General features: G+C 44.5%; 1 protein-coding gene across 1 annotated transcript; it reads left to right on the top strand.

Annotated features, from left to right (window-relative positions):
- Positions 1-66,794: 66,794 nt before the first annotated feature.
- Positions 66,795-129,768, top strand: LOC140693514 (uncharacterized). Its single transcript, XM_072957334.1, has 10 exons — positions 66,795-66,927; positions 88,640-88,825; positions 89,586-89,791; positions 90,155-90,276; positions 90,713-90,773; positions 90,932-91,029; positions 91,307-91,427; positions 128,202-128,379; positions 128,578-128,776; positions 129,373-129,768. The coding sequence occupies exons 6-10, from the start codon at positions 90,978-90,980 to the stop codon at positions 129,498-129,500; spliced, it is 678 nt and encodes a 225-aa protein (XP_072813435.1). The 5' UTR covers positions 66,795-66,927; positions 88,640-88,825; positions 89,586-89,791; positions 90,155-90,276; positions 90,713-90,773; positions 90,932-90,977; the 3' UTR covers positions 129,501-129,768.
- Positions 129,769-144,179: the final 14,411 nt, after the last annotated feature.

Raw genomic sequence — 144,179 nt, 5'->3', positions numbered from 1 at the left:
TATGAGTATTATTTTCGTTAAGGTTTCTGGAAATTTAGTCCTTGGATGTGACAACTACATAAATCACAGGCTCCTTTCAAGTGAATCAAGAAATTCCTTCTCCTGTGGGGCATGAAAAGATGTAGAATAACTTATGTAACCAATTCTCTATCGCTGGATATGATTTCACTTCAGCTTTTCTTCTCACCATTGTAAACAGTGCTGTGTAAATGCTCTGATAAGTACATCTTTTTGAACTGAATTTTTCTAAATGAAACGATTCCAAAATGTGGAGTTCAGCCTGTGTGTACACACGTTTTTCAGAGTTTACATATCCATTGACATGTCATCCTCCAAAAGATCGCTCACAGTTTGTTCTCTCAAAGATGGACACTAGCTAGAATATCTTTTAAAAATATGTGCCAATATGATGAGCAAAAGTACTTTTTCATTGTTTTAATTTGCACTTGATGACCAGTGAGGTATTGAGCATTTTTCACTCATTAGCCATCTGACTTTTAAAAAGTGAATGATCTCTTTTGTCCTTTGCACACATTTAAGTGAGGCAGCTTCTTGTTGCTTTGTGACAGCTCTATGTATATTATGAACATTAACCCCTTGTCTTCATCAACATGTATCAGAGAGCTTTTCCTTGTCATATTTTGCCTTTCATTTTGTTCAGTAGGTTCATTTTTGTTGTGGCCCAAAATAATCTTAAGATTGTAAATGTCTTCTTTTTGGGTTTTATTCCTGATATTATTCTTAGAAATACTTTCTTATAATGGTATAAATTTCTTCTGTAGGTTTTTTTAATCTCTAAGATGGAGATGATGATGGTACTTGTTATAGTGAAGAGAAGTTGAATTAATATGAGCAAAGAATTATATTCGCTGTTATTAGTACTTTCTAATATTCACATCACATTCTGTAATTTTTCTTGCGGTCATTATGACTGGAATAGAATTTGTTTTTTCCAGGGGATTCTCTGATTGTCCCAAGACAATTATTGAATTCCTACTTTGCTTTTTAACTTGAAATCCCACCTGTAAAGAATACTTATGTACACTAGAGTCTCTTTTTGAGCTCATGGTTTATTTTTATCAATCTTACTTTCTTACACTAGCACTATATCTTACATATTGTAAACATTTATTTAATATCTGACAGTGCGATTTTTTGATTCTCTTTTCGATCCCAAAATTTCTTGGTTAGTATTATGACTTTATTATTCCTGAAGAATTCTAATATAATTTTTCAAGTTAAAAAAAAAAAAGAAGTGCTCTCGTGGGATTTTTAGTACTTTTGAATTATCTTTAGGAGAACGTACATTTTTACAAAACTGCTTTCCTGCATACAAAATGTTGATGTCTCTACTTTCACACCTCTTACTTTACCCCACAGTACAGTCCTGTACTTCCTCCATGTACAACATGGGCATTGTTTTTGAGTTTATTCCAGATTATTGTTGATGTTTTTGTTAATTATTTAAGTCAGAATTTTTTGCTATTGTATATTTTAACTGTTAAAACTGACACCTAGGAAGGCAGATTCGGTTTGTAAATACTCACTTTGTAACTTCTCATTTAAAATTGTAAGTATTAAGTACTTGTTACAGAATCCTTTCTTTTCTGTTTTTAAAAATTTGTTTCCAAGATTCTCAAAATGGTCATAGCAAAGTAGTATAGGTGGGGACAGAGATGGAGAGAGGTAGTGTGGCTCATGTACAAACTGTGAGCACTTTCATGGCTGTGTTTACGCTGGAAAAGCCGCTGAAGAGTCCAGGATAAAACAGGGGTGGCTTTGTATGCAGTTGAAAGCCAGCTTTCTTGCCTGGTGAAGCCTGGTGGGCGTGACAGGTAGATGATCAAGGTCGAATGGAGGTTATTGGCTGCACAGAGCGCTGTGTCTGAGAACTGGAGAATATCGCCATGGGAAATGCTTGGTGCCAGGAACAAAGCAGAGGAGCTGGGGACCCTGTGTGTTAAGGAATTTCCAGCCCTCGGAGTGGGAAGATCAGACTCTGCATTCAGATCTGAGTTTGAATTCATCCTCTTTAGTTTACTTGTCCTCTGACTTTGGTCAAGCTATATACCCTATTTCACTTCCTGTTTTCTTATCTCTCAAAATAGGAGAATTACAGCCTGCTGCCAGATTGTTTGATCAGGTTAAATAATTAGTGTCTATAAGATGCCACGTACAGTCACAAGCTCAGTGAGAAATGGGCTGTCACCTGTTCTTCTGCAACTCAGTGCTTGACAAGACATGTGGGAAAGCCAGTCCCTAATTTGTGTGTGATGCAAGTAGGAACAAAATTAATGTCTTGCCTTTCCCTAGCAGTATACTTACAGCTTTGCTTCATTTACTTCTTTCCTCCTTTCCTTTCCCCTTTCCCATCCTCCACCAAAAGATCCTGAGACTCTCTCAGAATAGTAGATTCAAATTACTTTAAAGGTTGGCTCATCCTCATGAAATGATAGTAACATAAAAAAAATCTGTGCACATCCCACAATACATTGTATTTGATTTACACACACACGTGTGCACACATACACACACACAATCAGGCTACCTTCCACTTGCAGAGGGATAAGGACCACTTTTTCTGAGTTTTCACTCACTGAGCTTGAGAACAATGTCTCTTACACAGACTTTCACCAGGCTTCGTGCATGGTGTTTTTAATTGAATTTCGGCTTTGTGGCCATAGATATAGTCTCCTAATAGAAGAGAGAAAGTGGAGACATAGACATTCCGCTGAGATATTGGTGTCATCATATTTTAGTTGGAAAGGACTTAAGACAGCATAGAGTCGTAATATTATATGGGTGAGAATCCATGATGTTGTAACTTGGACAAGAACATGGACCTTCTGCCGTCTTGTCCACAAAGGTGAAGAGGCAACTGGGCAGGGGATGGTAGGGATCCTTCTTGCTTGAGTTCCATGTTCTTGCTAGTTTTCATTGCTCAGTTGCCTTTAGTTTATGTCCATGAGGCCTCTCATGGGAAGGTCACTCTGTCCTGATAGATTGAGTTTCTTATCAGCAAAAAGCTCTGGACCCACTCATATTTCCCAGAGTTTTCTGCTGACCTGCTGACACTTTATATAATTGAGACCTAAGAAACTACAGAATATAAAATCCTTATTGTTATTGTTTGCCCTCGAGTTCCATAGGAAGGGGTGCTGTCTCAGGCTGTCTAAAGCCAGATCTGAACAAAGATAGGGTGACAGGCTGTGCTGCTGGTCCTCCACAGTTGAAGGGGATTTCCAACTTAGCTTTATATTCAAGGCAGATGAGTTCAAATCTTGCCTTTACCAGTTATTATCTTTGTGAATTTGGGGAGAAACTGTACTTTTTTGTGTCCAAATTTGTTTATCTGTAAGTAAGTTCAGTATTTATTTTAAGGTTTCTGTTTTAGAATTGAATGAGCTAATACTCTCATTTATACCTAAACTAGTGATCTCATGGTTCTATGCTGGTGCCTTGGTAGTTGATTACTAAGGGACTCCGCAGTGAGATTGGGGGTGGGGGACCCTGGATAATAGAGCTTATATTCCAGGATATGCTTGTAAAAGACTGGATGTGCAGTGGATTTTTAGTAAATATCTACTCCTTTCCTAATCTGCATTGATTGTGTATATATCTTTATACTAATATATGAACAATTTTTATTGCAATTTAAATATCTTTGTAGTATTTACAATATCTAGTTATAAAAATACGTGAAATAAAAAGATTTGAATTTATTTTCTTTTCAATAAGCAAAACAAAATAAAATAGAAAAGAAAAAAGTTTTGAAGGAGTAGAAATAATTTTATTTCTGTGGAATCAATTCCTTGTAATAGGTTTTTTGTTCATGTTGTTAAAAAGCATATAAAATTGATAGGTGGTGAAATACTGGAAATGAGGAAACAGTGGAGACATACTACCTCTAAGGCAGTCAATTTGTTACCAAGTCCAAACTCGTTCTGCTTGCTGCATGACAGGCCGATTAATCGGGAGATGAGATGTTGGAGTAAGGAAAAGAGACTTTATTTGTAAAGCTGGCAGACCCAGAAAATGGCATATTGTTATCCAGTAGAACTCTCTTCCCCAGGGCAGAATTCAGTCTCCTTTTATACTAAAAAGCGGCAGGGATGTGGCTGGTTGTTGCAAACTTCTTGCTGTATGAATTGTTTGTCCTTGAAATCCTTTGTTCCTGCAGCTGTCCATGTGGGTCAAATTATGGTGCCCCTGTAAAACCTCCAAAAAAAAGAAAGGTTATTCACTATTTTACAACTTGCCATCTATACATAAGTGTAGAAGAGCAAATATCCTTAAAGATCAGAGCCCGGAGAATAGGCCCTCCTGGATATTTCAGGCTAAAGGCAACTTTCTTTTACAAAAGGTGCAGAGATAGCAAGTCTGAGCCTAGAAAACAAGGTACAGGATTAAAGCCAAATGAACACATCTAACATGGAGTGAAATTTGTTCTTTCTATTACAATTTCTTTTTCTCCCTCATAAATAATTTTAGTAAGAAACGTGAGCAATTTTTTTATTTTTGCTTCTTAATAAAGGACTACAACTACAATTTAGTGAGCAGGGATGCTGTGCGTGCCTTGGTGTCACAGCAAACTCTTGTTGGTGGTGCAACATGCCTGATGCCCCGTGAGTGTTGGTGAGGGTCCCCCTAACCAGGGGCTCTATTCAGGAACCACCATATGCGCGTTGACCTCTGGCACCTCTTTTTCAGCTGCAGGAAATTTTTTCAGATTCTATGATAGAAAAATCACTCCAGCTAGGGATAATCAGGGAATAAAGGAAGAGGAAAAGGGCTTGAAGTAGAGTAGAAGAGAAAGACAGAAGCTCAGGGAGCCTGGGGGCTTGGCAGCGCTGCCTCAGGAGAGAGAGGAGCAGAGGTGTGGATGGGACCGGCTACGGAACCAGCTCCTGCAGCTTTCCCTGCACCCAAGCCACACAGCTTTTAATAGGGCCCAGGACTCTCTCCTGGCTGGATGTCACCCTGGGCAGAACCTTGAGAATCGAAGGTAAGGGGTGGGCAGCACTCACCTAGGGGGTCACTGAGGACTTTGGTCAAGTCCACATTGACTTTTCCAGTCAAGTGCCTTCACCTGTTCTTTATCTCAGGATCTGAGAAGCAGGAGCAAGGAACTCAGGGAGAGATCCAGGAAGATATCTGACTGTGTTAAGAGATGACAGTCACAGTGACACTGGGAGCGAAGACACTTGCAGCAAAGTAAAATAACTTCACAACTATTGCATCAGAGCTGCATGTGTGAGAGAGCCTAAGCCTGTCTCAGAGTGCAGGGGACAAGCGGAATGGAATGGTAAAATTAACACTGACAATTGAAATTTTGTTAAATAGCCTGCTACTTTTAATTTTATCACTTCAATGTATGCAGGTGTATTTCTATGAGCATTTATAGGTTCACACAACCCCACCAGCCCCTCTTGCCCCCATGGGGGATGGGATTTCTCAAGCACAGTGCCCCTCCTGCTTGCTTGGGCCACGCTGCGGGTCCTCACCTGGGGCCGGACTGCTACAGTACACTGAGTCCCCGAGGCACGGCCTGGGATACATGACAGGAACAACTGTGCTCTTGGCTGAGGGCCTCCATTTCCCCCTGCAGTGTAAGAATGCCGGTGACTCAGTTAGAAGCATGCATCCAAGCCGTCCTTCCGTGTCATCACCATCTAGAAGCGGTGCCTGAATCTTCTGAATTTCTGCAGAATGTGGTTTACAATCACCTTGAACAAGTGAGTGTGTGTCCTCTTTCAAGTGGAGGAGTTACTGCCATTTTCCTGGAACTTACTCACCACTAGTCCATCTGATTTTTCTGTGCTAGGATTCAGTATGGCCTGCTAATAACTCTGCAGTCAGGTCTAGAAACCCTGATGAAGAGGATTATTTATTTTCTTTCTTTATATGATAGTATTTTACTTTCAAATTTCTGAGTTTTCAGTTCTTGGAGGAATTTTTTCGGGGGTTGGAGAAACAACTTTGCTCTTACCATCTTTGTGACCTGTTGCTATATGCGTCTCACCTGTCTTCTGTCACTTGTGAGGCGGTTCTATTTTTGACCCTGTCCGGGTTGTTCATATTTTAAAACATAAAATCTGTAAAAGTACAGTCCCTTTTACTCCGAAGACATTCCACAAATACTCCTTTAATCTGGGTATGGTTTTAAGAAGACACAATAATTGGAATATATACTTGCAGGTTGCCAGTGCAAAATCCCCAAATTAATAGTCGAGCTCAACATCTAAAATCTTTCTAATCTACCATGGATTTGTATGGATAAGTGAAGTAGTTTGCTAAGAACTCAATCCTCCCAAGCTGATGCTCTGCCAGATGGTGGAGCCGAGGGACGAGGGTGTGTCCTGCCCTTACTGAGCTGACAGTTTCATGGCAAGGACCTTCACCAGGTGAAGAAATTGAAGTTTCTTCTAAGAACAGTGGGTCTGAAATGAGTCCAAAAGCGTGGGAGAGACACAATCACATTTGTCTCAAGTAGGGGAGAGTGGCTGTGGGGCCACCTGGGAGACTCATGAGTCCAGGTGGGCAGTGTTGTTGGCTTCCAATTGAGCGGTGGGACGGTCAGTGGGTAAAAGCGAACAGATTGAAGGCATGTTTAGATGGTAAAGAGGAAAGGATCAATGCTGTCTGTGAAGGTAGGATGGAGTAAGGCCCAGGTTTCTGGGTGGATTAATGAGTTAAATAATGGTCCTGCTGTGTTCTGAGGAGGGAAAGCAGCAGAGGGAGTTCTGGGGGAAAACTGATGAGTTCAGCTGTGGGTAAAGTGAAAGGCTGTTAGATGTGTGGTCTGGGAGCTCTGGTGAGAGCCAGTAGTGAGTAGGGGGCGGGGAGAGAGACTTTCAAATCATTTTGTCTTGTGAAAATACATACAAGAATGAGTAATGACACAACCCCTGTATATTCTGGATTTAAAACCCAGTAACATTTTGCTATATTGACTGCAGGGGTTCTTAATTTTTTAATAGAAATAAAATAAATAGAAACAAAATAGTGGAGTTAATGAATATCTTAGAGTTGATGTGTGTCCTTGTATGTATTTTCATACCTCATCTGTTTATAAACATAATCTACAAAAAGTTAACTTGCTTAGCATTAGAGTTAAACAGAGGGACGTGACACACTCTGTTGGTGGTTCAAGGTGATTTCTTGGGCAAATTATGTAGCCTCTCTGTGCCTTAGTTGCATCTTCTGTGACTGCCCCCATGCCCCTCATCACAGCTGATTTCCTAGACTTGAAGTTGGGAGGGAGGCTGCTGAAGGGAGTAAGAGGTGGCAACTGCTAGGGTCACTGAAGAGAGAGACAAAAACAGATTAAAGCCGAGAAACTGAGTGCTAATACCCTCAAAGGAGAAAGAATCCCTTAGTTTTTTGAGCCACTTAGCCTAAGAGAACGAAAATCATGTGGATCCAAAGCTCTTGAGCATATGAGTATTGTGGGTGGGAGGGTTTCATCAGAAAAGGGTTGAGAAAAGGCCTTTTGGTTTCCTTTTACGTTTCCAGTAAGGATGAGGCGCAGAAGAAAAACCACCCGTTTCACAGTAGAAGGTGCTGTTTTGTGCGAAACTGTCCGAAGGTTGGAAACCATTCATCAGTGGTGCTGGCAAAAGAAGAGACTTCTGGATTGGGTGGGGCACTTGCTGTGACTTCCAGGTGACCTGCTGGCTGGGGGCTGTGAGGCGGGCAGTAGGTTTGCAGTGTGACCTGGGTATAATCCCTGGCATTGAGGCTGCTGATCTGACTAGCAGAGCTGGGCAGACACCGTCCTAACGGGGCTGCTCGGGATGAGGCCTGGGACACCTGCCATGCTGAGGGCGAGAGGAGAGCTCCCCTGAGGTTGTGTCCCTGTGAAGATTAGAAACGTCCTCCTGCAGGGGAGGAAGAGCCTCTGAGCAGCGGGCCGGATGCACACGCAAGACCAGCCTGAGCACGGAGATTTCAGGAAGCCGGAATTCATACAGGCCCGAACAGCCTTGTTCCTGAGAAACTGGAGGGAAAAGATGCTGCAAATGCAGGCTAAGTTCAGACACTATTGTGTGTCATGAGTGATAGGAAAAGACTGTTCAGGCAGCCACGAGAGAACCCTGTGGTTGTCCCAGTTGGGCGTCACACAGGAGGGAGGAGCAGAGTTATATACTTTGCCACTTATTAGCTGTGTGACTTTGAGCAATATCACCCCACTTCTCTCTATATATATCTACATCTGTAAAGAGACACAGTGACAAGCTCGTGTCATCAGAATGCTTTGTTTAGCTCTGATCCTCTTTGTCCAGTCCTGTCAGTGCTGCCCTGCAAGGTTCTGCAGCGGCTGCTCTTGCCCTGTGATGGGAGGGCATAAAAGGGCATTGTAGCACCCGAGGGCAGAAAGGGGTTGCTTTAAAAGCAGACATGTAGCGTCCTGCAGCTGCAGACCTGCAGGCAGTTTGGTTCATGGTCGTGGAGAGGACTTTGGAGGCCTTAGCGTCGTCTTAAGACTTGTTTTCCCTTGGGGACCTGATTTGCCTTTGCAGATTAATGTTGAAGATTTGGGCTTCTGGCAAAGCTGTTTTCAGAGATGGGTATATACATAAAATATCATATAAAATAAAATGATTTATTTAACGTGAGCGACTTTGCAGCTGTTGGGAAGAGCTGTGTTGGCCTGGTCTCCACGGAGGACACCAAGGGTCAGCAGAGCGTGCGGGAGGGAAGGCAGCCTGCAGTGCTTCTGCGGGGGGTTCTCCCCAGCATGGTGCTCTGCTGAGTTGACTCTTCTCTGAGTTTGGTTGCCAGAGGAGCAGACAGCAAAGTAATGAGTTCTGGAGGGATTGTATAATGACAGGAAGAAATAGGAACCTGGAGATTTTCTGGACTAAAACACGCTTTTGGTTCCTGATTCAGTGTGTTCCATTACAGAATTGATGAGTTGTGTCTATTCTGGGACTTCATTGAAATAAACGTTCAGCCTAAATGTTAAGGGCTTTGGTTTATTTGGCTGGAGGACTCGAGCCGGGATGACAGCCTCTCAGATCACTCTGAGGGACTGCTCCCAAGAGGTAGTGGAGGAGCTAGGATAAATAGAATCTTTACAACAAAGATCAGGTAATTGGAACAATAAAATATTGCTTGTTATCTAAAGAAAACCAGATATCTCAAGTTCAAGTATTTAGTGGCTTTCTATGTATGGTGGGAAGCAAACATTTGGGTCATTGAATTCATTCCTTTGGCAAGCACCTGGCTATCTAGGGCCAGTATCCTGTCCTTTCTTGCACTGAGTCTGCTCAGAGGGCACCACTGTGAGTGGCTGAGAGGCCGGGCTGTAGGCATGAACTCGCTGGGGGTTGGCAGCAGCCGCTGATGATTTGGATTCAGCATTCTTTGTTTACTGACATGGTTGCAGTATTTTCATGCACATTGTAGTATTTTCATTCACAGTGTTCCCCCTTGGTCCTAAATTCGACCAATATTTTGAGAGACATTTCATGACCAATTTTGTCCCACGGTGCTAGGATGGCTCATTCCTAGTTCAGGTGAAGAATCTTCTGAGTTGCCATTCAAGGTGTTAGTTTTTTTTATCAGGCCCTGTTGATACTAAAAGTTCTCTGGATCACCTGTCTTACTACTCTATTATGATCCAGGAAGTGTTTACCCATCTTTGCTCATTCCCATACCTAGAATCACACTATTATATTTATTTTATTCAGGGTTATAAATTTTATCTGTTTCTTCAAGATGTTTAGCCATCATCCATCTTGTGGGCCTAGTTACACATTGGGAAATGTAACAGACAACAATTTTATAAAATAGACAGGATATAAGTAATACAGCTAGTAACGTTAATAAAGTCACGAGTAAGAATTTAATAGTCGAGAAGTTGTATTTTTGGGTTAAAATTTTGCTTGTGTTTCTGAGTTTGATCCTATGAGAAAGTTCATATTTATGGTCAGGGTCAGAGCAGGTATTAATTGGCCAGTTGAAATCTCCCACCTTGTAAGATCAACAGTGGCCTAAACAGAACTATAAATTCTTTTTAGAATAACGTTTCTGAGGGCTATCTAGTTAGAGCCTTTGAGTAGGGAAACCCACCAAGGTAACACAGAAGTACTAGACATAGGTAATTTATCATAAACTTAACAATTGGAGTAGTTCATAATCAAAGGTTGGAGAAATTATCAAAGTAATTGGTATACAGTCCTGGTCCGGTGTCTTGGGTCAGCAGTCTAGCTCAGATGTCGTCTTCTTCTCATCCTGGTATGGAAGCTTTTTCTCCATTTGGGCATTGTTTTAAGGTGAGCAGCGCTCTATAGGCCAGTGCACTGCAGGGGCTGTTTCAGATAGGAAATGAATCCGAGACTCCGTTTCCTTCAGCTTTGGTGTGTATGGTCTAGTTAAGAGTATCTGAAAAAGGGTCTTTCCATTCAGGTTGGAGACAGTTCTTTAAGTCATGCCTGTTGCAGTATGTATAATCCCCTGGCTGCAGGTCATGGGGCATTGGAATTTTACCCAAGGATAGATTACTGAGCTTCAGAATCAAACCTAGAGTATTCTTTTCATAATTCAATTAAACTGTACAGCAGTGTGACATAACAGCAAGGAATGATCTGGGAAGTGTCTTAGTAAATATGGACCTCAATTAACAAAACTAGAATTTAATATCGACTAAAATATAATTTTTTTCTCTCTAAAGTTACCCTCAGTTTTCTCAAATATAGCCAAATCAAGATTAATTTCTTTACAAATTAAATCTGATTATTTGATCATATAGGCTTTTTAAATTGACTGTGTTGGAAGTTTTAATACGGAGTCTCAGGGTAGAATGTTAATAAGGTTTTCTAAGGCCAAGAAAGCCACGTCAAGGCTTTTCATGGATTTTTGCCTTACAGATTTAGGTAAATTCTTTTCTCTTTAAAATCCTTAAAATACCTTTATACTCCTATATCTCTTAGGAGATGATCTCCCTAATTTGTCTGATAGAGCCACTGGGGACCTAAGTATTTTTAGTCTTTTGAGGGATCAGATAGAGAGAAAAGATAACTGTTCCAAGTCTGTATACATAGTTATAATTTATCAAATTGCTGTGAACCATAACTAGCTTAAGGAGAAGAGATTCTTTATGTCTGGGAAACAGGTTAAAAGGCAGTAGTATTTCAAACAATATCAAAAATTATAACCATATTCAGCTGGTTAATCAGTCCCATGTAACTAATTCTTTTAATGAGAGTTTTCATTAGAACTTTAAAATGTCTTACCCAGTTTAGTTCAGTGCTGTAGTTTGAAATTTATTAGAAATCAGTAAATCTCCTTGAAGAGAAAGCATTTTGCAAAACCATCAGAAGAAAACAATTAACTGTCTATAAATGACAAAAGATTTAAAAGCATGGTTAAACACCGTTACACTATAATCAATAAAGAAACCTGTTCACTATACCCATAATTATCACTGGTAACATTTCAGATAAACCAGAATTTTAGGGAGTCCATATAATTTCTACAATACCTATATTAATAATATTTCTCATTCAATATAACCTTAGAAGTTTTATGATTCATTTGACAATTCCATGTTATTTAAAATGCCAAATGAAACTTTATAGTTAAAAATCTCTCTTTGGGATGTTTCAGGGGCCTTCTGTAGCATCCCAAACTTAACTGGAGATTAAAAGAATTTTAATTAATTAAATTAATTTTTATTTAATTAATTAGAATTTTATATTTGGGGAGCTTTGTGAAAGATTTCAGAACACTTGATCAGATAAACATATAGATCACTGTAAAGTAGTACTAATTCATTAACAAGAAAATACGTCAAAAGTAAAGGCAGAACAGATCAGCTAAGTGGTATAAGAAGTTTTACAATCTGTTACTGAAGGTGGATTAATATTTTAAGAAAATTTTTTCCTCTTAACAGAGAGAAAACCAAATCTAATCTTGTTCCAGCTAACTTCTAAGATTCATTTACGTTGCCCAATTTGATTCTAAACTTAGCCAATTCTGACCACGTACAAAACTTTCCTCAGGGTTCCTTTTCCACAAGCCTTCCACAGCTTTCTATACTTATATTAGTGTGTCCCTTATTTTGTCTTCCATTCAGAGGTAACCAGCTTCAGGAGAAAGTCACTATTTTTCATTAACAAAGTATTATTCCATTCTTACATCTTCCTTTACGCATTTATATTACTTTCCTAGGATACTGAGATCATTCCCTTACTAATAGAGACTATTTCTGTGTGACACCAACCATTTATTAATATTTCTAAACACCTTTAGTTTCACTGTAAGAGGAAGTTAAATGTTAAGTAATTCATATTTCAATCTTATTTTATCTGAAAATGGCATAGATATTTAATAAAATCTTGTCATTTAACTTAATTTAGCACAACTCTAGAATTTAAAGATATCAAACATTTAGAGATTATTTTAAGCATACATTTTAAAAATATATTTTAAATATTTACCCAAAGCTCTCATCTCATTTGCATTTAATTTACTTAAAATTTTACCACAGCACATTACTGTTATTTTTTTTTGACAAATCTGCAACAGATATAACAGGATCTTATTTGACTTTCATTAAACCTAGGTACAGTAAAGGTATTATAGTTAAGATGGATGATTTTAAAGATGTCTACATTTATTAGAACATACTTAAACTAAACAATATCAAATATTACCTTAATATTGAATATTTTCCAATTCACATGACACTGAAAGTCAATTTGTTAAGTTTTTATTTTAAAAATACTTAATTTTTAAGCTCTTATATTTTTACATCAATTAAGCAGAGCTCTTTGACTTCGAAATTTTTTTTTTTAGCAGTAGAAATATCTCACTTCTATAATCTGTATGCAGGCTTATAAACAGACAAAAGCTAGAGATCTCATAGCTTCACTTTAAAACTTACTTATATTTATAATAATAGTTGGAGTAAGCTGAATTTGCTTGCTCAAATCACTAAGGCTTACTATTTATGAAACAGATAATTAAGATTTCCTCACAAAGTCTGAAGGACCCGTCAGAGTTCTGAGTTCTAAAATGCCAAAAATTTCATGGCCTCAAGTTTTATTTCGTTGAGCTAATTAGGCTCAGTCCTAGGTCACTGTTTGTTGTATTTATATTTCTGATCTGCAAGACAAAGACACTCTCTTCCAGGTCCCCAGATAAATGCTCTGTCACCCAGACCCAATTTTATCTCCTTAATTGGCATTTTTGTATCAGTGAGAAGAGCTGTAAACAAAGAATTCCATGTTTTAAAACTAAGGTTTTCTTTATTTTGTCTTCCAAAGCTTGCATAAGACATTTATTAAGGTCTCTTTTCCTTGAGTTATAAGTTAAACCCAGGGTAAACCTATTTTTTTTTTTTAGCTACTCAAATTACTTTTTAGATTTACGTTATATTGGACGTCTCAAGTAACTATATTGGTTTCCTTTAATTTGTTCAATTAATATTTTCAGAGGGATAGACATGTGCCCAGCCTTATAATACCAAGAAGGGGAAGCGTTTTTCCACTGAAACATATCTATCCCACAACATAAGCAAAAGGTTTATATAAAGACCATCTAAATATACCAATTTCACAAACTTTTATCTCAATTTTATTAAATCTTATACCTTTAATTTTTATATTTATTAAGTTTAATCAATAATTCTTATTTCTAGAAGGAGTGACAGAAACCTTTTTTTTTGTGGGTGTACATTGTATATAATTTTATAGAAGTCTCTAGGATGCCCAAGTTTCAGCCAAAGAGCTTAGGCCCTTCTCGATTTTTAATTTCATTAATTGGTCTGTTGTCCCAATCCTTGATCAAGTATTTCAGTCTACATATAAATATATGTTAAACTGTGGTAAATAAAACGGACTTGTTTGAACTTTAATGTTGGGGGGGAGTAGGTGAACTCTTTGGCCCTTTTTTTTTAACTTTACGTAGTGTAGTATCAAAACCCTGTATGTAAATCCAAAAATGTCCATTTTATTTATCTCATTCAAAATAACCATATAAAAATATTTATCCTTTTGGGATAAGCCACTTATCTGTTTTTTTGACATTTTTACAATCCTTTTTCCAGTTATTCAACCTAATTAACATTAATTATACTAAGTTTTTATTAGCATCTCTAGAAACATTTATCAGAAAGGAAAAACAAAAATGTAGCTTTTCAAACCAGTTATATTTTTATATCTGAGTTCTTAGGTTAACCATTAGATATATTTTTCTGCATTTAAACTTTATTTTAATAGGTACCAATAAAACAGCCGTTTATAATGAGATCTCTTTAAACTTTCACCAATTAAAAAGTTTTTCCAAATTAAAAAATCCATCATATGGCCATCAATTTATATATATATAAATATATATATATATATATATATATATATATATATATATATATATATATATATATATATATATAGTGATTTTAAACCAATAAGATGAAGAGGCCCTTCCACATGAGAGTCGGGGTGTTGCCTAAATAAAATTCAAAGGTTTACTCTCCAAAAGCTTAAAGCCTTCGTGGTCCAGGCTGATGCAACAAAGTTTAAGATGGCAAAATATCTGAAAATTGGTACAATCAAAGAATTGCTTAGAATCCCAATTTATTTGCGTGGCCACCGTATGTACACAATACTTGAACTTTTGTATGGCAGAGTCCAAGGTTTCCTTTAAAAACTAAACTAAACATATATATACTTACATGCACACACTTAAAACATCCAGAGAAAGATAAAACGTTTATATTTCAAGGACACAGGAAGAGAAATCCAAGTTCCCACTAAAGGGGATTTTGTTTTTACAAGTTCAGAATGCCAAAAAATGTTTTTATCAGGCCTGGTTATTTCCAGAGTGAGTTTTTTTTTTTCTTATTCCCGATTAATGTTGTAAGTTTTGTATGTACATAAATCTGGCTGGGGTTTTACTTGGAGACTGGCAATCTGTCATTTCTTTTTCTTTTCTTTTCTGTTCTTTATTTTTTTTTTTGAAAGTTCTATTCCCCATTGTAAGGTCGGGTTCTCAGAATAAATTTGCTAGTAAGATTTCCCACAGGGACAACTCTGTGGCATGAAGTCTTTGTGTCTACCACTCCTGGAAGATTCCCTGTCACCCGAGAATGCTGTTACCAGCCAGGAGGATGGTCCAAAATTTGGAGTTGAAAGTTTCCTCATAAGAGTTTTACTTTTATCCTGAAAAATTCAATGGAGGTAACCAAATTGAGGAAAACATTAGACCAGCCTCTTACCTAACCACTCAGTCCTGAACCCAGTGTCTTTCAACTTGGACCCACTCGGGATGTCTCCACTGGGTGGGTAATTCACCTCAGTTTCTTTCAACTGGAGGGCCACGTACCTGGATACACCGCCAGATAAAACTTAGGATCATCAACCAATATGTGAGATCTGAGAACCAGGAGAGACTCAGCCAAATTCATCTGGACCCCCCAAGGAGGCGGATGAGCACAAAGGGCCACTGCTGGTACCAAGGCTCTGGTTACTTGGAGAGTTCAGGTGGAGAGAAATCTGCTGTGGTGCTTCATGGTGTCCAAAACTGTTGACTGAAATAAACGTGCAGCCTAAAAGTTAAGAGTTATGTTTCATTTGGCGGGAGGACTCGAGCCAGGATGACCGTCTCTCAGAACTCTCTGAGGGACTGCTCCCAAGAGGTTGAGGAAGAGCTAGGATATATAGGAGCTTTACAACAAAGACCAGGTTGTTGGAACAATAAAAGATTACTTGTTATCTAAAGAAAGCCAGGTATCTCAAGTTCAAGAATTTAGTGATTTTGTATGAATGGGAGGAAGCAAATATTAGGACTCACTGAATTCATTTTTTAGACAAGCACCTAGCTATCTCGGGCCAGTAGCCCGTCCTTTCTTATTCTGAGTCTGCTCAGAGGGCACCATTGTGAGTTGCTGCAGTGGCTGGGCTGCAGGCCTGTCCTCGCCGGGGAGTGGCGGAAGCCTTTAATGACTTGGTATCAGTATTCTTTGTTTACTGACATGGTTGCAGTATTCTCATTCACATTGTAGTTTTTCGTTCACAGACCGAATATGGATCATCTGCAAACTTGGAAAGCAACCGAGATGGAATTACTGCAGATACCTTCTGCTTTAATAAGCCGTGTGCAAACATAAACACGGAGGAAGCATACACTTGGATTTGGAGGTGTAGGAAAGGGATCCTGCACATTGCAGGAGAACGCAATGCAGAATTCCTTAAGTCCAACTTTCTTTACTGTAGTGGTTTCTGAGAACAGTTTATGGTAATTAAACAACATTGACAAACGGTGGCACACATTGCTTTTAAGGGATGGCCGGCTGCAAACTTTTATATTGGACAGGTGGAATTCATAGGCAAGTGGTCAGGTGGATGGGAGAGAGATGGAGCCAAGGCCTGGGCCCAGATTCCGGTTTAAATTGCCATTTCTTCACCATAGGGCCTTGGAATAGAATGCATACTCTCAACCTGTTGGTGAATCTGTGAAATGGGCATGATAATATTCATTTCTTCCTGGGATTGTTGTAAGATCTAAAGAGTATTATAGCACACATGAAGCATTTAACACCCTGGCACTTAGCAGTGTTCACTGTGTGGGGCCGCCCCGCTTAGCGTGCGTCAGAGCCGTAAAGGCAGCATTTGTCTGTTGAGGATGCACTTGTAGCCCCTTGGCTAGGTTGTGAATTTGTTGATTTCCTTTAATACTTGTAACTCTGTGTGACATGGGCAGTTATTTTCATGGACAGATGAGGAATCTCAGGGTAAAGAAGACTGTGTAATTTGCCCAAGGTCAGACCATAATTTTGGGTGCAGGGGCCTCAGTTCAGCATGGGCCCCTGGGCCTTCTGCTCTCTCCGTTCAGCACCAGAGCCAGATATGGAGTTGGCTGTTTCCCTGCCCAGAATATCCGGCAGGACCCAAGACACACCTGGCCCTGTGCTGCTTGAGCAAAAACTCCGGAGGAGAGGGAGTTACAAAAGGGATAAACATAAAAACAGACGACAGCAAACTGTGATCAGCTCTGAGAAGGAAAGGAACACGTCTCGCCGTGCAGAGCTGGGAGCTTTCCCGTCTGGGCTGCTCTGGGGGTGTTCATCTCAGCTAAACAAGTTCTGCTGTTGCAGCAAGGCAGGAAGGCAGGGCGCATGTGGGCAGGTAGACAGGGCCTCATTGATCGTACTCATTCCCCATTAAGCGGCAGCTTTCACGGGCACTTACCTAGTAAACATTGGCCATAATCTTCACGCAATTTGCTTGGTAGTTTTATTGACCCCAGCTTTGAGATGAGGTCATTGAAGCTGGGGAGTTTGTTGCATGCCCGTGATTACCTTGCAAATACCCCCACTGGTCTTTCAACCTAGACTGGTGTGGCTGTCATGCCCCATCCCTGTGAATGGCATCGTGTAGCTTCTCCCAAGTGGCCCAAGTGACTGACATTGATATGCTTAATTCGTAGGAAATGGTATGTGGCAATAAGAGAAAAAGATAGTAAGAAATTGTTTGGAAAACAAGAAAAAAACCTATTCTTCCCCAGCTGGGGGAGCGTAACCTGTATCACCCACCCTAATCACTGCCTGTCACCTCCTCCCTGAGGATTCTGTGTTCAGAAGCCACTCTGAGCCTTGGGAGAACATTTTTCCTCATGACACTTTTGACTAGGACCCGCGACATCTCTGTCCCTGGTTAACACTCTCTTCAAAGCCGTTTAAATTTTTTGCAGGTTCCTCCACTCTGATGTAAGAATACCCTGTATAACTTCTTGATGCAGCTCCTTAATGAAGATCTTGTGATGGAAACCTAGCCAAAACTGGGATGTATGCACATAGTGACTGCAACTTCAGCACATTGTGAGTTCATAATCAGAGGGGTGGGTGACTCAGGAAAGGCTTTTTTAAGGTAACAAGGGGAAAGTGAAAGGACGCTTGCTGTGTGAGAAAGAAACATCTCGGTCACAGCCAGCAAGACACCTGTGTTCATGATGGGGTGTGGCGAGTGCAGAGTTCTCACAAAGAAAGAAGTGATGTGATGGGAGGGAGGACAGTTGGGTAATTTATTGGGGAGGAAAAAAGTGGGCTGAACATTTCCTGGTTGAACAAGAGGATTGTGACATGACGTGCTTGTATTTTGGAGAGAAGGGTTTTGTGGGGACAGGCCTAGGAGTACGCTGTATGGCTGGGGAGTCAGCACAACAGAGAAACACAGAGAACCGGGCAGACCCCAAGGCCCAAGCTGGGGGAGAGGCTGCCCGCAAATTGGAACCCTGGAAGCTGGTTCTGTCCCTTAGCTGGGGCCTCAGACGTCACTTCACAGCCCAGTCCTGTTGATACAAGAATAAAAAACGTTGGGCATGAGAAGGGCTGTGTCCCAGGCTTTCGTTGAGCCCCTGGGATGTGCCCCACCAGATTTTGTTCTTTGACTTCATGCAGTAAAGAATTCAAGAGCAAGCCAGTGTTGAGTAAAGGTATATATATTCAGACAGATACATTGAAATGCAAGAGAAACGTCACGAGGTGTGGGGGTTTCATGCACAGATTAGAAGTAGGTACACACCCCACAGACAGAAGGTCTGTCTTCTCCAAAGAGGGACAGAGAGTGGTGACCGCGAGGTGGCGCTGTGTTGCTTGTTTTCTTGGGCTTGGTGGTTTCATATGCTAATAAGTAGAAGGACCAGCCTTAGGGCAAGGGGCTAGGATTCCCAGGGAGTTGGCCATTTCCCACCCTTTGACCTTTTGTGGCTATCATTGGGACTGCCATGGTGCCTGGGGCATGTTATTCACCAGGTTACTATTACAATGGATGTTTATTGAATCTCAAGATCTGCTAGAAGTTAAATCTCTTCATCCTGAGCCTCAAGGCCTATTGGGGGTTGAATCCTTCACCATTTTGATGTCAATTGCTGCGGCCTTCCTTGAATGGCTGTGCTCTTCCCCCTTCCATCCTGTATCACTGTGATGACACAAAGACAGCAAAGGCCGGGCCCTAACCGTGCTCCTGCATTTAACGGCAGGAGGTGTGGTGTGGGCTTATGATGACTCTGAGTGGTGAGAAGGATGTTTCAGATTTTCCCACGTGAGACATGGCGACTTACCAGCAGCCTCCCCAGATTTATCTCACGGGCATTATCGCTTGTGTTGTTATGGAAACAAAAGGCCAGCCAAGAAATAAGAATCACACAGAGGGTTGGAGTACTGAGATTTATTACGCTGGCGGGCTCAGAGGGGTTTCTTTTCCAAAGCTCTGAGCACCTCCAAGACGTGCACATGAGGTTTTATAGGGTTAATTACAAGTATGGGGCTAATACCCAATAAGGCTCAAACAACAAAAAGCAAGGAATCAGTACACTGAAGCTTATCAATTTGGAACAGATCACGTTACTGACAACTGTTGACCTTGGATTTTCGGGTTAGCTTATTAGCCCAGTAAACTGACACTAAACTTCAGATTTACCAGGTAGCCCAGCAAAACTTAGATCAGGAAACCGACACTTATCACACTTTGATTTGTGACTTAGCTTGTTAGGCCAGCTGTGGTTTTCCTTCAGTGTCACTTATCTTTTGAATTTTTCTTTTTTTCTTTTTTTTAATATTTAATCCAAATTTAATATCAGGGTTCTTTGGGAAAGAAATTTCTCTTTTTCTTTTCTTTGGTGATCTTTTAGGGGGGCAGTTAATTAGATGTATTTACCTGTTAGTGGAAGCCCTGGGGCTTCAACCCAGGACCCCGTGCACGCTAAGCACACGCTCTACCACCCGCCCCATCATCTTTTCTTTTTGGTTTCGCTGCCAAGAATCCTACAGCTGAATTTCTAGTCAGCCTTAACACTTGCCCTGACTTCATGGAATCCATTTTTATGAGTTTACTTCCCCCTGGTTTCATTTAAGTATTGAATCTCCATTTTCTCTTCACTCTCCGTTTTGCCTTTTGTTGTTATGGTTGTTAAGCTGTGTTTAACAGAATTGTTTAAATTCTCTTTTAGCAAGAGGCTGAATGTAAATAAATATGTAAGCAAACAGCACAATTAAATGCTTTTATACATTCTGAGCTGTTTAGTAGTAACTTAAAAACCGAATTGAATATTAAAGTGATAGCATTTTAAAAATATTTTTTAATTTTTCATAAAAATATAGCTGATTTAAAATATGATATTAGTTTCAGGTGTACAATAGATGCTCCATTTATAGTTACTGTAAAACATTGTCTGTATTCCCTGTGTTGTAAGATACATCCCTCTAGCGTGTTTACATTACATGTTGCAGTTTGTATAAGAAAGTTGGGTAACGCAGAGTCTGGAACGTGGCTGTGTATGACTCAGGTTCACGCTCACCCTGCCTGTCAGAGCTCAGGCCTTCACTCCTTTCTGCAGGGGAGCGAGTGGAGGCAGCTCTCATCAGCGCTGTCACCACCCTCTGAGTGGCAGTGACAGCAGTGACTGTGTGTGGACGTGCAAATTGTTTTTCCAAGAGCTTTATATGCGTTTCTGCATTTAATAATTAAAGCCCTCCTGTGAGGAAGCGTTTTAAGTTTTTAATGCATAATACATTTTATTTTGATATTGATAGATTTCAAACATCTGGAAAATTTACAGGAGTAGTACAATAAACGCTTAGATACAGTTCACTTTAAAGGGCACTATTTGGCTTTCTGTGTCTGGCTTATTTTAGCATAAAGTTTCAAGGTTCATCCATAATTGTAGCCTGAATCAGTACTTTATTCTTTTTGCTTGATAATATCCTTTTCCTTCGTTTTCGTTTTTGGTCTATTTAAAAATATTTTCATTGAAGTCTTGTTAGTTTATAATTTTGTGTTAGTTTCTTGTGTACTGCACAACACTTCAGCTAAATAGGAACCTACCTGTATTCATTTTCATCCTCTTTTTAAACATAAGTTACTATAAGATATTAAATATATTCTCCTGTGCTATACAGTATAAACTTGCTGTTTATTCTTTACATACTCAGTATCTGCAAATCTTGAACTCCCAGTTTATTCCTTCCCACACCCTCTCCCCACTGGTAACCATAGTTTGGTTTCTATGTCTCTGTGTCTGTTTCTGTTCTGTAGATAAGTTTATTTTTTTTGTTTCTTTCTATTTTTTTTTTTTAGAGTCCACATGTGAGCAATCTCATATGGTATTTTCCTTTCTCTTTCTGGCTTACTTCACTTAGAATGACATTCTCCAGGTCCATTGATGTTGCTGCCAATGTCATTATTTTATTATTATTTTATGGCTGAATAGTAGTCTATTGGACAAATATGCTACAACCTCTTTATCCAGTCATCTCTCAGTGGACATTTCCGTTGCTTCCATGTCTTGATATTGTAAATAGTGCTGCTGTGTACATTGGGGTGTAGGTGTCTTTTTCAATTAGGGTTCCTTCTGGATATATGCCCAGGAGTGGGATTGCTGGGTCATCTGGGAGGTCAATTTTATGTCTTTAGAGGAACATCTATACACTTTTCCACAATGGCTCCACCAAACTGTATCCCCACCACAGTGCAGGTGTGTTCCCAATTCTCCGCAGACTTTCCAGTATTTATTGTCAGTGAACTTCTGAATGATGGCTATTCTGACTGGTGAGAGGTGATACTTGATTGCAGTTTTGATTTGCATTTCTCTGATAATGATATTGAATATTTTTTTATGTGGCTACTGGCCATTTGTACGTCTTCATTGGAGAAATGTTTCTTTAGGACTTCTGCCAATTTTTGAATTGAATTGTTTGTTTTTCTTTCTTATTAAGTGTAAAAGCTGTTTACATATTCTGGGAATTAAGCCCCTAGCAGTTTCATTTATTGTAAATATTTTCTCCCATTCCATAGGTTGGTTGTCTTTTTGTTTTGCTTACTGTTTCCATAGCTGTGCAAAAGCTTGTAAGTTTAATTAGATCCCTCTTGTATATTTTTGGTTGTTTTACTATTGCTTGAGTAGACTGCTCTAGGAAAACATTGCTGAGATGTATGTCAGATGTTTTGCCTATGGTTGCTTCTAAGAGGTTTATAGTGTCTTGTCTACATGTTTAAGTCTTTAACACATTTTGTATTCATTTTTGTATATTCTGTGAGGGAGTAGTCTAACTTCAATGATTTACATGCAGCTGTTAAGTTTTCCCTACACCATTTGCTGAAGAGGCTGTCTTTACTCCATTGTATGTTCTCACCTCCTTTGTCAAAGTTTCAATGACCAAAAGTTTGTGGGCCTATTCTTGGTAAATGTGTTTATCCGTTCATTGATGGATGGATATTGTTAGTAACTTTTGGCTACCCTGAATGATACTGCTATGAATATTGATGTGAAATTTTTTATGAGAATATGTTTTCATTCTGTTGGCTGTACATTTGCCCCACCATATCTGTAGTTTCCACTACATGAATCCAGATGGTTGATTGTAAAGGGACTCGAACATCCTTGGATTATGGTATCCAGGGTGTGGGGTTCCTGAAACCAACCCCCCAAGGATATTGAGAGATGACTCTATATGTAGGAGTGGAATTGCTGAGACATATAACTCTAAGCTTTTGAGGAAATACCAGACTTCTCCAAAGAAGCTGCAACATTGTTCCTTTCCCCTGGCCGCATATGAGGTTTCTCTGCCTCCTGAACGACATTTGTTATTGTCCATGTTTTGGTTATAACCATCCTAGTGGGTGTAAAATGAGATCTCATTTTGTTTTTGACTTCCCTAGTGATGCTGAGCATCTTTTCATATGATTATTGGCCATTTGTATATCTATTTAAATTCGTGGTAAATTTAAAAATTGGGTGTATTTTTTTGTATTGTTCAGTTGTAAGCATTCGTTATATATCCTGGATACTACTCTCTTATTAGATACATGCTTTGCAAAATTTTTCTTCTTTTCTGCACATTGTCCTTTAACTATATTTTTTTAAACATTAAAACAATTTCTTTACAAGGGAGGTAGTTTGATGTAAAGATTTATTTTATTTTTTTGCAAAGCACGCACTCTCTGACTTGAGATACCCTTTTCCCCTGTCATTTCACTTTCTTGATGATGTCCTTTGTAAGAAAAAGGTTTTAGTTTTGATGAAGTCCAGTTTATCTGCTTTTTCCTTCTATCACTTGTGCTCTTGGTTTTGTATCTAGGAAACCAAAGCCTATCCTAGGCCCACAAAGATTTATACTGTGTCTTCTTTTAGAAAGTTTATAGGTTTAATTTTTACATTTCTGTCTGTGATCTATTTTCAATTAATTTTATTTGTTATATAAAATATGGGTGTTCAGATTCCAGATTGATTCTTTTGCCTGCAGATACCCAGCTGTCCCTGAACCATTAGTTGAATAGACTATTCTTTCAATGGAGTGTTTTTGGCCCCCTAGTGGAAAAGTGTCTGTAAATGTAAGTTTTTCCCCGTGGGTTTTTATTGTGTCTCTTAGACTTATTTATCCAAACTTATGCCAGTATCATACTGACTTAGTACTATAGCATTTTAGTACACTTTAAAGTGAGTCCTCCAACTTTACTCTTCTTTTTCAAGGTTGTTTTTGCTGTCCTGGGCCCCTTGCACGTCCATGTGAATTTTGGGATCAGTTTTTCAATTTTGCATAGAAGTCAGCTGGAATTTTGATAGGGATTCCACTGAATATATAGTTCACTTTGAGGATTCTTAACATTTTTAATAATATTGTCAATCATTCCATGAAAATGGGATGTCTTCCATATATGTAGATCTTTTAAAATTTATTCTGGTGATACTTCAAAAAGTTCAATGTACAAATCTTGTAAATTTTTGTTAAATGTATCTCTCACTTTATTTTTAATGCTGTTGTAAATGGAAAGGCTGAATTTCTTATGGGTGGGACTATGTATCAATCTTCTTATTTGTAGAATTCCTTCACAACAAATACCCTTGGTATATATTTGCTACATAAATCTATCCACAACTATTCCCCGCCCCGTGTTATAAGAAACCAAGACCCAAGGTAAGCTACTTGAAAACACCTATGTGGAAGTGAGAAATGAGACCCTTGGGTGGGTCTTTGTGCAGATGATACTGAGAGCTTATTCTGAATGGCTTCTTCTTAATTACTTTTAAACAACCCTTTCAGTGTATTTAGTCAGATACATTAAGATTATGCCCTTTTGATGTGCGGAGTAGCTAAGACTATAATTTTCAAATAAATTCTAGTGAGAGTGTTGTACTTGAAACCTAATTTGCATCAATCTTTGAAGATTTATGTTTCAGGAGCTTTGACTAAAGAACAACTGTCTTTATTCTATAATGAGAACTAAATGCTCAAGCAACATGTAAGAGTTTGAGCAAACTGCCCCCGCCCCGTAGTGCTGGGTGGCTGCAGCTGTAACTGGAGTCAGCACTTACCTCTCCCAGTATGCTTGTGCTGATCTGCTCAAAGTGGTTCGTCCAACAGTTTGTCAGTAGTCTGTTGGACAAAGTCATAAAACATTGATTGAAGGTTGCTAGAATGCAATATATTCTTATTAATATTAAGTAAGCACATATTGAATGCTTACTGTATGATGGAATTGTCCCTCAGCCTCACATGAATATTATTTCTCTTGAAACCTCACATATTTCCTTGTTATTCTCACTTTACAGATAAGGAGACTGAGAATTAGGTCTTCTCTCTTTGGGGGGAGCTCATTATTAATGATGGGCAGTTGTAAGGAAAAAGATATTGATTCATCATGAGAAAACATTTTTGTGAGAGTCAGCAATGAAGAAGATGAACACTGAAGAAGGTGATCATTGTTCGAGTGAGACAAGCCCTGGGTTGTGCGGAGTCAGCATCCCTGTCCTAGACACGGCACGTGTAGAGCTGCGTGGTGGGTGAGGCGGCGCGGCCGTGCAGGGAAAGCGGATGCTGGGGCCTTAGGCTGTGCTCAGGCCTGGTTGGGCTTTCTCCTAAGGGGAGTGAACCATCATTGACAGATTTTAAGTAGGAGAGTGGGGTGCTCTCATAGTTCATATTTGTCTTCTAGAATGTTTGGAAACATTTAGAAGGCTTGGCAGGAGATGATGTGATGAGTCAGAGTAGGGTGGCTGCGAGGTGTAGCAGTGTCCAATTTTCAAGTGGTTTTCAGGCCCAGGCTTGTGGCTTAGTAGCCGTGTCAGTTTGAATGACGCACGCAAGGAAGTGAAACAATTTATCTAATCAGTTGAAGCAGTGATGTACCCAATTCCCAGGACTATTGTGGAGATCCAGTGAGATACACTGTGCAGTGTGCAGCGTGGTCTCCAGCAGAGGGTCAGTGCTGAGTGAGTGCCAGTGAGTATCTGGTAGGTCAGTTGAGGGTAGTGGGACTCGGTGTCTGAGGATATCTGGTCCCTGAAGGAGGGGTCCATTCACATCTGTGAGTGATGGGCCTGAGTTGGGAGACGCAGGGAGACCTTACCCTCCGACCAGGGGCCCTGGTAAGGACGGCTATGGGAGGAACACCGTGAAGTCAGCTCTTTGCATGTGGAGTTGGAGCTGCCTTTGAGACAACTAACTGCAGTGTCACGAGCTTAAAGAGGAGATCTGGGCCCAGGTTGTGCATTTTCCTAAAATCTCAACTCCTAAGGACGCCGAAGTATTGATCACTGAACGTGAAGTCATACTTTAAAGGACAAACGAATAGTAGTATTATCTCTGTCATCAAAGCTCACGTCTATTTATTCATCACTCACTTTGCTAATTGGGTACTTACAGAGCTCACTTCACCGTCCTCCCGTGGGCTCAGGCTCCACAGAAAAGAGCTGGTGAGACTCCCTCTTTTCTAGAATAAGACACATTTAGCTTGTAGACTTCTGTACCTCGCCAGACTTAGGAAATTAGTTTGTTGGTTTAATTGTATTTTCTGTTGGCCATGTCCTGACAGGAGAGAAATTTTACCTCATGGTCATGTTTCAATTAGCTGTTACTGAGAATTGCTGATCTGATACATAGTGTATGTATTACATTAACTTTGTAGAGTAGTTATCATTTTTCTGTCTTTGCCCTTTAATTTTGTTTGCCCCTTCAGTGTTCTATTCTTTTTGGGGCCTTATTTTTTTTTAATTAAAAAATGTCTGTTAGCAGTTAAGAAAAAAAAAGCACAGAAAAAATGCACATGAGAACTAAATTTAGAAAATGTCTAGTGTGTTTTCTGTCTCGGCAATGGAGGGTACTAGAAACTCCTGAAAACCTTCATTACACAAGTTCCTTAAAATGCTGATTGAGAAATAAAACCTTCCTTCCTCATCTTTCAAGCTGCACAACTCATTGTCAAGAAAGTGAGGGAAAATTCTCAGAAGCCAAGACAAACGAGAAAGCAGGGTTTCTGAGAGATACGTGAGCGTTAGAAGCCGTGGTGTGCTGGTTGGCTCCTGAACTGATTTTCAGTTGCCTTGACAGGAGGGAGGGATGTGAGCCCCAGACCTCTCACACTAGGAGTTGGATGGGTGATCATATAATGGGCCAAGCCCATCCTGAGAATCTTGCTTTACTAAAGGGTGAAATAGGAAAAAAAAATTCCTCAAAACAAGAAAGTAAGAAAAGTCAATTTTGTTGGAAGAGGGGAAAAATAACAAATCCAAAGTAAGGATATAGTTTAAAGCTGTTCTGGCATGAGAGTGACCACAAACTCCTGGCAGAAAAGCACAGCTACTCCTTGATTGATAAGTTGTATTTTGAATGAATCAGTGAACAGCTATTCCGAAAAAGGCCTCCAGAGTCTTGTGGATCAAGATACTGGACAGCAAACACCTCTCTTCCAAGGTCTCATTCAAATAACCAGAAAGGTTTTAAAGGAAACTAACAATAATCTGAGTTGTATTTATTGACATTACTATATGCTAAGAATTCAGAGGTGACTATGGAGTTGTCTCCTATTTTATGGACCTTATTTTCTCTTTGGGGAGAAAAATGACATAGTTGGGTATCTTGGTGGAGGGAGGTGTTAGTCTGTTGCAATTAGCCAGGAGAGGAGATTAAGAAAACAGTGAAAGATCGGTGAACTTTTTAGCTGAGGACAGTCTTGTTCACTTGGCTTTTAATTGCAGGCTCAATGAGCTGTCACTGGAGGGAATAGATCTTACGGAGGATGGACTTAGCTCAGGCCTCTTTTGAATGGACAAGTGAACCTGGAAAAAGACAGTCAAATCTGTGCAGACATTAAAGTTCACTTGAACGTGCTGCATCCCTGAGCCAAAGATAGGACAAATATGCAGCAATTCTTGAGGACAGAAGAGTGGTTTTTAAGGTTCTCCAAGAATGAATCCCATGGAACCGAGATGGCCAGTTGTCAAACTGAGACTTTGTTCTTTGGACGGTGTACCCAGCAAGGGTATTGGCCTTTTATATGTTTCCATTTGTCTTTAATACATGTCTGTTGATGAGGACATGGGCACAAATGTTTGACACCTTGTCGAGGCGATTTTGGATACCTGCCTAGAAGCACGGGCACAGTTGTGGCTGCTTCATACATCTTGCAGCCCATCCCTTTCCCCGGCTCCGTGATCACGGCAGAGTGGTTCCTTGTTGACCTGTCCGTTTCCTCTGTGACATCATAACCCATGAAAAGACCGGAGCATATTAACTTGGCTTTGTTAAAGTCAAAGAAACAGATCAAATATGGAGTCAGATTTGTTCTTTCCTATTTCAGTAGTACCATGGAGATGGCAGTTTGGGCAGCTTTTTGTAGTGTCCTGGAGGCTTTCTCTCTCAGCTTCTGGGTGCCTCTATTGAAAACCCTTCATTGCTGTCTGGCCTGCTGGTAATGCACACTGCCTGTTTTGCCCTGAAGATGTGTTCTGTTTATAAACTCATCTCTACTCCTTGGAAAACAACTCAAGAAAAACTCAGTTGGTTTTCCACCAGCCATGGGCAGGGGTGAGGTAAACCGTGTTATTATTTCATAAAATAATAGTAATAATTAATAATAGTCATAGTAGTAGTACTTGTAGTAATAGTAATAATAATAATAATAATAATAATAATAATAATAATAATAATAATAATATTAATAGAAGTCTTAAAACAGGACAGAGCACATTGGAGAGAGTCAAAAAATGCTTTCTGGCTTAAATCAAAAGTGATGACTAATGATTCCATGGCTGCTGTATTTGCTAAGCTAATTACTCCTTTGCTCCATTACACATTTCTTTTATCTGAAAAAGAAATACAAGGAAATGGTTTAAAAAAAACTCAGAGAACAAAAATACACAAGTGAAAGATGTTTTCCCTCATCCTCTGTTCTTTCAGCCCTCTCTGGAGATGCCTCTGTTTACTATCCTTTGGGTGCTTTTCCAGATATGCTTTGCACATTCCCACCTATGTATGTAAATTCCTTTAAAATTTTAGTTATTTTTAACTTAAAGGGGTTTAAATCCTCAAGTGGCATCTGGCCGGGTAATATAACAGAACAAATCTGACTCCATATTAGATTTGTTCCTTTGAATTTAACCCTATGCTCTGTCACCTAGGCTTCATCTTGCTTGTAAAACAATGTTGCCTAGAGCCTGAAATAAACAGGAGACCCTATTCTGAAGGCTCTGACCTTTAAGGATATTTAACACTTTTTCATTCATTAAAAGATAGCAAATTGCAGAATAGAAAATAACGTTTCTTTTGTTGGAGGTTTACAGGGATCTGACCCACGCAGATAGCTGCAAGAAGAAAGGATTCTAACAAGAAGGAATTCCTACACTAAGAAGTTTGCACTAACCAAGCACATAGGAAAGGAGCCTGAATTGTGACTTGGGGAGATGGTTTTCCAGGACATTAGTTTGCCATCTAGGTCTACAGAAACTTGCTATTCCATGCCCCAACATCTGGTCTCCCAACTTATTGGCCTGTCCTGCACTGAGGAGAATTAATTTCGACTTGGTAACACTCCTATCTACCTAGAAAGCTGGGCACTGGAGCTGAGTGTTATGGAAACAGGCCAGCCAAGACAAAAGCACCAATCGGAGTGTTGGAGTACTCAGAATTATTATGCCGGTGGGCTCAGAGGGGCTTCGGCTCCGAAGTTTTGAGTACCTCCAAGACGTGCACATGAGGTTTTAAAGGCTTAGTTACAAGTAAGGGGGCATTAGCCAATAAGGCTCAAAGAACAAAAAGCAAGGAATAAGTACACTGGAGCTTATCAATTTGTAACAGATCACATTACTGACACTTGTTGAGCTTGGAATTACGAGTTAGGTTGTTAGGCCAATAAACTGACACTAAACTTCAGATTTACGAGATAGCCCAGCATAATTTAGATCAGTAAACTGACACTTATCACACTTAGATTTGTGACTTAGCTTGTTAGCCCAGCTGGACTTTTCCTTCACATGAGGACAGCTCTCCCACACCCAGGGAACTACTGTGAGCCCTTGATGTTTCCACTAGGGTGGGGTATGGTTTACCCAGGAGGGATGGGGACTATGCACCAACACTCAGGCAGTCTGCTCTGTCTGGGGCTCTGATCTTGTACCATCCCGCTCCCCGCCAGCCCAACACCTGGGACAGTGGAGCTAAGGCAGAGATCCTGCCTGCCTGTTTCCCAGCGTGTAAAAGGGGAATATGTGCTCTTCCCAAGGTAGTTCTGAGCGACAACACCTGCGGGTGCTTGGTTCTCAGAGCAACAGAAAACCCAGCTCCGCGTGGGGGCAACGGGTGTGATCTCCCTAGGGTTTCTGCAGAAGCATCGGACGGAGGGTTGGATCACGGTGGTAAAATTGAGCTGCGGGGCTTGAAGGGTAACAGAAGGGTACAGAGGCAGGTCTGCCGCCTAGGGGTGCCCCAGAGGTAAAGCTTTTTTTCTCCAACTCCTCTAAGACCCTCCCTTCTCCAGATCCCTTCCTTCTCTCTGCTCATCCTGTCCATCTGTATCCCTCCAATTTTCCCGTCCTCTCCACCCGCTCCCATCTTCTCCCTCCCTCGCTGTCCCACCTTCTCTCACAGAACCCAGAGAGGATCGCTGGCCCTCCTGCGCATGCGCAGTCAGTGCCAAGTGGTCCGCTGGTTGGGAGCTCCATATCCGAGCCGGGGATCGGGCCCAAAGGCTTCTCAACTACGTCGCCCGGTAGGCCTTTGGTTCCTGCCTGGGGTCGGGGCCTCTGACTGTGGAAGTGCAAGGTGGGGGGCTCCTGGGAAAGGGGTCAGGCGGCTGCGGGAGGGCGGTCCGCCTGTCACAGACCCCAAGGGCGCTAGTCAGCCCGTGTTCAGATGAATTGCTCAGGCCAGACCCCTCTGCCAGCGCCACCTGCCCCGGCGTCCCGGCCACAGTGTCCAGGGCCTGGTGTGCACCTGCCATCTCTCACCCAGCCGGGATCCCCTCAGTCCGCGGCTGGCGTCCCCTTCCCCTCTCCCTCCCGCTAGTCCTCTCCTCCCGGGCTTCCTCTTCTCGTCCGGCGGCCCGTCCCCGCCCCTGGGCGGGCTGTGTCCCGGGCGGGCGGGGTCTGCGGACCCGGACGGGGGCGGGCGCCTGGGACTGTGGCTGGGGCTGTCCTCCGAGCGAGGCTGCAGCCCGCGTCCCCCTCCCCGCTTTCCCTGCCCCGCGACCCCGGGGCTGCCCTGCTCTCCCTTTCCCGCTCCCTGAGGACCAGCTCTGTGGCGTGGGCGCTGCTACCTGGGCTGAAAGCCTCCGGCTCTAACGCCCAGCTTCTCCTGGTGGAGTCGGGAAAAGGGAGCGTCACTGCTAAGCGAGGTTCTGTCTCCCCCCTCCATGTTTCTGCCTCAGGTAAGTACCTTGAACACTTTCAGGTGTTATGATGGCGGTGCTTGTTGATGTCACGTGTTTTTATAGTGAGAGGGATTGCAGTGGTGAAAGCAGGGCTTGGTTCTGTTAAAAATGTGCTGAAGGCATGAGGCTGTGACATCCTCCTTCCTTCCCTCTCCCAGGGTGAAAGGAGTGATCCTCGATTTTCAAAAGATAGTTACAGTCCCTAACTAGCCCAGCCCAGCTATTGTGCGTTAACAGGAACAGCACCACCAGAGGCCTTGGAGACCCAGGGATATTGCAGTCCTAAAGTGCTCCTGGCAGAGTTTGGCTTGTTTAGGTTTTTTGTTTTTCTTAAATTGTGGGACAGACTAGTGTATAAACTGAAAAATAATTGTCAAGAAATAATTTTCATAGGACAGTTTTATTGTGATATAGTTCACAAACCATGAATTCCATCCATTTAAATGGTACAATTCAGCAGCTTTTTGCATATTCACAGTGGTGCATCCATTATTATTCCAGAACGTTTTCATCACTTCAGAAAGAGCAGTGGAAATGAATGACCTATCCACCCCTCCCAAGTGGTGGTTCTAAAGAAATTTCTTGGCTATTCCTGACCATAAATTAACTTGTTATATTCCAAGAAAAATCTGGTAGGAATTCTAACCAGAATTGAAATGAATCTGTCTATCAAAACAGGAAGAATTTATAACTTTATGGCATAAACTTCTTCTACCCATGAATATATCTGGGACCCTATCTTTTCATCTGACCAGAGCCTGGCCCATGTGAAGTTCTCACTACTTTTTGGGCTTGTGAATGATGAGATTCTATACATCGTTAGTTGCAACTGTAGCCTTTCACAGAAGAGAAAAGTAACCTCAGTGAAGCAAGTGACTCTCTGATGGTCAGAAAGAGTGACAGCCAGTGCTGGAGTGATCCAGTGGACTTGGTGTTTGCAGCTAGATTTCTCGACCACCTACAGTTAAGGGGATTAGAGAGTTCTTTTATTTTTTCTTAATGGCGTTGCATTTATTTTTACTTATTTTTTAAAATTATTTTTTATTTAAGTGTAGTCAATTTACAATGTTATTTTCAAGTGTGCAGCAGAGATTCAGTTATAAACATATGCATATGTATATATATATGTTTTAGATTGTTTTTAGTATAAATCACTACAAGAAATTGAATATAGTTCCCTGTGTTATATAGCAGGCCCTTGTCATTTATTTTATATTTACTAATTTGTATCTGTTAATCCCCCCTTTCCTGCCTGCTAAACACAGTTTGCATTCTATGTCCATGTGTCCATTACTAGGAGCACCGTTTTTCCTAGTAATATATGCTCTTTGGCTGCTTTCAGTTTCAGTAATTCCATCTTATCTGTGGGCGCTTTTCTTCTGGTGGCCTTAATGTGGTTTGCACACGTGGTAATAGAGATCTGTATTTGGGAGAACCCCAGGCCTCGTGTAGTCCCTGGTACAGAGTGCCCACTGAATTGATGCTTGAACTGGGAAAAAAGCACAGTAAATGTTGGAATTTCCACTATGGTTGAGAATTCTATAACCTCTTTTGACAAACTTAATATTGGCTGCACCCATTCTGGGTAATTTGGTGGAAATTCATGTTATGGTGGTGAAGAGACGGGGCCTTGTATGCTTCTTCTCTTTCTGTTTTCTAACACTCATTCTCCTGGGCCTTCCAGATCCTCCCCTAGAAGTGCCAGGTCTGGCTTGGTGCTGCACTGAGGCAATATTTGTTAATAAGGCCCTTTCCTCATCTCTTCTGAGCCTCCGGTTTTTTCTCTGCACAATGAGGGCTTAGACTAGATAACTACTTTTCAGTTTCTTTTAAAGCCATGTTTCCTTTGAGAAACAGAAAATGCAAATCTCTCCTCTCAAACCAACCCTTTAGATTTTGAAAAGTCCTCCAAGGAGTGACATAGCTCTTTGTGGAAAATGAATGTGATTGTGATTCCAGGTGACACAGAAAAGACTCTTCAGAGATTGATTGCAGGGAGAGGGCAGGAAAGGGGCAGTATGTCACACTTTCTAGTGTGAGCACTGGAGCAGGGGCTTGGATTTAAATACGGTGTCTGACGTGGCCTCTCTCTAATCTTGTAGAATGTGATAAACTTCTCTACCTCAGTTTCTTGATGTGTCAAGTTGGGGTGATAATATTTTAAGGCTTTTGTGAAACATTATGCACATAAGCCATTTGTGTATGGGTAGAAACAAGACCTGCTAGGGATTCAGGGATTTGTTTAAAAAAAAAAATCTTGTCCATAGCACTCTGTCTGTGTGTATTTAGTAGTTCCTGAAGGGTGAGGGTGAGTCTAAAGTCCATCGTGGGACAGGTGGCCCATGGTTCTCTGTGCCCCTGAATGCCCCCTCCTCCCCAGTCCTCTTCCTCAGTCCAGGATGAAGTTCCCTAGTAGATTTACTCAGAGGTCTTGTGAAAATGGCTATTCATTTTATTGTTTCACCAAGAAGGGCTGCCATCATGACCTCAGCCCTCCCCGGCCGCCACACCAACCCGGATCCCACCCCGGTCCATGTCCACTGGCCTCGCCAACGGCGCTGCCGTACGTTTACCGTCTGTGAGACGCCGCCCCAGAAAGGATGTCGGCCGCCGACTGACGCGGCCAGAACTAGTGGCCCGGCCAAGCAAGCCGCCATCCCCAGCAGCAAACACCGCCATGGCCCCGGGCAGCTGCACACTTCCGGAGCCCGCTGCCTGCCCCAGAAGCGCACGCCAGCCCGCGAGGAGCGCGGCGTCTTTATCCATGGCAACGCCGCGGGGCCCTCCCCTAGCGCTTGCGTCTGCGTCCTCCCGACGCTAGACGTGCAAGGGCAGAACTTTCGGAGCCAATGGGAGCAAGGGCGCGGCCAGGACGGGGGTGGGGGGAGGCTTATGGGGCAGCTGGGCGGGGCCGGGGCGGGCGGGGCTGCGCGGAGGTCCTCAGCTGCAGGTGGCACCGGCCGGAGGCTGGGGCAATGCTGCCAACAGTGGGCGCGGCGGCGGGGCAGCGGGGCGGGGGCACCCTCACCTGTCTGTGTGCGGGGCTCAGCCTGGGCTCCGCGGCCTCCGCTTGCACCGGAAGTGGACCCAGGCTACCTGTGGGCAAGATAGAGGACTGAGCCCAGGCAGGCACGTCTGGCCAGGTAGGGCACCTGAAGTGCAGATCCGCCAGGCCGGCTGCCGGCCTTGAATACGCGCTGCTAGGCAGTTTCCAAGAAGACGGGATCTGTCCCAAGAGGGGAGGTAGGGCAGGGTGCCAGATGCCTGGTTGGGTGCGGTCTTACAGGAGAGCCACGTTGAGAGGGTGCAGAGCAGCCCCTGTGTTGGCGGGGCTAGGAATTTGGGGTATAGGGTGGGGATGATGTGTGCCATTCCCTGTGGTCTCCCAAAGAACTCGCACCCCCAAGCAAAGGACCCTGCTCCCTCCACCCTTCACTGCATCCCCTGCCTTCCCCAGCACCACCGCCCCTGCCCCCGGAGTGTCCCATGACCTCTCCCCACACCAGGCACCGTCCCTGTTACAGGTACTTATCTCCTGGTGGTTCCAGCCCAAGGGTGGGGGCTGTATCTAACCAGTTAGGATGCCTGGAGCCTTTGTATGAAGCCTCAGACTATAATGCAGGCGTGCACAGAGGCCCCTCAAACAGGATTCCCTGCATTCCCTCCCCACCACGCACCCACAGCGCAGCTGCCACACCAGGCCAAGCCTGCAGGAGGACCGCTGTTCCCTCTCCTCCTGTCCCTGATCAAGAGTGCACCGCCCACACTGCTGGGTATTTAGTGGGCCTTAGAAGAGCAGCTGGTATTTTCATGGACAAATATTTGCTCTTTTGGGAAGAGTTGAGTGCAAAGGGATGTAGGGTATGCCTTTTCTGTTGTCCTGGAACTGGTGACTAGGATGCAAACTTAAGTCAAAGCAGTTTTTAGAGAGAGCCGCAATATATCTTACCCAAAGATCACTGTTCCCCTACAAAGGCAACACCACCTGGCGGGTGGGGTCCTGGTCCCTCTTTCTGGAGGTTGGGCTTTGCACCCTCCAGCTGGGACAGAGCCCGAAACAGCTCTGAACACGCTCCAACAGGCTTTCCCAGCACAAACTGCCTTTATTTTGAATCTGGCTGAAGGAAGCAGCTGAGAAATCTGGGTAAATCTTCCTGGGTGTAACCATGCCTTTTGTGCTGAATGAAAGAGCGGCTCTCCACATGCTAACAGCTTAGAACTGAATGTGTGTCGAAGCCTTCATGCATGTAGCATGTTGGGAACAGCGTTTCATGGTGAGGGGAACTCTATAACTTACATGTGTATGGGGAAGCCCTCACTCCAACAGGGTTTTCCTGCACAAACTGCCTTTATTTCGAAATTGGCTCTTGCTGAGAAATCTTGGTAAGTGTTCTTAAGTGTAGCCATGCCCATTATGCAGGATGAAAGAGCGGCTCTACACTTTTTCACATCTCAGAAATGAATGTGTGTTGAAGCCGTCATTCATGTAGCGTGTTGGGAACACAGAATTTAGTGGTGAGAACTATGTAAATTACATGTCTATGATGAAGCACTCTCTCGAGCCGGGTATTCCAGTGCATACTGCCTTTATTTCGAAACTGGCTTCTCAGAAGCCTGTGGTCTCCACTGCAGGTCTGTCTCCAAACCCAGGGCCAGCATGGTAACTCTGCTCCCCCTGTCTATTCTGGAAGTTCTAGGTGTCCTCCATGGCCCTACCACCATTATGTTTTTGGAAAACCCCGCAGATGGAATGGGCCTGAGAACAGGAGAGCTGGATGCCAGAAGCCACTGCCCAGTGTGAGGCTCCTGGGAGGGGCATCTCCTCTCCGTGGGCTCTGATCTAACCTCCCCTCTCCCCCACCCCCACCCCTCTCCTCCTGCATTTCCTGATTGATCCCTGGATAATGGTCCATACCAGGAATGACCTGGGAGAGGTTTTATGAGTCTTTAAGTGGAAAAAAAAAAAGAAATCTTTAGACAAGTTACTGAAAGTAACTTCCAGCTTTACCGGGAAAGACCTCATTCCAATGTTTAAGGCTAGTTGACAGGGTGTCAAATTGCTTAACCACTCACATCTGAGCAAGTGCTACCTCTCTCTCCAGCTCCCCGCAGCATCCACCTGTGGCAACTTGGCCAAAAGAAGGCAAGAAAGCTCTTTCCCCTCGCCAGCACCAGCGTGGCTTTGGAGTCAGTGGAGGCTGAGAGAAAGAGCCCCGCCCTGAGGTTTGAGGGGCCTCCAGCCACAGCCAGAGGAGCGGGGGTTTTCAGAGTGGCCCAGCAGGGAAACCAGGCAAGGCCACCTGGCCCAAGTCTTCCCTGCCCAGAGAGCCCCATGAACTGCTTTGGGCCACACTCCCCGTTTGGGCCCCCTGCAAAAAGATACCACGGGAGCCACACCTGAGAAGGCAGAAGGACAGCCCTTTAGCCTGGGGTCCCAGCAGGTGTGTCCTGTGAGACCTGTGGCCACATAAGTTCCTTGTCTCTCCAGGTCACTGAAGGGACTGTGCTGGGCATCTTGGTGGTCAGGGACATGGGAACACCTCTAAACTCTGAAGAAGGACAGAGAGACTCTTCCTGGAAGCAAGGATTCCAGGGAGACACCTTGCCCAGAACTGGGGGACTGTGTCCTGAGCAGACCCCTGGGAGGCAATGTGGGGCTGTGGGGTCCTCTTCTGAGAAGGGAGCAGGTGAGTTTTCCGGGGGTGGGGTCCTGCTTTGTCCAGATATGTCCTTGTGTAAGACTCATTTACAAACACCTCCAAGTCCACCTAGGGGTGGCCCCAGAGGTGGGGGTAGAGGAGGAGAGTGAAGGGTGCAGACTTAGGGCCCCCTGAGCCACCCAGGGAGCCAAGGGTCAGTGGGAACATCTTGGGAGTCTAGTGCAGGGGTGGAGGACGAGCACTAAGAACATGCCAAGTCATGCAATAAAGTGACCCGTGACCACGAGACACAGGTGGCCGTACACCAAAAGAGGCAGATAGAAATTTAGACCCAGGATCTGAGAACCTTGAGAGGGGCTGGAGGGTCCCAGGAACCCTCAGGAACAGCTCTTCTAGGGGCACAGACATCCCAATACACACATTTCTCATGGAAGCTTTTTGGGGTGCAGAGTGAGTTACCAGGATCCTGAACTTAGTATGGAATCACGGTTCCTGGCAATAAATTGCTGTCATTTGTCCCTGGACATGCACAGGGGAGCTGACTGCTGTGGGGGTCACTGCAGGACTAGAATCTTCTGGTGTCTGCTCTGTGACCACAGAAACCCAGGGGGATTTCTCAACAGGAGAACCTGGAGACCATGCCTGCAAGGACCACCCTCATGGGATGGCCAAGGAGCTCGTGGTACCCAGGTCACCAAGTGACGAAGTTGTGAGGTTGCCTGGGGAATCGTGGGGGCATGTAGATTTCTGAGGTCAGCACGTGGGCCCAGCACTGCTGGATGGTCTGCACAAAGAGGGGCCTGCCCTCCTGATGATGGCTCTTAACACCTGCAGGGAAACTGCTCCCAGGGCTCCTGGAGGTCCATATTGAGAGTGTCCTGCCAGCCTTGTGGGGTCACCTTCCCCTGATGCAGAAGCAGACCTCTCTCCCTTGAGGCCCAGGGGACACCTGGCTCAGGTGCCACCTCTGTGCCCTGGACACGCAGAGCCCCAGAGCTCTGGCACAGCCTGGGGTGTGGTGGTGTCCGGGCAAGAAAGGCCCTGGGAAGGGGGTCATTCAAGGGCAGAGGCCACTCTGCAGGGATGCTGGACCTGGCAGCAATGCACTGCTTCAGTACTCCCTTGGGTTGGGTCTCCAACCTGTGGGATGGAAGGGCCACTCCTTCCTGTGTTGCAGTCGGGGGAACTAGATCCATCGTCAAGGTCAGCCCTGAAAATGGAGGCTGCGCTACCTCCATTCCTGGAAAGAAAATCAGTCCCCTCCAGTCCAGGTGATTCAGAAAGTCATTCAGCAATGTTCGGGGCCCCCACTTTAGGCTTTGAATTAGAGCTGAGCGGCTTAGGAGGCCAGATCCCTGACCGTGGCTCCAGGAGCAGGTTTTCTGCTGGGGGACAGGATCCTCACAAACACCTGTGTCTTTGTGGGACACTCCCCTCTGACAAGCTGGGAGGCAGGGTGCAGTTGTGGGAAATCGTGTTTACATGAGCAGAGGGCCACCATGTGGTGGGGGCACAGGAGACTGTGAGAATGAGTCCCACAGCCTTTCTGGAATCAAAAAACTGGCAAATGTGAAAAAGTGCATAATTTGTTTTATTGAACAGGCTGCTTATGTACGTTTGGAGGACCAGGTTCAATGACTCAGCATCCCTCCAGGACAATAGCCTCAAGAGAAGAACAGACAGAGCAGGAGGAGATCTGGGGTTTCTCCCAGGAATGAGGTGGAACAGGGATTTCTGCAGATTTGCAAGGAGTCCCCGACCACTGAGCATGGGGTTACAGCCCCACGAGACCCCTGTCATGTTTGGCTTGGGCTCTGGTTCTGGCCTGCTCATGTATTCTTCCAGCAGAGTTCCAGAAACTCAGAGGGTGGACTTAGAGGGGCTGCGTTTGGAACCTAGTGAGGAGTTGGAGGGTCCTTTATATTGAGTCCCTTCATCCTAATCACCGTAGCTGAAGCCCAACACCCCCCAGGCCCCCATGGTTGCCGTGGAGGGAGAACAAGCCTGGCAGGCGACCTAGGGGTCCCACTACTGTGTCCTTCCCTTGTCTTCGTTCCCTTTCACCCCGGAAGGTGTGATTGTCTCGTGTCATGGTGGCCTCCACAATGTCCCTCCCAGTAATCTCTCTTCTCCATCAGGTGGGGTTCCCAACCCCGCTCAGCCTTCTCTGCATGGATGCTGAAGGACCAGGCCCACCTGAAGTTCTGAGCTCGAGCAGTAAGGTGGAAACAAAGAAACCAATGGAAAAAAGAAGCAAGTGATTGTGGCAAAGCTCCCCACCACAGAGAAGCTGCCCTGAGTGGAAGGGAGAGTGTGGGCATGCCCGTTTGTTTCCTATCTCCCAGTGCTCTTAGCTTTCTTATTGCCTACCTGCATGGTTACAACAAAATGATCTGCAAAACTGAAAATATTTACTCTCTCGCTTTTACAGAAAAGGCTGGCCAGCCTCTGGTCCGGTACCAGGCAAGAGATTGGAGTTCCTTTCCAGTTTGGAAACATCTTGGCAGGCCCAGGTTTGCAAAGGTCTTTAAGAGTAGTTACGGAGTTTTGCTTTTAAACTTTTTTACGGCTGTATATACTTGTGAGATGTGGTTGTGATGTATAATTCTGAGCCGGGATTTTCTCAAACTGTTTCTCACTTCTTATACCAGACATTCCTAAATTCCAAGTGGAACTGCATATTAAGGAAGCCATGGAATTTAGCAAAAGGATACAGATCTCATTTCCTTTTAAGCATCGGTGTACCTCCATCATGGCAGTATTTGTTATGTGTTATTGATAGGGGAACTAAGTAGTAAACAGATTAATAGAAAATAGGGGATTTTAGGTACACAGGTTCATCTTTTCAACATTGTTTGTAATATTTGCAGTTTAAGATGACCATTCCTGAGAAACAGGCAGCCTCTTAGAATGAAATAGCATTTCCTCTGAACCATAATTAATTTTTATTTTGTAGACAGCAGGAAGGGTAATAACACGTCACACATTTGGGGACGTCAAAGAGAAAATGTAACTTTCTGGGAGCGCACTCCCCCGCCTCCCCCTGCCCTTTTTACTGTCCCATTCTCCCTGGAAGGCTCTTTCTTATCTTCTGCTCATGGCTCCAGTAACTCTTTCTTCCTCCTTGTTCCTCAGCTGGTAAGGTTAGTTTTCTACTTTGAACAAGCAAACAAGCCAACAGAAGAGAAATTTCACAAGCAACTCCCAGCACATCCGCTCGCCTTCTGATGTCTGTGACCTCACTCTCGGTGCCCCACCGCTTATTAAAAGTGGCATCGAAAGCCAGTTCCTCCAAAAGTCCCCGAGGCCCCATCCCTCCCATCTTCTCTGGGTTGTCACTCCCAAAACCATCCTCTCTTTCACTGCCTCATCTATTTTGTTCTCCTGCTAGTTGGCACCATCAGTATATAAACGTCCATCCTCTTAAACCAACAGCACTCCTTGACCCTAATTCACCCCCACCAATTGCCACCCTGTGTCTTTGCAGCAAATCTTTAAGGAGTTGTTTAAACTCACTGTCTGCATCTTCTCTTGAGCCATCCCCTTTTACACCCATTCTGGCTTTTCGCCTGATCCCTCGCTCTATGGAAACTGCCCTGTCAAGGCCATCAGTGACCCCATGTTGCTAAATATAGTGGTCAATTTTGACTCCTCATCATGCTTGGCCCCTCGGCAGCATTTGACCCAGCTCTTCCATCCCTCCTACCCCGTGTTCCTGCTTCACTCAACCCCCAGCCCATCTCTCTGTCTGTTTCTGCTTTTGGCCTGCTGGCTGGTCCTTTGCCAATGTCTCCTGTTTTTTCCAAACATATACTGTGGGTGTTCCCCAGGGTGGGTTCCTGGGCCTCTCCTCTCTCTCTCTGCTATTCCTTTGGTGGAAGCAACCCAGCCTTGGAAATTGGCATGCCATCAATTTCTCGATTTCTCCAAAATTCCCTGATTTCCCCTTTCCATCTGAGCCTTTATCCCTGAGACTCACATCACATTCTTTTCCTTTCATTCATCTTGCTTTCACATTCATACATATGTTCTACTATGAAATTACTTTTCCAAATTTTGAATCAGTACATATATATCATGTAAAATGCTCAAATATGTATTATTTCCACTAAGATGCTAATTCTACCTTAGAACATTTCTGCACTTCTGTATTTATGTGAATAAAGCGAATAGTATTTCTACAAGCCTCATAGTTAAACACTGTTAGTTTGGGGCTATTATGTAACATGAAATAATGGTACATCAACATAGTCGTTTTTCATTTATTTTTATGTAACACCGAGATGAGGTTTTTGCCCTGAAGACTGGTTTTATTGAAATTTTACCTACGTTACGGACAGTCAGTTTATGTGAAAGCCCTCATTTCTCCCCTTTTTGATATATGCTCCATTTGGCTATATATAACATATAACTTGGCATGAAACAAAATTCCCAAATCATTCACATAATACAATTAATATGTTTAATTATATTTTTTAAATGTTAAAAAGAAAAAGAAAACAGATTCCTCTACCTATTAGGCACTTCTGTGGCAATATGTAACACACCCCTTAACCATGACATTGAAGAACTGAGCTGATACCAGCCCCTTTCCACCTGCTCAGCCCCACCTTTTCCCATCCCCTTTCCCATCCGGAGAGGACATCCCTCCCATTGTCCAGGCCCAGATGTTGGAACCATGTCCTTTCTCTCTCTTTCTTTTACACTCACAGACAGCAAATCCAGCTTGTTAGAAAATTCTGGATATTCTGTCTTAATTAAATACCTGCTCTCTGCTCCCCGCCCTCCTAAGAGCCACCTTCAGCCTTTCCTGGATACCAATAGCCTTCTGTTTCCATCTTTGCTTTCCTACAATCTCTCATCCACACAGAGTCAGAGGGAGCCTGTAAAAACATACATTGGGGGTGGTGGGTGTTGCTCAGTGGTAGGGCGCATGCTTAGCATGCTTGAGATCCTGGGTTCAATCACCAGCACATTCATTAAAATAAATAAATTACTTCCCCCCAAAAAACACAAACACAAAAGCATAAGTTGGACTACATCACCCCTCCCCTCAAAACTCACTAAACGGGTCACCATGTCATTAGGAGCCAAAGTCGTCACAAAGGCCTCAGGACCCGGCGTGCTCTGCCTCTCTGCCCACACTCTCCCCCTCACTCTGGGGGCCTCTGGCTCCGGCTCTTCCTTCTTCCTCCGGATCTATTCTGCTTCAAGTTCATTACTCCGTGAGATCTGCCAGGATTGCCTTATTCTCTCCTGCCTGCCTCCCACCCCACCGCCATCACCCGAGTTTGCTCATATCACTCTTTTTTAAAAATTTATCCAAACTCTTGCTACCCCAACATGCTGCCTGTTTCCTCTGCTAAAATTCTGAGCCCCCAGTGATGGGGAGTCATGTCTATTTTGTTGACTGATAAAGCCCGAGAGCCTTGGGAACGGTCTAGTTAGGAGATTCCCGTATGTAGTAGGAGCTTATACACATTTGCTGAATGAATGTAGATGCCCTGGTCCAATCCGATGGAGCACTTCTGTGACGTGCTCAAAGAATAACTCTCCTTTCCACCTGAGAGGGGGTGACAACTTCCCTGCTGATTAAAGGCAAGAACTTTTTGCTTTATGCTGTTAACCTTAGGCGGGGAGACTGGGGGATCTTCATATATATTTTTAAATTTGGTTCACTCTGCAGTTGGTCTTTGGTCTCTGTATAATTTTGAGAAACTCTTTATAAGTGATCATTCTTTGATCAGATTGAACAGGTTCCAGGGGGAAGGACCAAGCCTGTCCCATCAGCCATCCTATGTGTCTTGTCCTGGGACCCAGTGGATGCTCAGCATGTAAGTGAACCGACAGGAGTGAGTGAAGAGATGGGAGCATCTCATTATTGTGGCGGATCTCTGTCCAATGCCTTGAGATTTGGGGAAGGGTTTACGAGTGCAGAAGGGAGAGGTCAGGTCCTCTGTGCTTTTCCTGAGTGCCCTGGCCTTACCCATTCCCCCAGCCCCCTCTGGGCAGCCAAGCCAAGGAGCTGGGCCACCAGGGGTTGTGCTGATCAATAATCCACCTTCACCCCAATTCCGGGGGTAGGTACACATGGTTGTAGACACTGGAGTCAGGTCCTTGGAGGAATTCCTCACCGAACTATGTTTTGGACCTTTTATTTTTCTCTAGAACCTCCAGCTGAAGAAGATTGTCTTAGACACATGAAAGTTGAGGACACCTTCTGTCCCCTCGCAACCCAGGTGGGCCTGGGAGTCTGCTTTTTCTATAGCCGATGGGCTCGTGTTGATTTGGGCATCCCTGTGCCTGAATTCCTGCAGTACACTCGGTGGTAAGGATGGGGGTGCCTGGCAGGGAGGGAAGCGGGTTGGGAGACTGTACAGCTGGGCTGATGTTAACCTGGGGTGAGCGGGAGCTTGCTGATGCATGGCATCTCGGGGCAGGGAACTCTCCACACTCAAGAGGGGTTCCCACTCCCGCAGGGTCCCTTTGATCAGGGTGCTGGGCTGTCAGGGGACCACAGGGGTCCCAGTGAGGATTAGGGTGCCTTCAGGCAATGGGAAGTGTGGGGTCCAGTGGCAATTGAATTAACTGTGCACCCAAACCCAGCCCCCACCTCTTTCAGCCTGTTTCCTAATCTGCAAAACTGGAATGTTATTAAACATCTCGCGGGGTCATTGATGGGCTGGGACAGACTACACAGTCAGGAGCTGGAATTCTTCTGTCCCCTGATTGTTTGCCTTCTTTCTGACTATTTGCTCTCACAAGCTCAGTCTCTCTGTCTCTCGCTCTTTCACTTCTAAGTTTCTCTCATGCTCTGGTTTCATTTGATTTCCAACCACCGCCCCTCCCCTCCGCCAAACTCCAGATGAGTGAACTTGATTTCTATGTGTCAGTTCCAAATTCCCAGGAAAGATGCTCTGTCACCCTCTGGATCTTCTGTCCAACCCATGAGTTGTGGCCAGATGAGCGAGTCCCTCTGGGACCAGCAGAGGGTCTCTGCCCAGCCCCCAGCCACCACTGTGGGAGCACATAGCTCTCCGTGGAGGAAGTACTGGCTGTGACCTTGTGTCACTAAGTGTGAATTTATGTCTTCTCTTGAACCACCTTCATCCTCCTAAACAAAGATGAAAATTAAACACTCCCGGGATTTGTGTCATGGAACACTCAGGGTGGGGGCTAATGGGGTTGGAATTTCTGCTGTATTTAAGGGGCTACAGTGAATCCCCAACGAGAGCCTGCAAAGGGAACAGCACCGGCCCCACCCGGCACTTAGGGCACTGAGTCTGCGTGACGTTGAGCCAGGCTTCTGACCACAGCTCAGGGGTCTGGTCTGACCAGTTAGCCTTTGAAACCAACCAGCTTTGGATTCCTCAATCCCACCCTGAGGTTTTACCTGAACCATCAGCTTCTGTATCTCTGAAGACAGATGCTGAGGACCCTTCACGTAAGCCGTTCGCACAGCCCTGTTCAGGCCTTTGTGCTGCACGGTCTGCCCGGCGAGCTGACCGAGGTTGGTATTTTACTGATGTTAGAAGTAGTCTGGTTTCCCGATGTACTGTTTCACTGAACAAGCAACAGAAGCCACTTCTCGCTGATAAAAGCAGAAAAGGGACATAATGAAAAGATACTGGGAGGGTGTGTGGAGTGGCCAGGACCGGAGCCAACCCAGGAGCTGTAGGAGGTGTTAGGGAGCCCCAGGCACCAGGCTGGGAGGGGTGCTACCGGGCCCCCTGCCACCCCAGAAGGGACCCCCCTCCACCCGACCCTCCACCTCACTCACTGCAGGTTCATGTCCCGGCAGGGCCAGGTCACACTGAAGCCACCAGCACACACCTCAGTTGGGGAGCTGGCCCCGTCTGAGCTGCGGGCGTGCCTGGTGTGGGGAGAGGCCCAGTTAGAGGAAGGCAGTTCCCCTACTGTTCCGAGTTAAGGTGCAAGTCAGTGCCCATCACTCAGGAGAGCCAGGCTGGACGGACCTCATTGTGGTGACTAGGCTGTCTGAGTTCACTTATTACTTTCTACGTTTGAAGGCCCTGGAGGGAGAAAAAGTGAAGGTTCTAGTACTTATTTTGTGTTTCCCACGTACCAGGTGTGGTAAACAAGCCACTTCAGACAAGGCCCGGAGCAACCACGTAAATAGGCCACGGAGCAAGTCGTGCAGTCAGGCCTCTGTGGTCCCGAAACCCGTGTCCCCATCGGCTCCATAGTTACCAGTGGAAACTAGGGGGATTTATGGGACTGTGTGCTCCTGTGAGGGCTGGGATATGTGTGTTTAAGTCCACATCTTCAGAAACTCGGCTAGAACCACAGCCACTGATTGCACGGTGGCAGAGGAAGGGAGGATTCCAGCCTCTGGTCCAGCTCGTGTGGAGCTCAGAAGTTCTTCCTCCTGTCCTGAAAATAACACCAAATCTGAGGGAGCTGCAAACCCACTGCTCTTCTTAGATCCCAGAAGACTGAGGGGGAAAGCTGCTTCCAACCCAGAGAGGTTGCAAAGGGAACAGCGGGCAGGCTTGGAGAGTCACAGCTCCCAAGGCAGAACCTGCTTTTGTAAGAACCCTGGGGGCAGGCAGATTTAACAGGTCCCTGAGGCCAGCAGGAGGCTCAGTGTGGGGAAATCAGAGTGTGACAACTCCAGGGGGCCAGTCAGAGGGGCCCCATGCTCTTTTTCATGTATTTTACATCCAGGACCGTGTCCTGTTCTCAGAATGAAGGTCAGAGGATAACTCCTCATGCTTCCTGCCTGGAGAGGAGAAAATAACTGTATTGAAATACACCCAGAACATTCTGTTTCATTGGGGGAAGTTGTTTTTTGTTTGTTTTTTTAATGAGAAATTATTTTACCAGAGCCTAACCAACCTGGGAGAAGGGAAATCCCTTCTGTGTCACCCAAATTGGGGTGGGGGGAAAGAGACACACTTGTGGAGGTCACAGCTCAGGGCACAGGCTCAATGAGAACTAATCACAGGACTGCAGATGCCCTGCTCTGTCCCGCTCCCCCAACACCTTACCTCCATGTCAGTAGGGCCCGTGTGTAATAACAGGAATAATACTAACAGAAGTAAATGTCTCAGGAGTGTCTAGGGAAAACCCAAAGACAGCGGGGAGATGAAAACAAGGACACACAGGCTGTTTTAGCCTCTCACACCAATAGCTGTAGCAAACTACACACAGCCCAGCCCCAGTAGATAAACAGACAACCTCACAGAAGAAATTATTTATTTTGGTTCTCTTACCCAGTGCATTCCATGGTGCATCCTCGCCTAGAATTGAGTGGAAGCAAGTCCATCTCAGAAGGGACATAACTGAAGAGGGATGGCTTCCCAGACTCTGAGGGGCAGAGAGAGCACCAGCCTGGGTTAGAGAAAGGTGAGGGGTGGGGTAGGGTGTGGGCTGCCTTCTTCCCCATATAAGGAACCTTCCTGAGGCCAGCACAGTAGGAGGGAGGGCCATGGGGTGGAAGCAGCCAGACTTCATCCTGAGAACTGTTGGGATGCCTCAAAGGGACCATTCAGGTGCCCAAACTGGGCCCTGATTGAGGGAGCCAGTCGGTCTGACTCAGAGCCCAGGACTGAGGTGGGCTCACAGCAGGCCGGTATTACTTGGCCGGATCCATTTCACTTCTCCGAAGCCCTGTGTAAAACATGAAGCGTGGACGGCCTGGTGAGCACAGCTCTGCCCTCAAGACCGGTTTCAACTCCTCTCTTCCCAGAGAACAGCATCTCTGAACCCGTCCTGGGTGACCTCACAGAGATCACCCTAGTGGCCCAGGCTAGTGACCGGGAACATGTACCTTCCTGCAGGCAAACCCTGACGTCCACTGATGCATCATATACTGGCAAAGAGTGAGTCACTGTGCATTGGTCTAACAGCAGAGACTCTGCCAAAGGCCCAAGAGGTGGTGTGTGGGACATGCAGGGGTGCAGGAGTGTAAGCAGTGCAAAAGTGTAACTGGTGACAGGGGTGCAGGGGCTGTGGAGGGCGCAGGCATTTCAGGGGATGTGGGGGTGGAGGGGTGCAGAATTGCAGAGAGTAGCAGGGGTGCAGAGGTGCAGGGAGTGTAGGGATGCAGGGAGGTGCTCAGGGACCTGGCCAGGATAAGAAGGCAAGTGCACATCCTTGCAGTCAGCCTGACCCCGGTAGGCTATTGCAATGCTTTTGGGCTGCGGCGGCGGCGGTGGCGGTTGGGAGGCTGCCCGGGCAAGCCGATCGATTTCTTCTCTTCCCTGCAGCCTGGCCTGGGGTGGGGCTTGGCCGCCGGAGATTCGCCAGATGTTGCACTCCAGGTAAGCTTGCTCCTGGTAGGTGGGGCGGTTAGGTCAGAAGGCAGTGGCAGCGGCAGAGGGGCGGAGCGGGTCTACCCCTGGTGAACGGGTGGAATAGCTGCCTTGTCCCGGCTGCTGGGCCTGGGAGCGGCCTCTTCTTCCCCAGGTCGCCGGACACTCCTGTCCCACTCAGCTTGCTGAGTGCGGAGTGGGGGCGGGGCCGTTAAGGTGCGGGACCCACGGGGGGAGGGAGGCTGCCGCGGGGGAGCCGATCAATTCGCTCCGCTCTCCCCAGAGGCGGAGCCAGGGGCGGCTTCTGCTGCCCTAGAGGCGGGACGCGGGTCTCCAGATGATCTTGCTCCTGGGAGGCGGCGGCGGAGGCGGCAGGGGCAGGGGATGTGTTCCAGGGAGTTGCTCCATTTCTTCTCTCCCCCACGGCCTGGCTTGGGGGCGACGTCTGCCGCCGGAGATTTGCCTCAGGTCCGACTCCAGGTGAGCTTGCTCCTGGGAGATGGGTGCGGTGCGGTCAGGGGGCTGGTAAGGTGGTGGCTGCAGGCATAGGGAGGCTGCCCCGGAGGAGACTGTGGATTAGCTCCATGTCTGCACCGCGTGGCCTGAAGGCGGCCTCTGCTGCCCCAGGTCCCGGGACACCCCTGTCCCACTTTGCCTGCTGGGGGCGGGAGGCAGGGTAGTCAGGGTGCAGGGGTGGCGGTGGTCGGGGGCCTGCAGCGGGGGAGCGGACCATTTGCTCCCATCTTCCCCGCGTCTTGTCCTGGGGGCGGTCGCTGTTGCCCTGTGTTATGAGACGCGTGTATCCTAGTCGGCCTGACCCCGGGAGTTGGACTTGGTACTTTGGGGGTGGTGGCAGCAGCGGCAGGTTTTCCCATGGAACTTGTCCATTTGCTCCCACTTCCCCCCATGGTTTGCCCTGGGGGCGGTCCCTGTTGTCCCAAGTTCGTCGGACGTCCATCTCCAGGTCAGCCTGCTCCCTAGAGGAGGCCACTGTGAGGTCATGGGCAAGAGTGGTGGCTGCTGCGGGGGTAGGGGCTGCCTTGGGGAGCTGGTGGATTGGCTCCCGTCTCCCCGATGGCCTGGTGTGGGAGTGGCCTCTCCTGCCCCAGGTCACCAGACGCACCTGTCCCACTCAGCCTGCTGGGGGAGGGGCGCCCTGGGCGGTGCCTTTAAGGTGCGGGGGTGGCGATGGCGGGGGTAGAAGACCTGCAGCGCGGAGCCTGTCAATTTGCTCTCCTCTTCCCCGTGACCAATCCTGGGGGCGTCCTCTGCTGCCCAAGAAGCCGGATGCCCGTCTCCAGGTCAGCTTGCTCCTGGGAGACGGGCCCGATGCGGTCAAGGGGCAGAGGCAGTTGCGACGGCCGGCTGCCCCGCCTAATGGGGCCACTTCTTCTCCTCTCCCCTGACCTGGCCTGGGGACGTCCTCTCTGGCGCAAGATTCGCCTGACACCCCACACCTGGTCTGATTGCTCCTGGAAGGTGGGCGCGGTGAGATCAGGAGGTGGAGAGGACAGGGGCTGCCCCTGGAGAGCTGGAGGATAAGCTCCAATCTCTCTGCAGGCCTGACGTGGGGGCGGCCTCTGCTGCCCCTCGTTCCCAGGTCACACTTCTTCGGGTCATATTTCCCCGGGGTTGCGGTAGGGTGCGGGGGCGTCGGGGTGTTGGCGGGGGTATGGAGCCTGTCACTCGGGAGCTGGGGGTTTAGCGCCCATCTTTTCCGCAGATTGGCCTGTGGGCAGCCTCTGTTGCTCCAGATCGCAAAGCAATTTCCCTGACAGCTTAGCCACCAGAGGTGGGCAGGATGGGCTGAGAGGGCTGAGGCAGCCGCCAAGGCAGCGACGGAGGGGGCTGTCCCTGGCCAGCTGGTCAATTTGTTCCCATCTCAACCTTTGCTGCCCCAGTTTCGCAGAACGCCCTTCTCCAGTTTATTCTTCTCCAGGGAGGTGGGCGCAGTGCATGCAGCCCGAGGTCTGGGCTCTCCCTTGGGAGGGGCAGAACTCTCTTGTTCTCCTTTGTCTTTATTCTTCAGCGAAGTGGTTACTGGACGCAATTCTTAATTCTGAGAAAGTGTAGCCTGTGTTATGGAAGAGCTGCTGGACAGTGAGGTTTCTGGGTGGATTTTCACATCAGCTGATGCCCCAGGCAGGCAGGAAAGCTATTACTCAGAGCTTCTTAGTCTGGGGTTGGGGATGGCCCCGCCATCCTTGCCATGCTTTTTAAAAATGTGTTACTCCCCTCTTTTTCCTAGGTGACATTTTAGGTTATTGGGTCTCAGATTGCTGGCACACTCATCCCTGTTCTCAGACATCTTTTAAACTTGGGTGAAGTGATAAGTAGGGGAAGATGATTTACTGAAAGGTAAGAATACTTAAATTCGCATTAAAGCTACATTCTGTCAATCTTTCTAAAATGATTTTCCTCTGATTCTAAATCCACGACCTAGTGAATGTTGTACTCCTGTGTAAAATCATTGATCTTCACATCACATTTGTTGAGTGGTCAACGAGATTTGTTAATTAGATTATTCCTGAAAGGAAAAGTTCAGGCTTTTCAGAATTCCTTGTCTGATGTCACCCAGGCAGTCACAGTAGAAGACAGAGCTGATATAAAAATCCCTCAGCTGCCTGAACTGCAAAGCTTCTGGGATTACTGATCCCTGAAATGCAGGTGACTCTTGATGATAATCTGGGGGATGGTTTAAATGATCAGATTCTTCCAGTCCTATAAATGGGTTCTGTGGCCCCAGCCCCGGGAGAACTGGACATAAGGGCCATATCGTGTGTGGTGGGATGGGAAGGCAAGGTGTAAGAGCTGGAATCACTGAGATTCCACACTCGCTAAACACAGACTCCAGAGCCTAATTGTTGTCAGGTTCTGTTCTGGATTTGAGAGTGTGTTCATACATGATTCTTGCCCTTCTGGAGTCACTGCCTGGGTGGAAGTAACCTTTACATAGATCTGTGGAGGATGACATTTAAGTAGATGGGCTGTTATGGTTCTCAATGTGCCCAGGCTTGCTCTTCCAGGCACTCGTGGGACTAACGCGAGTCATGTTATTCACTCATTCACTGATTTATTACCCTTGAATTGATCACTCGTCCCACAGTAAGTGAAACAAGGTAACAGGAAGCTGAGTTTTGTCCCCTCTCCTATCACTGATTGTTTTTCAGTCGGGCGCCCTGCGTATGCATTGTGAAACGGTGGTATTTCGTGCCCAATGGGGCAGCACTGTCAGTTCTGAGAATCAGGGGAGACACATGGGTAGGACAGCACCCTGACACACATGGCACCCCCCATCCCGTGAGACAGAATTGTCGATGCTCAGGTGACCCGATGTAGACTGCGGTGCTAAACCTGAGCATGTTTAGTTATCCTGGTGGCTATGAAAATACAGACTACCAGTCGCTACCTCTGGAGACTCTGAGGGTGTGCACCCCAGGATTCTGCATTTTAAGAAGCACTTTAACGAATCCTGATGAAGAGATCTGAGTGTCCCACGGAGAAACACTGGTGTGCGAGGCACCAATATTGAGGATTCTCAGGGAACGATGTCTTTTTAGGATGGTCCATGGGCCCTCACTTTAGACTTTTGCCTTGAGTTTAATTTTATGTGTTCAGAAGTGATGTCTTTCAATTCCAGTGCATGTCAGCATGCTCTGTGCAGGGATTTACTCTCAGTAGATGGCAAAAACTATGATTCTTCAGGTCACCGAGCTACACTGTGAACGATATTTTATTTTGGTTTTCTTTGTAGCAATGCAGAGTCTCCCGAGAAGAGATTTAGACTCAACAGCTTTGTGTCAGACTTTGGAAGACCGCTGCTGCCCAAGGTGTTCTCTGGCAGTGCAATGACGAATCTAGGTCCCTCTTTCACTGCTACATCAATGAAGTGGACCACTTGGACAAGGCCAAAGCTGGTATCCCTACCATAGCCCTTTACAGTGTTATTCGGCTCCAGGAAGCCATCAGATGCAGCAGGTGGCCAGAGGAGGAGCCGAACAGACTCATGAAATGTGACATCCCCAACTTTATCAACACGGACCAGAACTCTGCCTTTGTGGAAGATGATTTCCTGATTTTGTAACTACCGATTGTTCTAGAAAATAAGCCAGTTGCCCAGAACTCACACAAAGACTTGAATTGAGAAACGTGCTTTCTCAGGTATCTTTCTGAAGATGTGAAGTCTGTCTTTGTATGGAAGGAAGTCCCCTTTCACAAAACTGAATGTGTTTGTGTCTGAGAGAGGGAAATGGAGACAGAAAGACGAAGAAGCAGAAGAGAGCCCCCTCAGAAGAGATCTAGTTAAGGTGAGTTTTTGTGCCTTTAAAAAACATTTGGGGTTTTAGGGGGAACAAAGTATTTACACTGTCTTATTCTCCTCATTGGAAACCTTGGCCCCGTCGTCAGAGTCAGCGGCCTTGAACGGGGGTTGCACGCTGCGTTTCATCTGGCACTGCCACTTCCACGCTCTGCCTTTAGCACGTTGCTTTGCCTGTCAGGGTTGCCACCCTTTTAACTGTAAGGTGAGGAGTCTGGAGTAGATGATCCACCCCAGCTCTGCTGTTTTGCAAATTTCTGATTTCGTATTCGGATGAGTCTGGGATACACCCAGAGCAGTATAAACCAGGCCCTACCTCCTGCCTATTGCTGGGGCATCCCTCAGGTCTGTGCCTTCTACTCAACCCTTTACTGAGCCCAGCTTTTGTCAGGAGCCCAAGTGCCTACCGGGATGGCAGGGGACTTGTCTTTCGTGGTCACGGTGGCCAAGAATTCTATTGGTGTGCTGAAACAACTCTTCTGAGATCCTCCACCCACCCCTGCTCAAACCTAATGACAGCACTACGGTTCCTTTCCTAGGAGGAGGATCAATCCATGGTGCATTTTATGACAATCCTGTCCCCAGGGATGCACGGAAGTTTATCAGCTGAGTGAGGGGAGGTGCCTCTGTGTCCCTGTATCTCTGTCTGCTGACAGTTCGCTGCCACCGGCTACTGAACAAGAAAAGTGCTATTCACCATGTTGTGTGTTTTCCAAATGTGTAGGTGATGGTCTTGTGGCTCGTGCGTGGGCTTTGATTTGGGATGGTGAAGGGCTTATAAATACCTCATCAACATGTATTCGAGGTGGCCTGGTGCCACACAGATTTGATTCATGAAGGCATCAAGCCTGCACACTGGTTTGGAAACAACTTGGTTTTGATCATTCACACTGCATGCATGACTCGCTGCTAATCTCTGGGTGGTTTTTTCATTTCAGATTTATTCACCCCATGTCTTGCTTAAGCTGAAAAATACATTTATTTCACCAGAATATTCCCTGATTCTTTGTTTACACACATCCAGTTTTTTTAATTCCTTTAAAAATGATTCTGTGTTTATAATGCCTCCTAATTTCTATCATCTCTATGTTGCCAGTGGCCTGAGACATGCACCAGATTTGATGCCGGAACAGTTCCACCAAAAGAAATCCCTTTGCCGTAATATCTTTTGAGGAAAATATTATTCTTTAAGGCTCTAACAGTAAATCGTAGAAGAAAGCATGGAACATTTCTTGTAGTTAATACATGTTCATGCGAAAAGAAATGATATTTTCATTAAACAATGTTGATTTTAATAACTTTTACAAATGTGAACATTATTATTCATAATTTAAGTAACCAGATAAAACCACAGTTATTTATTATGAAGATTGAAAACTATTTACATGGTCTCTTAATTAGAAGTAGCTTTATTAGAAGACTGAAGGGTATTTAAAAGATGGAAAAATACCCATGATGACACCATCATTTTTATTAACTAAATATCAAGAACTGTGCAGGGATAAGATTTAACCCTCTGCAAACTGCCAAGTTAGCATGAGGTAGTTTGTGGATGCTGCCAGAGGACAGGACACTCCCCCAGGATCAGAGACAAAGGACTCCCTGCCAGCACAGAAGGCAGCCTGTGGTTCAAGTTCATATTGGTTCCTGAGTTCCTTTCCTATTGCTGTTGTAACAAAGGACCACAGACTCAGTGGCTTAAAGCAATACACATTCATCTTCTCACTGTTCTAGGGTGCAGTAGTGCAAAGTCAATGTCAGTGGGCTAAAACCAAGGAGTGGCCAAGGCTAAGTTCCACACCTAGGCTCTTGGGAGGGATTCATCATCCTACCTTTCCCAGCTTGCAGAGGTGCTCACACTCCTTGGCCCAGGGCCCTGTGTCACTGTGACCTCTGCTGCCACTTTACATCTCTGTCTCTGACTATATAGATATAGAGGAAGAGTCTTCTACATCTGGTATGGACCCTTTTTCCTACATGGACATTGTATCCTTATTTATGTGCAGATGAAAACCCCTTCCCTCCAGGGTGCGGTGGCATCAGCTCACAAGATGACCACTCTGGGCTTTAAGTGTCCTCTTTGTATTGTCATCAGGGAACTTCTCTTTCCATAGTTAGCTCTGTGTTACTTTGTTGTTATATTTTACCCAGAATTACTGAAAGTTTTACTTAAAAGGGATCCTAATTAGCTCTGTTTACCTGTTTCCAGAGCTGAAAGCTTCAGTTCTAGAGTATCAGTTTGATTTTTCCTAAAAATACATTCCAGTATATTTCTCTGGTGAAAGTCTCTACCCTGTTATCTATTCTCCCATCATTTCCTTATTTTCTTGAATATATTAAAAGTATTTTATAGCCTTTATTGGTAACTCTGATGCCTACATCACCTGGGGTTTGCATCCTTTGTCTAATGCTCCTTATTCTCATGTTATCTGTCATATAGTCTGGACATGTTGCATGTCTAGAAATTCTTTATTACATGGCAGACATTGCAAATGAAAAATCCATGTTATCTTCCGTGAGAGCTTTTCTACCTTCCCGTTAGGCAGACAGTGTGAGGGACTGATCATGTCACTCCAATCAGGCGCTGAGGTGGATCAGGACTAAAGTGCCTTTTTTCTTAAAACAGCTTTGAGGTATACTTGGCAAAATAATTTTCACACGTTTAAAGTGTACAGCTTAATATGTTTTGACGTAAGAATATCCCCAAGGAACCATGACCACACTCAAGACAGTGAACATACCCATCACCCACAAAGCTTCTCTCCTGACTTTTTTTGTCCCTCCCTCCCTCCCTGTCTCTTCCCCTGGGAACCATTGATCTGCTTTCTATCACAACATATTGGTTTGCATTTTCAAGATCCTTATATGAATGGATTCATGCAGTATCTACTCTATGTTGTCTGACTTCTTTCATTCAGTGTAATTATTTTGAGAATCATCTGTGTTGCTGTATTAATAGCTTATTTGTCTTATAGTAGAGTATTGTTTAGTGCTGAGTTTTTACTGAAGAGTTTATTGTGAGCAGTGTTTGTATAGACCATCATTTCTTTCTGCATTTACTTCTTGATGGATGCATGGGTTATTTACAACTTGTGCTATTATAAATAAAATAGCAGTGAATATTTGGTTATAAGTCTTTGTATGGACATATGCTTTTCCTTTCTAAAGCACCAGATGAGGAATGTCTGGATTATATGGTACATAGGTGTTTACCTTTTTAAAAGAATCTGTTAAAGACTTTTCCAAAATGGTTGTACTATTGTAAATTCCTCGTGGTGTGTATCAGTTCTGGTTGCTCTACTTCCTTGCCAGCACCTTGTAAGGTCAGTCTTTCTAACTGTATTCATTCTAGTATGTATGTGAACTAGTATCTCACTGTGGTTTTTAAAAGTATTTCTCTAATCATTAATGACACCTTTAATCAGCATCTTTTCATATGCTTATTATCCATCTGGATATCTTTACTGAAGTGTGTTTTCTGGCCTCATTCATTCAGGTGTTTGAATTATTATTGAATTTTGAGACCTCTTTATTCTGGATCAGATACAAAGAGAGACCATTATCAGATATATGATCTGCAAATAGCTTCTGTCTATGGCTTGTCTTTTCATTTGCTTAGCAGTGTTTAGAAGAGCATTGAAGAGTCTTCATGTTCATAAAGTTCACTCTATCAGTTTCTTTTTAAAATAGATGATACTTTTGGTGTCATAGCAAAGAAAAATTTGCCAAACCCAAGGCCATAAAGCTTAAGCCTATGCTTGTTCTCCTAGCTGTTTTTTAGTTTTAGATTTCCTATTAAGATCTATGATCCATTTTGAGGTAAATTTTGTATATTTTGTGAGGTGTGAATCAAAGTTCATTTTTTTTTTTTGCGTATCACTATCTAATTGTTCCAGCACTACATGCTGAAAAGATCCTTTCTCCACAGCATCCTTTTTGAGAATCAATTGTCTGTATAAGTCTTGGTTTAGTTCTGAACATTCTATTGTGTTCCATTATTCTATTTTCCTGTTTTACACCAACACCCTAATTTCTGATTACTGTAGCTTTATAAAAAAAAAGTTTGAAAATCAGATAGTGCAAGTCTTCCAACATTGTTTTTCTTGTTCAAAGTTGTTTTGGATTTTTGGGATCCTTTGAATTTTTATATGAATTATAGAATAAGTTTTTAAATTCCTTACATCCTGTTCTGCCAAAATTCCACCCATGTCTTTGGCCGTCTCCAGAGCCACATTTTCTGAAGAAGTCTCTCTAGATCCCAGGTGAAAGGAATTTCTCTTTCGTCTGTGCTCAAATCACATTTGATATTATTTGATTCCATTTAATCATATTTGCCTGTATGTACTTGTCTGATCTTTCCAGCCATTTAGTAAATCTCAAAAGATTAGGAATCTTGACTTGGTTCCCTCTGTGTGCTGAGAAACTAGTTCTATGCTTTGCAGGAGTGAGCCCTGCAGTAAGAGGTATCTGCAGCACACATCTAGCTCATTGCTTGAATATTGTCAAGGAATTCTGCAGATTTAGAATTGTTTATTGATTGTTGTCTCCAAGACGGCTCAGTCTTTTTTATTTCTATTGCTACTGCTGCAGTTTCAAAGAACAATGGGCTAGTTATTTTGCAAATATCAAATCATACTCTAATTGTGTTGTCACGCAAATTATGTGCTGCTGTGTCTTAACAACCTGCTTAGTGTTCACAGGCTCCTTCACTCATGGAAAATTTGGGAGAATGTCATATCCTTAGAGATAGCAATGCTGTCTTTGGCGACCTGAGCAGCAGTATCTGAATTCACTCCTGCTATTTTTCCAGTGTCCCCTCTAGACCTCCTCCAGCCCTCCATGGGGGGCCCTGCAGTTCTGCCCTAGAAAAGCCTGTTGCTTCTCAGGAAGACTTCCCTATGAAACATAATCATGTCCTTCTTGTGGGGACATTCAGTCCAGAGACCTGAAAGCAGGGGAAAATGTTCAGCCTGCTTTTGGTAGAACCTAAATTCTTCCATACTTGTTAGAAGCAATTTCAATGAGGAAACTGTTTTGGCATCTAACAAATCAGCATAAATGACTGATGAGGAAGATCAGCTTCCCCATCCCACTCAGTCGTCATGTTGATGTGACACACACATTGGCAAACATTTTCCCCTGTGAGCAACGTAAAGTTCAAGACGTTATGAATGGCTTTTTATTTTTATTTCTTAGTCTTTCCACATTCACTGTGTCTCGTGAGATTATATGAATCCTGCTTATTTTCAGCCCAGCACTAAACTTTTTAAAAGGATCACGTGTTTAAAAGGCTAGTGGACACTTTTTTAGAAGACAGAAATCCTTAGATTTTGGTCCCAGAGTTGAATCTTGGTTAGTGGTGAATGAAAATTCCCGTTAAAATTTTAAATTCAGTGATATAAAGTCTTAAAAATAGTTAAATATTAGTCAATTTCATTAAACACTATAAGAGTTATTTACCTTTAAGCCTGTTTCTGGGGCAATTTTGCAATGATTCCCTCCCTTTATCGATTCCCTCTTTATCAGAATCCTTGAGAGGCCCCTGTCATCATTGTCAGTATCATCATTATCATCATGGAACTGATTCTTCTGGAAGATTCTAGGAAAATAAAGAGATGGACGGGATTATGTGTAGGTCAGTGTGTGCATGTACAATAAGAACAGCTGTCAGGCATTAGATGCAAGATACCCATTTCATTTAGGGGAGAATGTGGTCATGAAATCCTGATGTGGTGAATGAAGGAAGCGGTGGGAACAGGATAGTCAATGCAAAGGAGGAGGAAGTGAGTGAGTTGGAGAGCATAGATCCTTGGTTAGTTGATCAGCACATTGGTAAGAATGAGGGGAGTGTGATGGCAGAATCATGTCCCTCCCCGGCCACAGGGTAGCCACCTGTGACATGTTACTGTACATGGCAAAAGGGATGACAGATATTTTAGGATTAAAAATCTTAGAGGATTTCTGTCTCCTAAATTGTCTATTAGTTAGCCTTTAAACCCATGATACATTATTATAGATTAGTGCAGGGGCACAAATAAAAAGGATTCATATAATCTCACCAGACAAACTGAATGTAGAAAGGATAAGGAAGAAAAACAAAAAGTCACTTATAAGTGCCTGGAACCATAAATTGCTCATGAGGAAATGTTACACAAGGTGAATGTCACAGCCACATACATACTGCCTGAGTGGGATGGGACAAGGGGATCCTGAGATGAGACAATAGGGTGAGTAGTCTGGATTGTCCAGGTGGGCTGAATGTAATCACAGGGGTCCTTAAATTGGAGGATATTTCCCAGCTGAGTTTAAAATCAGAGGGAGGTGTAGCGATGGAGCAATGTTCAGAAAGGCTGCTGACCATGAAAATGGAGGAAGTTGAGGGGCACAAGCTAAGGAAGGTGGGTGACCTCTGTAAACTGGAAAAAAAAAAAAGGAAACATTCTCTTCTAGACCCTCTAGAAGGAAGGAACCCTGCTGGTATCTTGAATTTATCCCAATGAGAACTGTGTTGGATCTCTGACATCCACAGCCATAAGCTGATAAGTCTGTGCTGGTTTAAGCTATTAAGCTTAATGGAATTTGTTACAGTGGTAATAGGAAAATAACATAGTGAGCGGTAGTGTAAGGGATTAAAGGTCTAGGATGGGGTGTGGAGAGAATTCTGACATTTACACCTAAAAAACAACCAGGTGAAGTGGGAAGGTGTTTTAAGGAAGTCCTACCTGGCAGGGCTGTCAAGCAGACTGGAGTGAGCGAATCCTTGGAGTTAGAGGAATCAATTAAACCTCTACAAGGAAAATAAGAAATAAAATGTAGCAGGGCTTCAGTGTTAGTAGATGTAGGAATGGAAATGGGCAGAGAGATATAAACATTATTTTGAAATTAGCTACAGGTTTGATGACTGCATGTTTGGGAGAGTTAGCCGATGTGTGGACTGAATGCATCCCCTCAAAATCCATATGTCGAAACCTCATCTCCCAGGTTGATGATATAAGGATGCGGGGCCTTTGGGAGGTGATTAGTAGGATAAAATGAGGTCATGAGAGTATTGCCCTCATGAATGGTATTAGTGTTCTTATACAGGGCCCCAAAGTGCTTGCTTCTCTCTCCTCTCTGGGCCATGAAGATAGTGGGAAGACAGCCATCTTCGAGCTGGCAATCCTCTCCCAGATACATTGACCTTGAAAGCCTCAGCCTCCAAACCATAAGGAATATGCTGGTTGTTTAAGCCACCCGACACACGGTAATTTGTTACAGAATCCCAGACTGACGAAGACAGTGGAGAATGCCACTGCGTTTGGCACTGATTGCCTGGAGAATGCTGAAACCCAGGGAAGTGGGCAGCACAGACGTTTACTCATTTAATCCTGCCAACACTGTAGGGGATAGAGTCTACATTTTCCTCGCTATTTAAAAGGTAAGGAAAAAGAGGCACAAATAATAACAATGACAATGACAACAACAACAACAACAGCAACAATAATTTGTCCAAGATTCACACAGAACTCCCTGGAGGGAGAGTGAGAATTAATACTTATGCAGGCTGGCCCCAGAGCCCCTGCTCATAACTACTAAGTCAGATCACCTTGCTTATTTAGATCAGTTTTTTTTTCAACTGTGATATGAGTGTACTGTGTCCAGTAACTTATAATTTCAAAATACCTCACTGTAAGGGAAACATTAGTTGCAGGCATTACAACCCACAGAAAGCTAGACATACAAAAATAACTTGTTAGGGCAAGATAACCAATAATGTTTTTAAATATTATACCTGCTGACCCTTTGCAATAAAGTGTTTATTTATAATTCTGTCTGGCTACAGAATAACATCATAAACCTGCATGTGGCTGGTGGCTCCCGTGTTGGACAGCAAGGGTCTAGAGAATTTAAATGACTTGCCCAGCCTTGCCCAGGAAGCTCGTGGTGGGATCAGAGCTATAGTCTGGGACTGTTCCTTCCTATCCAACAATTCCCTCATGGAAGTTTAGAAGCTTCTCCTTTGGTGCCCAGCTGTCTATCCGTACTTATGACATCTTGTCAGGTGCCACGGCCTGCTCCTGAACATCAGCCAGAACCCACTTCTGCTCTTTTTTGGCCAGGTAATACCTTCTAGCAACTTCCATTGCCTTCTTGGCATCAGTTTTTACATGGAAGGGTAGTGGCTAGAGAAGGAAATGTGTCCACATGACAGGTTTTTCATAAATATAGTAGGAGTGGTCAAGAGAAGAAAACCTCAGGAATACGAGTGGAAGCAGGTCATTTAATATACCAAATGCGTACTTTCAATGTATGTTTGTGTTTCCGAGTCCACGCTTGTTCTACTCGTGCATTATAGGCCAACACATCAGGAGACAAGGATTTGGGGCAAGAAATAGCGGCTTTAATTTGTAAAGCCAGCGGAGAAGATGGTAGACCAATGTCCTGGAGAACCATCATCCCAAGTCAGAATTCAGGCTCTTCTTATATTAAAAAGGGGAAGCGGGAATGCTTGGTTGTTGCAAACTTGGTGTATGAATTCTTTGTTGTTAGAATCCTTTGTTCTTGCAGCTCTTCACCTGGGTCAGATCCGTGTAAACCTCCAACAAGCAAATGTTATTTTCTATTCTGTATCTTGTTATCTTTATACGAATGGAAAAGTGATAATATCCTTCAAAGTCAGAGCCTTGAGAATAGGGTCTCCTGTATATTTCAGGATCTAGGCAACATTGTTTCACAAAAGGTGCAGAAACAGCAAGACTAAGCCTAGGAAACAGGGCACAGGTTTAAAGTCAAAGGAACAGATCTAATATGGAGTCAGATTTGTTCTTTCCTATTTCAGTAGTGCCATGGAGAAGGCACTGTGGGCAGCTTTCTGTAGGGTCCTGGAGGCTTTCTCTCTCAGCCTCTGTGCGCCTCTATTGAAAACCCGTCATCGCTATCTGGCCTGCTGGAAAACCAGTCCGCCTGTTTTGCCCTGAAGTTGTGTTCTGTTTATAACTCATCTCTACTCCTTGGAAAACAACTCAATAAAAACTCAGTTGGTTTCCCACCAGCCCTGAGCAGGGGTGAGGGATAGCATGTTATTATTTTATTAAAAAAATATATAAAAGAGTTTTAAAACACCACTGGGCACATAGGAGAGAGACAATCAATGCTTCCTGGCTTAAATCGAAAATGATGACTCAGTGAGTCTATGGCTGCTGTATTTGCTGAGCTAGTTACTCCTTTGCTCCATTACACATTTATTTTAACTGAAAAAGAAATATATGCATATGGTTAAAAAAATTCAAACAGAGCAAAAAATACTCAAGTGAAAGAAGTTTTCCCTCATCCTCTGTTCTTACATGCCTCCCTGGAGATGCCAATGTTTACAATCCTTTGTGTGCTTTTCCAGATATGCTATGCAAGTTCCCACCAATGTATGTAAATTCCTTTAAAGTTTTACTTATTTTTAACTTTAAGGGATTTAAATCCTCAAGTGGCTTCTGCCACAGTAATAGAAAAGAAGAAATCTGACTCCATATTAGATCTGTTCCTTTGACTTTAACCCTGTGCTCTGTCTCCTAGGCTTCTTCTTGCTTGTAAAACAATGTTGCCTAGAGCCTAAAATATACAGGAGAGCCTATTCTGAAGGCTCTGACCTTTAAGGGTATTTAACACTTTTCCAATCATATAAAGATAACACGTTGCAGAATAGAAAATAACGTTTGTTTTGTTGGAGGTTTACAGGGATCTGACCCAGGGAGATAGCTGCAAGAACAAAGGATTCTAACAAGAAGGAATTCCTACACCAAGAAGTTTGCAAAAACCAAGCACATAGGAAAGCAGCCTGAATTCTGACTTGGGGAGATGGTTTTCCAGGACATTAGTTTGCCATCTAGGTCTACAGAAACTTGCTATTCCATGCCCCAACACTTGGTCTCCCAACTTACTGGCCTGTCCTGCACTGAGGAGAATGAATTTGGACTCAATAACACTTCTACCTACCTAGCAAGTTGGACACTGGGACTGAGGGCAGCTCTCCCACACACAGGGGCCTACGGTGAGCCCTTGATTATTCCCCGAGGTTGGGGTGTGGTTTACCCAGGAGGGATGGGGACTCTACACCAACACTCAGGCAGTCTGCTCCTTCTGGGGCTCTGACATTTTACCTCCCGCTCCCTGCCAGCCCAACATTTGGGACAGTGGAGCTAAGGCAGAGATCGTGCCTGCCTGTTTCCCAGCGTGTAAAAGGGGAATATGTACTCTTCCCAAGGTAGTTCTGAGAAACAACACCTGCGGGTGCTTGGTTCCCTGAGCAACAGTAAACCTAGCTCCTTGTGGGGGCAACGGGTATGATACCCGTAGGGTTTCTGCAGAGACCTTAGCTGGAGGGCTGGGCCAGGGACGTAAAATATGATCTGTGGGCAATGACGGGTAAGAGAAGGGTGTATAGGCAGGACTGCTGCCTCCTTCGGGGTGCCACAAGAGGTAAAACGCTTTCTCCCCATCTCTGTTACTCCCCTCCCAATTCCAGATAACTGCCTTCCCTCTGCTCCTCCTGTCCATGTGTCTCCCTCCACTTTTCCCCGCCTCCCCTCCTCCTCCCCTATTCTCCCTCCCTCGGTTCCCCTTCTCTCTCAGGACCCAGAGCGGATCGCTGGCCCTCCTGCGCATGCGCAGTTGCTGCCAGCTGGACCGCGGGTTGGAAGCTCCAGCTCCGAGCCGGGGATCGGCCCCAATGGCTTCTCAGCTCTGTCGCCCTGTAGGCCTTTGGCTACTGCCTGGGGCCGGGGCCTCTGGCTGTGGAAGTGCAAGGTGAGGGGATATCGGGAAAGGGGTGAGGCGGCTGCGGGAGGGCGGTCGGCGTGTCACAGCCCCCCAGGGCGCCAGTCAGCGTGTGTTCAGCTGGATTGCTCGGGCCAGACCCCTCTGCCCGCGCCACCTGCCCCGGCGCCCCGGCCACAGCTGTCCAGGGCCAGGTGTGCCCCTGCGCCTCTTGGCCCAGCCGGGCTCCCCTCAGTCCGCGGCTGGCGTCCGCTTCCCCTCTTCCGCCCGCGAGTCCTCCCCTCCCGGGCTTCCTCTCCTAGGCCGCCGACCCGTCCCCACCACTGGGCGGGCTGTGTCCCGGGCGGGCGGGGTCTGCACACCCGGACGGGGCGGGCGGCTTGGGCTGGGGCTGGGGCTGGCCTCCGAGCGGGGCTGCAGCCCGCACCCCCCCTTTCCCTCCCCCCTAGGGCTGCCCTCCTTTCCCTTTCACCCTCCCTCAGGACCAGCTCAGTGGCGTGTGTGCTGCTCCCCGGACTGAGAGCCTCTGGCTGTAGCGCCCAGCTTCACCTGGTGGAGTCGGGAAAAGGGAGCATCAGTGCTGAGCAAGCTTCTGTCTCCTCCCTCAGTGTTTCTGCCGCAGGTAAGTATCTTGAACACTTTCAGGTGTTATGATGGCGGTGCTTGTTGATGTCACGTGTTTTTATAGTGAGAGGGATTAACAGTGGTGAAAGCAGGGCTTGGTTCTGTTAAAAATGAGCTGAAGGCATGAAGCTGTGATATCCTCCTTCCTTCCCTCTCCAAGGGTGAAACGTGTGACAGTCAATTTTAAAAAGATAGTTACAGTCCCTAGCTAGCCCAGCCCAGCTAGTGTGTGTTAACAGGAACAGCATCACCAGAGGCCTTGGAGACCCAGGGATATTGCAGTCCTAAAGAACTCCTGGCACAGTTTGGTTTGTATTGGTTTTTTGTTTTTCTTAAATTGTGGGACAGACTAGTGGTATAAAAAGAAAAATATTTGTCAAGAAATATTTTTTCATATAACAGCGTTATTGTGATATAGTTCACACACCATGAATTCCATCCATTTAAATGGTAAAATTCAGCAGCTTTTAGCATATTCACAGTTGTGCAACCATTATTATTCCAGAACGTTTTTATCACTTCAGAAAGAGCAGTGGAAATTAATGACCTATCCACCCCTCCCCAGTGGTGGTTCTAAAGAAATTTCTTGGCTAATCTTGACCATAAATTCACTTGTTACATTCCAAGAAAAATCTGGTAGGAATTCTAATCAGAATTGCAATGAATCTGTCTATCAAAACAGGAAGAATTAACGTCTTTATGGCACAAACTTCTTCTACCCATGAATATATTTCGGACCCTATATTTTCCTCTGTCCAGAGCCTGGCCCATGGGAAGTCCTCACTACTTGTTGGGCTTGTGAATGATGAGATTCTATACATCGTTAGTTGCAGCTGTAGCCTTTCACAGAAGAGAAAAGAAACCTCAGTGAAGCAAGTGACTCTCTGATGGTCAGAAAGAGTGACAGCCATTGCTGGAGTGATCCAGTGGACTTGGTGTTTACAACCAGAATTCTCCACCACCTACAGCTAAGGGGATTAGAGTGTTCTTTTATTTTTTCTTAATGGCGTTGCTTTTATTTTTACTTATTTTTTAAATTATTTTTTATTTAAGTGTAGTCAATTTACAATGTTAGTTTCAGGTGTACAGCAGAGATTCAGTTATAAACATATGCATATGTATATACATATGTTTTAGATTGTTTTTAGTATAACTCATTACAAGAAATTGAATATAGTTCCCTGTGTTATATAGCAGGTCCTTGTCATTTATTTTATATTTACTAATTTGTATCTGTTAATCCCTCCTTTCCTGCCTGCTAAATACAGTTTGCTTTCTATGTCCATGAGTCCATTTATAGGAGCACCATTTTTCCTAGTAATATATGCTCTTTGGCTGCTTTCAGTTTCAGTAATTCCATCTTATCTGTGGGCGCTTTTCTTCTGGTTGCCTTTATGTGGTTTGCACACGTGGTAATAGAGATCTTTATTTGGGAGAACTCCAGGTCTCGTGTAGTCCCTGGTACAGAATGCCCACTGAATTGATGATTGAACTGGGAAAAAAGCACAGTAAATGCTGGAATTTCCACTATGGTTGAGAATTCCAGGTTTCAATAACCTGTTTAGACAACCTTACTATTGGCTGCACCCATACTGGGTAATTTGGTGGAAATTCATGGTATGGTGGTGTAGAGACGGGACCTTATATTCTTCTTCTCTTTCTATTTTCTAACACTCATTTTCCTGGGCCTTCCAGATCCTCCCCCAGAAGTGCCCAGGGCTGGCTTAGTGCTGCACTGAGGCAATATTTGTTAATAACGCCCTTTCCTCTTCTCCTCTGAGCCTCCGTTTCTTTCTGTGCACAATGAGCGCTTAGACTAGATAAATACTTTTCAGTTTCTTTTAAAGCCATGTTTCCTTTGAGAAACAGAAAATGCAAATATCTCCTCTCAACCCAACCCTTTAGATTTTGGTATGTCCTCCAAGGAGTGACATAGCTCTTTGTGAAAAATTGATGTGATTTTGATTGCAGGTGACACAGAAAAGACTCTTCAGAGATTTATTGCAGGGAGAGGGCAGGAAAGAGGCAGTATGTGACACTTTCTAGTGTGAGCAACGGAGCAGGGACTTGGATTTAAATACGGTGTCTGACGTGGCCTCTCTCTAATCTTGTAGAATGTGATAAACTTCTCTACCTCAGTTTCTTGATGTGTCAAGTTGGGGTGATAATATTTTAAGGCTTCTGTGAAACATTATACAAATAAGACATTTGTGTCTCGGTAGAAACAAGATCTGCTAGGGATTCAGGGATTTGTTTAAAAAAAATTCTTGTCCATAGCACTCTGTCTGTGTGTATTTAGAAGTTCCTGGAGGGTGAGGGTGAGTCTAAAGTCCATTGTGGGACAGGTGGCCCATATTTCTCCGTGTCCCAGTTTACCCCCTACTCCCCAGTCCTCTTCCTCAGTCCAGGATGAAGTTCCCTAGTAGATTTACACAGAGGTCTTGTGGAAATGGCTTTTCATTTTATTGTTTCACCAAGAAGGGCTGCCATCATGATCTCTGTGGTCAGGTTTTGAAGGGCTGCCATCATGATATCTGGTAAGAATTCTATGCAATTTGGAGTTCCAATTTAATGAAAAGAAAAAAATTACAAATAGAAAATTAGAACAAGGGTGGTGACAGGGGCTCTTTTAAGTGGACACCATTAGCTTTGTTAGCTTCAGGTGCTGTGGCCTGTTGCCACGAGGACCCATCCTCTTGCTCTGAAGTTGGAGGGACTAGTGGGCTCAGTGGGAATGTTAACTGAGTGTATCTCATGGGCTGGGCATTGTCCTATTTGTACTGTGTGTTCCTTATTTGAGACAGTGAGCTCACCTAACTTCGATAACCTCTTTAAAATATTAGACTTTTAATTTTGAGATGTAATGTAGATTCCCATGTGGTAGTAAGAGATTATATGGAGAGGGCCTATGGACCCTTTGCCCAGTTTTCTTAATGGTTCCATCATGCAGTGTTGGGGTACAATTCATTACTGACTCACTAACAATTTGAGGTTTGTGTTATTGCCCTTATTTCTATTCACGATTAAACTGGGGCTTCGTGAAGCACGCAGGCCTGTCCAGGTCACCCACATTGTTAATGCAGAGTCGGGTGAACGTGGGCTTGGGATTTCCAGGCAGTACCATTATGATGGTTTGTGGCAGGGAGCAGCATTCGCTTTGCTTGTTTATTCATTCATTCAACAAACATTTATTGAGTAAACTCTGTGGGTCAGATGCTTTCATAGAGTTATCTGATTCTTCAGCAGTACTGAGAATCAGGTAATGTTTATATTTTTTAATCTGAGAAAATTAGCTCTGAGAGGTTATAACCTCCCCAAAGGAAGTATAACTCATAAAGGAGGGATAGAACATGTGTACAGTCACCTCCTTTTATGCAGGTGGTACCCTATGCATTTTACATTTTCAAACATCCGTAATCCAGATATATTCTTGTAAGGCAAGGCTTTTCTTTTAATTGAAGTATAGTCAAGTTTACAATGTTGTGTCAATTGCAAGGTGTTTTTTGACTTTTGAATTAAAAAATACTTTTTCAGGAGGGAAATTAGGTGTATTTATTTGTTTGATTTTTTAAAATGAGGTACTGGGGTTTGAACCCAGGACCTCGTACATGCTAAGCATGTGCTCCACCAATGAACAGTACCCTCTACCCCAAGGCAAGTTTTCTTATCCATTATTATGAAGCTTAGGAGTTCAAATAAATTGAATAGGAATCCAGATCTTTTGATCCTACTGTGGTCCTTCTCTTTATATTCTGCTGAAGGGGGTTGGGGAAGCATTTCCTTTGTTCATTTCTTTATTCAGCATTTTTGAGCAGTGACTTTGCATCAGGGCCTTGCTAGGTGCTTGGAAATAGAAAATAAGAAATGACCTTTCTCTGCAGAGGCAGGAAGCCTAGACCAAAAGCTGGGTAATGTGATCCGAGCTACAGTAGCCATATGCAGACTCTGAGGACAAACTGTACCCTTGGATTTGCTTTGGCTTCCCTTGTCTTCTGGCTGGTACACACCAGGTCACCGCAACCCAGATGGGCCCGTAGCACACAGCAGAGAATGTACCTCGATCTCCTCTCCCCTCTCGGCAGGGCCTGCAACATGAGCATCCCTGACTACGTGCAGTGTGCTGAGGACCACCAGACTCGTCCCGTTGTGGTCCAATCCATAGAGATCATCTCAGAGGAGAATTTCTTTTGCATCTATCAGCTACTCACCTCGGTTAGCCATATCAGCCCTTGTGGCTCCCAGTGGACACTCTGTATCCACTACAGGCACCGCTATGTGCCCGAGAATCGGTGGAGCGTCTTCCAGAAACACCCCAAGGTCGTGGGCCTTGTCACCATTACCGAATGTCTCTCTGCCAAGGCCTTCGAGAAGCTCCACATGCAGAGGAGCTGTATGGTGCATCGCTTAATGACTCTCAGCTTTTTGTCTTTGTGCAGCATGGGGAGGTATCCGAGCAGACACGCACCGACGTTGCCTTCAATCTAAGAGTACTGCAGGGTGGTGGAGAAGAGGACCGAGGACTTCACTGAGTCACTCTTCATCTTGCTCAAGTCCAAGTGTCTGGATGGTGGCCCCAAGAATTCTGGGGACAAGATCCCCCTCCCCTGCATCCCGTTTGAGAAGGAGGACTTCATGGGACTGGACACAGACAGCAGGTAAGTTTACCTGGAAGCCAGTCCACCTTGGCTGTGTGCTGGATTGCTTCCCTACATCCAGAAAGGGATCAGCAAGGAAGAAGTCTGTCTTGTAGCCAAGGGGGGAGGGAGGTGCAGCCCGCCGGTTTCCAGACATTTCAAAGTGAATCCGCCTTTATTTCAGAGAGATCCTTTTAGGGTTATTGTGGACACTTACTCCCGCTTTACAGCCAGGAACATGGTGGGACCCCTGGAGTTGCTGTCCAATAAAGTAGCCAAAGCCACATGCTAGGAGCACTGGGGAGGAGGCTGGACTCAGCTGAGATGTACTGTAGGTCAAATGCACATCAGACGCTGAGGCTTGTCTAGTAAAAGTACATAAACTATCTCTCTACTTCCTATATTGATTACATGTCAAAATAATAGTATTTTACATACAGTAGATTAAGTAAGATCTGTTCTTAAAATCACATTCTAGTATTTGTTTTTTGTTTGTTGCTTTGTTTCTTTGTTTCAAATTTTAAACGTGGCAACTGGGAAACTTTCTTTACATGGCTCTCATTTCATTTCTGTTGCGCAGCCTGTCCTGGTACATGCTCATCCCTTTGCTTATAGATGAGATGCTGAGCCCCGAGAGGCAGAACGAGGCGCTGGTTGAGCTGCGGCTGGAGCCGCTGTCACCTGCCTCCCAGGCCCAGCACCTTTTCAGCTCAGGCCGTCTCTTCCTGCCCGACAGCCACCATGCCAAGTTAGGACATCAGAAACACCGCCAGGGACTTCCTAATGAACTCCTTATGCAGGGAAAGGCGTATCACGGTGTATGGGACAGAGCAGGGAAATGTTCATTCCCACTTTGTCCCTGTGATTAAGTCAATGGCCCCACTTTGCCTCGGAAGTACAGATGAGCTCTTCTGGGCTGCCTACCCCCCACCTTCTGCTCTGTTTCCCCGTATATCTATCATGTTTTCCCTCGGGCTGAAGAGGGTGAGATGCCTTTGCCGAGACGTGGTCCCCCTTTGCTGGGGTGAGTGAGGGAAGCTGTGTCCCCCCGGCCTACGGCCTCGGTCCTTGAGTCTGGAGAGGGCTCATGGTGGTCCCACAGGTGGCGGTCAGAAGACCTGGCATGTGCTACCGGGCCCGCTTTGGAGGTGGTGCTCTGTGATTCTTGAACTTACCTAAGATCAGATCCTACTTTCTGGTTGTTGGTAAGTTGGAGGAGAAGATGCTAGGGAATTAATAAAAAGAATGTCTAGACCAGCCCTGTGAGTGAGAAGCACAGGGGACACTAGTCCCACCTGCGAGAGCCCACCTAGCAGGCTCTGGATGAATTTTCTGTTCCTCCCCAGAAATACCTCTATGGCTTAAGGAAGAGGAGAGGCATGTCGTGGCCATGATCTGTACTTGTCCTCACAGGGCCCTGTGATCTACATGCCCGCACTCCCCATCTGCTTCTTGGAGATGAGCTGGCATGTTTAGGAGCCTGGGCACTGCTGAGGGCATAGCTCCCAGCACCGTGCTACACAGAGTCTCGCTCCGTTCACCTCATCTGTCAACTCCTGCTGAGGCCCCAGACATTAGTCAAGTAGGTGCATCAGCGAAACCTAAGCAGGGACCACCTTCTCCCCCTGGACAGACTGGTGAGTGAGCAGTGGAAGCCTGGAGCCCTGCCCCAGCCCCCACGCCAGTGCCACTTCTTTTGTCATAGGAGGCACTGGTGACATTTTTGCTCAACAAATGCTTGTCTCTGAGTCTGCAGACCCACCAGAGAATGCCAGCTTGTTTTTGCCTTTTGAAGTCTGCCCTTGGGACTTGGCGGAGTAGCCGGATGTGTACTTAGCCCACAGTGGTTCAGCACATTAAACCTGCCTCCTTGTGGGTCTGTCTATTCTGGTACCATAAGGGCTCAGCCAGCATCTGAACGTCATTGAGATAACGCGGCCAGTGAGCTCGGGTCAAGCACATTCTCCTCCAGTCACTTTTACTCCATTGTTTCTTTTACTATTCCACAGTCATTAATTTTTTAAACAATGCTTTGGTGCAGGAGCAGAGCCTCATTCTCTCCTGCTACTCTTGGTGGAAGTGAGTAAAACGGTTCAGACTGAAATGCGACAATAATTTGTAGCTCAAAAGCTGCCTAGTCGCTTGTAGGTCGAATTTTGGTTAGGGGAGCTGAACACGTTGTGGTCCCCCGGCAGCGCCGCTCCCCTCAGGCCCCTGCTTTCCCTTGAGCAGGAGGTGAGGTTGGGCCTCACCATCCCCGCGTCCCTGGCCTCACACACTCACATAAATTCTTGTACATGCAGTCAAAATTATTTTTGTTCTTGTGTGATTCTAATTTTCTCTTGTTCCTCTTTTCCTTTTTCTTTACTCCTTTTTCACTTGTACTGCCCAGTGAGCATGTTGTTGCTTCTGAAAATGTGGGCTGTGCACACCCTGCATTGGAAATAGCCAGATTGCCCTCCGTACAGTCTCCATCGCTTTAAAAAGCAACAACTTAACAGCTGTTTTGATCCATCTATTATCTTAGTCATTTTTTATTTTCTAATTTTTTGGAATATTTGCTTTGTTAGCTCATCACCCACTGGTGTTTGATACCTGTTGAAATCCTTGCTTTTGAGGAACATGTTTGGTCCTCCTTTTATTTGATGACAAATGCGCCCTTATTAAATTTGTTTCATTGTTTTGAAGAAGTAAGATGTGAATTGATTTAGTCGGCTGCTCAGGGATTCTTTTCATGGAGTATTTAAACTTGTAAGGTCAAACTCTGCAGCATTTTGCTCGATTCCTGCTTTTACACAAACGTGCTCAGCACGCGGTTCCTGGCTGTCGCTGTGTGACGTGCGTGACGTCGCTTCCTGGCCGGCGGTCACTGGTGAGGATGTGGCCGCCACGGAGGTGACAGCTGCAGGGGACGCTGTTGGAGGAAGAGGTCACCGTTTGGTTCTTTAATTTTTTTTTTTTGCATTCAACTTCCCCGTGCCATTTACTTTACTTTGCCTTCATAAATGGGCAGAATTGGGTCTAAAATCCATGCCACTATTTTTTCCCTTTACGAGGCTGGTTTTTCTGAGTATCAGGACAACATGGCCTTCTCCTAAGTAGCTGGCTTACCTGGATCTGTTGGGCAAAGGGACTGCTAAAAGGGCCGTAGCTTCCTCTCTGCTCCAGCCAGTGGGCATTCAGAGCTGGGTCTGTGGTTTGCCTCAGCAGCCGTGCAGACCTTCCTGCCTCGGCCTTTACTTTTAACCCATGTTGGCAGTAAAGAGCTGAATCCATTTCTGTTGCAGCTGACGCCCACCACGTGGGCCCCCTAACGTGTCGTTAGTTTGTGGTAGTCAGTCCCCAACACCCCAGTCAACAATGAAGGAAGATGATTTGTCCAACCCAGGACCTTGGATTCTCAACCCTACCCTGGTTCATCTCACCTGGTGGAATTGTTTGGCCACCACCATCATGCTGACCATGAGGCCTTGTTTCTCCTTTCATGCTCTGGTCCAAATGTGGACACTTCATTTTTCACTGAATTTGTCTCGCTTGAGACAGGCCAGAATATCTGAATGAGTCCATCACATTCTGGGTGGGGAACAGAACAGAAGTAAGTGTCGCAAGTAGATGGAGTCTAGGCTGTCCGGGTTGGCAAATGCAGGCTGGGATCTGTGATGGCTGGGCTGTACACTGGACACAGGCCTTTCCCATGGCTCCTGAGAGCCCATGAGTTGAAGTGATAACAGCCTTGCGTGGGTTCCCCCATCCTCATCTGCTCATTGGCAAGTGTGTCTGCTAATTAGGAGCTCCCCCAGACCTCGGGCCCTTCAAAGCTCAGACCATGGGAGAACCTTGAGTCCCTTCTCCTGGGCCTCCTGTGTGAGAATCCACTGCCTTCTGAGGTGACCAGCGGCAGGAGATGCCTCCCCATCCAGGGAGCACCCTACGGAGGACTGTTAGTGCACCATGCTGTGAGCTTGTGTGTTTCCGGCCATGGTCCCTACAGAACTACACTTGAGATGGGCTTATTGATGGAGATAACAGGACTGATTCCAGGGCAGGGCCTGGGGGAGGGAACAGTGGAAATTGAATGTGACCTCAGACACCTCGGTGGGTGCTGGGGCTGTTACTAAAATGGGGAGTCTGGGAGATACCTGACAGGAATGGAATTCCAGAGTAAATGGTGGACATGAGGCATTTTTAAGATGCCATTTGTCATCCAAATTAGGACTTCAAAGAGGCACTCGGGTCGATGAGCCTGGGGCTCAGGTGAAGGAGCCGGACTAGAGATACACGTTGGGAGTCGTCATTCTTAGCTGGTGTTCACAGCCTTGCATGTGAATTAGATCATCTCGAGAGCTGCAGACTGAGACTGAGGGGGGCAGGGCTGTGTCTTGGTTGGAGGAAAGCCCAGACCATACAGCTCTGGTGTGTCAGTCAGTGGCGTTTGCCATTTTCAAAGCAATGCCAGTTATCCTTAAGGGGCCAGGGGCTGGGCAGGGCCAGCCAGGAAGAAATCTGAAGGGAGGGTCGTGGCCACGTGTGCGTCTTGGGAAGGTGCAGAGGCTGCAGGGTACGGGAGGGTAGACTCCTCAGAAGCTAGAGTTGCAGTGAGGAGTGGGGAGAAGTTAGTCACAATCACCTGTGAGGGAGGGAGGGAGGCCTAGGGAGCCCCACCTTACCGGACTCGCTTTCCCATGAACAGAAGGCAGTCAGACAGAGGATCTGAGGTGAGAAGGGATGGGCACTGGGAGGGGAGCCAACCTGGAGAATGGTGCTTGCAAAATTCTGGAATAGTCTCCCTGAAAAATAGAGTTAAAAATACCCAGACTCTTAAGAACATTGTTAGTGACTTGGGAGGAGGCAGTTGTTTTTCTGGCCTCCTAAGGGTAAGGCATGTATCCAGGGATACACAGAAGATACGGGCAGTCTGTTCCGGGGGCTTGATCGTTACCGGGGGAACAGTGCAAGTTTAAAGGGGGAGAAGGGCAGCGGAGGGAAACTAGCCAGGCCCCGTGTCAGGTACCAGTCGGCCGCCCTACTTGCGTGTTTCATTCACATCCATGCCTCCCAGGTGGGCGGCGGCAGCCCCCTTTTGGGGATTGAGAAGCCTTCTCAGAGGGGTTAAAGAATTGGTCCATTTAGCGACTAGTAAATGCTGTAGCAGGATTCAAGCAGGGCCTTGTCAGAATTCAAGGGCATGTTCTCTCTACTGTTTCCAGTACTTCCCTGTTATACCTGGAATGGTGAAGTGGGTCAGTTTTGGAGCCTTTCAGAAAAAGTATGATTTAAGCGCCTCTGGACTGTTTCACAAAGCTCAGCATTCTTTGATGGTTCTGAAGCACGCAGTGATTTTCGTCCCAGAGAGGTAACGTCTAACTCCTTTGATGATGACGTGGTTGCAAATGGTGTACAGGTGCAAAACCAGACTTTGCAGCTTCTGAAGGGAAACTCTCCAGTTCTCCCTTGGTCGGCTTTCTTCCACGGGATGTAACTGTGCTGCAGCGTAGGCCTGAGCTTTCCATATGGAGTGAGAGTTTAATATCCGATGTTAGCATAAAACGGTCAGATGAAGAAAATCGAAGTTGACAATTTATTTTTGGGTTTCATTAGTCAAGATATACTATCAGTTAATGGCCCATATAGCAAATGAAATTGAGTACAGGACATTGCATTTCTTACTTTCTATTTAGAGTTCTCTTACAGAATAATGTTGCCTGCTTTGGAACATCAGCTCCACCACTCACGGCACCTATCAGTGTGTTGGTGTGATTGCATTTACAGAGTGAATGTAATCTGGGCTTCCTCAGCCCCAAACACTTCAGTGCAGAATCACGGGCTGTAGACGTCTGTTAGTCACGCAAATACTTCTAAAATTATATGATTCCAGAAAAGAAAGAAGAGAGAGAGAGAGATTGCCTTTATCAAATTTCCTTTCAGTTCTAAATGAAAACTGTTGTTGAGCAGCTCTGGTTTCCTTTGGATAAGAATATATACATTTCTTTGCATGTAACCTGGGTTTTGGGCTAGAACACCAAGTTCTTGCTGTCCACAAGCCACAAAAATAGTAGCCAAATGGCACACGTGTGAAATATTTTATACTTTTTTCTGAGAAAGTATCCTTGAATTTGGGACTTGGGCTGTGATTTCTGCTTTTTGATTCCCCCACCTGTCTTGTAATCTCTCACTCCTTCCCACGTGGTTCCCAAGTGTTCGTGGTCTCAAAGGAGCGGGCAAACACCCAGTTGGTCACCATGTACTGCTGCTATAGATAGAGCCCAGACAAGACTTAAAGGACATTATCAGAGAGAACTTCCTGGAAGAAATGGGCTGTACATTCAGTTGTGAGGACAGAGTAAGAGTCAGCCAAGAGAAGGAGTCAAGAATGTGGCTCAGGTCGCAGGTGCAGCCCGGGCAGAGGCCTGGAGGCTTTTGGCGTGGGGACCCGGGGAGAGTGCCCTGTGCGGTCCAGGGTGGAGGGAGCCCCTGCTGGGGAGGACACTGGAGAGAGTCCGGGGTGTAGGGCTTTGGAAGAAGTTGAGTTTTACTAGAACTGACACAGTAGGCAGTGAAGGGTGTCAACAGAAGTGACCCTCAGGGAAGGTACTTCTGGTTTTGCTTCTGATATACTACAGACAAAAGGGTCGGGACGGGTGAGAGCAGGTATGTCTGTCCCTTTGAGATCCAACCCGTCATTCATTTATTCATAACACGTGCACTTCAGTGAGTCTAGGGGAGAGAGAGTGTAGCCACATAAATAAGCAAAATGTATTTGCTTCTTGAGAGCTTAGCGTTGTCAGTTAGCCTAGAATGTTCTAGGAAGAGAGGAACAAATTGTGGAGGTTGGAGGGAGGGAAGGCTTCCTTGGGAAACAGTCAAAATGAACCTGGAGGCAAGTGGGAAGTAGGAGCAGGTCAGGGGGCTCCTGAGGTCACTGGGGACCTATGTACTGAGATGAAGCTGGGCGAGCAGGGTCTGGGGTGGGGCTAGAACTCTACCAGGGAGCCTCTGAACTGTTTGAAGTGGGGTTGATGTAATCAAATTTGTGCTTTGGGAAGGCTGTCGTGGCTTTGTGTGTGTGTGTAGCGGGGAAGAGGTGGAGGGTGCCACCAACTGGGGGATCATTTGAAGACCATTCACAGGCTGGGATATGGGCTTCGGGGCTACTTGGGGACGGCAGGGGCAGTGTGGATGCCGGCTTTTCTTATGGGGGACTTGTTAGCGGGGCTGCCCTAGAGGCACCTTGTGGCTGGAAGAAAACTGATGGAGGCTGCCAGGGGGACATTCCTCTTCTCTCTTTCCATGCCTAGTGTGATTATCTTAGCTCAGCCAACATTTGGAACAAAAGAGCTAATCTCCAGGGTTGCCCAGGCCTTTGTAGAGCTCCTTCGAGTGAGATCTGATAGGATTTAGGTTTGTGTTCAGATCTGGATGTTCACTTAGCTAGAAACGTCCTGTCATTTCGATTTCCATAGGGGTTTTTATTCCTGATAAAGATTGCTTTCTTGGTGAGAGGAAAATTATTACAGCTGTTGTCTTTTTCAAAAAAAATCATATGTTTTAAGAGCTTTAATATTCAAAAGAATAGGAATATATAAAATATTTAAGGAAGTCTTTGGTGTGGTTTCTTTGCTTTCTGAGCTAATGTGGACTTAGAGCCTTTGTATTACTTAATAGCACATCCTTGTCAGTATTTAAAGAGCTGTTAGTGAGCACCCCAGGCCCCACCTCTCAAAGAATCGTTAAAGTTTGCTCTGAAATAGTGAGGTCATAAACGTCTTGTTTTCAGAAATCAAAAGGTTTTAAATACGCACCATAGCTCCATTTATAAAATAATAATAAGTTCAAAATTAAGAAAATGGAGGATAATTGATTTTTTTTTAAAGCCTAAACATAAACTTTCTTGTGCTAATTTTGCAACTGGAAATTTTGAAAAGAAAAATCCTACTGCAATATCATCTACGTGGTATATATATATGAGTTTCACGTTTGAAAAGTAACTGCGCAGTGGTTCTCAAAGTCAGGAGCATTCCAGCTCAAATACTGGCAGTGGTGGCTGCTGGTTTTCAATGGAAGAGCCTAAATTTGCCTTCTTAGCTTTTTTTTTTTTTTTGTACTGAGAAGGTTGAGTAGTGCTTTGCCAGCATGATTTTCGGGCAATTTGAGGGCAGCTGTCGTGTTCCAGCAGTGAGATATTTCCATGCATTTTATTTTCTGGACATCACCAGGGCACATGTGGGGTTTGTGCCTGCAGGCTGGAATGCTGCAGGACTCCCTAATCCATCACCATTATGTCCTGGTGCTGCTCCGGTCAGTGAATGATTTTCTGTGACTTGGAGGTAATGTGGTCTGATGGTGATGATCAGACGTGCAGTTAAATGCTATTAATTGAAATAAGAGTAACCTAGAAACATTGCTCTAACAATACAGGATGAGGGAGGAGGATTGGCTGAGCTGCTTGCAGTGGGATGTCTTCTCAGGTGACTCCCTCACCGTGATTCCTGCCAATATCCGCCCCAGCCCTGCACGGTAGTCCTGCCGAAGCAAGCAAGCACTTTGCTCAGAAACGCACTGAATTTCCTTGCGCCTCTGTTTGTTGGCTTGTTTTTGAAAACACATTTTGCCCTTTGCTTAAATGCCATCCATGCTAGTCACCCCTTACACTCATTCTTCTGGACCTCGTCCATACATAGCTGCTGAATGGATGAACAGAATGTAGTATCTCCATGTAGTGGAACATTATTCACACGTAAGAGTGAATAAAAAAGAAAAAAAAAAGAGGAAAATGAAAAATGCCACCTGTTTTGGGAAGTCCACCCTGACTGTTCAACCCACATTTTTCCCTTTGAAACACAATCACTTATGCTCCACTCTACTCTTTTTGATAGTACTTACCACCTTCTAATAATCTTTAACGTTTCCAAAAAAAATAAAAAATAAAGAGATGCTGATGCCACTTCAAAATATACAAGCCTTGCTAACAGCATGTTAATTGAAAGGAAGCAGACACAAACGGCCAGATATTGTTGATTTCAGTGATCTGAAAAGCCCAGAAAATGCACATGCAGAGGCAGAGAGCAGGTGATGGTTGGAAGGGGCTGGGTGGAGGGGGGTTATGGAGTGAATGCTAGTGATAGGGGGATTCTTTTGGGCTGATGAAGTGTTCTGGAAATAGAAGGTGTTGAGGGCTGCACAACTGTGATTGTGCAGAAGACTGCTGAGCGCTGTGTCTGGGAGTGCCTGTTGTTGGGGCATCTTTATTTTGTTCACATCCTGCAATGTGAAGGGCCATCTTCTGCTGTGGTCATTCTACTCCTGTGAGTGGTGAGGGTCAGGACTTTGTAGAGTCCTGTTTCTTTTCTCCCTCTGGCTGAGTGTAGGCAAAAATATTTAAGCCTGAGAAAGTGCTCCATCTACAGAAATGTCTTTCAGTTTTGCCTGGTGTAAAAATCTTGAGAGCTTTTAACCGTTGAGGCTAGTCTGTGGGGGTAAATAGCCTATGAAGCCTGGGTGAGCCCGGGAAGAGCCGCACTTCCCTCCCAGACACGGGTGGGGATTTCACCCCCTTTCAGGCAGTGAAGGGCCCAGACCCGTGGGCAGACTTGACAATCGTGAATATTTACGTGTATCCGCTGCTTCATCTTGGATATTAATTTCAAGCTGAGTCAGTTTGTGACGGCAGCCTCATCCTACAGCAGGAATTTATAGTATCTGCTCTTTGAGGTGAAGACCTGACAGACTTGATTATTTAACAGTCTGCTTTGAATTGATATCTCAGATTCCTTTGTCAAAAGCAAAACAGCAGAAATACAGACGTCCTTTAATTCCAATGTGGCCTGGAACGGGTTTAGTGTCTGTGCCTCAGTGGCCTTATCTGCGGGTGGGGAAGATGATAACAGTGCTTCCCTCAGAGGAGCTGGTGAGGGGAGAGTGAGAAGCACAAATGGAGGACTTACACGAGATGCTCATAAATGACCGAATTTAGTGCTCTCCGCCTGGTGAGGCCTTAGGGGTAGAGATGTCAGAACAGAGCAGTCCTAGCCGGAGCTCGATACGTGATGGTAGCTGTTATGATCAGTATCACCACTGTGGGTTATCAGGTAGTTTTAAGACTTGGTAATATGATTTCATGAATAATGTTAAAAGACTAGACATCTCAGATCCAGTTTACATAGTCCTCAAGATTTCTTCTGAGAATTGGATGGTTTCTTCCCTATCTTAAATCTGAGATGAGTCTCTAAAAATTTCCGTATTCCTCCATCCTTTTGCTTTAATTCTCTATTTCTTAAAAAACAAAGTTTCTAGATGGAGTTACTGGGGACTGAATTGAGGGCCTCATGCATGCTAAGCACATACTCTCCCAAATGAGGTATAATCTCTTCCCTGATTTTTTTTTTAAATTTACATCTTAATTTTCAGAGGTTAGAGGCCTCTAATTATTTTTCTGGAGACTTGTCCATGAACCTGTAAATCTACAATTAATGGACAAAATTTGGTTTATTAAAAAAAAATCTATAGAATATTCTACAGTCCACCCAAAAGGAAATACTCATGGACTTAAAATGTTTCTCCTTTAAGGTGATTTCTCCTGTTTGGTCGAGCTTAATTTGTTAACAGCCATCCTCATCATCATAATGACCAAACTCGCTGTGAGTGGACGCCTAACTGAGGCTAAAATGCTTTGCTCATATTTTACTTCATAGCAAGTGTTTGATTGTAGGTATCAGTGTCTCCTTTTTTGTAGCTGAGGGATTGAGAGATGGGTCAGCTTGCCCCAAATGACACGCAGCTGGCGGTGGCTAGCTCGATGCTGGAATCCAGGCTGCACAGGATGAATTCTCAATTGCTCCTCTAATCAGCTTCCCGTTGAGTGTTTTCCCGAACTCCTGTGAGCCCATAAATGACCGATTTTAGCTATCTCAGCCTGATGAGGTCTTCAAAGGAGAGACACCAGTGAGAATGAGAGGCAGAGTGGCATAAATTAAAATTGTACATTTTCACAAATGTTTTATTCTCAGGTAATGACTGTAAAGGAAATAGTTTTTTAATTTAGTGCTTTGTGAGAACTAAAAACAAAACATTTAAAATAACTATTGTGCAAGAGAGAAGTGGTCTTTGAAAGTCCAACTGTTGCTAATGATGTTACTTGTTTTTTCTAGTGGTGCTTATTTACTGAAAAATTTCCAAACACTGAATTTGTTTTATGTAGTCTTAGTATGAAAGAAAACTTTGTCAGTGAGTATTGTAAGTAAAATCCTTACTCTTTTCTTTCCTGATGATGAATATCTTAGTTGTTTACATGGCTTAAGTATATTTTGTCATTTGTGAAATTTGAGTAATATGGTTTACCTTGTCTGACTGTGAGAGCTGGACGCCTTGTATACAAAGCACCGTAGAGGTGCTTAATAAAAATGTGCTTTCACAGTGACTGATAGTTTAGAAGTATCAACTCTGAATACTAAAAAGGGTAGCTTATTTCTGATGCATATTCAATATGTGTATATATGATATACATTAATATGGCTTAAAGTAACTAGGATTGTTTTTTTTTAAGTGCAGTATGAAGCTTTAATGAAATCTGTGTCATTCTAGTGAGACAGGGACTACTTAAATTGCCTTAAGCAGACGACCTTGAAGATTATTTACACAGAATGTAAGCTCAGAATTCATGTTGCCGTGTAACCATCCATCAGACATTTAATTTCTCGGGATTCTGACCAGAACCATTAAGTTTAGAAAAATCCACATTGATTATTATCAGGGAATAAGCTTCTCTCTTTTGTGACTAAAGAAAATTTTGATTTTTTTCTGCACTCTTTTCAGGTTTTAAAATTTCAAAATTTTGATTTGACATGTCACTTTTTTAATAGAGAGAATAAAGCTCATGCTGTTTTAATATGTAAATAAATGTTTTTGTATTTCAATACCCTTCTATGATTTCCTGGCTCTTTGAGAAGTATTTTGCAAGATACTTAGATTACCTACTGTTGGAAAAATACAGACGTGACTTTTATGAATATAGGCCTAGTACAGTTCTGTTGGTTTTTACTACAGTGCAAGACATGAGACCTAGGAGAGCTTTGCTGCTGATTGCCAGGAGGACAGATCTCAGGTCTCAGTCTCCCCTCGTGTAAAATGAAGTGGCTGGACTGGATTCTTTCCTCTTCTAAGATGAGCTTCCATGAGCCTATGTCTTTTGTTTATATTTAGGAGTATTAGCAATATCAGATTAAATACTGAATACCCCTCCATCCCCCCGAAGCAAAGTGCAGTATATGCTACATAAGCTTCTAGTTATCTGATTCTCGTTTCTCATCTTACAGTCAATTTTTGTGTTGCATGTTTCCCGGCAACCTGGAAGGTCTTTTTAGCCATAGGTGGCGCTGTTGCAACTTTTTACAGTCTTAATTTTTCTGTTTGTAAAATAAGGCTTAAACAATGTGATTTTATTTTGATTCCTTTGCTTAATGCTTCAGAATAGCACAACGTCCATTATGTCTTTCTACCTGGAAAATTTTTTCTGCTTATATCATAGTTTTATTCTTTTATCTCGCTGTGAACATTTCAGACTTGCTGTGCAAACAATGGCAAAATCGGGCTTTTCTTCTAGTGTTAGAAACCAGTGAGCCGGGATATTATAAAACAGCTAGAAGCTGCCTCTGGAGCACCATAAAGCTGAAAGGTGTGTTGAGTTCCCTGAGTATTGACCCCGCCGCTGTGTGTTAATTGGTGGGAGTTGATTTGGTACATATATGATGGGGTGTAGTTTCTTGACTTGGGTTTGCCTGCACGTGCTGACACTGAACCATGTGATCCTGAGTCAGCTCGTTCTGAGTTTTCCCCTCGTCTGTGAGAAGGGGACACTCATATCTGCTTTGTAGAATTGTGAGAATTAGTAATTATGTAACATGTTTACCACAGTGGGTATGTCAAGAGAGCTCATAAACTTTAGCTGCTGTTTTGTGTGCAGCCATCATTTTATAGTCTTTGGTAATTACAAAGAAACAAGAAAATAAGAAAAGCTGATTTTATGATGAAAGATATTTGAGGACGTTCCATAATTCCTACACCCATAATTTAGCATCAGCAGAGTCAGAACTGTTACACAGTCGCCCTGGACCAACGTTAAGCCACAGAAATTTTTGTTACTTCATATATGTTGGGGCCTAAGGGGAACCAATACTTATACACATGTTGTCTCCAGCAGCCAACTGAGAGATGACACAAAAGAGTAGGCAGGCGATAAATGTCTTCTTTGTTACTGATGAAGCCACATTCTCCATGAACTTCAGGGCTGTGGATAAATGAGTGTCATGATACTGTGTCCCAGAAGTAGAGACTCACCCTGTCCCAGGTATCTCTGGGCCACAGCAAGCCTTCCCTTGAGAGAATGAGCCCCATCATGCACAGGGCTGTTCTGCAATGGAGCTGAGCATCCAGGGTGCTTCCCTAGGGTAGTCAACACTGGAGGGAAAGGAAGGGTTTCACATGCCCTGCTTGTCTCCCCGGAATCACAACTCAATCTGTTAATGTGAGGAGGGCTAGCTGTGGGCCAGGGGTCAGGGCTGTGAAGGGAGTAGCACTCTGCATGGCCCAGAGGAGTGGGGAGGAGGTATCCCTTCCATCAGTTTAAACAGGTGGTGGGATGGAACAGAAGGGTTCATCCCATGAGTTTATAAAAGGAGAAATAAGAATTTCCTTTGGGTATTAGTCTAGCCAGGAAACACAGAAGATGATTAGGAAGGAGACTTGTAAACCACTGTAATATTAATTTGACATTTGTTGAGCACCCAAAATGTGCTACATTCTTTTCTGAGCGTTTTACAGAAATGAATCCTTCAATCTTCTCAACAAGCGAGTAAGGAAGGTTTGATTGTTATCCCAGTTTCACAGTGTGGAAATTGAGGCACACAGAGGGTAAGTTGACCAAGGTCACAGAACTAGTAAGTGGCAGAGCAAGTATTTTAACCCTGGCTGTATGGTATTGTGGCTCCCAGAATGGGCTTTGGGTGTTTAGATGTATCTGCATCCCTCGATTTCTGTACGTCTGTGCATCAATTAGCCCAGAAAGGACAGGGAAAGGAGAGTTACACAGGTGCTCACAGTCGTGTCTCGGCAACTGTCCACGAAGAGTGCACCGTGATTAGAATTAATTGTTTTCCAGGCAGCAGATCTGTTGGTATAACAGAAATTTAGTCCATTGAATTCATCTAGAAATCCTTCCTGCTCTGCTTCTGTCCACACTTGCCATGTGACTGCCTGCCCGTGTTTGGGCCGTGGAGGAGAACATATACTCATGGTTGAACTCTGATATTGCAGTCTGGTTCATAGTTTCACATCTTCTGTTACATTAATAAGTTAAATTTCTGGTTTTCTTGCATCAGTGTCTCATGAGTTTGGTTAATGTGAAACCAGTCCATGGGAGCCCAGGGGTTATGATGGTATAAATTTTTAGCACGTTGTGGCACTTCTAGCCATGCAGACATGACTGGGGGATGTACGCCTTTCTCACTGATTTCTCCCAACAGCAGGGTCCTCTCACGGATGTGAGGCTGGGAGCTCTCTGAGTAGCTCAGTCAGAGGCCAAGTCCACCAATCCGAAAATGATGAAGTACCTGGAAGTGGGTTTAATAAAAGTAAAGGGCTTCCAGGTAGTCCGATGGGCTGTTCAAGAAATTTGGTGAAAAGCTGTCCACTGTCTGTGGTTTAGCTGCTTCTTTGCTATTGAAAAGTCTGGAGTAGATGAAGGGATTTTAAAAAGCAGAAAGGAGTGATTTCAGGTGGTACATCCACACCGGTGAGAAGTGATGGATGACCGCCTGTGTGAGGCACAGACAGAGTCTTACAAACTTCATAAAACAGCTTCAAATGCTCTGCCATCTGAGTGCGCTTCATATGGGGTCCAGTTCATCACTGGTCACGCTGTGAGGGCAAGTAACTGACGATGGCAGAAAGGACACGGAGGCATCAAAAAGGTCTCACTCATGTTCCCTGTTTAAAGAATGTGGCACAGTGTATTATATTTGAGCTGGTTTTTCACTGAACAGTTTTTAGTGTTTTCTGGGACTCCCCAGTGCCCCAAGGTTCCATGCAGCTGGGTGTCCCCTCATTGCAGCTCCGTCAGCGCTTGCCCTGGGCTGATGTGGTGTCACGGGAAGCAGGACGGTCAGCGTCCCCGGCTCCTCTGAGCTCCGTCTCCTCATCTGCAGAGCCTGGTTTCCCATCCGTGTCTACTTAGTAGGGTTGCTGAGAATCACACGTGATGGTTATCAGGTGTGATTTCTGGTTGTCTCTGCGATTGGCAAATAGCCAATAATTGATAGAAACTCTTGTTTTTTTTATTGTAATTGTGTCTCCTAGATTGCAGTGGTTTTTAGTCTGCATTTTTTTATAACTTTACTCATTTTTAAATATGCCCTTATTTTATTTATTTTTTTTTTGAGGTACTGGGGACTGAAGCCAGGACATTGTGCATGCTATGCAGGTGCTCTACAACTGAGTAATACCCACCCTCCTTTTCTGCACTTAAAAATAAATATTGCAATACACAAAATAGCTCTTAAACTCCATCATGGGACCTGGTCTCTGTATAGGCAAATGAACACGTATACTATTTCAATAAGAATAAATGCTGTTGAGACATAAGTTTCTGAATCTGTTAATGTGCTTAAAAACGATCATAGCTAGTGATAAACACGAGACTTAGATCAAGGACTTTTTAGGGTATGTTTTGCCATCATGGGAAATTACATTCTACCGAGAAGGCTAATTGGGTCTCTTTGATATTTGGATGGTTTAGCAGGTGATCAAGGCTTTCCAAAGCTGACAGTTTTGTATTTTAAACTAACTACAAAGTTATCTTCTAGAAGATGGAAATCCTAAGCTTGTGAATTTCCCAGTAATCCAGGGGGTATGTGTCTGTGTCTGTGTCTGTGTGAACGTTTGTGTGTGTGATTTCAGGAATGTAGAAATAAGTTCCATATAGACTTCTGATATCTTTCTCTTCCAGTTCAAGGTTTAAGCATATACTTACACAAATAAATTGATTTTCTTTTGTCATTTGGCATATTGGCGGGAATAAGAGGTTCTCATACTTGTTTCAGAAGGGTTGGGAAGCATGAGCTTAGAAAACGGGAGGAGAAAGAGGCAGGGAGACACTTCACACTTTGTGCAGTATATGAGAAACGGTAGCTTTTCTTTTCTCTTTTCTTCTAAAGCAAACTGGCTCTGAATTGTAACACACTATTACTCAGAATTGCTTTTCTAATCAGATACAAGTGCCTCAGATTTTTCAAGGCAACATGAATGATGAAATGTGTTTTAGCATTTATCTTTAAAAGTAGTTTTATTTCTCAAGTAAAAGACTATAGCCTGTTTCTTCCAGCGTCTCAAGAAATTCTCATTGATCTATGTACATGTTCTATGTGCTTATTTTCTTTTCTTTTTTTTTAAGTGCTTGTTTCATTGTGGTGTGAATCAATGTTTAAAATTTCTGGATTTTGATCTTTAGAAAATGCTGATATATCAGAACTGTTAAAAACCTGATTGTTCTTTGGTCCTTGTTTGGTGGGGCACCCTATTGATTACTCTTGTCTGTTAAAGAGAGAAATTCTTCCTCTAGCCTGCAGATCATTAAGTGTATGGTTTGCAGCATGCCTTTAAATTTCATTGAATGCATTGAACATGATTGTCCAGTGAATTTTGAGTTGACTCATAGTAATGACTTTGCTTTGATTCTGTGGCTTTTGCTCCTCTCCACAAGAGCTTGAATTCTCTGTTGCATTTTGTATACGTGTTCTTCACAGTGGAAGAAATTTTGCATTTTTTACAGAGGTGGTTTTTCCTAACACCTCTGAATGCCTTCTGTAATTGATACAACAAAAATCTGTTATTTCAATGCTTAATTATTTCATAAACTAGTTTTTGGCTTAATCAGAAACAATGACAGAGTGATAATAAAAAATAGGAAAACTTTCCTTCCTTTGAAGAATAGAAATCAGGTGGTCAGGCTCACCCATGCTTTGGGCCTGACACACTTAATCTCATGTCATTGTGTATCATGATTCGGAGATGGAGTTGCTTCAGGTTTATTGATTTTTGTTTTAACATTTGTGTTGAATTCTTTCTCCAGGCTTATGTATCCTGTTGGGTTTGTTGAAACTGTAGAAGGGAAACAAAAGCTTTTTTTGGTTTCCGGAGGCCTGAGTTGCTGATGATAAGGGTTGAGGGTGGGCTGAGGAACAGAGTGACACTCCCTCTGCTCCCAGCTGAAATTGATGAACAATGAAATCAATTAAGTGTATCGGTATTTGACCAATAGAAGTTAGCGAGCCCAAACTGGCTAGTTATGCCCAAAGAAAGTACTGAATTCACCTGCAGAATTAGGTGCTTTACCAAGAAGAAGCAGCTTAGAGCAATCAGAAAAATCAGTCCTATGATGAGATATAAAGTAAATATAATATCTTTTATTTCTGAAACTTTTCTACGTTAAGTTGTGTAGAGCTAAAATTAAGTTTCAAGCACCAGGAGTTAACAGTGTGGGTGGTTCTGTATGATCATTATTCAGGAATGTGCCTAGACTCTGCTAGAGTGGCTGAAGCTGGCAGGAAAAGACCCAGAGCCAGGATTTGTCACCTTAGGGTGTCCTCCATAATGGTTCCATGTGGGAGCCCATGATTGGGTTAACAAATTGTAACAGATCCCAGCCGCCTGTCAAATTTAAGAAGAAAACGTATGCTTAGTAACTGCTTTGCAAGCAAGTGCCTGTGCATCCTCACTCCTGTCTCCTTGCCTTAAAAAGCAGAGATAATGCTTTGCTTGCGTAGATGATGTTTTAGATAGCACTCTGCTCATCGCAAAGCAATGACCCAGGCCCACAGCTATAAAGGCTGGGCTTGTGTGCAGTTAGATACTCTATTATCCCCCAAGCAAGGACCTAGCTGGTCTGGTGGTCTGCTTTGTAATTCACATGTCTAAAGGATGTATCTTATTCCCCTCACCCCATGACTTACCTAAAGATACACTAAGCCTTTGTACTCATGGTGGATTCTACAATCTCTGTCTCATCCTTCTTTCCCCAAGTTCCTGCTTACTATCACACAACTGTTAATGACGTTTTCCTTTGATTATACACAATAAATATGGGATCATTTGAGAGGCTCGTGGAGTTGGGTCCCTACGCCCTCTCTCTTTCGTGACTTTTTCCACAGAGTCTTGAGTATTCATTCCCTGTACGTAAGACTTCTGCCAGCCAGAACCCACAGTTCCAGGTGAGAAGGATGCAGGCTTTATCTCTCCTACCCGAGGGAGAGAGAGTAGAAAATTGAGATCTGCTCTTCCGTGGTCCCTTCCTGCCCCAGGTCTGCTCCAGTTCACCTGCAGCCTTCTGGCCTCTGCTCACACTGCCTCTGTCCCAGGACTGACAGCAGCCTTTTCTTCCCTGGTAAACATTTCCTGTGCCTTTTAGAAGTTGGTCTCTTCTCTGCAATACAACCCTGGCAGATGTGATGGTGGTAAACGTGCTGGAGGGCAGTCACTTGGGGACTGCCAGGAGCCATGCTGATTCTCCTGAGTCTCTCATTCGGGGTTACAGAACTGTCGAGCAGCAGAGGAAGCCCTTTAACGTGAGGCCAGCTCAGCATTGCATCACTTTCATTTTATTTTTGAATTTTCAGTGGAGAAATTATTTGTAGCAAACTGTTCCAGATTTTTGGCTGCCTGCTTTCCTCACCACCATTTCCTTGTTGGCTCTGGTGCTTGTTGTAAGAACCAGGTTTCTTCTCTGGTTATTTCTAGCAGCTGGGCTTGCCGAATCCTTGATCTGCATTTGAAGCAGAATGCTTCTTCGTGATGTCAAGCTGATTTTCCTATTTCTGAATATTTCGTGTACACTCAGCAACTCTTTCAAGTGAAATGCTCTTGTCCAATTCTGTTAACCCATATTTGCCGATCTCCTGCTTTCATGCTGAGGGCAGTTTCTTCTTCCTGTAATAAAAGTTAGCAATTTGCATTTACTATTTGAAGGTTCTGGCCCTAGGTGCTTTTGTCCTTAACAGTTTTAATACAATTCACCCATTAAAATGTGCAGCGGTTTTTACTCAAAGCCCAGAATTGTGCATCGCAGTCAATCTTAGAATATTTTCATCCCCCAACAGGAAGCCCTGTATGCACAAGCAGTCATTCCCATCTTCCTCATCCTCCCCCAGCCCCAGGCAGCCATTGTTCTCTCTCTATGGATTTGCCTGTGCTGGACATTTCATGTAAAACAAGTTATTTCATGTAAATGGAACTGTCTATTGTGACTGACTTCTTTCACACTGAGTAACTTTTTCAATGTATTTCCAGGTTGTGGCCTGGGTCAGTACTCTATGCTTTGCTATTGCTGAATTATATTCTACTGTATATCTGGGCCCTACTGTTTACCCATTCATCAGGTGATAGTCGTTTGTGTTGTGTCTGCTTTTTGTTTGTGAAGAGTAATGGCGCCGTGAATACTCCTGTAGGAATTTTTATGTGGACATTTGTTTTCAGTTCTCTTACTTGTGTGACCGGAGAGCAGAAATGCTGGGTCATTCATAAACCAAATGTTCAACTCTCTGAGGACCTGCCAGGCTGTTTTCTAAAGTGGCCACCCTGTGTTACATCCTCAAAAGCAAGGGCTGCGCGCTCCGCTTCCTCTGTGTCTTCATTAGTGCTTGTTACACATTTTTTTTTATTATAACCTATTGTAGTAAGTGTGAAGCGGTTTCTCCTAGTGGTTTTGACTTGATTTCTTTTACAGCTAATGATATTGAACATCGTTTGATTGTGCTTATTGGCCATTTGTATATTTTCTTTGAAAAATACATTTTCAGATACTTTATACACATTTTAATTGAGTTCTCTTTTTCTTGTTGAGTTGTAGGAGTTTTTTCTTTTATTTGAAGATACAAATACTTAATCAGATAAATAATTTGAAAAAAATTTCTCCTCTCAGATGTTTTTTCACCTTCTGGATGGTGTCCTTTGAAGCAAATTTTTAACATTTGATGAACTCCAATTTATCACTGTTTTCTTTGTTCCTTGAGCTTTTGGGGTAATATTTAAAATCTGAGGTATTTTATTTAAACTTTTATATAAAAAATAACTTAATTCTTAAGACTGTTCTAGGAGATGGGTGCTGTGGCTGTCCCCAGTCTATGGATAGGAGACTGAGGTGCAGAAAATTTCACTGAAATATCAGTGTCACAGCTACCCAGTGCTGTGGGATTTCAGACCCTCATGTTTGTCCCCAGCATTTGTGATCTTCACCACCATGCTCCACTACTGCCTGGAATCATTAATGAAAAAGTTTTCCTTTTTTGATTTCTTGATTGTTTGTTTTCTCATTGGGGAACTCACCTCTTCATTTTCCTTGCAGAGATCTGTGTAGGTTTATTTTAGATCTCATGTACTTATTTATTACACAGGCTCCAGCGATGATTGTGCCTAGTTGATCTAATCAATTCATACTCAAGTCTTTCCTGCTCATGACACTAAAAAGAGAGTCATGATTTACATAATGCTCAAAGAAGAATGTACTTGAGTGATTTTATTTTTCTAACCAATCAAACAAATCAAATAAAAACCCGGTGTTGGAACAGATTATAAGCCCTGCAGAATAGGGTCACTGTCTTCCTTGTGTTTCATTTGATTTGTCACAGTGTCTGGATAGTGCCTTGCTGTCCAGCAGTTTTGTGAGTATACGGTGCTCGTGAATCATTGTAAGGAAAGAATTTTGACAACAGACTGTGTTGTTCATTTCACAAGGGAAAAGATCATATAGAAATACTGCTCAGATTTATTTTAAAATTAAGCTTGGTGTCTTGAGAAGGGTTCAAGAAACCATACAATAATCTTTTTCACTAATTTTAAATCTATCTTAGACACATTATGCATACATAGCAGAGTAACTTATCAACTAGTTTTGACAAGAGGAGTGTATTATTGATTATCTATTTTAGTTGAAATATTCTACCTGGGATAAAGTAATCAGTGCCCATAAATGAACAAATATGTTTGTATTTCTATGCAACATGGGGGCAGACTTCATATGTTTTTATATAATATATATGACTGTGTGTTTTAATCTGTCTGTCAGTGTTTTTATAGTTTTTCATCAATGTTGTAACTTTAGAATTCTTCTATGGAAATCACCCCCAATTCTAGTGCAGTTTGTACTGTGTATCCTGTCTTATGCATGGGATTCCACTGTCCCCTCACTGAGGAATTTCCTCTCCTATTGAGTTAGTAGCAGAGTTAAAGGAACTGTGATTTCTAGGCCTTTGCTCTCCATGTGTTTGCAGTTGGCTGTCAATCAAGATTTTCTCTTTCTTGAGTTTTCATTGTTCAATTAGAATTTTGGAAATAACAATTAATATGTTGCAACACTCTCCCTAGAAACTTGATGTGTTTGTGCTTTTCAGTTTCCAATTTACAAAAAATGTAAATGCACTCTTGTTTTTAAATAGTCCTTTTTCACTAGATATTTGTTTACTTCTTTATAGTCAAAATATTTTTTTCCCAATGAATGAATAGGTTTGCATGTTTTAAAAGATACCTTACTTTTTAAATTTCTTATTCTAACAGGTATATTCGTTGTACAGAATTTAGAAAATAAGGATAAACACAATTATAACTTAAAAATGGCCTCTAATCTCACCTGGAGATACAGTTGTAAGGTTTGAAATTGAGAATTACAAGTCCTCTCAAACTGTTCTTCTATTTCAAGTACGGTTTGGTTACTGAGATCCTCGAATTCCCATATGAATTGTAGCAGCAGATAGTCAGTTTCTGCAGAGGAACCCACTGGGATTGTGATCGAGTCCACGTTGAATATATGGATCGCTCTGGGGAGCACTGCCATCCCAAGAATGCTGTCATTTGATTCAGGAATGTGCGTGGTGTGTCTGTCCAGGTATTTAGGTATTCTTTAATTTTTTTCAGCATTGCATAGAGTTTACATTGGATTATTTTACTATATATTTTGCCTTTATACTGAGGACAAGTGTGCAAGGTACCGGGATCAGAAGTGTATTGGAGCTCCGCAGCTTGCTGCCACCATGGACGCTGTGCTCTTGCTTCGCCCACTGTACAATGTTGCACAAAATAGGACCTAAGTAACTCTCTCTTGAAAGAATGATTATATGATTGCTGGATGATGCTTGAGAGTCCTTGTGATGATGTCTTTTTCCCAGAATTTCCCCTCTTCTTTACTATGCCCTTTCCCTTCCTTTCCTCCAGCCTGTGTTTCAGCCTGCCTGTGGCATTGATTTTCCTTGTCTGTGGACTCTTCCTTTCACTAGTTCGTGATAATGTTACATGTGAGATGTGGAAACTTGCTAGATGTCAAGAAAGAGGAAATCCATTGCATTCTAGTTTTTTTAGAGTGTGCTATTGTATTATCGATTGAAATGAAATCAGGCTGACCCATTGAGCCATCCCCTGAGCTCTTTTTGCCTTCCTACAGGTGATACTGCTCTCGTTGCTGCATGTGCCCTTCCCCCAGACTTGGTTTTGGGGTTGAGTAAGTCACCATCACTGGAGCCCTCTCTTTAAATGATGAAGAGAACATTTGCTCTTTCTCCCTGTTTGGGGACTTGGATGAGATGAGGCAACAGATAAAGAATGGAGCCCCACCTCATTCTGACCCCCGCTCTTTCCGTTCCTTTCTCCAGGGGAAGAGTACAATTCAAAAATATAAAGATTGTGAACTAATGAGATAGACAAGACAACCGATCATTTATTAAATACCCTTTCATGCCAGAAACAAATGTATTATACACACAAAAAGCACATAAAATACGGTAGTACTGTGGTTACAAACGTGGGTCCGAGTTCGAGTCCTGGTCTGGAGTGACAAGTCCTGTGAGATGGAGAATTGGTAGGTCGGCTTAGCCTCTCTTGGACTTGTTTTCTGTCCTGCAGAGATGGGGCTCGCTAGGCGTCCCTCCCCCGTAGAGGTGCTGAGGGGTGTAAAAGACACGTGTAGGCAGACCGAGCACAGCTGCTCTTTCCTCGTAAGTGCAGGATAGCATCGCTTTTGCGGTGATGGCTTTATGACTGCACCGTGTAGACTCTCAGTGCTCCAAAGGGATGCCTTGCAGATTGGAGATGGGATTCTCACTTCTGTATATACCCAAGGATTGTGTTATTGGGCCTTGCTAATTTGACTCTATTCTTTAGAAAGTACATAATGTAGATATATTTTTCAAACATGCATGATTTTTTCTTTTATTATTTATAGTTCTACCCTCTCATCTCTTGGTGTGACTTTTCATGGAATCCAGGAAACAGTCCTAAGCAACCTGCCTCTTCACACTTCTCCGTGGTGGTTTCCTTCCCTGACTAGAAGAGGGTTTTGCATAGGTAATTTTGATTGCTCCCCTTCTCTTGGAGACTCTCTGTTTTTCTGCCCATCTCTCACCTGTCCATCTGTCCATTTCTCTACCCACTCATTCTTCTGACTTGTTTCAATAAGCATTTCAGGCAGCTTACAGAAGAACAGGTACCAAATAAACAGGTGAGAAAATGGGGCCAAGTTCATACAGTGAGGCTAGGAGTTGAGCCTGTGTGAGAGTTGCCAGCGTGAGACACACGCCTCTGCCTTGTGACTTATAAGATAGACAACATCAATGTGCCTGAAGCTCCCAGCAGACACAGGGAAACAGGGTTTGTGGGAGATGCTCATTGGCTGTGAAATAAATAAGTGGCTTAGTAGAAGCCCAGCCTTTCCAAGTACTAAGGCTTAGGAGAATATTTTAGTGTCTTCCAAAATCAGATTATTGCATCTTTTCTTTTTCAGAGTTTTATGTATAGTTGGTTTACATTCTATACCTGGAAATTTCTCCAAAACTTCTGCCCACGTGAGTCCCATGACTCGGGAATGGGGTGGTTCTGCTCATTGACGGGTGTTGGCCAGAAACGGAAAATGACAGCCTCAAAGGAGCCTGGGATTTATCAGTTATGTTTTGTCAGTGCTGTAGATTTCAGAAAATGCTTTCACCTTTTCTTTCCATCTGAGGCAGCAGCGCGCTCTCTTACCAGCATCAGGAGCTCAGGGCCACGGGATGGTGGGGGCTGACTGCACTGCCGTCAAGACAGCTGAGCTAGTCACTGCAGGTGTGGTTCTTTTACATACTGCAGTTCATGCTCTTTACTAGAATGTTTCAACAGGGAGTTAATTAACTGAGTTAATTAACATTTTATAAATATGATGCTTTGTTGAAAAGACAGTCATAGGCAGAATATAAGTTGTGATCACTTTAAAAATGGTTTCATTACTGAAATTTCAGTAGGAAAGATCCAGTTTATCTTATTTCCGCCTCTCTTTAAAAGTAACAAAGAAACAAGACAGAAAAAGCAGAGGATGATTTCTGTTCTTCCTCTCGGCTTGCAGGTGCCCTCACCTCCAGTGGCATCCATCCAGACACCAGCACTGACACTGGCCGTGCTCAGAACTGCCTCAGCCCTGAAGACACATCTGACAAATGGAAGGGGGCCGCGCCCTGTTACAGCAGGTGCTCTCACTTTGTGGGTCCTTATGTAACTGCGCGGTGTTATTCAGGATCGCCCTTTCTACACTTTGTGACGCTGCTGCGGTGTCTCCTAGTTATTTGTTTCTGTAAGTACTCGTGTAATTTTCCAATGTGTGGTACTAGACATCTAAAAATGCATTTTTCAGATGAAAAATAGTGTGTATTTAATATAAATGTATGAAAAAAGGGTCAAATGGATCTATCCTGGTGCCAGTACTCAGAGATAATAATTAACACATTAACATCTATTTTCTGTTCTTTTCATCAGTGTGTATTACCTCTGTCATAAAAACCAGCGAGCAATGTGTGCCTGTATACTGTGTGGAGACCTCCATTTTCCATTCGGCTTATTACACATTTTTCTACAATATTCTATCTCCCCTGGCATGATTTTTAATGACTAGTATAGCATTCTGTCTTGTGGAGTCCTCGTCCATTTTACTTTGGACTTAAATAAACTTTTAAATTCCAAGTATACTTAACTGAAATTCTGAAAAGAGATCTGTTGTGGTACCGAAAGTCCCCTACATCCCTTCCCCTTTTTTCCTGAGAGTAAAAACTGCTGACAATGTGGAGTATATATTTCATGACCTTTATGCCTATGTCATATAAATAAACTCATACATACACGTATATGAGAAATCTATGTCTATGTGTGTGTATATATGCTTTATTGAAAAATAAGGCCATACTATATGTTTTCTGCAGCTCGGTTTATTCACTCAGGTATATATCACAGACGTCCTCTCTCTCCAGACTCACCCGGTCCTTTCAGATAGAGTAGAGGGTTTTCCTGATATGCAGGTTTGGTCTCTTGTGTAAGGACACCTTTCGTGGGAGCGTACTGTGGACAAGGCCTTGGACCACGCCGAAACACCGGAACTTTAGTGCCCACAGCTCACCGTGATTTACCGCATCATTGTCTTGATGGTGGACACTTAAGTTTTCTCCATTTTCCACTGTCAGAAAGGGTGTTTGACTGGCATACTTCTTATACAAACATTCCTGTGTTCTTGTATGAGTATTATTTTCGTTAAGGTTTCTGGAAATTTAGTCCTTGGATGTGACAACTACATAAATCACAGGCTCCTTTCAAGTGAATCAAGAAATTCCTTCTCCTGTGGGGCATGAAAAGATGTAGAATAACTTATGTAACCAATTCTCTATCGCTGGATATGATTTCACTTCAGCTTTTCTTCTCACCATTGTAAACAGTGCTGTGTAAATGCTCTGATAAGTACATCTTTTTGAACTGAATTTTTCTAAATGAAACGATTCCAAAATGTGGAGTTCAGCCTGTGTGTACACACGTTTTTCAGAGTTTACATATCCATTGACATGTCATCCTCCAAAAGATCGCTCACAGTTTGTTCTCTCAAAGATGGACACTAGCTAGAATATCTTTTAAAAATATGTGCCAATATGATGAGCAAAAGTACTTTTTCATTGTTTTAATTTGCACTTGATGACCAGTGAGGTATTGAGCATTTTTCACTCATTAGCCATCTGACTTTTAAAAAGTGAATGATCTCTTTTGTCCTTTGCACACATTTAAGTGAGGCAGCTTCTTGTTGCTTTGTGACAGCTCTATGTATATTATGAACATTAACCCCTTGTCTTCATCAACATGTATCAGAGAGCTTTTCCTTGTCATATTTTGCCTTTCATTTTGTTCAGTAGGTTCATTTTTGTTGTGGCCCAAAATAATCTTAAGATTGTAAATGTCTTCTTTTTGGGTTTTATTCCTGATATTATTCTTAGAAATACTTTCTTATAATGGTATAAATTTCTTCTGTAGGTTTTTTTAATCTCTAAGATGGAGATGATGATGGTACTTGTTATAGTGAAGAGAAGTTGAATTAATATGAGCAAAGAATTATATTCGCTGTTATTAGTACTTTCTAATATTCACATCACATTCTGTAATTTTTCTTGCGGTCATTATGACTGGAATAGAATTTGTTTTTTCCAGGGGATTCTCTGATTGTCCCAAGACAATTATTGAATTCCTACTTTGCTTTTTAACTTGAAATCCCACCTGTAAAGAATACTTATGTACACTAGAGTCTCTTTTTGAGCTCATGGTTTATTTTTATCAATCTTACTTTCTTACACTAGCACTATATCTTACATATTGTAAACATTTATTTAATATCTGACAGTGCGATTTTTTGATTCTCTTTTCGATCCCAAATTTTCTTGGTTAGTATTATGACTTTATTATTCCTGAAGAATTCTAATATAATTTTTCAAGTTAAAAAAAAAAAGAAGTGCTCTCGTGGGATTTTTTAGTACTTTTGAATTATCTTTAGGAGAACGTACATTTTTACAAAACTGCTTTCCTGCATACAAAATGTTGATGTCTCTACTTTCACACCTCTTACTTTACCCCACAGTACAGTCCTGTACTTCCTCCATGTACAACATGGGCATTGTTTTTGAGTTTATTCCAGATTATTGTTGATGTTTTTGTTAATTATTTAAGTCAGAATTTTTTGCTATTGTATATTTTAACTGTTAAAACTGACACCTAGGAAGGCAGATTCGGTTTGTAAATACTCACTTTGTAACTTCTCATTTAAAATTGTAAGTATTAAGTACTTGTTACAGAATCCTTTCTTTTCTGTTTTTAAAAATTTGTTTCCAAGATTCTCAAAATGGTCATAGCAAAGTAGTATAGGTGGGGACAGAGATGGAGAGAGGTAGTGTGGCTCATGTACAAACTGTGAGCACTTTCATGGCTGTGTTTACGCTGGAAAAGCCGCTGAAGAGTCCAGGATAAAACAGGGGTGGCTTTGTATGCAGTTGAAAGCCAGCTTTCTTGCCTGGTGAAGCCTGGTGGGCGTGACAGGTAGATGATCAAGGTCGAATGGAGGTTATTGGCTGCACAGAGCGCTGTGTCTGAGAACTGGAGAATATCGCCATGGGAAATGCTTGGTGCCAGGAACAAAGCAGAGGAGCTGGGGACCCTGTGTGTTAAGGAATTTCCAGCCCTCGGAGTGGGAAGATCAGACTCTGCATTCAGATCTGAGTTTGAATTCATCCTCTTTAGTTTACTTGTCCTCTGACTTTGGTCAAGCTATATACCCTATTTCACTTCCTGTTTTCTTATCTCTCAAAATAGGAGAATTACAGCCTGCTGCCAGATTGTTTGATCAGGTTAAATAATTAGTGTCTATAAGATGCCACGTACAGTCACAAGCTCAGTGAGAAATGGGCTGTCACCTGTTCTTCTGCAACTCAGTGCTTGACAAGACATGTGGGAAAGCCAGTCCCTAATTTGTGTGTGATGCAAGTAGGAACAAAATTAATGTCTTGCCTTTCCCTAGCAGTATACTTACAGCTTTGCTTCATTTACTTCTTTCCTCCTTTCCTTTCCCCTTTCCCATCCTCCACCAAAAGATCCTGAGACTCTCTCAGAATAGTAGATTCAAATTACTTTAAAGGTTGGCTCATCCTCATGAAATGATAGTAACATAAAAAAAATCTGTGCACATCCCACAATACATTGTATTTGATTTACACACACACGTGTGCACACATACACACACACAATCAGGCTACCTTCCACTTGCAGAGGGATAAGGACCACTTTTTCTGAGTTTTCACTCACTGAGCTTGAGAACAATGTCTCTTACACAGACTTTCACCAGGCTTCGTGCATGGTGTTTTTAATTGAATTTCGGCTTTGTGGCCATAGATATAGTCTCCTAATAGAAGAGAGAAAGTGGAGACATAGACATTCCGCTGAGATATTGGTGTCATCATATTTTAGTTGGAAAGGACTTAAGACAGCATAGAGTCGTAATATTATATGGGTGAGAATCCATGATGTTGTAACTTGGACAAGAACATGGACCTTCTGCCGTCTTGTCCACAAAGGTGAAGAGGCAACTGGGCAGGGGATGGTAGGGATCCTTCTTGCTTGAGTTCCATGTTCTTGCTAGTTTTCATTGCTCAGTTGCCTTTAGTTTATGTCCATGAGGCCTCTCATGGGAAGGTCACTCTGTCCTGATAGATTGAGTTTCTTATCAGCAAAAAGCTCTGGACCCACTCATATTTCCCAGAGTTTTCTGCTGACCTGCTGACACTTTATATAATTGAGACCTAAGAAACTACAGAATATAAAATCCTTATTGTTATTGTTTGCCCTCGAGTTCCATAGGAAGGGGTGCTGTCTCAGGCTGTCTAAAGCCAGATCTGAACAAAGATAGGGTGACAGGCTGTGCTGCTGGTCCTCCACAGTTGAAGGGGATTTCCAACTTAGCTTTATATTCAAGGCAGATGAGTTCAAATCTTGCCTTTACCAGTTATTATCTTTGTGAATTTGGGGAGAAACTGTACTTTTTTGTGTCCAAATTTGTTTATCTGTAAGTAAGTTCAGTATTTATTTTAAGGTTTCTGTTTTAGAATTGAATGAGCTAATACTCTCATTTATACCTAAACTAGTGATCTCATGGTTCTATGCTGGTGCCTTGGTAGTTGATTACTAAGGGACTCCGCAGTGAGATTGGGGGTGGGGGACCCTGGATAATAGAGCTTATATTCCAGGATATGCTTGTAAAAGACTGGATGTGCAGTGGATTTTTAGTAAATATCTACTCCTTTCCTAATCTGCATTGATTGTGTATATATCTTTATACTAATATATGAACAATTTTTATTGCAATTTAAATATCTTTGTAGTATTTACAATATCTAGTTATAAAAATACGTGAAATAAAAAGATTTGAATTTATTTTCTTTTCAATAAGCAAAACAAAATAAAATAGAAAAGAAAAAAGTTTTGAAGGAGTAGAAATAATTTTATTTCTGTGGAATCAATTCCTTGTAATAGGTTTTTTGTTCATGTTGTTAAAAAGCATATAAAATTGATAGGTGGTGAAATACTGGAAATGAGGAAACAGTGGAGACATACTACCTCTAAGGCAGTCAATTTGTTACCAAGCCCAAACTCGTTCTGCTTGCTGCATGACAGGCCGATTAATCGGGAGATGAGATGTTGGAGTAAGGAAAAGAGACTTTATTTGTAAAGCTGGCAGACCCAGAAAATGGCATATTGTTATCCAGTAGAACTCTCTTCCCCAGGGCAGAATTCAGTCTCCTTTTATACTAAAAAGCGGCAGGGATGTGGCTGGTTGTTGCAAACTTCTTGCTGTATGAATTGTTTGTCCTTGAAATCCTTTGTTCCTGCAGCTGTCCATGTGGGTCAAATTATGGTGCCCCTGTAAAACCTCCAAAAAAAAAGAAAGGTTATTCACTATTTTACAACTTGCCATCTATACATAAGTGTAGAAGAGCAAATATCCTTAAAGGTCAGAGCCCGGAGAATAGGCCCTCCTGGATATTTCAGGCTAAAGGCAACTTTCTTTTACAAAAGGTGCAGAGATAGCAAGTCTGAGCCTAGAAAACAAGGTACAGGATTAAAGCCAAATGAACACATCTAACATGGAGTGAAATTTGTTCTTTCTATTACAATTTCTTTTTCTCCCTCATAAATAATTTTAGTAAGAAACATGAGCAATTTTTTTATTTTTGCTTCTTAATAAAGGACTACAACTACAATTTAGTGAGCAGGGATGCTGTGCGTGCCTTGGTGTCACAGCAAACTCTTGTTGGTGGTGGTCGACCCTGCAACATGCCTGATGCCCCGTGAGTGTCGGTGAGGGTCCCCCTAACCAGGGGCTCTATTCAGGAACCACCATATGCGCGTTGACCTCTGGCACCTCTTTTTCAGCTGCAGGAAATTTTTTCAGATTCTATGATAGAAAAATCACTCCAGCTAGGGATAATCAGGGAGTAAAGGAAGAGGAAAAGGGCTTGAAGTAGAGTAGAAGAGAAAGACAGAAGCTCAGGGAGCCTGGGGGCTTGGCAGCGCTGCCTCGGGAGAGAGAGGAGCAGAGGTGTGGATGGGACCGGCTACAGAACCAGCTCCTGCAGCTTTCCCTGCACCCAAGCCACACAGCTTTTAATAGGGCCCAGGACTCTCTCCTGGCTGGATGTCACCCTGGGCAGAACCTTGAGAATCGAAGGTAAGGGGTGGGCAGCACTCACCTAGGGGGTCACTGAGGACTTTGGTCAAGTCCACATTGACTTTTCCAGTCAAGTGCCTTCACCTGTTCTTTATCTCAGGATCTGAGAAGCAGGAGCAAGGAACTCAGGGAGAGATCCAGGAAGATATCTGACTGTGTTAAGAGACGACAGTCACAGTGACACTGGGAGCGAAGACACTTGCAGCAAAGTAAAATAACTTCACAACCATTGCATCAGAGCTGCATGTGTGAGAGAGCCTAAGCCTGTCTCAGAGTGCAGGGGACAAGCGGAATGGAATGGTAAAATTAACACTGACAATTGAAATTTTGTTAAATAGCCTGCTACTTTTAATTTTATCACTTCAATGTATGCAGGTGTATTTCTATGAGCATTTATAGGTTCACACAACCCCACCAGCCCCTCTTGCCCCCATGGGGGATGGGATTTCTCAAGCACAGTGCCCCTCCTGCTTGCTTGGGCCACGCTGCGGGTCCTCACCTGGGGCCGGACTGCTACAGTACACTGAGTCCCCGAGGCACGGCCTGGGATACATGACAGGAACAACTGTGCTCTTGGCTGAGGGCCTCCATTTCCCCCTGCAGTGTAAGAATGCCGGTGACTCAGTTAGAAGCATGCATCCAAGCCGTCCTTCCGTGTCATCACCATCTAGAAGCGGTGCCTGAATCTTCTGAATTTCTGCAGAATGTGGTTTACAATCACCTTGAACAAGTGAGTGTGTGTTCTCTTTCAAGTGGAGGAGTTACTGCCATTTTCCTGGAACTTACTCACCACTAGTCCATCTGATTTTTCTGTGCTAGGATTCAGTATGGCCTGCTAATAACTCTGCAGTCAGGTCTAGAAACCCTGATGAAGAGGATTATTTATTTTCTTTCTTTATATGATAGTATTTTACTTTCAAATTTCTGAGTTTTCAGTTCTTGGAGGAATGTTTTGGGGGTTGGAGAAACAATTTTGCTCTTACCATCTTTGTGACCTGTTGCTATATGCGTCTCACCTGTCTTCTGTCACTTGTGAGGCGGTTCTATTTTTGACCCTGTCCGGGTTGTTCATATTTTAAAACATAAAATCTGTAAAAGTACAGTCCCTTTTACTCTGAAGACATTCCACAAATACTCCTTTAATCTGGGTATGGTTTTAAGAAGACACAATAATTGGAATATATACTTGCAGGTTGCCAGTGCAAAATCCCCAAATTAATAGTCGAGCTCAACATCTAAAATCTTTCTAATCTACCATGGATTTGTATGGATAAGTGAAGTAGTTTGCTAAGAACTCAATCCTCCCAAGCTGATGCTCTGCCAGATGGTGGAGCCGAGGGACGAGGGTGTGTCCTGCCCTTACTGAGCTGACAGTTTCATGGCAAGGACCTTCACCAGGTGAAGAAATTGAAGTTTCTTCTAAGAACAGTGGGTCTGAAATGAGTCCAAAAGCGTGGGAGAGACACAATCACATTTGTCTCAAGTAGGGGAGAGTGGCTGTGGGGCCACCTGGGAGACTCATGAGTCCAGGTGGGCAGTGTTGTTGGCTTCCAATTGAGCGGTGGGACGGTCAGTGGGTAAAAGCGAACAGATTGAAGGCATGTTTAGATGGTAAAGAGGAAAGGATCAATGCTGTCTGTGAAGGTAGGATGGAGTAAGGCCCAGGTTTCTGGGTGGATTAATGAGTTAAATAATGGTCCTGCTGTGTTCTGAGGAGGGAAAGCAGCAGAGGGAGTTCTGGGGGAAAACTGATGAGTTCAGCTGTGGGTAAAGTGAAAGGCTGTTAGATGTGTGGTCTGGGAGCTCTGGTGAGAGCCAGTAGTGAGTAGGGGGCGGGGAGAGAGACTTTCAAATCATTTTGTCTTGTGAAAATACATACAAGAATGAGTAATGACACAACCCCTGTATATTCTGGATTTAAAACCCAGTAACATTTTGCTATATTGACTGCAGGGGTTCTTAATTTTTTAATAGAAATAAAATAAATAGAAACAAAATAGTGGAGTTAATGAATATCTTAGAGTTGATGTGTGTCCTTGTATGTATTTTCATACCTCATCTGTTTATAAACATAATCTACAAAAAGTTAACTTGCTTAGCATTAGAGTTAAACAGAGGGACGTGACACACTCTGTTGGTGGTTCAAGGTGATTTCTTGGGCAAATTATGTAGCCTCTCTGTGCCTTAGTTGCATCTTCTGTGACTGCCCCCATGCCCCTCATCACAGCTGATTTCCTAGACTTGAAGTTGGGAGGGAGGCTGCTGAAGGGAGTAAGAGGTGGCAACTGCTAGGGTCACTGAAGAGAGAGACAAAAACAGATTAAAGCCGAGAAACTGAGTGCTAATACCCTCAAAGGAGAAAGAATCCCTTAGTTTTTTGAGCCACTTAGCCTAAGAGAACGAAAATCATGTGGATCCAAAGCTCTTGAGCATATGAGTATTGTGGGTGGGAGGGTTTCATCAGAAAAGGGTTGAGAAAAGGCCTTTTGGTTTCCTTTTACGTTTCCAGTAAGGATGAGGCGCAGAAGAAAAACCACCCGTTTCACAGTAGAAGGTGCTGTTTTGTGCGAAACTGTCCGAAGGTTGGAAACCATTCATCAGTGGTGCTGGCAAAAGAAGAGACTTCTGGATTGGGTGGGGCACTTGCTGTGACTTCCAGGTGACCTGCTGGCTGGGGGCTGTGAGGCGGGCAGTAGGTTTGCAGTGTGACCTGGGTATAATCCCTGGCATTGAGGCTGCTGATCTGACTAGCAGAGCTGGGCAGACACCGTCCTAACGGGGCTGCTCGGGATGAGGCCTGGGACACCTGCCATGCTGAGGGCGAGAGGAGAGCTCCCCTGAGGTTGTGTCCCTGTGAAGATTAGAAACGTCCTCCTGCAGGGGAGGAAGAGCCTCTGAGCAGCGGGCCGGATGCACAGGCAAGACCAGCCTGAGCACGGAGATTTCAGGAAGCCGGAATTCATACAGGCCCGAACAGCCTTGTTCCTGAGAAACTGGAGGGAAAAGATGCTGCAAATGCAGGCTAAGTTCAGACACTATTGTGTGTCATGAGTGATAGGAAAAGACTGTTCAGGCAGCCACGAGAGAACCCTGTGGTTGTCCCAGTTGGGCGTCACACAGGAGGGAGGAGCAGAGTTATATACTTTGCCACTTATTAGCTGTGTGACTTTGAGCAATATCACCCCACTTCTCTCTATATATATCTACATCTGTAAAGAGACACAGTGACAAGCTCGTGTCATCAGAATGCTTTGTTTAACTCTGATCCCCTTTGTCCAGTCCTGTCAGTGCTGCCCTGCAAGGTTCTGCAGCGGCTGCTCTTGCCCTGTGATGGGAGGGCATAAAAGGGCATTGTAGCACCCGAGGGCAGAAAGGGGTTGCTTTAAAAGCAGACATGTAGCGTCCTGCAGCTGCAGACCTGCAGGCAGTTTGGTTCATGGTCGTGGAGAGGACTTTGGAGGCCTTAGCGTCGTCTTAAGACTTGTTTTCCCTTGGGGACCTGATTTGCCTTTGCAGATTAATGTTGAAGATTTGGGCTTCTGGCAAAGCTGTTTTCAGAGATGGGTATATACGTAAAATATCATATAAAATAAAATGATTTATTTAACGTGTGCGACTTTGCAGCTGTTGGGAAGAGCTGTGTTTGCCTGGTCTCCACGGGGGACACCAAGGGTCAGCAGAGCGTGCGGGAGGGAAGGCAGCCTGCAGTGCTTCTGCGGGGTGTTCTCCCCAGCATGGTGCTCTGCTGAGTTGTCTCTTCTCTGAGTTTGGTTGCCAGAGGAGCAGACAGCAAAGTAATGAGTTCTGGAGGGATTGTATAATGACAGGAAGAAATAGGAACCTGGAGATTTTCTGGACTAAAACACGCTTTTGGTTCCTGATTCAGTGTGTTCCATTACAGAATTGATGAGTTGTGTCTATTCTGGAACGTCATTGAAATAAACGTTCAGCCTAAATGTTAAGGGCTTTGGTTTATTTGGCTGGAGGACTCGAGCTGGGATGACAGCCTCTCAGATCACTCTGAGGGACTGCTCCCAAGAGGTAGTGGAGGAGCTAGGATAAATAGAATCTTTACAACAAAGATCAGGTAATTGGAACAATAAAATATTGCTTGTTATCTAAAGAAAACCAGATATCTCAAGTTCAAGTATTTAGTGGTTTTCTATGTATGGTGGGAAGCAAACATTTGGGTCATTGAATTCATTCCTTTGGCAAGCACCTGGCTATCTAGGGCCAGTATCCTGTCCTTTCTTGCACTGAGTCTGCTCAGAGGGCACCACTGTGAGTGGCTGAGAGGCCGGGCTGTAGGCATGAACTCGCTGGGGGTTGGCAGCAGCCGCTGATGATTTGGATTCAGCATTCTTTGTTTACTGACATGGTTGCAGTATTTTCATGCACATTGTAGTATTTTCATTCACAGTGTTCCCCCTTGGTCCTAAATTCGACCAATATTTTGAGAGACATTTCATGACCAATTTTGTCCCACGGTGCTAGGATGGCTCATTCCTAGTTCAGGTGAAGAATCTTCTGAGTTGCCATTCAAGGTGTTAGTTTTTTTTATCAGGCCCTGTTGATACTAAAAGTTCTCTGGATCACCTGTCTTACTACTCTATTATGATCCAGGAAGTGTTTACCCATCTTTGCTCATTCCCATACCTAGAATCACACTATTATATTTATTTTATTCAGGGTTATAAATTTTATCTGTTTCTTCAAGATGTTTAGCCATCATCCATCTTGTGGGCCTAGTTACACATTGGGAAATGTAACAGACAACAATTTTATAAAATAGACAGGATATAAGTAATACAGCTAGTAACGTTAATAAAGTCACGAGTAAGAATTTAATAGTCGAGAAGTTGTATTTTTGGGTTAAAATTTTGCTTGTGTTTCTGAGTTTGATCCTATGAGAAAGTTCATATTTATGGTCAGGGTCAGGGCAGGTATTAATTGGCCAGTTGAAATCTCCCACCTTGTAAGATCAACAGTGGCCTAAACAGAACTATAAATTCTTTTTAGAATAACGTTTCTGAGGGCTATCTAGTTAGAGCCTTGGAGTAGGGAAACCCACCAAGGTAACACAGAAGTACTAGACATAGGTAATTTATCATAAACTTAACAATTGGAGTAGTTCATAATCAAAGGTTGGAGAAATTATCAAAGTAATTGGTATACAGTCCTGGTCCGGTGTCTTGGGTCAGCAGTCTAGCTCAGATGTCGTCTTCTTCTCATCCTGGTATGGAAGCTTTTTCTCCATTTGGGCATTGTTTTAAGGTGAGCAGTGCTCTATAGGCCAGTGCACTGCAGGGGCTGTTTCAGATAGGAAATGAATCCGAGACTCCGTTTCCTTCAGCTTTGGTGTGTATGGTCTAGTTAAGAGTATCTGAAAAAGGGTCTTTCCATTCAGGTTGGAGACAGTTCTTTAAGTCATGCCTGTTGCAGTATGTATAATCCCCTGGCTGCAGGTCATGGGGCATTGGAATTTTACCCAAGGATAGATTACTGAGCTTCAGAATCAAACCTAGAGTATTCTTTTCATAATTCAATTAAACTGTACAGCAGTGTGACATAACAGCAAGGAATGATCTGGGAAGTGTCTTAGTAAATATGGACCTCAATTAACAAAACTAGAATTTAATATCGACTAAAATATAATTTTTTTCTCTCTAAAGTTACCCTCAGTTTTCTCAAATATAGCCAAATCAAGATTAATTTCTTTACAAATTAAATCTGATTATTTGATCATATAGGCTTTTTAAATTGACTGTGTTGGAAGTTTTAATACGGAGTCTCAGGGTAGAATGTTAATAAGGTTTTCTAAGGCCAAGAAAGCCACGTCAAGGCTTTTCATGGATTTTTGCCTTACAGATTTAGGTAAATTCTTTTCTCTTTAAAATCCTTAAAATACCTTTATACTCCTATATCTCTTAGGAGATGATCTCCCTAATTTGTCTGATAGAGCCACTGGGGACCTAAGTATTTTTAGTCTTTTGAGGGATCAGATAGAGAGAAAAGATAACTGTTCCAAGTCTGTATACATAGTTATAATTTATCAAATTGCTGTGAACCATAACTAGCTTAAGGAGAAGAGATTCTTTATGTCTGGGAAACAGGTTAAAAGGCAGTAGTATTTCAAACAATATCAAAAATTATAACCATATTCAGCTGGTTAATCAGTCCCATGTAACTAATTCTTTTAATGAGAGTTTTCATTAGAACTTTAAAATGTCTTACCCAGTTTAGTTCAGTGCTGTAGTTTGAAATTTATTAGAAATCAGTAAATCTCCTTGAAGAGAAAGCATTTTGCAAAACCATCAGAAGAAAACAATTAACTGTCTATAAATGACAAAAGATTTAAAAGCATGGTTAAACACCGTTACACTATAATCAATAAAGAAACCTGTTCACTATACCCATAATTATCACTGGTAACATTTCAGATAAACCAGAATTTTAGGGAGTCAATATAATTTCTACAATACCTATATTAATAATATTTCTCATTCAATATAACCTTAGAAGTTTTATGATTCATTTGACAATTCCATGTTACTTAAAATGCCAAATGAAACTTTATAGTTAAAAATCTCTCTTTGGGATGTTTCAGGGGCCTTCTGTAGCATCCCAAACTTAACTGGAGATTAAAAGAATTTTAATTAATTAAATTAATTTTTATTTAATTAATTAGAATTTTATATTTGGGGAGCTTTTTGAAAGATTTCAGAACACTTGATCAGATAAACATATAGATCACTGTAATGTAGTACTAATTCATTAACAAGAAAATATGTCAAATGTAAAGGCAGAACAGATCAGCTAAGTGGTATAAGAAGTTTTACAATCTGTTACTGAAGGTGGATTAATATTTTAAGAAAATTTTTTCCTCTTAACAGAGAGAAAACCAAATCTAATCTTGTTCCAGCTAACTTCTAAGATTCATTTACGTTGCCCAATTTGATTCTAAACTTAGCCAATTCTGACCACGTACAAAACTTTCCTCAGGGTTCCTTTTCCACAAGCCTTCCACAGCTTTCTATACTTATATTAGTGTGTCCCTTATTTTGTCTTCCATTCAGAGGTAACCAGCTTCAGGAGAAAGTCACTATTTTTCATTAACAAAGTATTATTCCATTCTTACATCTTCCTTTACGCATTTATATTACTTTCCTAGGATACTGAGATCATTCCCTTACTAATAGAGACTATTTCTGTGTGACACCAACCATTTATTAATATTTCTAAACACCTTTAGTTTCACTGTAAGAGGAAGTTAAATGTTAAGTATTCATATTTCAATCTTATTTTATCTGAAAATGGCATAGATATTTAATAAAATCTTGTCATTTAACTTAATTTAGCACAACTCTAGAATTTAAAGATATCAAACATTTAGAGATTATTTTAAGCATACATTTTAAAAATATATTTTAAATATTTACCCAAAGCTCTCATCTCATTTACATTTAATTTACTTAAAATTTTACCACAGCACATTACTGTTATTTTTTTTTGACAAATCTGCAACAGATATAACAGGATCTTATTTGACTTTCATTAAACCTAGGTACAGTAAAGGTATTATAGTTAAGATGGATGATTTTAAAGATGTCTACATTTATTAGAACATACTTAAACTAAACAATATCAAATATTACCTTAATATTGAATATTTTCCAATTCACATGACACTGAAAGTCAATTTGTTAAGTTTTTATTTTAAAAATACTTAATTTTTAAGCTCTTATATTTTTACATCAATTAAGCAGAGCTCTTTGACTTCGAAATTTTTTTTTTTAGCAGTAGAAATATCTCACTTCTATAATCTGTATGCAGGCTTATAAACAGACAAAAGCTAGAGATCTCATAGCTTCACTTTAAAACTTACTTATATTTATAATAATAGTTGGAGTAAGCTGAATTTGCTTGCTCAAATCACTAAGGCTTACTATTTATGAAACAGATAATTAAGATTTCCTCACAAAGTCTGAAGGACCCGTCAGAGTTCTGAGTTCTAAAATGCCAAAAATTTCATGGCCTCAAGTTTTATTTCGTTGAGCTAATTAGGCTCAGTCCTAGGTCACTGTTTGTTGTATTTATATTTCTGATCTGCAAGACAAAGACACTCTCTTCCAGGTCCCCAGATAAATGCTCTGTCACCCAGACCCAATTTTATCTCCTTAATTGGCATTTTTGTATCAGTGAGAAGAGCTGTAAACAAAGAATTCCATGTTTTAAAACTAAGGTTTTCTTTATTTTGTCTTCCAAAGCTTGCATAAGACATTTATTAAGGTCTCTTTTCCTTGAGTTATAAGTTAAACCCAGGGTAAACCTATTTTTTTTTTTTAGCTACTCAAATTACTTTTTAGATTTACGTTATATTGGACGTCTCAAGTAACTATATTGGTTTCCTTTAATTTGTTCAATTAATATTTTCAGAGGGATAGACATGTGCCCAGCCTTATAATACCAAGAAGGGGAAGCGTTTTTCCACTGAAACATATCTATCCCACAACATAAGCAAAAGGTTTATATAAAGACCATCTAAATATACCAATTTCACAAACTTTTATCTCAATTTTATTAAATCTTATACCTTTAATTTTTATATTTATTAAGTTTAATCAATAATTCTTATTTCTAGAAGGAGTGACAGAAACCTTTTTTTTGTGGGTGTACATTGTATATAATTTTATAGAAGTCTCTAGGATGCCCAAGTTTCAGCCAAAGAGCTTAGGCCCTTCTCGATTTTTAATTTCATTAATTGGTCTGTTGTCCCAATCCTTGATCAAGTATTTCAGTCTACATATAAATATATGTTAAACTGTGGTAAATAAAACGGACTTGTTTGAACTTTAATGTTGGGGGGGAGTAGGTGAACTCTTTGGCCCTTTTTTTTTAACTTTACGTAGTGTAGTATCAAAACCCTGTATGTAAATCTAAAAATGTCCATTTTATTTATCTCATTCAAAATAACCATATAAAAATATTTATCCTTTTGGGATAAGCCACTTATCTGTTTTTTTGACATTTTTACAATCCTTTTTCCAGTTATTCAACCTAATTAACATTAATTATACTAAGTTTTTATTAGCATCTCTAGAAACATTTATCAGAAAGGAAAAACAAAAATGTAGCTTTTCAAACCAGTTATATTTTTATATCTGAGTTCTTAGGTTAACCATTAGATATATTTTTCTGCATTTAAACTTTATTTTAATAGGTACCAATAAAACAGCCGTTTATAATGAGATCTCTTTAAACTTTCACCAATTAAAAAGTTTTTCCAAATTAAAAAATCCATCATATGGCCATCAATTTATATATATATAAATAAATATATATATATATATACTATATATATATATAGTGATTTTAAACCAATAAGATGAAGAGGCCCTTCCACATGAGAGTCGGGGTGTTGCCTAAATAAAATTCAAAGGTTTACTCTCCAAAAGCTTAAAGCCTTCGTGGTCCAGGCTGATGCAACAAAGTTTAAGATGGCAAAATATCTGAAAATTGGTACAATCAAAGAATTGCTTAGAATCCCAATTTATTTGCGTGGCCACCGTATGTACACAATACTTGAACTTTTGTATGGCAGAGTCCAAGGTTTCCTTTAAAAACTAAACTAAACATATATATACTTACATGCACACACTTAAAACATCCAGAGAAAGATAAAACGTTTACATTTCAAGGACACAGGAAGAGAAATCCAAGTTCCCACTAAAGGGGATTTTGTTTTTATAAGTTCAGAATGCCAAAAAATGTTTTTATCAGGCCTGGTTATTTCCAGAGTGAGTTTTTTTTTTTCTTATTCCCGATTAATGTTGTAAGTTTTGTATGTACATAAATCTGGCTGGGGTTTTACTTGGAGACTGGCAATCTGTCATTTCTTTTTCTTTTCTTTTCTGTTCTTTATTTTTTTTTTGAAAGTTCTATTCCCCATTGTAAGGTCGGGTTCTCAGAATAAATTTGCTAGTAAGATTTCCCACAGGGACAACTCTGTGGCATGAAGTCTTTGTGTCTACCACTCCTGGAAGATTCCCTGTCACCTGAGAATGCTGTTACCAGCCAGGAGGATGGTCCAAAATTTGGAGTTGAAAGTTTCCTCATAAGAGTTTTACTTTTATCCTGAAAAATTCAATGGAGGTAACCAAATTGAGGAAAACATTAGACCAGCCTCTTACCTAACCACTCAGTCCTGAACCCAGTGTCTTTCAACTTGGACCCACTCGGGATGTCTCCACTGGGTGGGTAATTCACCTCAGTTTCTTTCAACTGGAGGGCCACGTACCTGGATACACCGCCAGATAAAACTTAGGATCATCAACCAATATGTGAGATCTGAGAACCAGGAGAGACTCAGCCAAATTCATCTGGACCCCCCGAGGAGGCGGATGAGCACAAAGGGCCACTGCTGGTACCAAGGCTCTGGTTACTTGGAGAGTTCAGGTGGAGAGAAATCTGCTGTGGTGCTTCATGGTGTCCAAAACTGTTGACTGAAATAAACGTGCAGCCTAAAAGTTAAGAGTTATGTTTCATTTGGCGGGAGGACTCGAGCCAGGATGACCGTCTCTCAGAACTCTCTGAGGGACTGCTCCCAAGAGGTTGAGGAAGAGCTAGGATATATAGGAGCTTTACAACAAAGACCAGGTTGTTGGAACAATAAAAGATTACTTGTTATCTAAAGAAAGCCAGGTATCTCAAGTTCAAGAATTTAGTGATTTTGTATGAATGGGAGGAAGCAAATATTAGGACTCACTGAATTCATTTTTTAGACAAGCACCTAGCTATCTCGGGCCAGTAGCCCGTCCTTTCTTATTCTGAGTCTGCTCAGAGGGCACCATTGTGAGTTGCTGCAGTGGCTGGGCTGCAGGCCTGTCCTCGCCGGGGAGTGGCGGAAGCCTTTAATGACTTGGTATCAGTATTCTTTGTTTACTGACATGGTTGCAGTATTCTCATTCACATTGTAGTTTTTCGTTCACAGACCGAATATGGATCATCTGCAAACTTGGAAAGCAACCGAGATGGAATTACTGCAGATACCTTCTGCTTTAATAAGCCGTGTGCAAACATAAACACGGAGGAAGCATACACTTGGATTTGGAGGTGTAGGAAAGGGATCCTGCACATTGCAGGAGAACGCAATGCAGAATTCCTTAAGTCCAACTTTCTTTACTGTAGTGGTTTCTGAGAACAGTTTATGGTAATTAAACAACATTGACAAACGGTGGCACACATTGCTTTTAAGGGATGGCCGGCTGCAAACTTTTATATTGGACAGGTGGAATTCATAGGCAAGTGGTCAGGTGGATGGGAGAGAGATGGAGCCAAGGCCTGGGCCCAGATTCCGGTTTAAATTGCCATTTCTTCACCATAGGGCCTTGGAATAGAATGCATACTCTCAACCTGTTGGTGAATCTGTGAAATGGGCATGATAATATTCATTTCTTCCTGGGATTGTTGTAAGATCTAAAGAGTATTATAGCACACATGAAGCATTTAACACCCTGGCACTTAGCAGTGTTCACTGTGTGGGGCCGCCCCGCTTAGCGTGCGTCAGAGCCGTAAAGGCAGCATTTGTCTGTTGAGGATGCACTTGTAGCCCCTTGGCTAGGTTGTGAATTTGTTGATTTCCTTTAATACTTGTAACTCTGTGTGACATGGGCAGTTATTTTCATGGACAGATGAGGAATCTCAGGGTAAAGAAGACTGTGTAATTTGCCCAAGGTCAGACCATAATTTTGGGTGCAGGGGCCTCAGTTCAGCATGGGCCCCTGGGCCTTCTGCTCTCTCCGTTCAGCACCAGAGCCAGATATGGAGTTGGCTGTTTCCCTGCCCAGAATATCCGGCAGGACCCAAGACACACCTGGCCCTGTGCTGCTTGAGCAAAAACTCCGGAGGAGAGGGAGTTACAAAAGGGATAAACATAAAAACAGACGACAGCAAACTGTGATCAGCTCTGAGAAGGAAAGGAACACGTCTCGCCGTGCAGAGCTGGGAGCTTTCCCGTCTGGGCTGCTCTGGGGGTGTTCATCTCAGCTAAACAAGTTCTGCTGTTGCAGCAAGGCAGGAAGGCAGGGCGCATGTGGGCAGGTAGACAGGGCCTCATTGATCGTACTCATTCCCCATTAAGCGGCAGCTTTCACGGGCACTTACCTAGTAAACATTGGCCATAATCTTCACGCAATTTGCTTGGTAGTTTTATTGACCCCAGCTTTGAGATGAGGTCATTGAAGCTGGGGAGTTTGTTGCATGCCCGTGATTACCTTGCAAATACCCCCACTGGTCTTTCAACCTAGACTGGTGTGGCTGTCATGCCCCATCCCTGTGAATGGCATCGTGTAGCTTCTCCCAAGTGGCCCAAGTGACTGACATTGATATGCTTAATTCGTAGGAAATGGTATGTGGCAATAAGAGAAAAAGATAGTAAGAAATTGTTTGGAAAACAAGAAAAAAACCTATTCTTCCCCAGCTGGGGGAGCGTAACCTGTATCACCCACCCTAATCACTGCCTGTCACCTCCTCCCTGAGGATTCTGTGTTCAGAAGCCACTCTGAGCCTTGGGAGAACATTTTTCCTCATGACACTTTTGACTAGGACCCGCGACATCTCTGTCCCTGGTTAACACTCTCTTCAAAGCCGTTTAAATTTTTTGCAGGTTCCTCCACTCTGATGTAAGAATACCCTGTATAACTTCTTGATGCAGCTCCTTAATGAAGATCTTGTGATGGAAACCTAGCCAAAACTGGGATGTATGCACATAGTGACTGCAACTTCAGCACATTGTGAGTTCATAATCAGAGGGGTGGGTGACTCAGGAAAGGCTTTTTTAAGGTAACAAGGGGAAAGTGAAAGGACGCTTGCTGTGTGAGAAAGAAACATCTCGGTCACAGCCAGCAAGACACCTGTGTTCATGATGGGGTGTGGCGAGTGCAGAGTTCTCACAAAGAAAGAAGTGATGTGATGGGAGGGAGGACAGTTGGGTAATTTATTGGGGAGGAAAAAAGTGGGCTGAACATTTCCTGGTTGAACAAGAGGATTGTGACATGACGTGCTTGTATTTTGGAGAGAAGGGTTTTGTGGGGACAGGCCTAGGAGTACGCTGTATGGCTGGGGAGTCAGCACAACAGAGAAACACAGAGAACCGGGCAGACCCCAAGGCCCAAGCTGGGGGAGAGGCTGCCCGCAAATTGGAACCCTGGAAGCTGGTTCTGTCCCTTAGCTGGGGCCTCAGACGTCACTTCACAGCCCAGTCCTGTTGATACAAGAATAAAAAACGTTGGGCATGAGAAGGGCTGTGTCCCAGGCTTTCGTTGAGCCCCTGGGATGTGCCCCACCAGATTTTGTTCTTTGACTTCATGCAGTAAAGAATTCAAGAGCAAGCCAGTGTTGAGTAAAGGTATATATATTCAGACAGATACATTGAAATGCAAGAGAAACGTCACGAGGTGTGGGGGTTTCATGCACAGATTAGAAGTAGGTACACACCCCACAGACAGAAGGTCTGTCTTCTCCAAAGAGGGACAGAGAGTGGTGACCGCGAGGTGGCGCTGTGTTGCTTGTTTTCTTGGGCTTGGTGGTTTCATATGCTAATAAGTAGAAGGACCAGCCTTAGGGCAAGGGGCTAGGATTCCCAGGGAGTTGGCCATTTCCCACCCTTTGACCTTTTGTGGCTATCATTGGGACTGCCATGGTGCCTGGGGCATGTTATTCACCAGGTTACTATTACAATGGATGTTTATTGAATCTCAAGATCTGCTAGAAGTTAAATCTCTTCATCCTGAGCCTCAAGGCCTATTGGGGGTTGAATCCTTCACCATTTTGATGTCAATTGCTGCGGCCTTCCTTGAATGGCTGTGCTCTTCCCCCTTCCATCCTGTATCACTGTGATGACACAAAGACAGCAAAGGCCGGGCCCTAACCGTGCTCCTGCATTTAACGGCAGGAGGTGTGGTGTGGGCTTATGATGACTCTGAGTGGTGAGAAGGATGTTTCAGATTTTCCCACGTGAGACATGGCGACTTACCAGCAGCCTCCCCAGATTTATCTCACGGGCATTATCGCTTGTGTTGTTATGGAAACAAAAGGCCAGCCAAGAAATAAGAATCACACAGAGGGTTGGAGTACTGAGATTTATTACGCTGGCGGGCTCAGAGGGGTTTCTTTTCCAAAGCTCTGAGCACCTCCAAGACGTGCACATGAGGTTTTATAGGGTTAATTACAAGTATGGGGCTAATACCCAATAAGGCTCAAACAACAAAAAGCAAGGAATCAGTACACTGAAGCTTATCAATTTGGAACAGATCACGTTACTGACAACTGTTGACCTTGGATTTTCGGGTTAGCTTATTAGCCCAGTAAACTGACACTAAACTTCAGATTTACCAGGTAGCCCAGCAAAACTTAGATCAGGAAACCGACACTTATCACACTTTGATTTGTGACTTAGCTTGTTAGGCCAGCTGTGGTTTTCCTTCAGTGTCACTTATCTTTTGAATTTTTCTTTTTTTCTTTTTTTTAATATTTAATCCAAATTTAATATCAGGGTTCTTTGGGAAAGAAATTTCTCTTTTTCTTTTCTTTGGTGATCTTTTAGGGGGGCAGTTAATTAGATGTATTTACCTGTTAGTGGAAGCCCTGGGGCTTCAACCCAGGACCCCGTGCACGCTAAGCACACGCTCTACCACCCGCCCCATCATCTTTTCTTTTTGGTTTCGCTGCCAAGAATCCTACAGCTGAATTTCTAGTCAGCCTTAACACTTGCCCTGACTTCATGGAATCCATTTTTATGAGTTTACTTCCCCCTGGTTTCATTTAAGTATTGAATCTCCATTTTCTCTTCACTCTCCGTTTTGCCTTTTGTTGTTATGGTTGTTAAGCTGTGTTTAACAGAATTGTTTAAATTCTCTTTTAGCAAGAGGCTGAATGTAAATAAATATGTAAGCAAACAGCACAATTAAATGCTTTTATACATTCTGAGCTGTTTAGTAGTAACTTAAAAACCGAATTGAATATTAAAGTGATAGCATTTTAAAAATATTTTTTAATTTTTCATAAAAATATAGCTGATTTAAAATATGATATTAGTTTCAGGTGTACAATAGATGCTCCATTTATAGTTACTGTAAAACATTGTCTGTATTCCCTGTGTTGTAAGATACATCCCTCTAGCGTGTTTACATTACATGTTGCAGTTTGTATAAGAAAGTTGGGTAACGCAGAGTCTGGAACGTGGCTGTGTATGACTCAGGTTCACGCTCACCCTGCCTGTCAGAGCTCAGGCCTTCACTCCTTTCTGCAGGGGAGCGAGTGGAGGCAGCTCTCATCAGCGCTGTCACCACCCTCTGAGTGGCAGTGACAGCAGTGACTGTGTGTGGACGTGCAAATTGTTTTTCCAAGAGCTTTATATGCGTTTCTGCATTTAATAATTAAAGCCCTCCTGTGAGGAAGCGTTTTAAGTTTTTAATGCATAATACATTTTATTTTGATATTGATAGATTTCAAAACTCTGGAAAATTTACAGGAGTAGTACAATAAACGCTTAGATACAGTTCACTTTAAAGGGCACTATTTGGCTTTCTGTGTCTGGCTTATTTTAGCATAAAGTTTCAAGGTTCATCCATAATTGTAGCCTGAATCAGTACTTTATTCTTTTTGCTTGATAATATCCTTTACCTTTGTTTTCGTTTTTGGTCTATTTAAAAATATTTTCATTGAAGTCTTGTTAGTTTATAATTTTGTGTTAGTTTCTTGTGTACAGCACAACACTTCAGCTAATTAGGAACCTACCTGTATTCATTTTCATCCTCTTTTTAAACATAAGTTACTATAAGATATTAAATATATTCTCCTGTGCTATACAGTATAAACTTGCTGTTTATTCTTTACATACTCAGTATCTGCAAATCTTGAACTCCCAGTTTATTCCTTCCCACACCCTCTCCCCACTGGTAACCATAGTTTGGTTTCTATGTCTCTGTGTCTGTTTCTGTTCTGTAGATAAGTTTATTTTTTTGTTTCTTTCTATTTTTTTTTTTTTTAGAGTCCACATGTGAGCAATCTCATATGGTATTTTCCTTTCTCTTTCTGGCTTACTTCACTTAGAATGACATTCTCCAGGTCCATTGATGTTGCTGCCAATGTCATTATTTTATTATTATTTTATGGCTGAATAGTAGTCTATTGGACAAATATGCTACAACCTCTTTATCCAGTCATCTCTCAGTGGACATTTCGGTTGCTTCCATGTCTTGATATTGTAAATAGTGCTGCTGTGTACATTGGGGTGTAGGTGTCTTTTTCAATTAGGGTTCCTTCTGGATATATGCCCAGGAGTGGGATTGCTGGGTCATCTGGGAGGTCAATTTTATGTCTTTAGAGGAACATCTATACACTTTTCCACAATGGCTCCACCAAACTGTATCCCCACCACAGTGCAGGTGTGTTCCCAATTCTCCGCAGACTTTCCAGTATTTATTGTCAGTGAACTTCTGAATGATGGCTATTCTGACTGGTGAGAGGTGATACTTGATTGCAGTTTTGATTTGCATTTCTCTGATAATGATAATGAATATTTTTTTATGTGGCTACTGGCCATTTGTACGTCTTCATTGGAGAAATGTTTCTTTAGGACTTCTGCCAATTTTTGAATTGAATTGTTTGTTTTTCTTTCTTATTAAGTGTAAAAGCTGTTTACATATTCTGGGAATTAAGCCCCTAGCAGTTTCATTTATTGTAAATATTTTCTCCCATTCCATAGGTTGGTTGTCTTTTTGTTTTGCTTACTGTTTCCATAGCTGTGCAAAAGCTTGTAAGTTTAATTAGATCCCTCTTGTATATTTTTGGTTGTTTTTCTATTGCTTGAGTAGACTGCTCTAGGAAAACATTGCTGAGATGTATGTCAGATGTTTTGCCTATGGTTGCTTCTAAGAGGTTTATAGTGTCTTGTCTACATGTTTAAGTCTTTAACACATTTTGTATTCATTTTTGTATATTCTGTGAGGGAGTAGTCTAACTTCAATGATTTACATGCAGCTGTTAAGTTTTCCCTACACCATTTGCTGAAGAGGCTGTCTTTACTCCATTGTATGTTCTCACCTCCTTTGTCAAAGTTTCAATGACCAAAAGTTTGTGGGCCTATTCTTGGTAAATGTGTTTATCCGTTCATTGATGGATGGATATTGTTAGTAACTTTTGGCTACCCTGAATGATACTGCTATGAATATTGATGTGAAATTTTTTATGAGAATATGTTTTCATTCTGTTGGCTGTACATTTGCCCCGCCATATCTGTAGTTTCCACTACATGAATCCAGATGGTTGATTGTAAAGGGACTCGAACATCCTTGGATTATGGTATCCAGGGTGTGGGGTTCCTGAAACCAACCCCCCAAGGATATTGAGAGATGACTCTATATGTAGGAGTGGAATTGCTGAGACATATAACTCTAAGCTTTTGAGGAAATACCAGACTTCTCCAAAGAAGCTGCAACATTGTTCCTTTCCCCTGGCCGCATATGAGGTTTCTCTGCCTCCTGAACGACATTTGTTATTGTCCATGTTTTGGTTATAACCATCCTAGTGGGTGTAAAATGAGATCTCATTTTGTTTTTGACTTCCCTAGTGATGCTGAGCATCTTTTCATATGATTATTGGCCATTTGTATATCTATTTAAATTCGTGGTAAATTTAAAAATTGGGTGTATTTTTTTGTATTGTTCAGTTGTAAGCATTCGTTATATATCCTGGATACTACTCTCTTATTAGATACATGCTTTGCAAAATTTTTCTTCTTTTCTGCACATTGTCCTTTAACTATATTTTTTTAAACATTAAAACAATTTCTTTACAAGGGAGGTAGTTTGATGTAAAGATTTATTTTATTTTTTTGCAAAGCACGCACTCTCTGACTTGAGATACCCTTTTCCCCTGTCATTTCACTTTCTTGATGATGTCCTTTGTAAGAAAAAGGTTTTAGTTTTGATGAAGTCCAGTTTATCTGCTTTTTCCTTCTATCACTTGTGCTCTTGGTTTTGTATCTAGGAAACCAAAGCCTATCCTAGGCCCACAAAGATTTATACTGTGTCTTCTTTTAGAAAGTTTATAGGTTTAATTTTTACATTTCTGTCTGTGATCTATTTTCAATTAATTTTATTTGTTATATAAAATATGGGTGTTCAGATTCCAGATTGATTCTTTTGCCTGCAGATACCCAGCTGTCCCTGAACCATTAGTTGAATAGACTATTCTTTCAATGGAGTGTTTTTGGCCCCCTAGTGGAAAAGTGTCTGTAAATGTAAGTTTTTCCCCGTGGGTTTTTATTGTGTCTCTTAGACTTATTTATCCAAACTTATGCCAGTATCATACTGACTTAGTACTATAGCATTTTAGTACACTTTAAAGTGAGTCCTCCAACTTTACTCTTCTTTTTCAAGGTTGTTTTTGCTGTCCTGGGCCCCTTGCACGTCCATGTGAATTTTGGGATCAGTTTTTCAATTTTGCATAGAAGTCAGCTGGAATTTTGATAGGGATTCCACTGAATATATAGTTCACTTTGAGGATTCTTAACATTTTTAATAATATTGTCAATCATTCCATGAAAATGGGATGTCTTCCATATATGTAGATCTTTTAAAATTTATTCTGGTGATACTTCAAAAAGTTCAATGTACAAATCTTGTAAATTTTTGTTAAATGTATCTCTCACTTTATTTTTAATGCTGTTGTAAATGGAAAGGCTGAATTTCTTATGGGTGGGACTATGTATCAATCTTCTTATTTGTAGAATTCCTTCACAACAAATACCCTTGGTATATATTTGCTACATAAATCTATCCACAACTATTCCCCGCCCCGTGTTATAAGAAACCAAGACCCAAGGTAAGCTACTTGAAAACACCTATGTGGAAGTGAGAAATGAGACCCTTGGGTGGGTCTTTGTGCAGATGATACTGAGAGCTTATTCTGAATGGCTTCTTCTTAATTACTTTTAAACAACCCTTTCAGTGTATTTAGTCAGATACATTAAGATTATGCCCTTTTGATGTGCGGAGTAGCTAAGACTATAATTTTCAAATAAATTCTAGTGAGAGTGTTGTACTTGAAACCTAATTTGCATCAATCTTTGAAGATTTATGTTTCAGGAGCTTTGACTAAAGAACAACTGTCTTTATTCTATAATGAGAACTAAATGCTCAAGCAACATGTAAGAGTTTGAGCAAACTGCCCCCGCCCCGTAGTGCTGGGTGGCTGCAGCTGTAACTGGAGTCAGCACTTACCTCTCCCAGTATGCTTGTGCTGATCTGCTCAAAGTGGTTCGTCCAACAGTTTGTCAGTAGTCTGTTGGACAAAGTCATAAAACATTGATTGAAGGTTGCTAGAATGCAATATATTCTTATTAATATTAAGTAAGCACATATTGAATGCTTACTGTATGATGGAATTGTCCCTCAGCCTCACATGAATATTATTTCTCTTGAAACCTCACATATTTCCTTGTTATTCTCACTTTACAGATAAGGAGACTGAGAATTAGGTCTTCTCTCTTTGGGGGGAGCTCATTATTAATGATGGGCAGTTGTAAGGAAAAAGATATTGATTCATCATGAGAAAACATTTTTGTGAGAGTCAGCAATGAAGAAGATGAACACTGAAGAAGGTGATCATTGTTCGAGTGAGACAAGCCCTGGGTTGTGCGGAGTCAGCATCCCTGTCCTAGACACGGCACGTGTAGAGCTGCGTGGTGGGTGAGGCGGCGCGGCCGTGCAGGGAAAGCGGATGCTGGGGCCTTAGGCTGTGCTCAGGCCTGGTTGGGCTTTCTCCTAAGGGGAGTGAACCATCATTGACAGATTTTAAGTAGGAGAGTGGGGTGCTCTCATAGTTCATATTTGTCTTCTAGAATGTTTGGAAACATTTAGAAGGCTTGGCAGGAGATGATGTGATGAGTCAGAGTAGGGTGGCTGCGAGGTGTAGCAGTGTCCAATTTTCAAGTGGTTTTCAGGCCCAGGCTTGTGGCTTAGTAGCCGTGTCAGTTTGAATGACGCACGCAAGGAAGTGAAACAATTTATCTAATCAGTTGAAGCAGTGATGTACCCAATTCCCAGGACTATTGTGGAGATCCAGTGAGATACACTGTGCAGTGTGCAGCGTGGTCTCCAGCAGAGGGTCAGTGCTGAGTGAGTGCCAGTGAGTATCTGGTAGGTCAGTTGAGGGTAGTGGGACTCGGTGTCTGAGGATATCTGGTCCCTGAAGGAGGGGTCCATTCACATCTGTGAGTGATGGGCCTGAGTTGGGAGACGCAGGGAGACCTTACCCTCCGACCAGGGGCCCTGGTAAGGACGGCTATGGGAGGAACACCGTGAAGTCAGCTCTTTGCATGTGGAGTTGGAGCTGCCTTTGAGACAACTAACTGCAGTGTCACGAGCTTAAAGAGGAGATCTGGGCCCAGGTTGTGCATTTTCCTAAAATCTCAACTCCTAAGGACGCCGAAGTATTGATCACTGAACGTGAAGTCATACTTTAAAGGACAAACGAATAGTAGTATTATCTCTGTCATCAAAGCTCACGTCTATTTATTCATCACTCACTTTGCTAATTGGGTACTTACAGAGCTCACTTCACCGTCCTCCCGTGGGCTCAGGCTCCACAGAAAAGAGCTGGTGAGACTCCCTCTTTTCTAGAATAAGACACATTTAGCTTGTAGACTTCTGTACCTCGCCAGACTTAGGAAATTAGTTTGTTGGTTTAATTGTATTTTCTGTTGGCCATGTCCTGACAGGAGAGAAATTTTACCTCATGGTCATGTTTCAATTAGCTGTTACTGAGAATTGCTGATCTGATACATAGTGTATGTATTACATTAACTTTGTAGAGTAGTTATCATTTTTCTGTCTTTGCCCTTTAATTTTGTTTGCCCCTTCAGTGTTCTATTCTTTTTGGGGCCTTATTTTTTTTTAATTAAAAAATGTCTGTTAGCAGTTAAGAAAAAAAAAGCACAGAAAAAATGCACATGAGAACTAAATTTAGAAAATGTCTAGTGTGTTTTCTGTCTCGGCAATGGAGGGTACTAGAAACTCCTGAAAACCTTCATTACACAAGTTCCTTAAAATGCTGATTGAGAAATAAAACCTTCCTTCCTCATCTTTCAAGCTGCACAACTCATTGTCAAGAAAGTGAGGGAAAATTCTCAGAAGCCAAGACAAACGAGAAAGCAGGGTTTCTGAGAGATACGTGAGCGTTAGAAGCCGTGGTGTGCTGGTTGGCTCCTGAACTGATTTTCAGTTGCCTTGACAGGAGGGAGGGATGTGAGCCCCAGACCTCTCACACTAGGAGTTGGATGGGTGATCATATAATGGGCCAAGCCCATCCTGAGAATCTTGCTTTACTAAAGGGTGAAATAGGAAAAAAAAATTCCTCAAAACAAGAAAGTAAGAAAAGTCAATTTTGTTGGAAGAGGGGAAAAATAACAAATCCAAAGTAAGGATATAGTTTAAAGCTGTTCTGGCATGAGAGTGACCACAAACTCCTGGCAGAAAAGCACAGCTACTCCTTGATTGATAAGTTGTATTTTGAATGAATCAGTGAACAGCTATTCCGAAAAAGGCCTCCAGAGTCTTGTGGATCAAGATACTGGACAGCAAACACCTCTCTTCCAAGGTCTCATTCAAATAACCAGAAAGGTTTTAAAGGAAACTAACAATAATCTGAGTTGTATTTATTGACATTACTATATGCTAAGAATTCAGAGGTGACTATGGAGTTGTCTCCTATTTTATGGACCTTATTTTCTCTTTGGGGAGAAAAATGACATAGTTGGGTATCTTGGTGGAGGGAGGTGTTAGTCTGTTGCAATTAGCCAGGAGAGGAGATTAAGAAAACAGTGAAAGATCGGTGAACTTTTTAGCTGAGGACAGTCTTGTTCACTTGGCTTTTAATTGCAGGCTCAATGAGCTGTCACTGGAGGGAATAGATCTTACGGAGGATGGACTTAGCTCAGGCCTCTTTTGAATGGACAAGTGAACCTGGAAAAAGACAGTCAAATCTGTGCAGACATTAAAGTTCACTTGAACGTGCTGCATCCCTGAGCCAAAGATAGGACAAATATGCAGCAATTCTTGAGGACAGAAGAGTGGTTTTTAAGGTTCTCCAAGAATGAATCCCATGGAACCGAGATGGCCAGTTGTCAAACTGAGACTTTGTTCTTTGGACGGTGTACCCAGCAAGGGTATTGGCCTTTTATATGTTTCCATTTGTCTTTAATACATGTCTGTTGATGAGGACATGGGCACAAATGTTTGACACCTTGTCGAGGCGATTTTGGATACCTGCCTAGAAGCACGGGCACAGTTGTGGCTGCTTCATACATCTTGCAGCCCATCCCTTTCCCCGGCTCCGTGATCACGGCAGAGTGGTTCCTTGTTGACCTGTCCGTTTCCTCTGTGACATCATAACCCATGAAAAGACCGGAGCATATTAACTTGGCTTTGTTAAAGTCAAAGAAACAGATCAAATATGGAGTCAGATTTGTTCTTTCCTATTTCAGTAGTACCATGGAGATGGCAGTTTGGGCAGCTTTTTGTAGTGTCCTGGAGGCTTTCTCTCTCAGCTTCGGGGTGCCTCTATTGAAAACCCTTCATTGCTGTCTGGCCTGCTGGTAATGCACACTGCCTGTTTTGCCCTGAAGATGTGTTCTGTTTATAAACTCATCTCTACTCCTTGGAAAACAACTCAAGAAAAACTCAGTTGGTTTTCCACCAGCCATGGGCAGGGGTGAGGTAAACCGTGTTATTATTTCATAAAATAATAGTAATAATTAATAATAGTCATAGTAGTAGTACTTGTAGTAATAGTAATAATAATAATAATAATAATAATAATAATAATAATAATAATAATAATATTAATAGAAGTCTTAAAACAGGACAGAGCACATTGGAGAGAGTCAAAAAATGCTTTCTGGCTTAAATCAAAAGTGATGACTAATGATTCCATGGCTGCTGTATTTGCTAAGCTAATTACTCCTTTGCTCCATTACACATTTCTTTTATCTGAAAAAGAAATACAAGGAAATGGTTTAAAAAAAACTCAGAGAACAAAAATACACAAGTGAAAGATGTTTTCCCTCATCCTCTGTTCTTTCAGCCCTCTCTGGAGATGCCTCTGTTTACTATCCTTTGGGTGCTTTTCCAGATATGCTTTGCACATTCCCACCTATGTATGTAAATTCCTTTAAAATTTTAGTTATTTTTAACTTAAAGGGGTTTAAATCCTCAAGTGGCATCTGGCCGGGTAATATAACAGAACAAATCTGACTCCATATTAGATTTGTTCCTTTGAATTTAACCCTATGCTCTGTCACCTAGGCTTCATCTTGCTTGTAAAACAATGTTGCCTAGAGCCTGAAATAAACAGGAGACCCTATTCTGAAGGCTCTGACCTTTAAGGATATTTAACACTTTTTCATTCATTAAAAGATAGCAAATTGCAGAATAGAAAATAACGTTTCTTTTGTTGGAGGTTTACAGGGATCTGACCCACGCAGATAGCTGCAAGAAGAAAGGATTCTAACAAGAAGGAATTCCTACACTAAGAAGTTTGCACTAACCAAGCACATAGGAAAGGAGCCTGAATTGTGACTTGGGGAGATGGTTTTCCAGGACATTAGTTTGCCATCTAGGTCTACAGAAACTTGCTATTCCATGCCCCAACATCTGGTCTCCCAACTTATTGGCCTGTCCTGCACTGAGGAGAATTAATTTCGACTTGGTAACACTCCTATCTACCTAGAAAGCTGGGCACTGGAGCTGAGTGTTATGGAAACAGGCCAGCCAAGACAAAAGCACCAATCGGAGTGTTGGAGTACTCAGAATTATTATGCCGGTGGGCTCAGAGGGGCTTCGGCTCCGAAGTTTTGAGTACCTCCAAGACGTGCACATGAGGTTTTAAAGGCTTAGTTACAAGTAAGGGGGCATTAGCCAATAAGGCTCAAAGAACAAAAAGCAAGGAATAAGTACACTGGAGCTTATCAATTTGTAACAGATCACATTACTGACACTTGTTGAGCTTGGAATTACGAGTTAGGTTGTTAGGCCAATAAACTGACACTAAACTTCAGATTTACGAGATAGCCCAGCATAATTTAGATCAGTAAACTGACACTTATCACACTTAGATTTGTGACTTAGCTTGTTAGCCCAGCTGGACTTTTCCTTCACATGAGGACAGCTCTCCCACACCCAGGGAACTACTGTGAGCCCTTGATGTTTCCACTAGGGTGGGGTATGGTTTACCCAGGAGGGATGGGGACTATGCACCAACACTCAGGCAGTCTGCTCTGTCTGGGGCTCTGATCTTGTACCATCCCGCTCCCCGCCAGCCCAACACCTGGGACAGTGGAGCTAAGGCAGAGATCCTGCCTGCCTGTTTCCCAGCGTGTAAAAGGGGAATATGTGCTCTTCCCAAGGTAGTTCTGAGCGACAACACCTGCGGGTGCTTGGTTCTCAGAGCAACAGAAAACCCAGCTCCGCGTGGGGGCAACGGGTGTGATCTCCCTAGGGTTTCTGCAGAAGCATCGGACGGAGGGTTGGATCACGGTGGTAAAATTGAGCTGCGGGGCTTGAAGGGTAACAGAAGGGTACAGAGGCAGGTCTGCCGCCTAGGGGTGCCCCAGAGGTAAAGCTTTTTTTCTCCAACTCCTCTAAGACCCTCCCTTCTCCAGATCCCTTCCTTCTCTCTGCTCATCCTGTCCATCTGTATCCCTCCAATTTTCCCGTCCTCTCCACCCGCTCCCATCTTCTCCCTCCCTCGCTGTCCCACCTTCTCTCACAGAACCCAGAGAGGATCGCTGGCCCTCCTGCGCATGCGCAGTCAGTGCCAAGTGGTCCGCTGGTTGGGAGCTCCATATCCGAGCCGGGGATCGGGCCCAAAGGCTTCTCAACTACGTCGCCCGGTAGGCCTTTGGTTCCTGCCTGGGGTCGGGGCCTCTGACTGTGGAAGTGCAAGGTGGGGGGCTCCTGGGAAAGGGGTCAGGCGGCTGCGGGAGGGCGGTCCGCCTGTCACAGACCCCAAGGGCGCTAGTCAGCCCGTGTTCAGATGAATTGCTCAGGCCAGACCCCTCTGCCAGCGCCACCTGCCCCGGCGTCCCGGCCACAGTGTCCAGGGCCTGGTGTGCACCTGCCATCTCTCACCCAGCCGGGATCCCCTCAGTCCGCGGCTGGCGTCCCCTTCCCCTCTCCCTCCCGCTAGTCCTCTCCTCCCGGGCTTCCTCTTCTCGTCCGGCGGCCCGTCCCCGCCCCTGGGCGGGCTGTGTCCCGGGCGGGCGGGGTCTGCGGACCCGGACGGGGGCGGGCGCCTGGGACTGTGGCTGGGGCTGTCCTCCGAGCGAGGCTGCAGCCCGCGTCCCCCTCCCCGCTTTCCCTGCCCCGCGACCCCGGGGCTGCCCTGCTCTCCCTTTCCCGCTCCCTGAGGACCAGCTCTGTGGCGTGGGCGCTGCTACCTGGGCTGAAAGCCTCCGGCTCTAACGCCCAGCTTCTCCTGGTGGAGTCGGGAAAAGGGAGCGTCACTGCTAAGCGAGGTTCTGTCTCCCCCCTCCATGTTTCTGCCTCAGGTAAGTACCTTGAACACTTTCAGGTGTTATGATGGCGGTGCTTGTTGATGTCACGTGTTTTTATAGTGAGAGGGATTGCAGTGGTGAAAGCAGGGCTTGGTTCTGTTAAAAATGTGCTGAAGGCATGAGGCTGTGACATCCTCCTTCCTTCCCTCTCCCAGGGTGAAAGGAGTGATCCTCGATTTTCAAAAGATAGTTACAGTCCCTAACTAGCCCAGCCCAGCTATTGTGCGTTAACAGGAACAGCACCACCAGAGGCCTTGGAGACCCAGGGATATTGCAGTCCTAAAGTGCTCCTGGCAGAGTTTGGCTTGTTTAGGTTTTTTGTTTTTCTTAAATTGTGGGACAGACTAGTGTATAAACTGAAAAATAATTGTCAAGAAATAATTTTCATAGGACAGTTTTATTGTGATATAGTTCACAAACCATGAATTCCATCCATTTAAATGGTACAATTCAGCAGCTTTTTGCATATTCACAGTGGTGCATCCATTATTATTCCAGAACGTTTTCATCACTTCAGAAAGAGCAGTGGAAATGAATGACCTATCCACCCCTCCCAAGTGGTGGTTCTAAAGAAATTTCTTGGCTATTCCTGACCATAAATTAACTTGTTATATTCCAAGAAAAATCTGGTAGGAATTCTAACCAGAATTGAAATGAATCTGTCTATCAAAACAGGAAGAATTTATAACTTTATGGCATAAACTTCTTCTACCCATGAATATATCTGGGACCCTATCTTTTCATCTGACCAGAGCCTGGCCCATGTGAAGTTCTCACTACTTTTTGGGCTTGTGAATGATGAGATTCTATACATCGTTAGTTGCAACTGTAGCCTTTCACAGAAGAGAAAAGTAACCTCAGTGAAGCAAGTGACTCTCTGATGGTCAGAAAGAGTGACAGCCAGTGCTGGAGTGATCCAGTGGACTTGGTGTTTGCAGCTAGATTTCTCGACCACCTACAGTTAAGGGGATTAGAGAGTTCTTTTATTTTTTCTTAATGGCGTTGCATTTATTTTTACTTATTTTTTAAAATTATTTTTTATTTAAGTGTAGTCAATTTACAATGTTATTTTCAAGTGTGCAGCAGAGATTCAGTTATAAACATATGCATATGTATATATATATGTTTTAGATTGTTTTTAGTATAAATCACTACAAGAAATTGAATATAGTTCCCTGTGTTATATAGCAGGCCCTTGTCATTTATTTTATATTTACTAATTTGTATCTGTTAATCCCCCCTTTCCTGCCTGCTAAACACAGTTTGCATTCTATGTCCATGTGTCCATTACTAGGAGCACCGTTTTTCCTAGTAATATATGCTCTTTGGCTGCTTTCAGTTTCAGTAATTCCATCTTATCTGTGGGCGCTTTTCTTCTGGTGGCCTTAATGTGGTTTGCACACGTGGTAATAGAGATCTGTATTTGGGAGAACCCCAGGCCTCGTGTAGTCCCTGGTACAGAGTGCCCACTGAATTGATGCTTGAACTGGGAAAAAAGCACAGTAAATGTTGGAATTTCCACTATGGTTGAGAATTCTATAACCTCTTTTGACAAACTTAATATTGGCTGCACCCATTCTGGGTAATTTGGTGGAAATTCATGTTATGGTGGTGAAGAGACGGGGCCTTGTATGCTTCTTCTCTTTCTGTTTTCTAACACTCATTCTCCTGGGCCTTCCAGATCCTCCCCTAGAAGTGCCAGGTCTGGCTTGGTGCTGCACTGAGGCAATATTTGTTAATAAGGCCCTTTCCTCATCTCTTCTGAGCCTCCGGTTTTTTCTCTGCACAATGAGGGCTTAGACTAGATAACTACTTTTCAGTTTCTTTTAAAGCCATGTTTCCTTTGAGAAACAGAAAATGCAAATCTCTCCTCTCAAACCAACCCTTTAGATTTTGAAAAGTCCTCCAAGGAGTGACATAGCTCTTTGTGGAAAATGAATGTGATTGTGATTCCAGGTGACACAGAAAAGACTCTTCAGAGATTGATTGCAGGGAGAGGGCAGGAAAGGGGCAGTATGTCACACTTTCTAGTGTGAGCACTGGAGCAGGGGCTTGGATTTAAATACGGTGTCTGACGTGGCCTCTCTCTAATCTTGTAGAATGTGATAAACTTCTCTACCTCAGTTTCTTGATGTGTCAAGTTGGGGTGATAATATTTTAAGGCTTTTGTGAAACATTATGCACATAAGCCATTTGTGTATGGGTAGAAACAAGACCTGCTAGGGATTCAGGGATTTGTTTAAAAAAAAAAATCTTGTCCATAGCACTCTGTCTGTGTGTATTTAGTAGTTCCTGAAGGGTGAGGGTGAGTCTAAAGTCCATCGTGGGACAGGTGGCCCATGGTTCTCTGTGCCCCTGAATGCCCCCTCCTCCCCAGTCCTCTTCCTCAGTCCAGGATGAAGTTCCCTAGTAGATTTACTCAGAGGTCTTGTGAAAATGGCTATTCATTTTATTGTTTCACCAAGAAGGGCTGCCATCATGACCTCAGCCCTCCCCGGCCGCCACACCAACCCGGATCCCACCCCGGTCCATGTCCACTGGCCTCGCCAACGGCGCTGCCGTACGTTTACCGTCTGTGAGACGCCGCCCCAGAAAGGATGTCGGCCGCCGACTGACGCGGCCAGAACTAGTGGCCCGGCCAAGCAAGCCGCCATCCCCAGCAGCAAACACCGCCATGGCCCCGGGCAGCTGCACACTTCCGGAGCCCGCTGCCTGCCCCAGAAGCGCACGCCAGCCCGCGAGGAGCGCGGCGTCTTTATCCATGGCAACGCCGCGGGGCCCTCCCCTAGCGCTTGCGTCTGCGTCCTCCCGACGCTAGACGTGCAAGGGCAGAACTTTCGGAGCCAATGGGAGCAAGGGCGCGGCCAGGACGGGGGTGGGGGGAGGCTTATGGGGCAGCTGGGCGGGGCCGGGGCGGGCGGGGCTGCGCGGAGGTCCTCAGCTGCAGGTGGCACCGGCCGGAGGCTGGGGCAATGCTGCCAACAGTGGGCGCGGCGGCGGGGCAGCGGGGCGGGGGCACCCTCACCTGTCTGTGTGCGGGGCTCAGCCTGGGCTCCGCGGCCTCCGCTTGCACCGGAAGTGGACCCAGGCTACCTGTGGGCAAGATAGAGGACTGAGCCCAGGCAGGCACGTCTGGCCAGGTAGGGCACCTGAAGTGCAGATCCGCCAGGCCGGCTGCCGGCCTTGAATACGCGCTGCTAGGCAGTTTCCAAGAAGACGGGATCTGTCCCAAGAGGGGAGGTAGGGCAGGGTGCCAGATGCCTGGTTGGGTGCGGTCTTACAGGAGAGCCACGTTGAGAGGGTGCAGAGCAGCCCCTGTGTTGGCGGGGCTAGGAATTTGGGGTATAGGGTGGGGATGATGTGTGCCATTCCCTGTGGTCTCCCAAAGAACTCGCACCCCCAAGCAAAGGACCCTGCTCCCTCCACCCTTCACTGCATCCCCTGCCTTCCCCAGCACCACCGCCCCTGCCCCCGGAGTGTCCCATGACCTCTCCCCACACCAGGCACCGTCCCTGTTACAGGTACTTATCTCCTGGTGGTTCCAGCCCAAGGGTGGGGGCTGTATCTAACCAGTTAGGATGCCTGGAGCCTTTGTATGAAGCCTCAGACTATAATGCAGGCGTGCACAGAGGCCCCTCAAACAGGATTCCCTGCATTCCCTCCCCACCACGCACCCACAGCGCAGCTGCCACACCAGGCCAAGCCTGCAGGAGGACCGCTGTTCCCTCTCCTCCTGTCCCTGATCAAGAGTGCACCGCCCACACTGCTGGGTATTTAGTGGGCCTTAGAAGAGCAGCTGGTATTTTCATGGACAAATATTTGCTCTTTTGGGAAGAGTTGAGTGCAAAGGGATGTAGGGTATGCCTTTTCTGTTGTCCTGGAACTGGTGACTAGGATGCAAACTTAAGTCAAAGCAGTTTTTAGAGAGAGCCGCAATATATCTTACCCAAAGATCACTGTTCCCCTACAAAGGCAACACCACCTGGCGGGTGGGGTCCTGGTCCCTCTTTCTGGAGGTTGGGCTTTGCACCCTCCAGCTGGGACAGAGCCCGAAACAGCTCTGAACACGCTCCAACAGGCTTTCCCAGCACAAACTGCCTTTATTTTGAATCTGGCTGAAGGAAGCAGCTGAGAAATCTGGGTAAATCTTCCTGGGTGTAACCATGCCTTTTGTGCTGAATGAAAGAGCGGCTCTCCACATGCTAACAGCTTAGAACTGAATGTGTGTCGAAGCCTTCATGCATGTAGCATGTTGGGAACAGCGTTTCATGGTGAGGGGAACTCTATAACTTACATGTGTATGGGGAAGCCCTCACTCCAACAGGGTTTTCCTGCACAAACTGCCTTTATTTCGAAATTGGCTCTTGCTGAGAAATCTTGGTAAGTGTTCTTAAGTGTAGCCATGCCCATTATGCAGGATGAAAGAGCGGCTCTACACTTTTTCACATCTCAGAAATGAATGTGTGTTGAAGCCGTCATTCATGTAGCGTGTTGGGAACACAGAATTTAGTGGTGAGAACTATGTAAATTACATGTCTATGATGAAGCACTCTCTCGAGCCGGGTATTCCAGTGCATACTGCCTTTATTTCGAAACTGGCTTCTCAGAAGCCTGTGGTCTCCACTGCAGGTCTGTCTCCAAACCCAGGGCCAGCATGGTAACTCTGCTCCCCCTGTCTATTCTGGAAGTTCTAGGTGTCCTCCATGGCCCTACCACCATTATGTTTTTGGAAAACCCCGCAGATGGAATGGGCCTGAGAACAGGAGAGCTGGATGCCAGAAGCCACTGCCCAGTGTGAGGCTCCTGGGAGGGGCATCTCCTCTCCGTGGGCTCTGATCTAACCTCCCCTCTCCCCCACCCCCACCCCTCTCCTCCTGCATTTCCTGATTGATCCCTGGATAATGGTCCATACCAGGAATGACCTGGGAGAGGTTTTATGAGTCTTTAAGTGGAAAAAAAAAAAGAAATCTTTAGACAAGTTACTGAAAGTAACTTCCAGCTTTACCGGGAAAGACCTCATTCCAATGTTTAAGGCTAGTTGACAGGGTGTCAAATTGCTTAACCACTCACATCTGAGCAAGTGCTACCTCTCTCTCCAGCTCCCCGCAGCATCCACCTGTGGCAACTTGGCCAAAAGAAGGCAAGAAAGCTCTTTCCCCTCGCCAGCACCAGCGTGGCTTTGGAGTCAGTGGAGGCTGAGAGAAAGAGCCCCGCCCTGAGGTTTGAGGGGCCTCCAGCCACAGCCAGAGGAGCGGGGGTTTTCAGAGTGGCCCAGCAGGGAAACCAGGCAAGGCCACCTGGCCCAAGTCTTCCCTGCCCAGAGAGCCCCATGAACTGCTTTGGGCCACACTCCCCGTTTGGGCCCCCTGCAAAAAGATACCACGGGAGCCACACCTGAGAAGGCAGAAGGACAGCCCTTTAGCCTGGGGTCCCAGCAGGTGTGTCCTGTGAGACCTGTGGCCACATAAGTTCCTTGTCTCTCCAGGTCACTGAAGGGACTGTGCTGGGCATCTTGGTGGTCAGGGACATGGGAACACCTCTAAACTCTGAAGAAGGACAGAGAGACTCTTCCTGGAAGCAAGGATTCCAGGGAGACACCTTGCCCAGAACTGGGGGACTGTGTCCTGAGCAGACCCCTGGGAGGCAATGTGGGGCTGTGGGGTCCTCTTCTGAGAAGGGAGCAGGTGAGTTTTCCGGGGGTGGGGTCCTGCTTTGTCCAGATATGTCCTTGTGTAAGACTCATTTACAAACACCTCCAAGTCCACCTAGGGGTGGCCCCAGAGGTGGGGGTAGAGGAGGAGAGTGAAGGGTGCAGACTTAGGGCCCCCTGAGCCACCCAGGGAGCCAAGGGTCAGTGGGAACATCTTGGGAGTCTAGTGCAGGGGTGGAGGACGAGCACTAAGAACATGCCAAGTCATGCAATAAAGTGACCCGTGACCACGAGACACAGGTGGCCGTACACCAAAAGAGGCAGATAGAAATTTAGACCCAGGATCTGAGAACCTTGAGAGGGGCTGGAGGGTCCCAGGAACCCTCAGGAACAGCTCTTCTAGGGGCACAGACATCCCAATACACACATTTCTCATGGAAGCTTTTTGGGGTGCAGAGTGAGTTACCAGGATCCTGAACTTAGTATGGAATCACGGTTCCTGGCAATAAATTGCTGTCATTTGTCCCTGGACATGCACAGGGGAGCTGACTGCTGTGGGGGTCACTGCAGGACTAGAATCTTCTGGTGTCTGCTCTGTGACCACAGAAACCCAGGGGGATTTCTCAACAGGAGAACCTGGAGACCATGCCTGCAAGGACCACCCTCATGGGATGGCCAAGGAGCTCGTGGTACCCAGGTCACCAAGTGACGAAGTTGTGAGGTTGCCTGGGGAATCGTGGGGGCATGTAGATTTCTGAGGTCAGCACGTGGGCCCAGCACTGCTGGATGGTCTGCACAAAGAGGGGCCTGCCCTCCTGATGATGGCTCTTAACACCTGCAGGGAAACTGCTCCCAGGGCTCCTGGAGGTCCATATTGAGAGTGTCCTGCCAGCCTTGTGGGGTCACCTTCCCCTGATGCAGAAGCAGACCTCTCTCCCTTGAGGCCCAGGGGACACCTGGCTCAGGTGCCACCTCTGTGCCCTGGACACGCAGAGCCCCAGAGCTCTGGCACAGCCTGGGGTGTGGTGGTGTCCGGGCAAGAAAGGCCCTGGGAAGGGGGTCATTCAAGGGCAGAGGCCACTCTGCAGGGATGCTGGACCTGGCAGCAATGCACTGCTTCAGTACTCCCTTGGGTTGGGTCTCCAACCTGTGGGATGGAAGGGCCACTCCTTCCTGTGTTGCAGTCGGGGGAACTAGATCCATCGTCAAGGTCAGCCCTGAAAATGGAGGCTGCGCTACCTCCATTCCTGGAAAGAAAATCAGTCCCCTCCAGTCCAGGTGATTCAGAAAGTCATTCAGCAATGTTCGGGGCCCCCACTTTAGGCTTTGAATTAGAGCTGAGCGGCTTAGGAGGCCAGATCCCTGACCGTGGCTCCAGGAGCAGGTTTTCTGCTGGGGGACAGGATCCTCACAAACACCTGTGTCTTTGTGGGACACTCCCCTCTGACAAGCTGGGAGGCAGGGTGCAGTTGTGGGAAATCGTGTTTACATGAGCAGAGGGCCACCATGTGGTGGGGGCACAGGAGACTGTGAGAATGAGTCCCACAGCCTTTCTGGAATCAAAAAACTGGCAAATGTGAAAAAGTGCATAATTTGTTTTATTGAACAGGCTGCTTATGTACGTTTGGAGGACCAGGTTCAATGACTCAGCATCCCTCCAGGACAATAGCCTCAAGAGAAGAACAGACAGAGCAGGAGGAGATCTGGGGTTTCTCCCAGGAATGAGGTGGAACAGGGATTTCTGCAGATTTGCAAGGAGTCCCCGACCACTGAGCATGGGGTTACAGCCCCACGAGACCCCTGTCATGTTTGGCTTGGGCTCTGGTTCTGGCCTGCTCATGTATTCTTCCAGCAGAGTTCCAGAAACTCAGAGGGTGGACTTAGAGGGGCTGCGTTTGGAACCTAGTGAGGAGTTGGAGGGTCCTTTATATTGAGTCCCTTCATCCTAATCACCGTAGCTGAAGCCCAACACCCCCCAGGCCCCCATGGTTGCCGTGGAGGGAGAACAAGCCTGGCAGGCGACCTAGGGGTCCCACTACTGTGTCCTTCCCTTGTCTTCGTTCCCTTTCACCCCGGAAGGTGTGATTGTCTCGTGTCATGGTGGCCTCCACAATGTCCCTCCCGGTAATCTCTCTTCTCCATCAGGTGGGGTTCCCAACCCCGCTCAGCCTTCTCTGCATGGATGCTGAAGGACCAGGCCCACCTGAAGTTCTGAGCTCGAGCAGTAAGGTGGAAAGAAAGAAACCAATGGAAAAAAGAAGCAAGTGATTGTGGCAAAGCTCCCCACCACAGAGAAGCTGCCCTGAGTGGAAGGGAGAGTGTGGGCATGCCCGTTTGTTTCCTATCTCCCAGTGCTCTTAGCTTTCTTATTGCCTACCTGCATGGTTACAACAAAATGATCTGCAAAACTGAAAATATTTACTCTCTCGCTTTTACAGAAAAGGCTGGCCAGCCTCTGGTCCGGTACCAGGCAAGAGATTGGAGTTCCTTTCCAGTTTGGAAACATCTTGGCAGGCCCAGGTTTGCAAAGGTCTTTAAGAGTAGTTACGGAGTTTTGCTTTTAAACTTTTTTACGGCTGTATATACTTGTGAGATGTGGTTGTGATGTATAATTCTGAGCCGGGATTTTCTCAAACTGTTTCTCACTTCTTATACCAGACATTCCTAAATTCCAAGTGGAACTGCATATTAAGGAAGCCATGGAATTTAGCAAAAGGATACAGATCTCATTTCCTTTTAAGCATCGGTGTACCTCCATCATGGCAGTATTTGTTATGTGTTATTGATAGGGGAACTAAGTAGTAAACAGATTAATAGAAAATAGGGGATTTTAGGTACACAGGTTCATCTTTTCAACATTGTTTGTAATATTTGCAGTTTAAGATGACCATTCCTGAGAAACAGGCAGCCTCTTAGAATGAAATAGCATTTCCTCTGAACCATAATTAATTTTTATTTTGTAGACAGCAGGAAGGGTAATAACACGTCACACATTTGGGGACGTCAAAGAGAAAATGTAACTTTCTGGGAGCGCACTCCCCCGCCTCCCCCTGCCCTTTTTACTGTCCCATTCTCCCTGGAAGGCTCTTTCTTATCTTCTGCTCATGGCTCCAGTAACTCTTTCTTCCTCCTTGTTCCTCAGCTGGTAAGGTTAGTTTTCTACTTTGAACAAGCAAACAAGCCAACAGAAGAGAAATTTCACAAGCAACTCCCAGCACATCCGCTCGCCTTCTGATGTCTGTGACCTCACTCTCGGTGCCCCACCGCTTATTAAAAGTGGCATCGAAAGCCAGTTCCTCCAAAAGTCCCCGAGGCCCCATCCCTCCCATCTTCTCTGGGTTGTCACTCCCAAAACCATCCTCTCTTTCACTGCCTCATCTATTTTGTTCTCCTGCTAGTTGGCACCATCAGTATATAAACGTCCATCCTCTTAAACCAACAGCACTCCTTGACCCTAATTCACCCCCACCAATTGCCACCCTGTGTCTTTGCAGCAAATCTTTAAGGAGTTGTTTAAACTCACTGTCTGCATCTTCTCTTGAGCCATCCCCTTTTACACCCATTCTGGCTTTTCGCCTGATCCCTCGCTCTATGGAAACTGCCCTGTCAAGGCCATCAGTGACCCCATGTTGCTAAATATAGTGGTCAATTTTGACTCCTCATCATGCTTGGCCCCTCGGCAGCATTTGACCCAGCTCTTCCATCCCTCCTACCCCGTGTTCCTGCTTCACTCAACCCCCAGCCCATCTCTCTGTCTGTTTCTGCTTTTGGCCTGCTGGCTGGTCCTTTGCCAATGTCTCCTGTTTTTTCCAAACATATACTGTGGGTGTTCCCCAGGGTGGGTTCCTGGGCCTCTCCTCTCTCTCTCTGCTATTCCTTTGGTGGAAGCAACCCAGCCTTGGAAATTGGCATGCCATCAATTTCTCGATTTCTCCAAAATTCCCTGATTTCCCCTTTCCATCTGAGCCTTTATCCCTGAGACTCACATCACATTCTTTTCCTTTCATTCATCTTGCTTTCACATTCATACATATGTTCTACTATGAAATTACTTTTCCAAATTTTGAATCAGTACATATATATCATGTAAAATGCTCAAATATGTATTATTTCCACTAAGATGCTAATTCTACCTTAGAACATTTCTGCACTTCTGTATTTATGTGAATAAAGCGAATAGTATTTCTACAAGCCTCATAGTTAAACACTGTTAGTTTGGGGCTATTATGTAACATGAAATAATGGTACATCAACATAGTCGTTTTTCATTTATTTTTATGTAACACCGAGATGAGGTTTTTGCCCTGAAGACTGGTTTTATTGAAATTTTACCTACGTTACGGACAGTCAGTTTATGTGAAAGCCCTCATTTCTCCCCTTTTTGATATATGCTCCATTTGGCTATATATAACATATAACTTGGCATGAAACAAAATTCCCAAATCATTCACATAATACAATTAATATGTTTAATTATATTTTTTAAATGTTAAAAAGAAAAAGAAAACAGATTCCTCTACCTATTAGGCACTTCTGTGGCAATATGTAACACACCCCTTAACCATGACATTGAAGAACTGAGCTGATACCAGCCCCTTTCCACCTGCTCAGCCCCACCTTTTCCCATCCCCTTTCCCATCCGGAGAGGACATCCCTCCCATTGTCCAGGCCCAGATGTTGGAACCATGTCCTTTCTCTCTCTTTCTTTTACACTCACAGACAGCAAATCCAGCTTGTTAGAAAATTCTGGATATTCTGTCTTAATTAAATACCTGCTCTCTGCTCCCCGCCCTCCTAAGACCCACCTTCAGCCTTTCCTGGATACCAATAGCCTTCTGTTTCCATCTTTGCTTTCCTACAATCTCTCATCCACACAGAGTCAGAGGGAGCCTGTAAAAACATACATTGGGGGTGGTGGGTGTTGCTCAGTGGTAGGGCGCATGCTTAGCATGCTTGAGATCCTGGGTTCAATCACCAGCACATTCATTAAAATAAATAAATTACTTCCCCCCAAAAAACACAAACACAAAAGCATAAGTTGGACTACATCACCCCTCCCCTCAAAACTCACTAAACGGGTCACCATGTCATTAGGAGCCAAAGTCGTCACAAAGGCCTCAGGACCCGGCGTGCTCTGCCTCTCTGCCCACACTCTCCCCCTCACTCTGGGGGCCTCTGGCTCCGGCTCTTCCTTCTTCCTCCGGATCTATTCTGCTTCAAGTTCATTACTCCGTGAGATCTGCCAGGATTGCCTTATTCTCTCCTGCCTGCCTCCCACCCCACCGCCATCACCCGAGTTTGCTCATATCACTCTTTTTTAAAAATTTATCCAAACTCTTGCTACCCCAACATGCTGCCTGTTTCCTCTGCTAAAATTCTGAGCCCCCAGTGATGGGGAGTCATGTCTATTTTGTTGACTGATAAAGCCCGAGAGCCTTGGGAACGGTCTAGTTAGGAGATTCCCGTATGTAGTAGGAGCTTATACACATTTGCTGAATGAATGTAGATGCCCTGGTCCAATCCGATGGAGCACTTCTGTGACGTGCTCAAAGAATAACTCTCCTTTCCACCTGAGAGGGGGTGACAACTTCCCTGCTGATTAAAGGCAAGAACTTTTTGCTTTATGCTGTTAACCTTAGGCGGGGAGACTGGGGGATCTTCATATATATTTTTAAATTTGGTTCACTCTGCAGTTGGTCTTTGGTCTCTGTATAATTTTGAGAAACTCTTTATAAGTGATCATTCTTTGATCAGATTGAACAGGTTCCAGGGGGAAGGACCAAGCCTGTCCCATCAGCCATCCTATGTGTCTTGTCCTGGGACCCAGTGGATGCTCAGCATGTAAGTGAACCGACAGGAGTGAGTGAAGAGATGGGAGCATCTCATTATTGTGGCGGATCTCTGTCCAATGCCTTGAGATTTGGGGAAGGGTTTATGAGTGCAGAAGGGAGAGGTCAGGTCCTCTGTGCTTTTCCTGAGTGCCCTGGCCTTACCCATTCCCCCAGCCCCCTCTGGGCAGCCAAGCCAAGGAGCTGGGCCACCAGGGGTTGTGCTGATCAATAATCCACCTTCACCCCAATTCCGGGGGTAGGTACACATGGTTGTAGACACTGGAGTCAGGTCCTTGGAGGAATTCCTCACCGAACTATGTTTTGGACCTTTTATTTTTCTCTAGAACCTCCAGCTGAAGAAGATTGTCTTAGACACATGAAAGTTGAGGACACCTTCTGTCCCCTCGCAACCCAGGTGGGCCTGGGAGTCTGCTTTTTCTATAGCCGATGGGCTCGTGTTGATTTGGGCATCCCTGTGCCTGAATTCCTGCAGTACACTCGGTGGTAAGGATGGGGGTGCCTGGCAGGGAGGGAAGCGGGTTGGGAGACTGTACAGCTGGGCTGATGTTAACCTGGGGTGAGCGGGAGCTTGCTGATGCATGGCATCTCGGGGCAGGGAACTCTCCACACTCAAGAGGGGTTCCCACTCCCGCAGGGTCCCTTTGATCAGGGTGCTGGGCTGTCAGGGGACCACAGGGGTCCCAGTGAGGATTAGGGTGCCTTCAGGCAATGGGAAGTGTGGGGTCCAGTGGCAATTGAATTAACTGTGCACCCAAACCCAGCCCCCACCTCTTTCAGCCTGTTTCCTAATCTGCAAAACTGGAATGTTATTAAACATCTCGCGGGGTCATTGATGGGCTGGGACAGACTACACAGTCAGGAGCTGGAATTCTTCTGTCCCCTGATTGTTTGCCTTCTTTCTGACTATTTGCTCTCACAAGCTCAGTCTCTCTGTCTCTCGCTCTTTCACTTCTAAGTTTCTCTCATGCTCTGGTTTCATTTGATTTCCAACCACCGCCCCTCCCCTCCGCCAAACTCCAGATGAGTGAACTTGATTTCTATGTGTCAGTTCCAAATTCCCAGGAAAGATGCTCTGTCACCCTCTGGATCTTCTGTCCAACCCATGAGTTGTGGCCAGATGAGCGAGTCCCTCTGGGACCAGCAGAGGGTCTCTGCCCAGCCCCCAGCCACCACTGTGGGAGCACATAGCTCTCCGTGGAGGAAGTACTGGCTGTGACCTTGTGTCACTAAGTGTGAATTTATGTCTTCTCTTGAACCACCTTCATCCTCCTAAACAAAGATGAAAATTAAACACTCCCGGGATTTGTGTCATGGAACACTCAGGGTGGGGGCTAATGGGGTTGGAATTTCTGCTGTATTTAAGGGGCTACAGTGAATCCCCAACGAGAGCCTGCAAAGGGAACAGCACCGGCCCCACCCGGCACTTAGGGCGCTGAGTCTGCGTGACGTTGAGCCAGGCTTCTGACCACAGCTCAGGGGTCTGGTCTGACCAGTTAGCCTTTGAAACCAACCAGCTTTGGATTCCTCAATCCCACCCTGAGGTTTTACCTGAACCATCAGCTTCTGTATCTCTGAAGACAGATGCTGAGGACCCTTCACGTAAGCCGTTCGCACAGCCCTGTTCAGGCCTTTGTGCTGCACGGTCTGCCCGGCGAGCTGACCGAGGTTGGTATTTTACTGATGTTAGAAGTAGTCTGGTTTCCCGATGTACTGTTTCACTGAACAAGCAACAGAAGCCACTTCTCGCTGATAAAAGCAGAAAAGGGACATAATGAAAAGATACTGGGAGGGTGTGTGGAGTGGCCAGGACCGGAGCCAACCCAGGAGCTGTAGGAGGTGTTAGGGAGCCCCAGGCACCAGGCTGGGAGGGGTGCTACCGGGCCCCCTGCCACCCCAGAAGGGACCCCCCTCCACCCGACCCTCCACCTCACTCACTGCAGGTTCATGTCCCGGCAGGGCCAGGTCACACTGAAGCCACCAGCACACACCTCAGTTGGGGAGCTGGCCCCGTCTGAGCTGCGGGCGTGCCTGGTGTGGGGAGAGGCCCAGTTAGAGGAAGGCAGTTCCCCTACTGTTCCGAGTTAAGGTGCAAGTCAGTGCCCATCACTCAGGAGAGCCAGGCTGGACGGACCTCATTGTGGTGACTAGGCTGTCTGAGTTCACTTATTACTTTCTACGTTTGAAGGCCCTGGAGGGAGAAAAAGTGAAGGTTCTAGTACTTATTTTGTGTTTCCCACGTACCAGGTGTGGTAAACAAGCCACTTCAGACAAGGCCCGGAGCAACCACGTAAATAGGCCACGGAGCAAGTCGTGCAGTCAGGCCTCTGTGGTCCCGAAACCCGTGTCCCCATCGGCTCCATAGTTACCAGTGGAAACTAGGGGGATTTATGGGACTGTGTGCTCCTGTGAGGGCTGGGATATGTGTGTTTAAGTCCACATCTTCAGAAACTCGGCTAGAACCACAGCCACTGATTGCACGGTGGCAGAGGAAGGGAGGATTCCAGCCTCTGGTCCAGCTCGTGTGGAGCTCAGAAGTTCTTCCTCCTGTCCTGAAAATAACACCAAATCTGAGGGAGCTGCAAACCCACTGCTCTTCTTAGATCCCAGAAGACTGAGGGGGAAAGCTGCTTCCAACCCAGAGAGGTTGCAAAGGGAACAGCGGGCAGGCTTGGAGAGTCACAGCTCCCAAGGCAGAACCTGCTTTTGTAAGAACCCTGGGGGCAGGCAGATTTAACAGGTCCCTGAGGCCAGCAGGAGGCTCAGTGTGGGGAAATCAGAGTGTGACAACTCCAGGGGGCCAGTCAGAGGGGCCCCATGCTCTTTTTCATGTATTTTACATCCAGGACCGTGTCCTGTTCTCAGAATGAAGGTCAGAGGATAACTCCTCATGCTTCCTGCCTGGAGAGGAGAAAATAACTGTATTGAAATACACCCAGAACATTCTGTTTCATTGGGGGAAGTTGTTTTTTGTTTGTTTTTTTAATGAGAAATTATTTTACCAGAGCCTAACCAACCTGGGAGAAGGGAAATCCCTTCTGTGTCACCCAAATTGGGGTGGGGGGAAAGAGACACACTTGTGGAGGTCACAGCTCAGGGCACAGGCTCAATGAGAACTAATCACAGGACTGCAGATGCCCTGCTCTGTCCCGCTCCCCCAACACCTTACCTCCATGTCAGTAGGGCCCGTGTGTAATAACAGGAATAATACTAACAGAAGTAAATGTCTCAGGAGTGTCTAGGGAAAACCCAAAGACAGCGGGGAGATGAAAACAAGGACACACAGGCTGTTTTAGCCTCTCACACCAATAGCTGTAGCAAACTACACACAGCCCAGCCCCAGTAGATAAACAGACAACCTCACAGAAGAAATTATTTATTTTGGTTCTCTTACCCAGTGCATTCCATGGTGCATCCTCGCCTAGAATTGAGTGGAAGCAAGTCCATCTCAGAAGGGACATAACTGAAGAGGGATGGCTTCCCAGACTCTGAGGGGCAGAGAGAGCACCAGCCTGGGTTAGAGAAAGGTGAGGGGTGGGGTAGGGTGTGGGCTGCCTTCTTCCCCATATAAGGAACCTTCCTGAGGCCAGCACAGTAGGAGGGAGGGCCATGGGGTGGAAGCAGCCAGACTTCATCCTGAGAACTGTTGGGATGCCTCAAAGGGACCATTCAGGTGCCCAAACTGGGCCCTGATTGAGGGAGCCAGTCGGTCTGACTCAGAGCCCAGGACTGAGGTGGGCTCACAGCAGGCCGGTATTACTTGGCCGGATCCATTTCACTTCTCCGAAGCCCTGTGTAAAACATGAAGCGTGGACGGCCTGGTGAGCACAGCTCTGCCCTCAAGACCGGTTTCAACTCCTCTCTTCCCAGAGAACAGCATCTCTGAACCCGTCCTGGGTGACCTCACAGAGATCACCCTAGTGGCCCAGGCTAGTGACCGGGAACATGTACCTTCCTGCAGGCAAACCCTGACGTCCACTGATGCATCATATACTGGCAAAGAGTGAGTCACTGTGCATTGGTCTAACAGCAGAGACTCTGCCAAAGGCCCAAGAGGTGGTGTGTGGGACATGCAGGGGTGCAGGAGTGTAAGCAGTGCAAAAGTGTAACTGGTGACAGGGGTGCAGGGGCTGTGGAGGGCGCAGGCATTTCAGGGGATGTGGGGGTGGAGGGGTGCAGAATTGCAGAGAGTAGCAGGGGTGCAGAGGTGCAGGGAGTGTAGGGATGCAGGGAGGTGCTCAGGGACCTGGCCAGGATAAGAAGGCAAGTGCACATCCTTGCAGTCAGCCTGACCCCGGTAGGCTATTGCAATGCTTTTGGGCTGCGGCGGCGGCGGTGGCGGTTGGGAGGCTGCCCGGGCAAGCCGATCGATTTCTTCTCTTCCCTGCAGCCTGGCCTGGGGTGGGGCTTGGCCGCCGGAGATTCGCCAGATGTTGCACTCCAGGTAAGCTTGCTCCTGGTAGGTGGGGCGGTTAGGTCAGAAGGCAGTGGCAGCGGCAGAGGGGCGGAGCGGGTCTACCCCTGGTGAACGGGTGGAATAGCTGCCTTGTCCCGGCTGCTGGGCCTGGGAGCGGCCTCTTCTTCCCCAGGTCGCCGGACACTCCTGTCCCACTCAGCTTGCTGAGTGCGGAGTGGGGGCGGGGCCGTTAAGGTGCGGGACCCACGGGGGGAGGGAGGCTGCCGCGGGGGAGCCGATCAATTCGCTCCGCTCTCCCCAGAGGCGGAGCCAGGGGCGGCTTCTGCTGCCCTAGAGGCGGGACGCGGGTCTCCAGATGATCTTGCTCCTGGGAGGCGGCGGCGGAGGCGGCAGGGGCAGGGGATGTGTTCCAGGGAGTTGCTCCATTTCTTCTCTCCCCCACGGCCTGGCTTGGGGGCGACGTCTGCCGCCGGAGATTTGCCTCAGGTCCGACTCCAGGTGAGCTTGCTCCTGGGAGATGGGTGCGGTGCGGTCAGGGGGCTGGTAAGGTGGTGGCTGCAGGCATAGGGAGGCTGCCCCGGAGGAGACTGTGGATTAGCTCCATGTCTGCACCGCGTGGCCTGAAGGCGGCCTCTGCTGCCCCAGGTCCCGGGACACCCCTGTCCCACTTTGCCTGCTGGGGGCGGGAGGCAGGGTAGTCAGGGTGCAGGGGTGGCGGTGGTCGGGGGCCTGCAGCGGGGGAGCGGACCATTTGCTCCCATCTTCCCCGCGTCTTGTCCTGGGGGCGGTCGCTGTTGCCCTGTGTTATGAGACGCGTGTATCCTAGTCGGCCTGACCCCGGGAGTTGGACTTGGTACTTTGGGGGTGGTGGCAGCAGCGGCAGGTTTTCCCATGGAACTTGTCCATTTGCTCCCACTTCCCCCCATGGTTTGCCCTGGGGGCGGTCCCTGTTGTCCCAAGTTCGTCGGACGTCCATCTCCAGGTCAGCCTGCTCCCTAGAGGAGGCCACTGTGAGGTCATGGGCAAGAGTGGTGGCTGCTGCGGGGGTAGGGGCTGCCTTGGGGAGCTGGTGGATTGGCTCCCGTCTCCCCGATGGCCTGGTGTGGGAGTGGCCTCTCCTGCCCCAGGTCACCAGACGCACCTGTCCCACTCAGCCTGCTGGGGGAGGGGCGCCCTGGGCGGTGCCTTTAAGGTGCGGGGGTGGCGATGGCGGGGGTAGAAGACCTGCAGCGCGGAGCCTGTCAATTTGCTCTCCTCTTCCCCGTGACCAATCCTGGGGGCGTCCTCTGCTGCCCAAGAAGCCGGATGCCCGTCTCCAGGTCAGCTTGCTCCTGGGAGACGGGCCCGATGCGGTCAAGGGGCAGAGGCAGTTGCGACGGCCGGCTGCCCCGCCTAATGGGGCCACTTCTTCTCCTCTCCCCTGACCTGGCCTGGGGACGTCCTCTCTGGCGCAAGATTCGCCTGACACCCCACACCTGGTCTGATTGCTCCTGGAAGGTGGGCGCGGTGAGATCAGGAGGTGGAGAGGACAGGGGCTGCCCCTGGAGAGCTGGAGGATAAGCTCCAATCTCTCTGCAGGCCTGACGTGGGGGCGGCCTCTGCTGCCCCTCGTTCCCAGGTCACACTTCTTCGGGTCATATTTCCCCGGGGTTGCGGTAGGGTGCGGGGGCGTCGGGGTGTTGGCGGGGGTATGGAGCCTGTCACTCGGGAGCTGGGGGTTTAGCGCCCATCTTTTCCGCAGATTGGCCTGTGGGCAGCCTCTGTTGCTCCAGATCGCAAAGCAATTTCCCTGACAGCTTAGCCACCAGAGGTGGGCAGGATGGGCTGAGAGGGCTGAGGCAGCCGCCAAGGCAGCGACGGAGGGGGCTGTCCCTGGCCAGCTGGTCAATTTGTTCCCATCTCAACCTTTGCTGCCCCAGTTTCGCAGAACGCCCTTCTCCAGTTTATTCTTCTCCAGGGAGGTGGGCGCAGTGCATGCAGCCCGAGGTCTGGGCTCTCCCTTGGGAGGGGCAGAACTCTCTTGTTCTCCTTTGTCTTTATTCTTCAGCGAAGTGGTTACTGGACGCAATTCTTAATTCTGAGAAAGTGTAGCCTGTGTTATGGAAGAGCTGCTGGACAGTGAGGTTTCTGGGTGGATTTTCACATCAGCTGATGCCCCAGGCAGGCAGGAAAGCTATTACTCAGAGCTTCTTAGTCTGGGGTTGGGGATGGCCCCGCCATCCTTGCCATGCTTTTTAAAAATGTGTTACTCCCCTCTTTTTCCTAGGTGACATTTTAGGTTATTGGGTCTCAGATTGCTGGCACACTCATCCCTGTTCTCAGACATCTTTTAAACTTGGGTGAAGTGATAAGTAGGGGAAGATGATTTACTGAAAGGTAAGAATACTTAAATTCGCATTAAAGCTACATTCTGTCAATCTTTCTAAAATGATTTTCCTCTGATTCTAAATCCACGACCTAGTGAATGTTGTACTCCTGTGTAAAATCATTGATCTTCACATCACATTTGTTGAGTGGTCAACGAGATTTGTTAATTAGATTATTCCTGAAAGGAAAAGTTCAGGCTTTTCAGAATTCCTTGTCTGATGTCACCCAGGCAGTCACAGTAGAAGACAGAGCTGATATAAAAATCCCTCAGCTGCCTGAACTGCAAAGCTTCTGGGATTACTGATCCCTGAAATGCAGGTGACTCTTGATGATAATCTGGGGGATGGTTTAAATGATCAGATTCTTCCAGTCCTATAAATGGGTTCTGTGGCCCCAGCCCCGGGAGAACTGGACATAAGGGCCATATCGTGTGTGGTGGGATGGGAAGGCAAGGTGTAAGAGCTGGAATCACTGAGATTCCACACTCGCTAAACACAGACTCCAGAGCCTAATTGTTGTCAGGTTCTGTTCTGGATTTGAGAGTGTGTTCATACATGATTCTTGCCCTTCTGGAGTCACTGCCTGGGTGGAAGTAACCTTTACATAGATCTGTGGAGGATGACATTTAAGTAGATGGGCTGTTATGGTTCTCAATGTGCCCAGGCTTGCTCTTCCAGGCACTCGTGGGACTAACGCGAGTCATGTTATTCACTCATTCACTGATTTATTACCCTTGAATTGATCACTCGTCCCACAGTAAGTGAAACAAGGTAACAGGAAGCTGAGTTTTGTCCCCTCTCCTATCACTGATTGTTTTTCAGTCGGGCGCCCTGCGTATGCATTGTGAAACGGTGGTATTTCGTGCCCAATGGGGCAGCACTGTCAGTTCTGAGAATCAGGGGAGACACATGGGTAGGACAGCACCCTGACACACATGGCACCCCCCATCCCGTGAGACAGAATTGTCGATGCTCAGGTGACCCGATGTAGACTGCGGTGCTAAACCTGAGCATGTTTAGTTATCCTGGTGGCTATGAAAATACAGACTACCAGTCGCTACCTCTGGAGACTCTGAGGGTGTGCACCCCAGGATTCTGCATTTTAAGAAGCACTTTAACGAATCCTGATGAAGAGATCTGAGTGTCCCACGGAGAAACACTGGTGTGCGAGGCACCAATATTGAGGATTCTCAGGGAACGATGTCTTTTTAGGATGGTCCATGGGCCCTCACTTTAGACTTTTGCCTTGAGTTTAATTTTATGTGTTCAGAATTGATGTCTTTCAATTCCAGTGCATGTCAGCATGCTCTGTGCAGGGATTTACTCTCAGTAGATGGCAAAAACTATGATTCTTCAGGTCACCGAGCTACACTGTGAACGATATTTTATTTTGGTTTTCTTTGTAGCAATGCAGAGTCTCCCGAGAAGAGATTTAGACTCAACAGCTTTGTGTCAGACTTTGGAAGACCGCTGCTGCCCAAGGTGTTCTCTGGCAGTGCAATGACGAATCTAGGTCCCTCTTTCACTGCTACATCAATGAAGTGGACCACTTGGACAAGGCCAAAGCTGGTATCCCTACCATAGCCCTTTACAGTGTTATTCGGCTCCAGGAAGCCATCAGATGCAGCAGGTGGCCAGAGGAGGAGCCGAACAGACTCATGAAATGTGACATCCCCAACTTTATCAACACGGACCAGAACTCTGCCTTTGTGGAAGATGATTTCCTGATTTTGTAACTACCGATTGTTCTAGAAAATAAGCCAGTTGCCCAGAACTCACACAAAGACTTGAATTGAGAAACGTGCTTTCTCAGGTATCTTTCTGAAGATGTGAAGTCTGTCTTTGTATGGAAGGAAGTCCCCTTTCACAAAACTGAATGTGTTTGTGTCTGAGAGAGGGAAATGGAGACAGAAAGACGAAGAAGCAGAAGAGAGCCCCCTCAGAAGAGATCTAGTTAAGGTGAGTTTTTGTGCCTTTAAAAAACATTTGGGGTTTTAGGGGGAACAAAGTATTTACACTGTCTTATTCTCCTCATTGGAAACCTTGGCCCCGTCGTCAGAGTCAGCGGCCTTGAACGGGGGTTGCACGCTGCGTTTCATCTGGCACTGCCACTTCCACGCTCTGCCTTTAGCACGTTGCTTTGCCTGTCAGGGTTGCCACCCTTTTAACTGTAAGGTGAGGAGTCTGGAGTAGATGATCCACCCCAGCTCTGCTGTTTTGCAAATTTCTGATTTCGTATTCGGATGAGTCTGGGATACACCCAGAGCAGTATAAACCAGGCCCTACCTCCTGCCTATTGCTGGGGCATCCCTCAGGTCTGTGCCTTCTACTCAACCCTTTACTGAGCCCAGCTTTTGTCAGGAGCCCAAGTGCCTACCGGGATGGCAGGGGACTTGTCTTTCGTGGTCACGGTGGCCAAGAATTCTATTGGTGTGCTGAAACAACTCTTCTGAGATCCTCCACCCACCCCTGCTCAAACCTAATGACAGCACTACGGTTCCTTTCCTAGGAGGAGGATCAATCCATGGTGCATTTTATGACAATCCTGTCCCCAGGGATGCACGGAAGTTTATCAGCTGAGTGAGGGGAGGTGCCTCTGTGTCCCTGTATCTCTGTCTGCTGACAGTTCGCTGCCACCGGCTACTGAACAAGAAAAGTGCTATTCACCATGTTGTGTGTTTTCCAAATGTGTAGGTGATGGTCTTGTGGCTCGTGCGTGGGCTTTGATTTGGGATGGTGAAGGGCTTATAAATACCTCATCAACATGTATTCGAGGTGGCCTGGTGCCACACAGATTTGATTCAT

Source organism: Vicugna pacos, unplaced genomic scaffold (genome assembly GCF_048564905.1).
Source record: "Vicugna pacos unplaced genomic scaffold, VicPac4 scaffold_19, whole genome shotgun sequence".
NCBI lineage: Eukaryota > Metazoa > Chordata > Mammalia > Artiodactyla > Camelidae > Vicugna > Vicugna pacos.
The sequence above is the reverse complement of the archived record's forward strand: the minus strand, read 5'-3'. Positions and strand labels throughout refer to the sequence as shown.

Coding starts and splice junctions, on each gene's coding strand:
- LOC140693514 (XM_072957334.1), top strand. CDS start 90,978: ATGGTGGGGGCTGACTGCACTGCCGTCAAGACAGCTGAGCTAGTCACT. Junction 91,030..91,306: donor AGCTGAGCTAGTCACTGCAG/GTGTGGTTCTTT, acceptor CTCGGCTTGCAG/GTGCCCTCACCTCCAGTGGC. Junction 91,428..128,201: donor GCCGCGCCCTGTTACAGCAG/GTGCTCTCACTT, acceptor AGCTCCCCGCAG/CATCCACCTGTGGCAACTTG.